Below are 118,580 nucleotides of genomic sequence, written 5' to 3' on the forward strand. Positions count from 1 at the left end.
TGGAACAAGTGGTAGCAATCTGAACTTGGAGTCCCCTCCCTTTGTCCGGGTCCTGAGAAACCTAGTTAAATTCCTGGGTTGAGGGCAAGACAAACATGAGATTTCTCCACATGCCTGAGAACAAATGTGTGTACAAGAGTGTGTCCATGTGTGACTATGGATAAGAATGTATGTATCTATGTCTCCGCTCTGTGACTCCACACGTATGTATGTGTCCAAGTGTGTTTGGCTTTAGTGATGTTAACATGGTGCTGTGCATGTGTGGGTTAACCCCTTTCCATCTCTTTAGTACTCACGTCAGCAGCCTTCTTCTCTGCCAGCTCCAGCTTCTCCTGTGCATCTTTCAGGGCCTCAGAGTACTTGTCAAGCTCATCCTCTGTCCCTTTCAGCTTCTTCTGCATAGCAGCCAGCTCATCTTCCAGCTACAGGAGCCCCAAGAGTCACACACAAGACATACACACAATAGTGCAGGCTCAGATCCTGGGCTCCGAAGCCCTGATGGACCTCTGTACCCAGCCTATGCTAACATGGGTTAGCATTCCTAAAGAGATGTACTTTCTCTCTGTCCACTTCCAGCCAGCTGCCCTAGGAGTCAGGCCTTGCTGTGTGACCCTGGGATCTCCAACCCCAACATAACCAAGGCATGATGGATTTTCATCTTAAGACCCTGGAATGGGAAATATCTTAGGGAATAGATGCCTGTGGCTCAGCTGGTAGAGCATATGACTTTTTTTTTTTTTTAAGATTTTATTTATTTATTCATGAGAGACACAGAGAGAGAGAGAGGCAGAGACACAGGCAGAGGGAGAAGCAGGCTCCACGCAGGAGCCCAATGCGGGACTCGATCCCAGAACCGTGGGATCACACCCCGAGCCAAAGGCAGACACTCAACTGCTGAGCTACCCAGGCATCCCTGAGCATGTGACTCTTGATGTCAAGGTTGTAAGTTTGAGTCCCATGTTGGACATAGAGATTACTCTTTTTTAATAGAATCTTAAAAAAAAAATTAAGGGAAAAGAGATGCTACATGCCAAGCTCCCACCTTTTCCTCTAGAAATCAGGTCCTCCCAAAACATGATCTGCCCCCATTTAGATCCAGCAGACACACCATGGCTCAGAGAGGCCACAGGTTTCTCTAAAGTCACATAGGCAGCCTGAGGCAAATATCCTAGATGTCCTCTGCCTATCCAGCGAGCCTGGGGACGAAAAGGGTCGCTCCCACTCATTACCTTTCCCGTGAGGACTGTCTCCTGTCTCATGGGTTTGCTCACCAGCAGCTGAGGGAACCGATGCCAGAACCCACCTGTTTACTTCTCTCTTCTGCCTGCTTCTGCTCAGCTTCAGCTTGCTCTGCCCGGTCCAGAGCATTCTCTTTGTCCAACTTCAGCATCTGCATCTTTTTCTTGATGGCCTCCATCATGAGCAGTGGCTGTTGGTGAGCTCACCTGTAACCCTGGAGAACCAGAGATGAGGGCAAGAAAGGAGGGGCTGCTGCCTGAATGACGAGTTCTCCTAGACTCAAGCCTTTATCTTTGTTCATGGCTCCACCTCTCCTTCCTAATATGGTCTTTCCAGCTCCTTCCATCCCATTATTGTTCTCCCTGGGGAAGCACGGGGTGAGACACTTTGATGGACTGACATCACCAGCAAAGAAAAATTAGGGAACAGCTGAGGCTGATTTTAGACAATGGAAAGTGGGGGCGGGGAGAGGTTCTCCCTGACCCTGAAACTTTCCACTCTCCATACAGCTCTGTGGGTGTTTTAAAAGAACAAGGCACAGGGAGGAGAACACTGACGGGGGTGAGGGGGGTGGGGGGGGGTGGCACCTGGGTGGCTCAATGGTTGAGTGTCTACCTTCTGCTCAGGTCGTGACCCTGGGGTCCTGGGATCAAGTCCCACATCGGGTCCCTGTGGGGAGCCTGCTTCTCTACCCCTCTCTGTGTGTCTCTCATGAATAAATAAAATCTTAAAAAGAGAGGGAGAGAGAGAGAGAGAGAGAGAGAGAAGAGAGAAGCGTACTTTGGCAATTCCAGATGGGTAGTTCTCATCCAGAGGGTCCCAGTTACCCTTCTGTTTCCCCATTACCCTCACCCTGCTATAATGGATGCTGGTGAGACTCCACTGGTTGACTTTTACCTTTTGATTCCCAGTATTCAGGAACCTTGAGTAATAGTGAAGAGGGAGGTCACTCCTGATCCTCGACAAGTCCCCCAGATCCCCAGATCAAATTACCGTGCTATTTCAAGAGTCTCTAATTGGCAGGGAGACATCATTCCTCCCCCTTAAGAGCCACAGGGATGGAGTGAGCAGTGAAGGTTGGTATCTGGAAGGCCCTCCCAGAGCTTAAAGTGTGGTGGGGGAAAGAAGCAGGGGAGGGTCAGAATCTTCTGGGTAGGGTCATGCCCTCTGTTTGCCAACAGGGATCTTTATTTATTTATTTATTTTTAACAGGGATCTTTAAGTAGAACTTTCATACCCACACTGACCAAGCTCTGCGCTGCTCTCCACTCTCCTAGCTCTCTGTTCCCTCCTTACCCCCACCTGACCTTCCTACTAACGCACATTCATCACAATCACATCACCCTCACCATCTCTGTTCTCCCTGGCTTCTTTCCAGGCCATGCCATTCTTCCACTTGGAGCCTCTTACTGACAGGTGGCAATTGATCCCAGTATACCAGCACCATACAATCTGAGAATATGCCCGGGGAGAGAAGGGCACTATTCAAGATGACCAAAGCTATCAGAAAAGAACATGAAGGGTTCCAAGTAGTCATATGTCAAGGATTGATGGCTATCGTTAATATTAAGCCCCAGCAGTGGGGTAACTGAGACACCCACCAGGGCACAGGGTAAAACTGGAGTCCACTCTTAGGAGCTTCCAGTCACTAGAGGTAGATGGGCAGCTAGACCATCAATTGACTCTTGAAGGAAAGCAGAAAAGCCACAGCCCCTCACTGCAAGATGAGTGAACAAGGAGGTCCCAGGGATAGGAAGCAATAGTCCATAAGGGTCAGGGCAGTGTTGAATAAGAAAGAAAAACGTACAAGGACAGAAGATGAGAGATCCATCCCTTCTAGTACAAGGGAAAAATACAGAGAGATTCAATACTCAAACTCCAGCCCTCGCACTCCCACACTAGCTCTCCAGCTTAAGATTGATACCCACATACATTGCCGCCACTAGCTTTCCAAAGGAGTCCTGGAAATAAACGGTTCAGTCAGAGCCCCAGAGCCCCAGAGGTTGATGCCAAATTGCCCACTGCTGTAAGAATATGTTCGATATTTAGTTGATTCCTAATTAAACAACCCAATATCAAACATATCACACAGAAGCAGGCAGGAAAGCTTTAGTGGTCATTTGCCTCCCTCCCCTCCAGCCACCAAGCATGGCTAGATGGCAAGCCATATCCTTGGGGAAGGACACTGACCCCTGCTCTTCACCTCCCAAGATAGCTAGCTTTTACTCATCTGCCCTTCCTGCCATCCCTATATCAACTCCTCTCTTATCAGTGCCTGGCCTTTGCTGCATCACGTTAGCCTAAACCAGGAAGCGTACCTGGCAGAGTTCCACATCCGGGCTCCTATCCTTAACAAGGGCTCCCACACAGAGCCTCTCCCCCTCATGTCATGACCACAGTGCTGAGAGCCAGCCTGGCCACGTGCTCCCCTCATCCTCCTTCCCACTGCCTTGAGGCTTTCCAGGGGTTGGGGGCAGGGGTCTTGCACATCCTGATTTACCTTTCCAACAGAACGCTTAATCTTCCAGATCACCCCCAGCAGACGCTGAGAGCCTTCTAGCTGACCCCCTCCTAGAATCCTCCCACCTCAAGTATGACAGAAAAGTAGCCATGAGAAACTTCCAGAATGCCTGGCTGCTTCCTCCCATCATCTCGTCCCTTCTCACCTTCTCCCCATGTCTTGCAGGCACCCTTAAGGTCACCCTTGGGTGTCCAGAAGAGAAGAGTGGCCTGTCTCATTGGCAGGCTCCAGCCTAGGCTCCAGAGGTTTATGGTCTCCCCTGCCTGGTAGAACGGAATCAGGGGAAGAACCCCTCTGCCAGAAAGAAGCCTGCAGTTCTTAGGGCTCTTGTCTTCTGGAACATTTTACACCAAGAATTCCTGGCCTGGCTTCTCTAAGAGTCTTCCCTCATGGGATCCAGCCTGGTTCCTTTCTGGGGGATTTTTCTTCTGAAGAGGATCAGATCTGTTGAATGTCATGCGGCAGGCAGATGCTTCTCTCCTCTGTGTCAGAGAGGAGCCCAAGTTATAGCTGCACAGAGCAGGCAGGGGGCTCGGGTGGAAGTGCAGGGGTGGGAGGAGGGGGCTCTGCTTCAGCCCCAGGCTTGTTCCATGTGTCCTTGTTCCCATTAGTCTGGATTCCCGCCCCCCGCCCAGCCCAACACATCCCCCAACGGCACAGTGCCCTTGATGTAGATCAATAGCTTGTCCGAAGGCCTAGTCAATTCTCGTTCTGTGGCCCCTGCCTTCCAGGGAAGACAGACACAAGGGCATCCAAGCCCAAGGTAGCCCTGTGGTCTTGTCCCCACTCCCTTGTGGCTCCTACTGGGCCTGTATCAGTTCTGCTTTTGTGGCCACCTTTCTTACCCCAAAGCCCACATTTAGTTCCTTTCTCTGGGAACCTGAACTACCCCGAGGGAGCTAGAGGCTGGGAAAGGACCAGCAGGAGTTGAAGGGACTTGGTGTTTGGGGCACCAGGGGACGGAGGTAGTGAGTATTAGTGTAGAGGAGACTGAGTCAGGCATCCCTAGGCAGGAACAGCATACCTAGGATGAAGGCACGCACAGGGCAGAGAGGCAGGCCTCACGTGAAAGCTTTCTCACTCTCCTGCAAGTGCCTTCTGTGTAGCCCCTCTGAGCCAGAGATGGGTCAGGCACTAGCCATAGAGGAAGAAGGGGGTGGCTGGGTGTGATGGGGTGAAATAGTTGATGTGATGAGAGCAGACAGAGCAGACAGAGGGGACTGGGGGAGATGGGCTCCCGAGGGGCCAGCCTGCCAATACCCGAGCCAGCCTAGCACTGACAAGCCCTGGGGACAGAGGCCAAGGTCGGGGAGGCAGAGGGGGCAGGGTGTTCTGTGGATGCCCTGAACTGCGGAAAGGGGAACTAAGAAGATGCCAAGGAGTGTGGTGGGGGGATGGGGAGCAGCCAGGTAGCAGAGAGGAAATAAAGAGGGGAAGAAGTATCCCAGGGCAGGAAGTCATCACGATGGCTGACCATTCATTGGACATCAGATGCCACCTCTCTACAGAGTGCTTTACTTAATCCCCAGTGAGGGGAGGTGTCATCTCCATTTTATAAACAAGGAACCATGACCCAGAGAGTTAAGGCAGCACGCCCCAAGCCACACAGGGAGTAAGTGACGGAGGCCAGATCTGGACCCAGATCTGCTGTGTTCCATGAGACCAAGGCCAGGCTCTCCTGGAGGCATGGGAGCTGCAGAGCCGGCTGGGGGTGGATGCCGGGTGCAGATAAAGCCAGGGGGAGGGGGCACAGGCGAGGACATGAACAGAGCGGTTCGGGCGAGCGGGAGCCCCGGCCTCCAGCTGCAGGTCAGATCCCGGCCGAGTGTGCCCACTTCTGTCCCTGGCAACACGGTTACCTCACTTCCCCTATTTATTTTAGAGAGTGATGGGAAGGTGGAGGGGCAGAGGGAGAGAATCCCAAGCCGACTCCCTGCTGAGGACGCAGAGCTTGATCCAAGGACCCTGACATCATGACCTGGACACCCCAGGCGCCCCTCACCTTCCTTCCTTGTCCATGCCCACCTTCCCAACAACCCCAAGGCCCCAGGTCTTGTTGGGTACAGGAACTTGGGAGTCATTGACTAAAGACACTTGGGAAACAGGGTGATGGAGGCTGGAGGATGAGCAGATGCACAGGGCAGAGAGGCAGGCATGGGATGGAGTGACACCTCAGCCTCAGGGGTGGCCAGGGTCACAGGGAAATCAGAGAGGGAAGGGGAGGATTCCCACCATTTGTCCAGCACTAGGCTTGCTCTCTGCATACATTATCTCATTTAATTCTCATAATGATCCTGTGAGATGGAAATTATTTCCTCCACTTTCAGAAAAGGAAAGTGAGGCTCAAAGAAGTACTTTACACAAGGTGAGGACAGTTCAGGGATGAAGCTGGACTCTGAACCCACATGACTCCAAAGCCCGTACCCTTCTCTATACCTGCTGCTTCTGTGCCCAGCGGTGGGGTATGGAGGGAGAAAAGGAGCGGGCTCTGACAAGAACTGCACCCTGGAGGGTGGAGCCAGATGAGGGGCAGGGGCAGGGAGGGGAGGGGAGATGGGAGTTGTGCAGCACATGCACATAGCCCCCTGGAGTGCAGGGGGATGCCAGGTTAGTATGCAGAGGATGAGTCGCCAATGAGGACACAGCCAGCAGGTGAAGGAACAGGGACAGAGGCCTGGTGGTGTCCCTGCACTTTGTTAAAGCTGCACAACGCGGATCCCTCAGGCTTGCTTTGTGGTTTGATGTGAAGTGGATCTCCATGGTCTACAAACATATGTGATCCATCAGTACTTAGAATTCTTCAGAATTTGAATGTCCTTAGATGTAACATGCTCTTGGCAGTTCACCATAAATGTCACTGCTCCCCACTTCCCTCCGCCTGCTAGTTTCCCTGCCTCACTGCCCAGGGCACTTCAGTTTGGAGCCCTGTCAATTGGCAAGGGTGGGAAAGGCAGGAATTTGAGTCCAAAAGAGATACCTGTCCTGGGTCTCTTGACTCCAGACTTCCCGACACCCAAGCACAGGGGCCCTGTGGGTGAACAGCCACACTTAAGAGATATTTGCCCAAGAAGACAGAAAGACCAGGGACGCCTGGGTGGCTCAGCAGTTGAGTGTCTGCTTTCGGCTCAGGGCATGATCCCAGGATCCAGAGTCAAGTCCCACATTGGGCTCCCTGCAGGGAGCCTGCTTCTCCCTCTGCCTATGTCTCTGCCTCTCTCTCTGTGTCTCTTGTGAATAAATAAATAAAATCTTAAAAAAAAAAAAAAAAAAGACAGAAAGACCAGAGGAAATGACATCTGAGCAGCAGTGAGCAAAACCCACAAAGTTGTTTTAAGGTTACAGCTATGAATAAACATTGTCCAAATAATGAAGATTTAGTGCTGAAGAACGAGCGTATGTCTACAGTCGAGCCTTTGAGAGCCAGCTTTGTCTCAGCTGCCATCAGAGTCTCTCCACATAAAATGCTTTGCCCATCTGACTTAGCTCCTGCTTGTACTGCCGATGCTCCTTTGCAAACAGCTGGTGCAGGGCCGCTTGACGGACCTAGTGGGGAGGGCAGAACACAGTGTCAGGTTTGCTTTCTGCCTGCCCTCGTCCTCTCTCTCCCCCTGGTAGCTTTCCAGCTTGTGTCCTCTTGTGGATTTGGATTTAGCAGGGACATAGAGCTGGGCAGTAGCAGAGAGGCTGTACCGCCAGGGGGGAAGCCCACCCAATTTTTTCTGCATGGATGAAGGTCCATGTTCAGCAAATAGTTGCTGAGAGCACCAGGAACCATGAGCTCTGCTAGGCACCCAGGAAAGAGGGGCTCTAGGAGGCCAGTGAGCAAGGACACTGAACAAGGACGAGTCTGCGCTCTGGGACGTGAGAACGTGCCACCTGCCACTGAATGCAAAGAGCCACTTCATGAAGAAGGTCACATCTCTGGTGTAGTGCTGAAACCCTCAGAGGCAGATGAGGTGTGTGAGTAATGGCAGCCACAAAGAGTCTGGGAATCCAGTGGGCATTGGCACAGGGTAATAGTGGATGAGGCTTCAAGTCACCCTTGCTAGAACTCACCATCAGTAGCTGCTTGTTGGCCAGTGCCAACTCCTGTCCCATGGTGTCCTGCATCCTTAGGGTAGCATACAGGTTTCTCCTCTGGCTCAGTGTCATCTGCCACATACAGCGAGTATGTGAATTTTGCCACCTGCCCCAGATACAGAAGTAGGAGCTAGATGGGTTAGTGAGGAATGGAGATACAAACCCTATTGGTGAGGCCACTTTCTTCTCAGAACCTCCATGCCAATGTCAGAAGATGGCAAATTCCTTGAAAGGGTAACTAGAACTAACTTAGAACCCTAGTCTATGTTGAATATGCAGGCCATTTAATCATAACAGCCATGTGTCAGATACCAAATTTTGCATCATACCATGAGAAAACAGAGTTAGGTAAGGTACCCAAGGTCACTTAATGGCAGACCTGGGTATCAAATCCAGTGTAAGAATTAATACCTTCTGTTATACCATGATTCTCAATCTTAGCTAGACAGATTCTGGAATCATTTGGTAAGGTGCATTTTGTTGTTGTTATTTTAGATTTTATTTTATTTATTTATTTTTATTTTTATTATTTTTATTTTTTTATTATTATTATTTTTTAGATTTTATTTTTAAGCAATCTCTACACCCAGTGCGGGGTTCAAACCCACAACCCCAAGATCAAGAGTTGCATACTCCACCAACTGAGCCACCCAGGCATCCCCAGGTTGCTTTTTTTCTTTTTTAAGATTTTATTTAGAGAGACCAAGCAGGGGGAGGAACAGAGAGAGGAACAAGCAGACTGCACCGAGCAGGGAGCCCAATATGCAGCTTGATCCCAGGACCCTGAGATCACAATCCAAGCTGAAATCAGAAGTCAGCTGCTCAATCGATGGAGCCACCCAGGTGCCCCTAATACAGAAGACGATTATGCATTTCTCTCTCTCCCTCTCTCTCTCTCCCTCACACACACACACACACACACACACACACATCCTCTGCTCAGATAAATCCTGTTGAAAAAATTGTAAAAACATTTTATTTTTATTTTTTTTAGAAAGGGGAGAGGGGCAGAGGCAGTGGGAGAGAAAGAATCTTAAGCAGATTCCACATTGAGTGCACAGCCTGAAGAAGGTCTTGATCTCACTGATGTAGTTTTGGAATGTTGGGAAGGTCCAGAGCCAATGGCCTAGAAAGAATTCTTGAGAAGTCTTTGGTGCAAAATGGTGGTTTTATTAAAGCAGAGGGTGGCCTGGGGGGCAGGGGAAAGACACCAGACCTTGGGCGAAAAAGCTGCTGCCCCAGGTTTGTGAGGGGTCAATGATTATAAACATTGGGGTTGGGTGAGGTAAGGAAAAACAGAGGGTTTTTTTAAAGAACTTTCATCTGCTAAAGAAGACTCACAGGATACTAGAGGCCTTGCCATTGTCGAGTTAAGGCTGTTTTTCCCTCTAGGAAAGCATTAACATTAAGACATTTGGGAGCTTCCTTCTGGAAGTGAGGTTATTGATAAAAATGCCTTTTTCTTGTAAATCACTAAGAAAATTGTAAATTTTGTAAATTGAGGGAGACTCCAGTCCTGCAGGATTGTAATCTCTATAAATTAACCATTTGGTTTTCCCTCCCTTAGTGCAGGGCAGCCAGGGAATGTCACACATATCCCACCTGGAAGTTGGGGGGACTGCGGGGTGTCAGCCTATGCTTTGTCCTCAGCTTGCTTTCTGATCTCTCACCATCATGACCCTGAGATCACTCATCCGAGCCAAAATCAGGAGTTGAGTACTTAATCATCTGAGCCCGTAAAGATTTTAAGTCATCTCTACACCAAGCGTGGGGTTGAAGTCAGTCCCAAGATTAAGTTATGTGCACGGGATGCCTGGGTGGCTCAGCTGTTGAGCGTCTGCCTTCGGCTCAGGGCATGATCTCAGAGTCCTGGGATCAGGTCCCACATCGGGCTCCCTGTGAGGAGCCTGCTTCTCCCTCTGCCTGTGTCTCGGCCTCTCTATCTGTGTCTCTCATGAATAAGTGGATAGAGACTTTAAAAAAAAAAAAAAGTTATGTGCTTCACCTACTAAGCCAGTCAGGCACTCCCGCCCTGTTGAAATGTTTTAAAAAATCAAGTATTCTTTTTACAGATGATAGGAAATTTAATCCATATAGAAATATACTGAGAGTCACAGTCGTGCTCTCCGAGTTCCTGTCTCCCTGCCCACGCTGCCCAGATGGCCTCCCGCAACTGCCACCCAGCGGCTGCCAACAAAGGAGCCCAGCCCAGAGGGGGTGCTGCCTGGGACCCTGTGGGCAAGAGGCTGCATGAGGAGCTTATGTCCCTCACGGATGTCTGGCAACAAAAGAATTTCTGCCTTCCCTGAATCAGACCTTTTCAAATGGGTGGGGACCATCACAGAACAGCTGGCAATATGTAGGAGACTGAGGTACAAGCTCTCCTTGGCGCTCCCTTACAAGTCACCCACAGTGAAGTTTTTCACGTCTGCTACCACCCCAGTGTGGACACCCAGGGTCATACCTGCCTGGACATCCTGCAGGACAGGTAATCTGCCGTGGGTGACGTTAGGACCATTGCTATCCCCTGAGAGCCTTCTGGGAGAAACCAACACTGATAGCCCTATGAGCTCCAGAAAAACCCATGGCCTTTAAGATGTACCTGCAAGAAACCTCAGAGCAGGTCTCCAGCCAAGAACCCTGACTATGGAGTGTCTCTCCTTGAAAAAGCGCTTTTTATTTTTTCCTTAGCTGTTCTGTCCTTTCCTTTATTTCTGCCTGGGATTTTGCTTTCTAAGCTTCATCTTTGTTTTGTTTATTAATTTTTTAAAAGATTTTATTTATTTATTCATGATAGACACACACGGAGAGAGGCAGAGACACAGGCAGACGGAGAAGCAGGCTCCATGCAAGAAGCCCGATGTGGGACTCGACCCCGTAACTTGGGGATAATGCCCTGAGCCAAAGGCAGATGACCAACCACTGAGCCACCCAGGTGTCCCTGTTTTTTAAATGAAGTCTCTGGTTGAACAGTTGTGATATATTCAATAAATACACTGTGTTTAAAAAAAGGGGGGGTGTGTGTGCCTGGGTAGCTTAGTCAGTGAAGCATCTACCTTCAGCTCAGGTCATAATCCCAGGGTTTTAGGATCAAACCTCATGGCGGGCTCCCTGCTCAGCAGGGAGTCTGCTTCTCCCTCTCCCTCTGCTGCTACCCCTGCTTGTGCGAGCTCTCTCAAATACATAAAATCTTCTAAAAAAATTAGAAAATTTTTAAAAAGAGGGCTGGCTCAGTTGGTGGAGCATGTGGCTCTTGATCTTGGTATCATGAGTTTGAGCCTCATGCTGGTGTAGAGATTACTTAAAATCTTTGGGGTGCCTGGGTGGCTCAGTCGGTTAAGTGTCTAACTCTTGACTTCAGCTCAGGTAGTGATCTCAGGGTTGAAATCCAGCTCCTATCAGGCTCCGTGCTGGGTGTGGAACCTGCTTGGGATTCTCCCTCTTCTTCCCCCTCTAACCCTTCCTCTCCCTCCCTCCCTCCCTGTCAAATAAAACATTAACAAAAATAAAATAATAAAATCTTAAAAAAATATACTAAATGAAAAGTGAAATCTTTCTTCTGTTCCAGTGCTCACCAAAGCTGTATTTGTGTATACTTCCAGAATATTTTACTATTTTACCTACCATGAATTCATACATTTATGTAATACTATTATCTAACAACTTGGACTTTTTCTTCCAGCACAGAGAATTGCTTCATTCTGTGTAAAAGCTGCCTAGTATTTTTATATCATAATTTAACCAGCTAGATTGTTTTCACTTTTTAGTTTTTTTGGTTTATTTTTTAAATGTAATCTCTACATCCAACATGGTGCCTGAACTCACAACCCTGAGATCAAGAGCTGCCTGCTCCACCGATTGTGCCAGCCAGGTGCCCCCTTTTTTACTTTTATAAACAATGGCTGTCTAGAACACTCTTGTGTCTGTACAATCTTGAGTCTTTGCTGGTGTGTGTATATATATATGGTAAACTTCTAGAAATATAGTTGCCAGTTCCAAGGATGTGTGAATTTTGAGATCTTAAGTTTTGACAGATTTCATCAAAGTGTCTTTGTAAAAAGTCTCCATCAGTCTGGACTCCCATTAAGATTATATGCAGTTCCTCTCTCATATCCTAATTGCTAGCTCTGGGTATAACCACCTGCAAAGCCTCAGAAAACTGGCTTATCCTACCTAATCGCAGACCATCATAGTCAGAATTTTCTAGATTAAGACCTGAGCACATGTCTTTTAAAAAGCTTCATGGTGAAGAAGAGATGACATATAGCCTAGTCTTCTCATTCACTCACTCACCAAATACTTACTGCAGGGGTTCCCAGGGGGTTCTGTCTGTGAAATGTCTGCCTTCAGCTCAGGTCATGATTCCACAGTCCTGGGATCGAGCCCCATAACGTCGGGCTCCCTGCTCAGTGGGGAGTCTCCCTCTCCCTCTGTCCCTTCCCTGCTCCTGCTCTCTTTCAAGTAAATAAAATCTTAAAAAAAAAAAAATACAGCATACCTATCACATAATTAACAAAGCAAATATTTGCATTCTCCTTAATAAAAGAACAAAAAGTCCACCTGATTTCCCTTCAGAGAATAGGAAGAAAGGGACAATAAAATCACCATGTGGGTAGCAGGACCTAGTGGGCATTGGGAGGCTGTCCCTGAAAAGGGCTGCTTCCTGCCCCCAACCCCACTTCCTTCTCAAGGAGCCCCGAACTAGAATGAGGACCAGGATGAGTACGAGGACCAGGATAAGGACGAAGACCAGGATGAGGACGAGGCCGATCTGAGAGGTGGCTGGAAGGGACGTGTCATGAGAGGGTGACAAGGTCAAGCGGACAGGTAAGGGAAGGGGTAGAAGCAGACATTACCTGTCAACCATCTTCTTAAATCCCTGGACCCTTTGAAAACTCTGCAAGAAAAGCGAGTTGCTCATGTCCCTTGATGTCCAGTTCCCCGTCCCCAGCACCTTTCCCTGAGGGCACATGGGCTTTTGTTTCTTGACAGAGAATGGCCACTTCCTAGGGAAGTGAGGACAAAAATGCTACTCCTTTCAGAAGGGGTCAGAGAAAACATGCGGAAGGAGCTGGTAGGGAACGAACAGCAGTTACAGCATGGGCCCCTCAGGAAACCGTCTGCTTCTGGTCAGCTAGCCCCCTTCCTCCTCTGCATACCTCTTCTACTTTCATTGTCTTTTCCACAGACATGTTCCCAAGCTGGCGGGACGTGAGACGCGAAACAGGCTCTCCTTTCTGTCCAATGGGTCACCCAGGACTCAGTAGTCATAGTAACACATTCTCCTCCAACAACACATTGAGCCTAGGACTTGATTGGTCACCTGGCCTGTTGCCCTGGAGCCTGAGGTGAATCCTGGTTCTCCTGCCTTCTATTAGTGACACAGGCCATTTTAGAAGCAAGGACCATAGTCCCAATTTTAGGACTTTTGTGGGGTCTCTGTATGATCCTAGGTCCAAAGAACACCTGAGTGGCTCAGTCTGTTAAGCATCTGATCCTTAATCAGGATCTTAGGGTCATGAGATGGAGCCTCCTGTCAGGCTCCACCCTCAGTGGGGTTATCTGCTTCACTCCCTCTGCCCCTCCCTCTGCTCACACGCATGCACATTCCCAAATAAATAAATCTTTAAAAAGAGAGTAAAAAAATGAATCATGTTTTTAATTACTCATTTTATTAAATAATTTAGAATGTCAGAACTGTACGTTGGTCTGACATTTCTTCATTGTCCCATAAGCACCCCAAGTAAGTGGGGGGATGGGATTAGGATAGGTGCCAACATTCCCTTTTCCATTTATTCAAGACAGCATGGAAAGAAAGCACAAGGGCAAATCCTTGCATGTCAGGGAGGTTGTGTTAATGTTTCCACACACACCAGTTTAAGTGGAGAACCAGGCAAGCCACTCCACATTGATCTCACGGCCTCACGAGATCTCCCCACTAGTTCGTGTCTGTCTTTCCTGCCAATCACCTCTAAGAGAGCTCAAACCCAAATGGTCCCCATTCAGCTGTGCATGAAGGGGTAAACATGGAAGACACCAAGCCCCACCACCCCAACTCTCACTCAGGATTATTTATAGTCTGGAAAATGGAAAAAAAAAAAGGGCAAATGAACTATAATCAAAACCAAGTGAGGACTAAGGAAGCATTAATGGAACATTAAGAAAAACATCTGAATTCAACTCCAGGAAAAAGTACTACCAAAGGAAAATAAAGTCCTGACTCTCTGAAACTGACTGTAAGAACAGGCTGAAGAACGATTCTCTAGGAATGAACCCTAAAAGTGCTGGACACGGTGGCACTTCAGCTGACCTGGGCCCACAAGCCAGATGACCCGAGGCCACTGGCCCTGCCAGCACCAGCAGCATCCATCAGGCAGTCACAGTGTACTTTCCAGTGTGTTATAGTTGTCCTTAAAACTTTTCAACTCCAGGAAGTGCTTGGCACGTTTACTCTTCTGACTGGAGGGGAGGTATGTCACCTGGATGGTTGTCGGGGAGACTTCAGGAGACTGGGTTAGATCTTTGGCTGCCGACTGGTGCTGTCTCTGAGAGCTCCCGCTTCGTGCTTTGACCCTGGAGAATACAGAGAGGGCAGGTCGAGGACAGAACAAGGACTAGCACAAAAATACAATTCAAAGCTTGTCCATTCTATATAAACGTAGCTATAGCCACAACTGATCCCATCCCATCTTAAACCTAGTTACTAAAATCCCATCTGATAGCTTGGAAGTAGCAGAGAAACCAATTTTCCCACTGAGTCCCTGCCTCAACATTTTTTTTTTTAAGATTTTATTTATTTATAGAGACACACAGAGGGGGGGGGCGGCAGAGACACAGGAAGAGAGAGAAGCAGGCTCCATGCAGGGAACCCAACGTGGGACTCAATCCGGGGTCTCCAGGATCACACCCTGGGCTGCAGGCGGCGCTAAACCGCTGCGCCACCGGGGCTGCCCACTCTATGTCTCTCTTGAATAAATAAAACCTTTAAAAAAATAAAACTATGCCAGACAAAAGTCGTGAATCCTGTAACCCACACTCAACAGCTGATACTACTACAGTGATGCCCTTAGTTTCTGACAGGGTTCCCAATGCTGTTTAAGTGCTAATAAAAATAGATGGCACTGAGCTGTTACTTTTATCAGACCAAGACATTAAAAAAGATGTCACTGGAACCCTAGAAGAGAAGGAATCTCTATACTGAAAAACTTTATTCCCTTTATTGGTATAAATGTTACACCAATTCTGACAGTTCACTATTTCACTGAGCTAGTCCAAAAAACAAAACCACAAAAACAGGAGAAGGCACTAGAGTAAGAGAGGCTTCCCCTTCTCTAAGCTTATAGAGAAGCACATGCTCTCAGCTGTGAGGGAGAGGCAGGACCTGGCAGCTCATCATGGTGATTTTGTTACCACTGCTTAGGAAGGGCACCTCGCTGGGGGTGGGGGGCATAGCAGCACCCTCCAACCAGCCCCTCCGACATAGTCTCCGCCACACTTACACGGTGGCAAGCTCACTCAGGGCCTCCTGGTAGCGCAGGTACTCACTCTGGCCAAAGACCTGAGGAAAGATGAAGGAAGAGTGAGACCCCCTCAGGTTGCGGTATCCCTTTAGGTCCCTGAAGGAAAAAGTGGCCATCCCTCTTACCCCTGTCCCGTAGCGGGCTGTTTCATAGCCATCCAGCAAGGTATCAATGAGGGCTTTGCGTACACCCTTAAAAGGAGTACTAGTGTTCCGAAGATCTAGCAGGTAGGAGCGGAAATTCTTGCCCATTAAGGAACGGGGATGCCTGCCTTCAGCGTGAAATGGTATCTCTGTGGGGATAATAGATAGTGATAACCCTTCCCCCACTTATTAGTCTTCCTAGTTATCACCCAAGTTAAGAAATGGGTCCAATAAGTGAATTAGAGAAAATTCTAATAGAATGAAGACCAGACTCATAGAGCTATATCTGAGTGGTCATTTGGTCATGACAACACAGCTATAACCTACACCAAAGGTACACAACAGTGTCTCTAATTCACCCTCCTACTCGCTCATCCTGGCTCTATAATATAAACCATGTTTTACGGGCAGCCCAGGTGGCTCAGCGGTTTAGTGCTGCCTTCATTCAGCCCAGGGCCTGCTCCTGGAGACCCGGGATCGAGTCCCACGTCGGGCTCCCTGCATGGAGCCTGCTTCTCCCTCTGCCCGTGTCTCTGCCTCCCTCTCTCCCACTGTTTATTTATTTATTTTAAAGATTTTATTTATTAATTCATGAGAAACACAGAAAGAGAGGGCGGCAGAGACACGGGCAGAGGGAGAAGCAGGCTCCATGCAGGGACTCGATCCCGGGTCTCCAGGATCAAGCCCTGGGCTGAATGAAGGTGGCACTGAACCGCTGAGCCACCTGGGCTGCCCTCTCCCCCTCTGTGTCTCTCATGAATAAATAAGTAAAATCTTTAAAAAACAAACAAAAAAACCCCACAACAACCCCCCCTCCCAAAACCATGTTTTAGCAGAGATGAAGCATATTTGACAATGGTCATAGAATAAAAAAAACCCTAATAACCATTTATCTTGGTCTTACTGAAAAAGCAGAGATCACCTTTTTTTGGTGGAAAAACAAGCAAATCACCACCATCCAGTTCATGAAACAAAACAAGGGCAGCCCGGGTGGCTGAGCGGTTTAGTGCCGCCTTCAGCCCAGGGTCTGATCCTGGAGACTCGGGATTGAGTCCCACATCAGGCTTCCTGCATGGAGCCTGTTTCTCCCTCTGCCTGTGTCTCTGCCTCTCCGTGTGTCTCTCATGAATAAATAAATAAAATCTTAAAAAAAAACAAAAACAAATTCACTTACTGAAGAAGTAACATGCCTCCATCATTTCCTTAGACAAAATAATAATCTAGTACTCTCAAACTCTAGGAAATTCCTCCTAGCCAATGATGTACAGAAAGGACAAGTTCTAGTATCTATAAAGTGGGTTCCTCCCTCTTCCCCCAGGTGGGCTTTCAGAATTTTGACTATCCTGTTGGATAACCCTTACCAGAGGCACGGATGGCATCCAGAGCTTTCATCCTGTATAGATAGTTGTAGCAATCTGTTAAGAAAGAGACTGGTCATAGATATAACCCTCAGAAGACTTCCCAAACTCCAGCAAGCTAATAAGTTGCCTCCCCGTATCTGAAATATACCCAGCAATAGAGGAACCACAGGTGCAGGTATTGCTAGCAGCTATGCTAACAGCTCGGAGACCAAAGGAATTCTGAACTTGTGGGATTCCTCACTGAAGCATCCTCCAAGAGCATGCCACATACTCTGATTTCCCTGGGTTTCCAGCTGTAGCAGTCTTGCATCACCATCTGCAAGGAGCTGAGGTTCATACTTGATATCTTGAACCCTGGATAGCCGGATATCAATCTCCTCTTTCAAGTCCTGTTCACACAGAGAAAAACAATATACAACCACTTACTTTATACTCTGCTTTCCATCAACCTGGAAATGGTGCCGAGCAAGTGAACAACTAAGACAAAAGAAGCAGAAAAATAAAAATGCTCATCTGGCTGATAAAATTGCCAGGTAAGACTAAAAAATTTGAGGCTGGAATTAGGTTCTCTATAAACTTCTCTAAACTGTACATTCCTTTAATTTTTTTTTATTTTTTAAAGATTTTATTTATTTATTCATGGAAGACACATAGAGAAAGAGAGAGGCAGAGACACAGGCAGAGAGAGTAGCAGACTCCACGCAGGGAACCTGACGTGGGCCTTGATCCTGGGTCTCCAAGATCATCACATCCTGGGCTGAAGGCGGCGCTAAACTGCTGAGCCACCGGGGCTGCCCCTAAACTGTACATTCCTAAGCTAGATCTTTTAACCTGCTAGAACTTAAGTTCTACAGTACCAATATTATTTCTGACTGAATTGGTTTAAAATCTTAGTTGGGTGTTACAAAGAACTTCCAGAGAAAGAAAAAATGGACAAAAACCGGGAGTCATAATCTACTCTAAATATCCGTAAGAGATGGGCCCCCGGCTGGCTCAGCGGCTTAGCACCGCCTTCAGCCCAGGGCATGATCCTGGAGACCCGGGATTGAGTCCCACGTCTGGCTCCCTATATGGAGCCTGCCTCTCTCTCTCTGAGCCTCTCATGAATAAAAATCTTAAAAATAAAAATAAAAAGCCATAAAAGGGACGCCTGGGTGGGTGACTCAGCAGTTGGGTGCTGGCCTGCGATTCAGGTTGTGATCCTGGGATCCAGGATCGAGCCCCATATCGGGCTCCCTGCTAGGAGCCTGCTTCTCTATCTGCCTGTCACTGCCTCAGTCTGTCTCTCATGAATAAACAAATACATCTTTAAAAAATATATATCCATAAGAAAGCCTATATAGGGACGCCTGGGTGGCTCAGGGGTTGAGCATCTGCCTTCTGCTCAGGGTGTGATCCCGGGGGGCCTGGAATAGAGTCCCCCATCGGGGAACCTGCCTCTCTCATGAATAAAAGAAATCTTAAAAAAAAAAAAAAAAAGCAAGCCTGTACATAATATATAATACCATAGGGGCCATTCTACCTGATGGACCACAGAACTTCTTAAGGCTTTCTTCTAGAGTCTATTAATCCTTTAAAACATTTTTTTCTGATTTTTTTTATTTATTTATTCATGAGAGACACAGAGAGAGGTAGAGACATAGAGGGAGAAGCAGGCTCCCTCTGGGGAGCCTGATGGGGGACTCGATTCTGATTCCCGGACTCCAGGATCACACCCTGAACCCAAGGCAGACAATCGCTGAGCCACTCAGACGTCCCTAAAGTTTATCAATCCTTTCTTTTTTTTTTCTTTTCTTTCTTTTCCCTCCCTCCCTCCCTCCCTCCCTTCCTTCCTTCCTTCCTTTAAAAGATTTCATTTATTTATTCATGAGAGACACACAGAGAGAGAGAGAGATATGCAGAGACACAGGCAGAGGGAGAAGCAGGCTCCATGCAGGGAGCCCGACGTGGGACTCCATCCCGGGTCTCCAGGACCAGGCCCTGGGCTGAAGGTGGCGCTAAACCGCTGAGCCACCCGGGCTGCCCTCAATCCTTTTAAATAGGTAATTTACACACCCATGGCTTAAAATTCCAAAAAAGTACTAAAGCCACCCCTCACTTACCCAGAACCACTGTTAATAGTTCCAAGTTCATGTCCCTTAAGAGCCTCAGCAGATTTTCTTTTACATTTATTTACTTAAAATTTTTTTAAGATTTTATTTTAGAGTAAGTGACTGCATGCACAAGCAAGCACAAGCAGCAAGGAGAGGAAGCAGCAGGATCTCTGCTGAGCAGGGAGACAAGGCACTCAATCCCAGGACCCTAGGATCATGACCCAAGCCAAAGGCAGACGTTTAACTAAGCCATCCAGGCGTCCCATATTTAAGTAGGCTCTACATTCACCATACAGCCCAATGCAGGGCTTGAACTCAGAACCTGAAATGGAGACCTAAGCTTGTGATAACTGACTGAGTCCCCAGGTGCTCCTTGTTACTTTTTAGAAACTTTTAGAAACTTCCACTGTAAAATATATCAAGTATGGAATACCTGTTACCTACATGTTAAGGAACTGAAAAATCATTAAGATGAACATCTATAACCACTATCCTGTTTATGAACATCTTACCAATGACTCTGAAGCCTTGAGTGCCTATCCCTGACTGAATGCAACTTCCAACCTTAATTTGTCAAGAATCTCACTTTTCTTTACTATTTTATCACATTACCAACCTAAACTAGATGTTTAGCTTTGTCTAGTTTTGAACTTCACACAAATGGAAAAATATGTTTTGAATTCCTCTATAAATTGTCTTAAAATTTTAAACACTTTATATTGAGATTGAACTGATAGGAGATAAAATACATCCAACTTGGGTTGATGACTTTTGACAAATGAATACACACATTCAACCACCACTACAGCCAAGATATAGAACACTTCCATCATCCCAAAACGTTCTACACGTCTCTGCAGTCAACCTCTGCTTCCCTGCTTCAGGCAACATTATGTACTATTGATATAGTTGTCTGTTGTAGAATTTCATAAAAAAGGAATGGAACAAAATGGTAGTTTTTTATGAATGGCCTCCTGTTTTGTTTTTTCACTCAGTATGTTTTTGAGGTTTACTCATGTTTGTGGCTTTTTTCATTCAAAAATAGTTTAGTGGGGATGCCTGGGTGGCTCAGGGGTTGAGTGTCTGCCTTTGCCTCAGGGCGTGTGTGATCCCAAGGTCCTAGGATTAAGTCCCATATCAGGCTCCCCACAGGGAACCTGCTTCTCCCTCTGCCTGTGTCTCTGCCTGTCTCTCTCTCAACGAGTAAATAAAATCATAAAAAAAAGTTTAATGTTTATATATTTGTTGCTTAGCTTATTCTCGTAGTATTCCAGAATATAAATACATTATAATAAGTATGCTCAACTAGACATTTGGACTAAATTTCTTCTTGAAATATCACAATCACTGAAACACTCATACATGTCTTTTGGTACAATATTAACAAAAATTAATTTCTCTTAAGGTAAAAATAGAACTGCTGCATTACAGATTAGGTACATGTACTATCTTACTAGATCATGCCCAATTATTTTCCAAAGTAGTTTCACTTATTTGCATTTCCACCAGCAATAAATGAGAATCTAGAGAGAATTCTTTAAAGTAGAGGGAATCTTATCTCATGTAGTCGAAAGCTCTTAAATAAACTTTTGCCTGGATCACGATGTGCTGGAAGCCAGCCCTAAATCCCTTATAGAGCAGTTGGCATCTGGAGAACTGAGGGAATGTGGAAGAAGCCCTGTTGAGGGTTTAGGCCACAACACGTTAAGGTTTCCATGAAATACCTTAGCAAAGAACAAAAAGAGGAGGATTAACAGCACCGGTTGATGAAAGGACACTGATCTAGGAGTTGAGGGAATTATGTACTAGTTTTAATTCTCCCAGTAGCTTGTTTTGTGACTCAAAAATTACTGGGTATCTGTTAGATGTAGGCAGAGGCCTGCATTTTTTTTTTTTTAAAGATTTTATTTATTTATTTATGAGAAACAAAGAGAGGAAGAGACACAAGCAGAGGGAGATACAGGCTCCATGCAGGGAGCCCGACATGGGACTCGATCCCAGGTCCCCAGGATTACGGCCTGGGCCGAAGGCAGCGCCAAACCGCTGAGCCACCCAGGCTGCCCCAGGGGCCTGCATTCTTGAAACTTACAGTCTAGTGGAAGCTGGGCATTAAACAAATTGACACACTCAAATTTGTGATAAATTAGTATCGAGAAAAATATCAGGATACTATGAAAAAAATTAAGAGCACCTACTTCAAAATAAGCAATAAATATTCTTCTTTGGAGAAAAATCACTAGGGCACAGCAAGGCACGTGTAGCTGGAGCCCAGCTAGACCTCTGGTAGGTAGGGAGCACCGCACTCAAGGGCGGGGGCCTCGCGTGCCTGTCGGACAGCAGAAAGCTACATACATGCAGGATTCGGCAGACATTTGGGAGAGTGAAAATTTCGCCTGTATTTAAACGCTGAGAGGAAACCAGTTACCTGAGGAGAAACCGCGGACAAAAGACCACTCGCGGTCTGCACGTCCTGCGGATTCCTCAGGTTCCTGTCACAGGAATGGGGGACTTGGACCTTCAGGAGAACACTTGTATCCGGGCTAACAACCCCCCAACCCATCCCATAGCGAAACCTGAGCAGGAAACACGACGCTCAACGCCGAACTCTCAGCACAGAGCCGACAACATTAACCCGAGTCTTTCACTCCGCGAATGCGGATGGCGCTAGGCAGGAGCGCTAACCCCGCGAGTTACCCTTCCCTCTCCTCCCCTCCCCGCTCTCTCCAACCCCGAGAGCGCCCGGGCCGCTGACAAGCACAGCGCGACAAACTCATCCTCAAGGCAAAACACATCTCGTCCTGCGCCCCCCTGGGCCCTCCTGCGCCTGCAGAACCAGGCCTCTCTCGCGCCTGCAGGACCTACCTTGGGGGCATTGTGTCCCACAGGGACATGAGGTCCCCTTCGGGATTTCATTGCAAAGCGCATGATTTGTCTCTTCACAAAAATAAATAGCAGAACAAACACCTGTGCAAAAAGTGAGACAAGTAACGGAATCTTTAATAACAAGACGATAAAACAAAACAGAACAAAACAAAACACGCCTCCGTTTTAAATGCCCAGATGCGGCTCTCACGGGTGCTTCGGGGACAAAGTGGGGTGGCAGGCTGCGGGGGTCGGGCTAGGCTCCGGGGGTCGGGTCCGGGGCAGGGCTCACGGCCCGGCGGGGGGGCGGGGCGGCCGAGGCCGTGGCTTCGGTCCCCGAGTCTGGGAGGAGTCCAGGCCCAGAGAAGGTGCAGGAGAGTGGGTGGAGGTTGAAGACCAGGTCTCTCTTGGGTCAGAAGCGACGGCAGAAAGGGGTGGGGGAATCTCCTCACCAGGCTCCCGTAGGCCATCACCAGCACGACATTCACGCCGGACAGCCAGTTACTGCTGGACGCCATGGCCTCCCCACCCCGCGCACAACTGCTCCAGGTCTCCCCGCCGCCTCGCTTCGTCAGCCTGGGCTCCGCCGAGGCACTGGCGCCGGGGCTCCCCAAAGCCCCTTGGCCATTTCCTCACAGAGAAAATCCAAGGCTGACCCGGCCTGAAAACATGGCGGACGACGGCCGAGGAAAGAAGAACGTCGCCTTCCCGCTCCCCTCAGCACGTGACCTAGACCCGCACCGGCCCCGCGAGCGGCGCGCGCCGAGGCGCCGAGCAACGCCAGGAACAGGAAACGGAGGCCGCGGTGCGTCACACGGCAGAGGCGAGGCGAACGCGCGGAGCCGCAGCGCAGCGGCTCCTGGCCAGGTGGCGCGCGCACGCTTGCGTGCGCGTCCCTTTTCGCGTCACGTGCCGGGGGACGCAGGCAAGCAAGTGGGAGGGGGAAGGCGCGAGCGCGAGCGCGAGAGAGGAAAGGAGGGAGGGGGTGGGGAGGAGGGAACCTCACATCACGTGACAGGGGCGGCGCGGCCCGGGGTGTCAGTGTGGAGGAGACTGAGGTAAAGTTGGGAGCGCAGCGGCGTTGGCGGCGGCGGCGGCAGCAGCGGCAGCGCGGCGGGGCCGGGTATTGTCCGCGGCCCCTTTAAATCCGCGGTCTCCTTTTCCCCTCCCTCCCTTCTCCCCTACCCCGCCGCCCCCCCCAGTAGGCCCCCCGCCCCATGCGTTCCCCCCACTGGACACCCCTCCCGGTCGCGCGAACCCGGCGCCCCCCCTCGAGTCGGCCGCCGGGGGTTTTGTTTATGGTTGGATTTGCGGCCTAGTGGGCCGCGCCGGAGCCGGGGCCTCGATTTGGGAGCGTGGCCGGGGCGGGGCTTGGGCGGCCGGAGGGGGGGGGCCATGCGGCTAGAGCCCGAGCGGGGAGAGCAAGGAAGAGCGCGGGCGAGCGCGGCCTGGGCCCCGCCTGAGGTAGGGCCCGCTGAGCCCCGGCCGCTGCCTGTGAAGACGCCTGGGGGGCCTCCTCCCTTCCTGGCCCGCTGCGGCCTCTTCGGGTCCGGATCCGGCCTGGTTTGGGGGCGGCGGGGGCAGGGCGGCGGGGTGGAGCTGCCCCGAACTCCCCCATGTGGCCCTCGGTCTGGAGTGCGGAGGATGAATTTGTTCCGGGTGGGAGGTGAGGCGGCGGGCCGGGAGCCCCGCGGGGGCGCGGCGCGGGGTGCGCCTCCCTTCTCCGCGCGTGGGCTGCGGCCCCTCTCGGCTCCGGCCTCTTTGTCAGCCTGCTGGAGCCACGGCTCCGGGAACGTGTTCGCGGCGGCCGCGCGGGCTGGCGAGGGGCAGTCGGGGAGGCCCGTGGGGGTGTCCGCCTCGGGGGCGCCCCTGAGCCCGGGCCTGGGTCCGCGCCCCTAGGGTAGCGCGGGGATCCCAAATTCCTTCAGACCCTGTGCTCTGTGGACAAGCCCCAAATTGCTTTGCAAACTGATGTCACAAACAGGAGACGGTCTCTCCGCCTTGAAGTGTAGTCTTCTCGGGTGGAGGGTGTCGTGGAAGCAAAACACAGTAACAGGCCCTTTTTGTTGTCATTGTTACCGTGTTCGCCCAGTGTCCCCGAGCATGAGGCGGAGAAAGGCGTTTGCTGCGTTCTCTCCATCCCCCTCCGCCGCCCGGGTGCTGCCGAGGGACGGTCCTGCCGGGGTGGCGAGGGCCGCTGACCGCCAGCCCTCCCGGAGGAGGAGGAGGGAACCGCGTTGGTCCGCGACGCTGAACTCCCCCAGCATTGTCCGTAAGGAGTAGCCGGTGCCAGTGATGGTTTCCGCTGTGGACAGCGAGCATCGCTGGCCCGGAGCTAATGATGAAAGACCTTAAGTCGGGCTGTTTGGGTCCTGAGTTTTGAAGCCCCTCTTTGCTGAATGTGTCCTATCTGGCAAGTACTCTTTTTAAAATTAGACTAGAGTGTACGGAGAAGGGGACGCAGGGTCATTTCCACAAAGCACCTAAGGGAGTTAGTCGTTCTGTTAGAGGTAGCAAGCCTCACCCATCCCAGTCCAGCTTCAGAGTGTCTGAATTGTTGCTCAACTTAGATTGTAAGCTCCCTGAGGGCAGCAACCGAGTCATACTGCTTTTGTATTTCCTAAAGTACTGGACACATAGTAGATACTCAATAAATACTTGTTATTTATTTTTTTATGTAAAATTTCTCTGGCTATTTTTTCAAGTAGCTGGTTTTCAAAAGATGGTCAAGGACACACCTGTGTTCAAACCAGTATTTGTTTCTACGCTGTTCCCTTGGTCTCCCAACACATCTCATGTGTTTCCCGTAAATATTTTTATTTGCTAAGGAAAAGTTCTTAAGATTCCTCCATTCCACTGTGATAACTCTAGTTACGTGTCTCTGCTTGCTACTAAAAGGCTACTGGTTTTGTGCTCTCCAGTGATCCATCCCAAATCACTTAGTTTTGTTTGACCCGTCCTTCAGTGGTGTTACTACCTAGGCGGTAAAATTTTCTTAGTCACACGTCTCAAAGCACCTGTAAGAGAGAGATGGAAGTTATCAGCCGGAGTGATCAGGAGTGGTGGGTCCCCCCCCTTCGGTAATTAAGTGGCTTTCAAGAGGACTTTTTAATATATATTTACACTGTTATAGTATACGCAGTTATCTGTATTGTTAGTCATGCAGTTTATAGTATTACAGTTGTAGGTTGAAACCACATGTGAAGTAGAAAGCAGTCAGTTTCTAAGTTACAAAAGCGTTTATTATTTGCATTAGAAACTTCATTTTAGAGCCAATTAGTAAGTATAATAGTTTTCGTCCGTTTTAATTTTTCTCTTTGATTTGAATCCAGGGGTACTGGTTAAAGAACACTTGTTCTTTTGTGAGTGATGAAACTTGGCTATAATGCCAGTCTGGGAAAATGGACTACTGTGTAGCAAATAATCCTGTACTAGTTGGAAATATGTACAGGCCTTTGTGTGCACATGTGCATGTGTGTAGGGAGAAGAGACAGTAGTTAAAGAATTAGCTTTGAGATTTCCTCAGAAATTCTGATGATAGGGACTCCTGGGTGGCTCAGCGGCTAAGCATCTGCCTTCGGCTCAGGGTGTGATCCCGGAGTCCCGGGATCCAGTCCACATCGGACTCCGTGCATGGAGCCTGCTTCTCCCTCTGCCTATGTCTCTGCCTCTGTCTCTCCGTGTCTCTAATGAATAAATGAGTAAATCCGAGAAAAAATAAAAAATTCTGATGATAGAGACTGAAAAACTCTTAATTCTTATTGATTGTATCAAAAAACAAATTGATTCAACTTGGTGAAGAATATATCCACAGAGAAGTCAGCTTTCTTTGTAACCTGAAAAACTGGTGAAATTCACTTCCCTAATAATTAATCCTTCTGTATTTCTTTAGAGGCTCAACCTGCCTCTTCCTCAAATTCAGCATTGTCTTTGGGCAGCTTAGCATTACCCCATATAAAGTTTTTATTAATGAAAAAATTATAAGTAGAGCAGAAAATACAAACTTACCCTCTTTGAGAGTGAATAAAACAACACAGTAATGGCATATTTTGAACATTCCATCATATCATGAATATTTTCTTTGTTTACTAAATGCAACAGCTGAGGTTGCGTTAAAGCAAAGTATGAATGAAGGGAACTTAAGTTCAGGAGAATCCTAGTTTGCTAGAACTGTTAATAATGAAAACCATTCTCGTTTTGGGAAAGGCTCTATATGCTCTCTGTCTCTCTAAAGACTCAACAAAGTACTATTGCTGGCAATAGTGTCTCAAGTTTAAAATGATAATCCTAGAAGTCTTTTCTTCCAAATAAAACTTTGTACTAGATGCTTTTGGTTTGGGACAGATCTGTATATTAAGGTGAGTGGGAAAGGGTATTTGCATTTCTGGTGCCTGGGAACTGTGGAGTAGGAGGTCAACAGAAGTAGCTGCAAAAACTGTTGGAATTATCTAGGGAACTGAGATTCTGAGCAAAGTCACTGGGGCCAATACTTGCCTTGTTGAAGGTTATACAAGCTCCCACTGCATGATGAGAGATACAACTTGAGGGAGAAAGACTAAACTTGAGCTTGTCGTTTCCCAAGTGATGGGGGTCACATGCAATTTATATAAACTGGTTGTAAGGAAGATAGGACTTTTCATAGGTAGACTTGAGTACAATATTTTTAAGTTATTTTTATTTGGAGTATAGACTAATCCCCTTCCTGGAAGGCTTTTATTTTCCAGGTTTTGCTGATTGTCTTTTCTCTTGTCAAAGGGACTTTATTTTTGTGTAGAAGGCTTTTGATTCTTAACATCATTTTGCTTGCTATTAAGATAGCAAAACTTCGCTAAGCCTGTGTATAGGGGACTAGGAACCAAAGCATGCCCGTAACTTAAAAACAACAAAAACTGTCACTTGACACATGCTTTTTATATTTCTTGTTTTACAAAAATGGATTAACAGCCATTGTTCCTTAAGGAATTTATCAACTAAATATGTCTCAACAGATGAATCCTTTTGTTTTTTTTTTCCTTTAAAGAAATGAAAATGGCAAAGATGCTGATGAAAGACAATGAAAATACATTTTGCCCATATTTAACCTCTAAATTGTTTTTTTTTAATCTTTCAGTATTCTACCTTGTAAATACTGTTATTTGTATATACTGTAAATGATGACGTCGGTGGGCACTAACCGAGCCCGGGGAAACTGGGAACAACCTCAAAACCAAAACCAGATGCAGCACAAGCAGCGGCCGCAGGTAAAGAACGCAAGGGGTATGGATCTGTTGGTAGCACTGCTGGTTGATGTTGGTTTCCATTCAGTGCAGCATCATTCTTTGCTTTGGATTGTTGGTTTGGGTTTTTTATTCTTGATTTCTAGTCCTTGCTTCATTTTACTTAGAACCTGATGATTGTTGATATGCTATGATGCAATGTGCTTGCTTTTTGTTGTTCAATACTGCATTATGAGACTTGGAAAGAATGGGTCCTGTGCTTTGTTTTTGTTTTTTTTAAACCTTTTTTAAAAGATTTATTTATTTATTTATTTATTTATTTATTTATTTATTTATTTATTTATTTATGATAGAGAGAGAGAGAAAGAGGCAGAGACACAGGAGGAGGGAGAAGCAGGCTCCATGCCGGGAGCCTGACGTGGGACTCGATCCCAGGACTCCAGGATCACGCCCTGGGCCAAAGGCAGGCGCTAAACCGCTGAGCCACCCAGGGATCCCCGGGTCCTGTGCTTTGAATATCTAAGGTAGCATTTCCCCAGGACGAAATCTTATGTTATTCTCAGGCCTAGAGATAAGAGGGTAGCATTGGTTCTTGCAAGAATGGGAATAGGGTTTACACGTGACTTTGTAAATAAAAAATGGATTATTTGAGGTATAAATGTTTCAAAGAGGTACTGTGATCCCAAAATGGTAGCTTCTTTAACTGTGAACTTTGGTGAAAAGCTTCCTGTTTTTTTAAGGATTATAGAGCAGAATAGTGATAGCTTCAGTGTTCAGTTCTTTGTCATTTTGCAAATTTAGGCATCTTACTTTATTTTTTTTTTTAGATTTTATTTATTCATGAGAGACAGAGAGAGAGAGAGGCAGAGACCTAGGCAGAGGGAGAAGCAGGCTCCATGCAGGAAGCCTGATGTGGGACTCGATCCTGGGACCCCCAGGATCACACCCTGAGTCAAAGGCAGATGCTCAACCGCTGAGCCATTTAGGCATTCCAATTTAGAAATCTTAACTGGTGTTAGCATTTTGTTACTTGGTCATTTGTAACAAGGAGAAGGAAATTGGGCAGGGAGGTGGGGTGGGTTATTGACTACATAGGTCCCTCTTATTTCTCTAAACTCTTGTCTCAAAAAAATAAAAAATAAAAAAAAAATAAACTCTTGTCTCTTGATCATGCTTTCTTGAACTTGACTTAATTCCTAGGCTACTGCGGAACAAATTCGACTTGCACAGATGATTTCAGACCATAATGATGCTGACTTTGAGGAAAAGGTGAAACAAGTGAGTGTATTGCTAATTTGCTCTAAGCGATGGGGAAAGACCTCAGGATTAAAACATAGTTAAATGTCATAGGTGGCTACCAGGGTATTTTGTACTGTAGATATTGAAAGAATTATGACCTGAAATGTATTAAGCCTGTAAGTGCTTTTGTTTGATTTACTGTCCGCCTTTGGACAGCTACCTTATTCGAAAAGGTTTTATCTTAATTTTAACTTATTTATTGGGTGACTTTGTTGATGCCATTTTTAGAGCAATTTTGAGCAGTTGTGCCATCTAGGAATTGTAGAAATTCACAGTATGCTGAAGCCTGTGTGCCTCTGGATTTGATTCTCTATCAGATATTTTACTCTTTGTTTTATAAGTACTTTTGACCCCATCCCTAATCACAGTTGTTCATATTTTGCTTATTGAACTAGCATACCAAAATTATGCATATTTTGGTTTTTTAAGCCTGAGGTTCTTTCAGACTCAGTTGGTGTCTTCTCCCTTTTCTCTTGTTCACCTGGTTTTCTTTTGTGAGGAGTGCAAACTTGTTTATAATGGTTGCTGATCTTTTTCTTTCAGTTGATTGATATCACCGGCAAGAACCAAGATGAATGTGTCATTGCTTTGCATGACTGCAATGGAGATGTCAATAGAGCCATCAATGTTCTACTGGAAGGAAACCCAGATACGGTAGAGTGTTAATAGAGTGTTCTAGAAAGTGGGTCCTTGGCTGAGAAGCTCAGAATATTCTAAAAATAGCAAGTGGAGTAACTCAACTTAAAGGAGAGTACTTTATTCTCCAAATGGAGCTGTGGGTTGCAGATACTTAAAATTTATATAGAATAAGTAGAAGAAAACATAAAATCCATCTCCCTTAATTAGCTTAGACTAAATTATTCATTCCAGGCTAGTGACTGTTTTCCAGACTGAGTTGGCCTAAATTGGAGATGCTATATATTAGCCTTAGTTACTAATCATAGAACATTCTGCTCACCTGTTTTATTGTGTTGAACAAAGTCATAGAAACTAGCAGATTCTCATTTCAAGATATTCCCATCAGTGTCACCTTTTACAATACATTTTCAGGGATCCCTGGGTGGCGCAGCGGTTTAGCACCTGCCTTTGCCCCAGGGCGCGATCCTGGAGACCCGGGATCGAATCCCACATCAGGCTCCCTGTATGGAGCCTGCTTCTTCCTCTGCCTATGTCTCTGCCTCTCCCTCTCCCTCTCTCTCTCTCTCTCTCTCTCTCTCTCTCTCTCTCTGTGTGTGTGTGTGTGTGTGTGTGACTATCATGAGTAAATAAATAAAATATTAAAAAAAAATACAATACATTTTCATTGTTTGAACTTAATATCTGTTGAGGTAGTAGAGAGAACAGCCTGTTGACCATCCCTAGAGATGACGGGATATCTTTTTTTTTTTTTTCCTTAAGATGACATCTCTTACCCTAAAGTTTCACCTCTTCTCTTTTCCACTTAATGAGATCCTTATATTTTTGTGCTTATCATTGTCCCAAATTGTTAAGTCCCTTAAGAACAGGGGTTCTGCTTTACTAACCTTTGGAATGTTCCTGTAGTGCTTAGCAGAGAACTTTATTGTTTTAACAAGCAATGTATCATTTTAAAGTAATTTTCATTTACTTGGTCATACACTGGGGATCTTTGGTTGGGATAGATAACCAGAGTTTTACCCTTTGAGAGATCAGCTTACTGGTATCACAGCATCACATTAGCTAAATATTGGAGGTTTGTCAGATTCCTTGAGACAATAGGAAATAATAGTGGGAAACTTTTTTTTTTCTTTTTTTACTTATTCATGAGAGACACAGAGAGAGGGGCAGAGACTGGCAAAAGGAGAAGCAGGCTCCTTAGGAGGAACCCGATACAGGACTCGATCTTAGGACCCCGGGATCACAACCTGAGCCAAAGGCAGATGCTCAATCACTGAGCCATCCAGCTGCCCCAGTGGGAGACTTTTTTTAATCATTGAATTTAAATTTGTGGATTTTTCTCTTCAGAAATGTGGTCTTAGGGGAACCTGACTGGCTCGGGAGTATGGGGCTCTTGATCTCAGGGTTTTGTGTTCAAGCTCCATGTTGGGTGTAGAGTTTACTTTTAAAAAAAATGTGGTTTTTGATTTTACATTACTGATCTTATTTGAAAATTACTGTCTGGATAATCAGATAATAGTGCCTTTGGCTCATTGTGAGTTTACTGCAGATTTTTGGGTTAGGGGAAGAGTGGGACTAGTCCTGGCTTTTAAAAGTCTGGATTTCAGGGACGCCTGGGTGGCTCAGCAATTAAGCATCTGCCTTCCAGCCCAGGGCGTGATCCTGGAGACCCGGGATTGAGTCCCATGTCAGGCTTCCTGTGTGGAGCCTGCTTCTCCCTCTGCCTGTGTCTGTTTCTCTCTCTCTCCTTGTGTCTCTCATGAATAAATAAATAAAATCTTTTTAAAAAAAAAGAACAACTTCTTTAAAAAAAAAAGTCTGGATTTCTTTCTTCCCTCCATCCCTCCCCCTTCCTTTCTTCCTTTCTTTTTCTTTGCGTAAGTCACGTTTTGTTTCACTTTCTAGCATCTTCTGTCTAATGCTGCAAATCTAACTTTCTATAGTATCAGAAAGGAAAATAAACTGGAGAATGTAGGCTTGTGGCATGAATAAAACAGCCACTAGTGAAACCAGTGGGGAGTAATATCAACTGCCAAGGGAAGTTGGATGTTGGTGGATGAGATCATATCAGAAAACTGGCAGCACCTTTGGGAAGATCATAGTAATTCCTTTTCCTTATAAACCTGGGTAGTGCCAGCAGCTGATACATACCATAGAGAAGGAAAAAGGTGAGAAGTTTCTGAAACTTGCCAGACAGACTAGCTGTAAACTCTGAGAGCTAGCTGTTTTGAGTCTAGTTTCCAGGGTTCCTGATGCAGATTTAGTTATAATAGGGATACTATAACTTATGAATCGAAGCTGCTGTGAGCATAAAATGACCCACCAGTTGTAGTGTGGAATGAGCTTAGACTGGAAGGGTAGGCAACAAGGAGCTGCCAAGTCCTGGATGGATACTTAATCTTTTTAAAAATTATTAGGGAACTATTATAGATTCTTCAGAATATGTGAATATGATTTTGCTATAATTTTAAGCTGAGTTTTTAACTTAAAAACTTTTAAAATTATAGTGAAATAGGGCAGCCCAGGTGGCTCAGCGGTTTAGCACCGCCTTGGCCCAGGGCCTGATCCTGGAGACTGGGGATCAAGTCCCACGTTGGGCTCCCTGTGTGGAGTCTGCTTCCCCCTCCCTCCCTCTCTGTCTCTCATGAATAAATAAAATCTTTAAATAAATAAATTATAGGGATCCCTGGGTGACGCAGCGGTTTGGCGCCTGCCTTTGGCCCAGGGCGCGATCCTGGAGACCCGGGATCGAATCCCACATCAGGCTCCCGGTGCATGGAGCCTGCTTCTCCCTCCGCCTGTGTCTCTGCCTCTCTCTCTCTCTCTCTCTCTGTGACTATCATAAATAAATAAAAATAAAAAAAAAAATTTAAAAAAATAAATAAAAAAATAAATTATAGTAAAATATATTTAAAATTGATCACTTTAACCATTTTTAAGTGTATAATTTAGTGGCATTAAGTACACTGATGATGTTGTACAACCATTAGCATTATGCATTTGCAGGACTTTTTCATTTCCTAAATACTGTATCTATTAATAACCCCCTGTCCGCATATTGCCAGCTCCTGGTAACCTCTTCTATTTTCTGTTTCTATGAATTTGCCTATGCTAGGTATCTCATGTAAGTGGAATCATACAGTATTTGCTTTTTTATGTCTTATTTGGCATGGTGTTTTTAGATATTCATATTGTGGCCATGTGACAGAATTTCACTTCTTTTTAAGGCTGAACAATATTCTTTTTTTTTTTTTAAACAATATTCTAATATATGTATATGCCGTATTTTATTCATCCGTTGATGGACACTTGGAATTATTTGGAAGAAAGTTATAGACGTCATAAAATACTCTGCAGCATGGTTCCCTTAAAGGAGGATACTCTTCTATATGACCACAATATTGTCAACCCTGGAAAAATTAAGTCATTTCATATTATACTTGGTCCATATTCTTGAAAGTTATTAGATATTATAGCTGTTGCTGAGCACTAGGTCCTTGAGTAAGATGGTAACTAGGCTAGTAAAGATCTGGTAGTTTTGGTGTTTGGAAATTTTGGTTTGTACATATTTTCTGCAAAGATAGTGTGAATGAAGGGGTGTATTTTTAAAATTTCAAATTTATAAAACTCATTTCTTGAGGAATGAGGTTTTTGCAAGACAGATTAGCTTATTTTCCTTATCACAAATTTTCCCTCCTGCAGTCTGGAATGAATCATAGATTATTCTGCTTTGGGGAAAGTTTAATTGGACTATATCAAGTTAGGAAGTATAAGTAGAATACAGTGTGTAAAACCTGGAATGGAGGGCTTCCTATAGTCCATGTCTCAGGGCCAGGGCTGTGCCTTCTTGACTGCTACCTGGTCTTTTAGCAAAGGAAGTTGGTGTGCATGTCAGGGAGTGGGGTTGGGGGTGATGTAGTGAGGAGTAGGTGTAGTTATTCTCCTAAATTCTGATTAGAGAATTAGATTAGAGAATCTAAGAGATTCTGGCATGGTGTTTAGAATCATAGGCATTCTCTAATTGGCATGGTGTTTTTAGATATTCCTATCTAAGAGATAGGAATGCCTTAGATTCGATTAGAGATTAGAGAATGCCTATGCTGTTCATTCATTCTGAATTCAAAGTTAACCTTTAGAAACTTTAATTTTTAAGTTTTTTTATTCTTCTTTTAAAGATTTTATTTGTTCATGAGAGACAGAGAGGCAGAGACATATACAGGGGGAGAAGTAGGCTCCCCCTGCAGGGAGCCTAATGGGGACTTGATCTTAGGACCCCAGGATCACAACCTGAGCCAAAGGCAGACACTCAACCACTAAGCCACCCACGTGCCCCAACCTTTAGAAACTTTTAGTTTTCTTTTCTGCTTTGACATGAATAAGACTATAAAAAATTGAGTGTCACTGAATCCAAAGGGAGTTAATTTTTTCAGCCCAGGAAACACACTTGAAAGATAAGGACTAGTAACTAGGTTCTTTGACTAATTTGCCTAGTGACTACACTGGATGATCTTGACCATACCTTTGGAAGTGATCCCTGCAATCCAGCTATAAGTGCCTCCTGTATAAAAAAGGATTTTAGTTTTGCAGTGATAGAATTTGTTTTGAGATTGTATCCTCCATTTAAATAGATATAAATTAGTAGAAATGTTTTAGATTTGGATAATGAGAGAGGAATGGTTAACAGTTTTCCCAGCTTTTACCTGTGGTTTCCCAATAGCAATCCATATTGATTCGATGTCATTGCTCTGCTCTTCTTTAGCATTCGTGGGAGATGGTCGGGAAGAAGAAGGGAGTCTCAGGACAGAAGGATGGTGGCCAAACGGAATCCAACGAGGAAGGCAAAGAAAATCGAGATCGTGACAGAGACTATAGTCGGCGACGTGGTGGGCCACCAAGACGGGGGAGAGGTGCCAGCCGTGGACGAGAGTGTATGCATAGGGCTTTATCAAAACCAGCTGTGGGTCAGTAATGTCTGGACATCAGGGATGTCAGGGCTTTGCTAGGCTGGACGTAGTCACCATTTTATCATTCTTTTTATTTTTTTCTTGCCTCCATTTGTTCTGGGACCTGGGTATCTCTTATATGTAACATTTTCTGGCTACAGCTACCAGTTTGGCATGAAATTACCCTGCAGTCATTTGTAAAATTGTCTGACTTAGACCTCTCTGTTGTGGTTCATGACCTTCCCCTAGTAACCATCATGTCCCATCTTTCCAGCTCATTTTCTTTTCCTTGTTTTTGTCTCCCCACACAATCTGTACGTGCTACTTACATATTTACATAAATTCTATTGACTCTGCTCTGGCTCTCTGTGTTTTTAATTTCAGTTCGGGGTCAGGAAAATGGAATAGATGGCACCAAGAGTGGAGGACCTTCTGGAAGAGGCACAGAAAGAGGCAGAAGAGGACGTGGCCGAGGCAGAGGTGATCGATTTCTTGGGGGGCAGGGTTATTCTTGCTAGTTCTATACGGGTTTACTTTATTTGAAAAGCAGCAAATTTAAATGGCATCTCATGACCTTAATTGTTGAGCTGTTATGCAAATTACAGAGATTGTGGAGTGGGAAGTGGAAAAGAAGGTAGGTGTCATTTTCTTTAGTCTTTATTGTTGATGTTAAAGTATTTGCTTAAGGACTCAGCAGTTTGGTCAGCAAAGGAACAATCTGTCAATAGTAATGAGTGTACTACTGTAGTATATTGACTATACTACAGGGTGATAGAAAAAATATTTAATAATATCAACCACTTACTATTCCAGAGTTACCTTAGTTGGCAAGGTAGTTTTATATTAATTTCTAAAACATTTCTTTCTCTTTTTTTTGTTGTTAGGTGGCTCTGGTAGACGAGGAGGAAGGTTTTCTGCTCAAGGAATGGGGTAGGTTTCATTGATTTGATGCCAGACTTTTTAACTATTTTTCCCCTATGCATCACTATAATATTCTAGAGTGGCTGATATCTTGGTATCCTGAGAATAACCAAAATGTGATTAGAAAGCTTTCTAGATCATTTAATCAGATAGGTATGTAGACTTAGGGCTTACAGATAAATGTTTACCACCTGGGTCATTACTTCTCATAGCTTCATTTGAATGTATATAACTGCTGTCTTCCAATATTCCGTGTGGATTTTATTATGATTATTGATGTCCTAATCCAAAATAGGTCAAGATTTAAATTGAGATTATACCATAGAAGTTAGGTAAGTGAGGAAAGGAGACATGTACAGGAATGTAGAATGGGGCTGTGGTTGATCTGTACTAGGAAAAAGGATTCTTGTGGCCCTCCTCGCTGAGTTAATATTTGCTGGTGCTGCTTAGAGGTCAGAGACTCTTTTAAGCTTTTTTTCCTCCACCCCCAGAACCTTTAACCCAGCTGATTATGCAGAGCCGGCCAATACTGATGATAACTATGGCAATAATAGCGGGAATACGTGGAACAACACTGGCCACTTCGAACCAGATGATGGGACGAGTGAGTGACTGTTTATTGTTTCCTGTCTCTAAAAACCTAAGGAAATAATTACTTTGAGGTTGTGGTCACATTTACAAGTAGAGGAATAGTTTTTGGGTGCAGAGATAGGGGAGATAGAGATGGCCATTGAAATACTGTCTCTTCTCTTCCCTGACTGTGTGCCTGTAGGCACTTCATAACGCTATTTCAGCTGTTCTTCATCACTGTTCTGTGAGATTGACACTGATCGTCCTCTCCAGATGACAGACTGAAAGGGTGGTTGTGAGTGAAATTTGCTAGTATTTGAACTCAGAATTGCTGGACTCAAAGCCCATGCTCTATCTATCTCCCACTGTGGCTGCCATTAGGTCCAGGTATGATTCCTAGGGTTTCTGTTAGGGTGTCTAGCTCTGCCTTCTGAAACTTGTAGAGGTGAACATTGCCCAGAATCAAAGCTCACTGATTGTTTATTTTTTGGCACTGAGATAATAACCTTTTTTCCCTTCATTTTTGGAAAAATTTCCATATCTAGGAAAAAAGGAAATTGTATTTTTCTAGCTCTATTTATTTATTGGATGGTCTTCTGAACATCAAAGGATACTAGGGGGTTTGAATAAGATTTAAAAAAAAAATTTTTTTTTAATAAGATTTTTTGTTGTTAGCTAATTTTAGTGTATCTGGGTAGGATGTATATATTTAAGGATATTTTAGACTTGTGGGATACAGCAAGATGTGTTTTGGAATAAAAGATACTTTAACCTTTTTTTTATTATTATTTTTTAATTTATTTATTCATGAAAGAGAGAGAGAGAGAGGCAGAGACATAGGCAGAGAGAGAAGCAGACTCCTCATAAGGAGCCCGATATGGGACTTGATCCTGAATCCTGGGATCACACGCTGAGCCGAAGGCAGGTGCTCAACTGCTGAGTAACCCAGGTGTCCCTACTTTTACCCTTTTATTTATTTTATTTTATTTTTTTAAGATTTTATTTATTTCTTCATGAGAGACACAGAGAGAGAGGGGCAGAGACACAGGCATAGGGAGAAGCAGGCTCCATGCAGGGAGCCCGATGTGGGATTCGATCGCAGGTCCCCAGGATCACACCCTGGGCCGACACTAGCACTAAACCCCTGAGCCACCGGGGCTGCCCACTTTTACCCTTTTAAATAAGAACAGTCTCTAGGCTCCAGAGTATGTATGTATGTATGTATTTATTTATAAAAAGATTTTTTTTAATCTGTTTATTCATGAGAGACACACAGAAAGAGAGGCAGAGACACAGGCAGAGGGAGAAGCAGTCCCGACACGGGACTCGATCCCAGGTCTCCAGGATCACACCCTGGGCCGACACTAGCACTAAACCCCTGAGCCATCTGGGCTGCCCTCCAGAGTATTTTATTATGGGATCACCAACTTTCTTATGCTTGAGCCAGCACATGGAGAGCTTGAGACCTTTTTCTCCTGTAAAGGGGGAAATTATTATTATGATATCACCAACTTCCTTATGCCTGAGCCAGCACATGGAGAGCTTGAGACCTTTTTCTCCTGTAAAGGGGGAAATGAGTTAATAGTAGAGTGTGAGTTAGGTTCTTTGACTCCTTACCCATTTATTTGCCTTGCCCCTTTTCAAATATCATTGATCTTTGTCTCTGTCTTTAGGATAGCCTTTGGCACAAGCAGTTCATCTACTGCCCACAAAATGTTATATTATACCTCAGGTTTTAAATGTTACTAGTTTTTTGTTTATCACACTATCTTAGAAGTTCATTTTGAATACAATTTTTCTATTGGTGGAGGCTGAAGTTGAGTTATTGACAAGATGGTTATCTTTTTATGACATAGACCAGTTGGCTATGAAATATCTTTTTTATTTTTTGGAGGCACATAGTTGCACTTCATTCATCTTTTGATGGTTTTATAGAGGCAGTGGTAGCAATGTAGCAGTCTGAATACAAAACTTACTATTTTTGAGTTCTAGTTCTTGGGCATTTGATTTTTTATCATTGGTAGAAAAAATAATAGGTGTTAAGGGGTTTGTTTTCAGTTGTGGCTAGAAAATTAGGCATGGAGTTGCAGGATTGCAAGCCTTAGCTGTTTTCAGCAAAGATGTAGTTTGGAAAACTAGGAATTATGAGGTGTGTATTTATGTCTTTTGAGTAGAGAATGGCAGATTTGGGAGGTTAGAATCAGAAATCTGACTTGTGGCTGAATGAAAAACTGTGTGATGCTACTATCAACTTGTTAATGTGAAAGAATTGTAAAATGCATTTCAGTTCATTTTACAGTTTGAACTGACCTTCCTGCATGATCTCTCTGTTTTCATGATAGCATACTTCAAATTCCCTATTTTACTTAAAAAGAATTTCAAACCTACCCTTAAAATATCCACAGGTACAATGGGAATTATGTTTTTGGGGAAAATGTTCTCATTCATAAGCAAAATTTCACTGGTTGTTTTTTCTTTTTTTCTTTTTTTGTTTCAGGACTTGATTTCATTGGGGTTGAGGGGTCAAATTATCCCCGAAAATTTGAGACTGCTCCTGGTATGATACATCCAGGTGCCTAAACTGCCCCGGATATTTTTACAGATTTTTATGAATTGAAATATCTGTGGATATGTCATTTTTCTGTCATCCTGCTTTTTTTTCCTTTTCTGCCTTTCTCATATTCTGTGCTTTTTTTCCTTAAAAAATTTTGTCTATTAACGAATATTTAACATTTACATTGACTGTTGTCTGCTGACAGAATGGAAACCTTTGTCATTCAGACCCTTTGTGCTCTGTCTATTCCTTCGTGCCTCCTCAGTACAGCCTTCTTGGCTACGACTGTGCATTCTGTATGGGATCAAGTAGGCATCTGCGTTCTTCCTTTCCATCCCAGATGCAGTCGCCAGAGTGCAGGAAAACATTTCTGCCTTGAGAAAGTCTGTCAGTAGGAGGTAACTTCCCAGGTCACTTTGAACTCCAGGATTATGTATATGGACAGATCTTGGGTTCCATTTATCTAGAGCAGGATGGATGTCAATGCAGAGGAAGAAGAGTGTCACCAGAGAGAGAGAAGAATGCGCTTTATAACTTGTCTGACCTGAGATTGAACTTTAGTTTGGTTTGGAGAAGGTTGCCATCTTTACGTGGTTTGGAATTTCCGTGGACCAGTTATAATGGCCTGGGAGAGGCATTATAATGAACATCTTTTTTTCTAGGAAATAGAGTTATTTCATTATCAAACGTTTAGAAGAATTTAACTTTTTTTTAAAGATTATATTATGAAGTAATCTCCACACCCAACATGGAGCTTAAACACATGACCCCAAGATCAAGAATTGCATGTTCTACTGATGGAGTCAGCCGGGCACCCCTAGAAGAATTTCTGTGGGCTTTGTAGATGAATATTTCTCTTCAGAGACAGTGAAATATCTGAATGCCAGACTTTCATTCTTAGAACAAAGTTTCTTCATTTGGAAAGAAGGCTTTAAAGTTAATCGGTGTGTACTATTCTAGAGAAGAAAATGAGAAATATTCTTGTCCTTTTATATAGGCAGGTTGTTATTTCTTACTCTGGTCTTTTGGTTAAGGGAAGAATCCTGGCTCTCAAAACAGTTTCCCTTTCTGAGGATACATGTATACACGAAGCAAAACAATAGGAGTGTTTAAGGTGGTTTGATTGCTGATGGACCTTTTCTCTAGAAACTCTCCTGACTTCATTGTTACCACCATGAGGAGGGTGTACACCTGCATTGTCTGCACAGTGCCCTTAGCAGATAGATGCCATGTTCTGTAGGATTAGGATTAGGATTAGGATTAGGATAACTAACAGACACATTTGTTTCTTCAGTTTTGTCCAGTGTCTTCTGGAGCAGACCTGTGAGAGTTTCTGTGGTTAGACTTAAAAGATCTATAAATTTGACTGCTGCTGAGTATGCATTTTTAAAGTGAGCTCCTATAGCAGATGTTTGTCCCTGCCCTTAGTTTGGAAGCCTGTCCACTTTCTTTTTTTTTTTTTTTTTTTTTTTTTAATTTTTTTAAATTTTTATTTATTTACGATAGTCACAGAGAGAGAGAGAGAGAGAGGCAGAGACATAGGCAGAGGGAGAAGCAGGCTCCATGCACCGGGAGCCTGATGTGGGATTCGATCCCAGGTCTCCAGGATCACGCCCTGGGCCAAAGGCAAGCGCCAAACCACTGCGCCACCCAGGGATCCCAGCCTGTCCACTTTCACTGCTGTTTCACAATCACGTGGCAGCCATTTGTATTCCTCATCACTGCTATTCTCTCTCCAGACTGCCCACTGTGTTGTCTTATACCAGATGAGTAGGTGTAGTTTATGTTCTGATTTACATTGGCTGCTGCCCTTTCACTTGAACTGACCACTAAGTCAGAGGGCTGAAGGATGTAAGAGATTGCCTGGAGCATTGGGTCTGTGGTGTCCCCCCACCCCAACCCCCCACTATCTTTGCTGTTAAAACTAACAAAACCTGAAAGTAAGTGTGAAATCATAATCTTATTAAAACTCTGGTGTTCTGAGGTATCACTCTCTAGTCTTTTTCTCTCCTTAGAGCCTAGGAATCCCTTCTGATTACTAAAATCTCGTTACACTTTAGGCTGCCAAAATGTTGATACATTAGTGTTTTTTGCACATGCTTTGTATTGGCACTTAAAGTACGTCACTGTTTTCTCTTTATTGCCAGGTGCGTGGAGGACTGCAACAGAGGAGTGGGGAACTGAAGATTGGAATGAAGATGTAGGTATTCCCAGGTCATTCCTCACTAGTGCCTTCTATCCTTAAGTGGTGTTTAGGGATAGAAAATGGGTATGTTTCTACCCCTTAAAATCACCCTTGAGATTCTGACCCAAAACTTTTACATCCAAAATAGTGTTCTGAGCCAGAACATTTCACATATGTTATATGAAGGAGACTGGGCATGAACAGGACTCTGTGGAACCAGACTATGGAAAGGGCAAGTGCACCTGTGTAAGTCCAATATCTGATTGTCGGATTTATCCCAGGAAGAGATGGTGGTTGGGTAGGGCACCAGAAATGGAGTCAGGCAGGTAGTGCACTGAGTAATAGCTGCTGGTGGCACATGACTCCTTTGGAGTTAGTTCCGTTATTTGGTTTACATTCAGGCACTGAAGTATGGTCCTGTAATTGGCTTAGAGGTGGGTGCAAAATGAAATATATGGTATCATGTCCTCAAGTTTACAATTTGGTTGGTTCTGGAACCCTTTTATTCACTTGAAGCCCAACTTTGTAATTGAGATGAATATATAGAACTGGCTGTCTTCCAGCTTGACTCAACTTGGAAGCCTCATACTTGGGTGGTACAAAGATGACACATAAACAAGCTCCATGAATTCTCTGGAGTAGAACCTGAGCAAAAGAATTCTGCTGATTCTTGGTCACAGTCAAGCTTTTGTTATGAATTCTAGTTTCCAGTGATCATGGATTAACTTAACATTTTCAGTCTACTTTCATATATTTGTATCTATTCAGGCAAGACAGCTCATACAGTGAGAGGGTGATATGTCAAACTTTTGATTTGTGAGATCTGAGTTTTTAAAATTTCAGATGCATCAGCATCAGAGGGTGATTCTTTTCGGTTCTAACTGAGCTAGATTGCCTTGTGAATACTTTCTATGATTTGGCTTGTCTGTTTAAGCAATTTTCAGAGAACGGTATATTTGGAGGAATGGATTCCCTGTGTTTTAGAGAAGAGATTTTAAAATTTTTTTTTTTTTTAAATTTTTATTTATTTATGATAGTCACACACAGAGAGAGAGAGAGGCAGAGATACAGGCAGAGGGAGAAGCAGGCTCCATGCACCGGGAGCCTGACGTGGGATTCGATCCCGGGTCTCCAGGATCGCGCCCTGGGCCAAAGGCAGGCGCCAAACCGCTGCGCCACCCAGGGATCCCTAGAGAAGAGATTTTAATCAGAAAGTGAAAACAAAACCAAAACAAGTTTTACATAGTAGGATGAGTTTTTCCTTAACAATTGCTTATCGAGTTTTAGGGTTTTACAATGCAAAGAGTAGGTGTAATAAAGTTACTATTAAGGCAAAAATTGCATATTGTTGAAATTATCCCTAAAAAGACCTTAATTCACCAGCACTTGGGTTCTTACTGCTCAAAAGCTAGGAGTTAATTAAATTATTTTATTTCTGTCTTTGTCTTGGCTGTAACCTTTCTTTGAAAGGAGCAGTGGAAGATTAAAGTTTGGTTTGGGTAGCGGTGGGAGTTGGGAACTCTGATGAGAAAGTATAATAAGGTTTCTCTATTTCTGTGGCGTGTGTACTCAGCTTCTCATAAGTTGAATGTGCGTATCCTGTGACTCCACTATATTTTATTAGGTTTCTTGATTTTACCCTCTCGATAAAATCATTGAACCTGTCTAGAAGGGGCATGCAAGTCAATCCATGTAGGGTTCCTCTGGGTAGGTGGTTCTCTTTTCTGAGGGTTTTTCCTTTACCTTGGTATTAAATTCCACTTACCTATGCCAAGTTTCTGACTGTAGCCCACCTAACACCAGGAGTGACTAATCTCTCTGTTTTCCAGCTTTCTGAGACCAAGATCTTCACTGCCTCTAATGTGTCTTCAGTACCTCTGCCTGCGGAGAATGTGACAATCACTGCTGGTCAGAGGCAAGTGTGTGGTAAAGTTCAGCGTCTTTTCCCAGGAGGACCTGGTGAGAGAGCTGCAAGGAGGAGTAGCAGTGGGCCTTTTATAAGCTCCCATGGTGCTGGTAGTAATGGTACCCAAGCCTACTAGGTTCCTCTCCAGTTGATTGATAGGTTTATAGGAGTAGATTTACTGAGTAGAAGTCCATATATTATAATTTTAAAGATGATTCTCTTCATAATAGCCTGTTTAATTACATAGGTCGATCTGAATTAAAACTTAAGCATAATGTAACTTTTCTGGTAGTAAGGTAAAGTTAAACATGGAAATATTTTCATTTATTTGAGTTTGCAGAACTGTTCAGTAGCTTCTCAGGCTTTATAATTAAAATCTTTGTCCACTGAGTCTACTGAGTAAATTGATCAGTTCTACCTTAGGATCTGGCTAATGAACTTTTTTGAACTTGAACCCTAGGTCTTAGGGTCAAGAGAGGGAAATATACCTACCAGGAATATTTTTATCCCTGGAAAGCTTCTTGGATTATTTCTAGATGTGGGTATGATAGGTATGATAGGTCTAGACTCAGAAGGTCCTAGATTGCACTAGAAATAGGATATTAGGGACATCGTCCCCAGAAGTGAGGTGTATTATTTTTCTGAAACCAATTCTTCAATTCTTTGACACCAACCAGATGTTCAGTAATTCAGTTCAATTCTGACAGTATCCAGAGTTAGCACAGACCCTAGTTGACACCTTTATTCCATAAGACTGCCCTTGCTTTCGAGGTCAGCTGCAACTTGAGCTCAGGCTATCCACACATTTCTGCCTGGCTGACTACAGATTTGGGGATTCTCATAGCCTCCTTCTTAGGTTCAGTAATCAGCTAAAATGACTCACAGAACTTAAGGAAGAGTTTCCTTGCCATAGCTGGTTTATTATAACCAGTGCCAAATATAAGACTTGGATGCGGCAGGGCATGGCATGGGGTGCAAAGCCTTGAAGTTTCATTACTTAGATTGGCCTGATTGATTAAGCTGTTGGCTGTTGAAGGCAGTTTCCAGCTCCCTTCCAACAGTAAAAGTGGGTAGGGTGTGCCAGGGCTGAAAGTTCTAATCTTCTAATCCCTTTCCTGGTGTTTCTGGTGGCAGCCCCCTTCCTGAAGCTATGTCGGGGGGCCTCTCACTCTGAGTAACCTCATTATTGTATACTTTGGTTGAAAGAGGCTCATTGGGATGCCTGGGTGGCTCAGTGGTTGAGCATCTGCTTTTGGCTCACGGCATAGTCCTGGGGTTCTGGGATCGAGTCCTGCATTGGGCTCCCTGCAAGGAGCCTGCTTCTCCTTCTGCCTGTGTCTCTGCCTCTTTCTGAGTCTCTTAGGAATAAATAAAGTTTTCAAAAAAAAAAAGGCTCATTATGGGACACCTGGGGTTGCTCAGTCAATTAAGCATTCAACTCTTGATTTTGGATCAGGTCATGATCTCTTAGAGTCATGAGATGGAGCCCCATGTAGGGCTCCATCCTGGGCATGGAGTCTGCTTAAGATTCACTTTCTCTAATAAAAATAACAAAACAGGGATCCCTGGGTGGCGCAGCGGTTTGGCGCCTGCCTTTGGCCCAGGGCGCGATCCTGGAGACCCGGGATCGAATCCCACGTCGGGCTCCCGGTGCATGGAGCCTGCTTCTCCCTCTGCCTATGTCTCTGCCTCTCTCTCTCTCTCACTGTGTGCCTATCATAAATAAATAAAATTTAAAAAAAAAATTTAAAAAAAAAATAACAAAACACACTCAGGAAATTTTAAGGGTTTTAGAAGCTCTGTGCCAAGAACTAGAGGCAAAGTCAAGCTATATGTTTTTATTATACCACAACTAACTTTGGAAACTTTTTTTTTTTTTTTAAGATTTTATTTATTTATTCATGAGAGACAGAGAGAGGCAGAGACACAGGCAGGGGGGAAGCAGGCTCCACACAGGGAGCCCGACGCGGGACTCGATCCTGGGTCTCCAGGATCAGGCCCTGGGCTGAATGAAGGCAGCGCTAAACTGCTGAGCCACCTGGGCTGCCCAACTTTGGAAATTTTATAAAAATTAAGGGGGGTAATTCCAAAGATGCTTGAAAAAGATGCCAGTGTTCTGGTGTATGTTTTTATGTATTAGGTATTGGTAATGACAAGTATTCAGTATTAAAATAATTGGCTAAAAACTTGTAAATTTTGGCCCAATATCACGCTACTATGTTCAAACTAACATTTGCTATTCTATTAAATTGATTTCACTAAATTGAAACATTTAACATTATTATGGTTGACAACACCACTGGAATACAGCTAGATCATGTATGGCTCTTATATATCAATTATTTTGGCAAATTAAGCATTTCAGGTCTTTGTGTTTTTGATGTGTGACTTTATTTTGACCTAACCATAATTTGAGTTGGAAGTTGGGGAATGCTATAGAATGTTCCATTGTTATCAAGATATTGCATCCCTCCACTAGAATTGACCTTGCTGTTCTATTGGGGAAGACACCATCTTCAGTGGAGAATGATTCATCTAATCTGGATCCATCTCAGGCTCCTTCTCTTGCCCAGCCTCTTGTGTTCAGTAATTCGAAGCAGAGTGCCATAACACAGCCTGCTTCTGGAAACACATTTTCTCATCACAGTATGGTAAGTAAGAAACATGGTGTCTTTTAACCACACTTTCCTGTCAACTCCAGCACATACATGCAGTACTGCCTTCTGGTGACACAGATTTGGGGTGGGGTAAAGCATCCCCTTTTGTGCCTTAAGCAACCTTAGGTGTAGAAATAAAGAGTTGTATAATAAGGGTACCACCAGAGAAGGACTTAGTTTTGGATGGACTAAGTCTTCTAAAAATGAGTCAGCATCACTTACTGAATGCTCACTGTGCTGAACATTATTTGCTCTTAAAGAAGAAAAAAAATGACATAAAATTTTATCTTTTTTTAATCTTAAACTTTGATGGAAGGTTGTAGCACTTCCCTATTTCTTCATAGAGCAGAATTACCATAAATTGGTTTAAATCAGACATTTTTGGACTAGACTTCCAAAAACTTGAGGTTTTCCTGAATGTTTCTACTTACTATCTGTTACTCCTTTTTTCTATAAGCAAGGACCAGGTCACTTGCTTTGCGTGCCTTATAGAGCTGTAGAAAGATGGAATAAGATCATGGATAAGGGCTCTACAACTGAGAGCAACAGTGATACTGTTTATTAATACATAGAATACTTATGGCCATATGACTCATTGATTCAGCTAAATCATTCAAGGTCGTTAACTATAGCAAAAAAATAATTTAAGCTAGGGATTCCTGGGTGGCTCAGCGGTGGAGCATCTGCCTTTGGCTCAGGGCGTGATCCCGAATCCGGGATCTGGGATTGAGTCCCACATTGGGCTCCTTGCAGGGAGCCTGCTTCTCCCTCTGCCTGTGTCTCTGCCTCTCTCTCTCTCTCTCTCTCTCTGTCTCTCATGAATAAATAAATAAAATCTTAAAAAAAAATAATTTAAGCTGAACTAAGATGATGCAAGGACTTTTTTTTTTTTGTCACTTAAAGGAAACTTTATTTGCAGTAAATAAGGATCATTTGGGGAAAGACCTTTTTTGGTGGGGAGGGACCAATTTCTTTTTTTAATAGCAAATCCTAAGAAGAATCGCTTTTTCTTTTTTTCTCTTTGCTTTTCCCTTCCTGTCTGTTTATTTTTTGGTGGAGGTATACTGTAGTTGTAAGAGGTAAGAGACCATGTGTGTGCATATAGTTTTATTTTTCTAGTAGTAGGATTATAGTTATTATTTTAAATAGGAAACAGCTGAGCTAGCCTCTGATCCAGAACTGTCAGTTTTTAACTACTGTTTTAAAATTTTGTGTGTGTTAATAGTAATTTGGTAATTGATACTCTGTCATATATGAAAGGTGACAGGTGAGAAAAGGTGGGAAAGAAGGGACAGGTTGTGGAACATTAGGATTAAAAAAAAGACAAAAATCATAAGATGGGTTCATGAAGATAAGGAAGTAACTGTCAATTCTTGAGATATATATGGCAGGAAAAGGTGAAGTGCTCTGTATTTCTTTTAATTGGCTTTATAATGTCTGGAATTGTGAAGATTTACAACCAAATTCAAACTCTGATATCGAAATTAATGTCAGCATATTTCATTTATCCTAACATTCTGTTTAATATGTCACATGAGGTTAAAGTAAATAAAAATAACGTCGTATTCTATTAGTTGTATTAATCAGTGTGCTATTTATTTTTAATGTTAGAGGATTAATTTCCCTTAAAACATAATAGATGTAAATAATACAGGCGTTCCCCATTATCATGGATGATATATGGACATTATCTAATGTGCTATCTCTTTTTTTTAAAGATTTTTATTATTCATGAGAGACAGAGAGAGAGGGAGAGAGACAGAGGCAAAGACAAAAGCAGAGGGAGAAGCAGGCTCCATGCGGGGAGCCTGATGTGGGACTCGATCCTGGAACCCTGGAATCACTCCCTGGGGTCAAAGGTGCTAAACTGCTGCACCACGCAGGTGTCCCATGCTATGTCTTGTCTCGTCTCGTCTCTTCTCTTCTTTTCTTTTCTTCTTTTTTCTTTCTTTTCTTTCTTTTCTTTTGTTTTCTTTTCTTTCTTTTCTTTCGAGAGAGAGAGAGAGAGAGAGAGACAGGCAGAGACAGGCAGAGGGAGAAGCAGGCTCCGTGCAGGAAGCCTGACATGGGACTCGATCCCAGGTCTCCAAGATCACACCCTGGGCTGCAGGCGGCGCTAAACCGCTGAGCCACCGGGGCTGCCCTCCTGTGCTATGTCTTTAATGTAAAGCTTTGCACTTGCAGACTATTTGATAATCATTGCTATGTGAGATCATCTCTCTGTCACAATCCCATGCTTTTAACTTGAGTTTTGGTGTTTGTTTTTATAATCTTGTGATGTAGACTGAAATGGGAAAAATGACTTACTTTGGATTGGACAGATTGGTTTTGTATAAGAAAGCTCTGCTCAGGGGCACCTGGGTGGCTCAGTCAGCTAAGTGTCCCTCTTGGTTTTGGCTCAGATTGTGATCTCGAGGTTGAGGGATTGAGCCCTGCACGAGGCTCTGTGCTCAGTGGGGAGTCTGCCTGGGATTCTGTCGCCCTCCCTTCCCCCACTTGTGCTTTCTCTCTCTCTCTAAAAATAAGTAAATCTTCAAAATAAAACAAAACACTGCTTAGTGTTGATGAGGATGAAATGGTTGAGTAAGACCCTAAGGAAAACTAGATTTTAAATCTCCCTGAAGGTGTTTTGGAGTAGTCAGGGCCTTCATCTTCTGGAGGAGGCTAGTCTTACCTGGCAATAGGGAGTGGGGAAAATCTCCCCAAAGCATTGAGTAAATTTTGCTTTGTTATTCGTGATCATGATCACTCTATAGAACTTGGATCCACACAGACAAAACAAATCATACTGAGTCATTATTTGATTGTCTAGTGCAGAAGTTTTGATAGGCCCTTGGCTTCTTCTCTTTGCTTCTGTGCTAGTTACTAGCAGCATTGAGGTGAGACTCCTGTCAGTTCTTCTTACTTTGCAGCTATTTAGTGGAGGGGGGAATGACCTTCTTGACTAAAGTGAAATTTGATGTTAGCTTTCATATTAATTTAATAATTACATACTGGTTGATTTAAAACTTTAAAAGGGAAAAAAATTTCTTCTAGTTATTAGATCTTTATCCCTGGGGAGGAAGTGATAGTGTAATTTTTAATGGTTCTCATCTTTTTGAGTGCTTATTATGTGCCATGCATGTTTTAAATGCTTTATGTACATAATCTGTTTGATCCTCCTCCAACTTAATGCAATACTATTTTCAGGTAAGGAAAATGAGGTACAGAAAAATTATAAATAACTTTTCCACGATTACATAGCCAGGATTTGAAAGGAGGCAGTCTGGCTGCAGAGATTGTGCCCTAAAGGGCTTTGCTTGCTGTAGATATTTATCCTCTCTGTGTTGATTTACAGGTGAGCATGTTAGGGAAAGGATTTGGTGATGTCGGTGAAGCCAAAGGTGGCAGTACCACCGGCTCCCAGTTCTTGGAGCAGTTCAAGACTGCTCAGGCCCTGGCCCAGTTGGCGGCACAACATTCTCAGTCTGGAACCACCACCACCTCCTCTTGGGACATGGGCTCTGCCTCCCAATCCCCTTCGCTGGTGCAGTACGGTGAGAAGGATGGAAAGTGACTTGAATTCTTTAAACATTGGAGCATTAATGCCAGGAGCTGGTGAAAGTCAGGGGTGGGGTTGGGTGGAAAAACGTGTCCTGAAGTTAGGGGAAGGGCTGCCAGCTGGCTAATTTCCCGAACTGATTTTCCCCAGTCAGATAGGCTGAGTTCAGAATGCTGGGGGGAAGAGTAAAGATTTGAGACTCAGTATCTCTTTATCAAAATTAGATACATACATAGTTGTAGTCTTCAGTTGCCCTGGGGTTTTTTTTAGATTCTCCCTAGATTGGTTTTTAGTGTTTGAAAACAACATGTTACCTTTGAAAAGGTTCACGGACTTGACCATTTTAGAATTTTACACTCTAAATATGGGCATTTCCTGGGCTCCTTCTTACACAGGCAGGGTAATAGCACTGATTCCATTAACCTATACTTAGAACGGATATGATCCAGTGATTGTCACTTTTAGAAATGAGAGTAAATCCTAAAAGAGAACCTGTTTATATGGGGTACTGAATCTTTAGGGCCTTATTTTGTAGCTCTAGAGTAGGATAATAGCATTTTATTGAGGTTTATTAGCATCTCTGGCCTTACACATGTTGGGTTTCTTCATGCAGATTTGAAGAACCCAAATGATTCAACAGTGCACAGCCCCTTTACCAAACGCCAGGCTTTCACCCCATCTTCAACCATGATGGAGGTGTTCCTTCAGGAGAAGCCATCCGCGGTGGCTACCTCCACAGCTGCACCTCCACCCCCGTCTTCTCCTCTGCCAAGCAAATCCACCTCGGCCCCACAGATGTCTCCCGGGTCTTCAGACAACCAGTCCTCCAGTCCACAGCCGGCTCAGCAAAAATTGAAACAGCAGAAGAAAAAGGCCTCCTTGACTTCAAAGGTATTTGAATTTTTGAGATGGGTGTCATCTTAGGGCATAAGGGATGCGGGATTAGGGAATTGAGAGTCTAAGGGGAGAGTCTGGATCCCTGGGTGACTCAGCGATTTAGCGCCTGCCTTCAGCCCAGGGAGTGATCCTGGAGTCCTGGGATCGAGTCCCATATCTGACTCCTGCATGGAGCCTGCTTCTCCCTCTGCCTGTGTTCTCTGCCCCCCCCCCTCATGAATAAATAAACATTTAAAAAAAAAAGGGGGGGGAGAGTCTGCATGTTTGAAGGAGAAATTTTTTTTTTATTAGTCCTATAGTAAGGTTGTAATAAAACCATTACTTTTACTTTACAGATTCCTGCTCTGGCTGTGGAAATGCCTGGCTCAGCAGATATCTCAGGGCTAAACCTGCAGTTTGGGGCATTGCAGTTTGGGTCAGAGCCTGTCCTTTCTGATTATGAGTCCACCCCCACCACGAGCGCCTCTTCAAGCCAGGCTCCAAGTAGCCTCTATACCAGCACGGCCAGGTAGAAGAAACATCAATTTTAAGACTTTAGTTCTTGAGCTTCTACTACTTTTTCTGAGTCTCTTGCTGATTCCTATAACTCTGAAGAGGCCCAGCCTCTGACTGAGTGAAGGAAAAGTAGTAGCCCGATTGTATTTTGTGAAGCATTTCAAAATAAACAGATGGAAATATACCGCTAGGGTACTTCTAGAGTGTCCATGCCCAGTTCTGAAGAGGCATGTGTAGCACCTTTAACGGGAGGACCTTGGCATCTGGCTAATGATGCTTTTGGCACATTTGGTCCTTTGGTGTGGGCTTTATGCCAATGAAGGGTGTGACTGGCCTACTAGGGAATATATAGCATTGATACAGCATATAAGTTAAAAGAAACCTTTCCTGCCTTCTCTGATAACTTTTAGGGAGGGCCAACGTAAGCAATAGAAAATCCTGGAGGAATTTCTGGGACTAGGCTGTTTTCCTCAGTACTTTGAATTTAAAAATACAGGTATTAAGCCCTAGCGAATCATAACTGCAATTAATGCATGTGAATATTTTAAAAGTTCTTCTTAGGGGAGTTCTACTTCATATCTAATGGGGCTATTGAGAGAGCAGGGGTCTCAGAATTCCTTAAAATGAATATGAGTAAAAGGTAAATTTTCCTGTGCTTAGGGTTCACGTTAGGATATATCAAAGGAAAAAAAATAAAGGATATATCAAAGGAGTCAGAGTAGTCCTTTCTACTTTGGCCTCTTTTTCTTACGGGTATAAGAATGTAGGTGAGCTGTTTTTAGGTTAGACCCCTGACTCTGTAGGATGTAGAATACCTATGATTGTCAGGAGAAAATCGTTTATTTGTTGCTAGAAGTTTTCTTTCTGAATGTAATGGAATTACTATTATAGAAGATCTCCGCCATTTCCTTGTTACCAGTGGGTCTGTTCTGCTTCATTTCTCTGAGATTTTCCTTCTGCATTCCCCACAGTGAATCTTCATCCACAATCTCATCTAACCAGAGTCAGGAATCCGGTTATCAGAGCGGTCCAATTCAGTCGACAACCTATACCTCCCAAAATAATGCTCAGGGTCCTCTGTATGAACAGAGGTCCACACAGACTCGGCGATACCCCAGCTCGATCTCCTCATCACCCCAAAAGGACCTGACTCAGGCAAAGGTAGTGGGTTTACAAGTCCCTGGGTGCTAGTTAGGACAATATTGGGCAAAGACTCTTCAGTGTCTCTCTCTTCTTGACAAATTGTGCTGGGATTCCTCAGAAGTGCTGACTGAGAAGCTGAAACCACATTTCTGTGATTGGTGATTAAAAAGTTCTTTTCACCAAACCTGGAGATTCAGAGCCAGAAAACCATTCTCTTTGCAGTAGAGATTACTTCTCTATGGTAGAATCAGTGTCAAATAATTGTTTACTTTTTTGAGACGATCTGAGTGCTAGACCCCTGGGTGTCTATCAGTAGATACCTTGCTGACCCAGCAAGGGGACAGCATGTCCCAGGGTGCTGTGGAGGGACAGTCATGTGCAGCCAGAAACTGGCTGGTTTGGCTGAACCTGACATACTTCCTGTCCTCCCCCAGGGCCCTGGACTTAGGCCTTTCCTGTGTCTCCTCTGGGTTTGTGACCTCTTGAGCAGTTTAGGGGTTGTCTTTGCTGCCATGGGTCACAAAGGATTGGTGTGCCTTGTTTTCGTTCCCATTTTAAATTCTTGTAGTTTTGTTTGCTAGTCTTTGTTCTGTTAATCCTTTAGTTAGCTTGCAGGTTTATTAATGGAAATTGAGCTGAGTCAGTGCTAACTTGACCTGTTTCCTTGAGTTTGTCTCTTCCTTACTCCTCTGTTTTTTTGTCCCAGAATGGCTTCAGCTCTGTGCAGGCCACGCAGTTACAGACCACGCAATCTGTTGAAGGTGAGTGTTCTCTAGACATTTGCCTCTACATTCTAGTGTTTTTCCTCCTCTTTTAGTATTTTTGCTTTTCTTAGATTATAGTGAGAAGAGCCCTGGCTCTTCTGGTTATACTCTTCATTTGGTTCTGCTTTGCTATTTAATAGCAAACAAATCTAAGTTTTTCTGTGTTTTATTTATTTATTTATTTATTTATTTTTTTATTTATGGTAGTCACAGAGAGAGAGAGGCAGAGACACAGGCAGAGGGAGAAGCAGGCTCCATGCACCGAGAGCCCGATGTGGGATTCGATCCCGGGTCTCCAGGATCGCGCCCCGGGCCAAAGGCAGGCGCCAAACCGCTGTGCCACCCAGGGATCCCTTTTCTGTGTTTTAGAACAGTGATAACACCTTTGGCTCCTTTGTTGGGTAAATGAGTTCAGTGCTCTGAAATGCTTGGAATTTAGAAAAAAAAAAAGAAAGAAAGAAAAAGGAGAGAGTCAACCTAAACACATATGGTCCATTATTAAATAACTCAACACTTTTAGTTTGGGGACAGCCTAGGACTCCCATGAACAGGAGTTATCTCTTCACTTTTCATAGACACTCCTTTTCCTCTGATGAGGTGAATTATTTATGCTTTATTTCTAGGTGCTACAGGCGCTGCAGTGAAATCTGACTCACCTTCTGCTCCTGGCATCCCCCCTCTCAGTGAAACCGTGTCTGCAGCTTCCTTACTGACAACAGCCGGTCAACATTCATCATCGTTGGGTGGCTTGAGCCATGGTGAGGAGAGTCCAAATACTACCACCACACAACACAGCAGGTGATTTGGGTTGCGGCTGGATGCTGGGGTTGGGAGGGGTGGTATTGGCTCCCTGCCTCGGTCCTGCCCTTGCTGCCTGGTGGGGGCCACATTAGTGAGGTGGACGACTTGAAAGCTGTGGGAAGCAGAAGCAGAGGAGGCCTGTCCTCCTTTCTCAGCAGCTGCTCTCGTTCTGTCTGCTGCCCACCTTTGGCTGGCCACAGTGCTCCCCACGATCTCAGGCTTCCTTGGTCCCATATTCTGCCTTATCTCCTCGTCTGTGTTCCTGACAGAAGCTCCCAGTCAAATAATCATAGCACTGTGGCTGATGGCAACCTCTTCTTTGCAGCACATTATCCACACAGCAGAATACCCTTTCGTCATCCACATCTTCGGGGCGCACTTCTACATCCACTCTTTTGGTAAGTGTGATGCTGCAAAAGAGAACGTGTGGTTTTCTTGCACTTAGAACTCTCCAACTGTAAGACTTCTGAAGAAGTGATTCTTGGAAATCTCTTCACGAGGTGGCAAAATGATCATTGATCTCAGGTTGCGGGAATGGAATAAAAGGATGTTGGGAGGCAGGAGAATCAAGAAATACTAGAGAGCTGTGAGCCAGTTCTCCAAACCCTGGATGTGACTCTTGAGTCTTTATGTGACTTTTTCTTTGCTTTTCTTCTCAACACTGAAGTGGGTGGGACTTTGTGTGCTCTGGTAAATGCTGTAGGGATGCCCCTTTCTCACTGCTACAGCATTCTCATTCCTTGGTCTGAGTATGCTGAACATGGCTACTAAAAGTCATGTGTAAGTCTGAGCATCCTTTGAAAGTGCAGGCCAGATGAAAGCTTTTGACCAAATAATTAATTTCGCTATTGTGATTTGGAACAACCATTTGTGGAATTAGGCTGAGGTGGTAAGGAAGACTCATTCTGGGCAAAGGTGTCTGGTTTGCCAGAAACCAAGGGGAAGATAGTGCTGAGGCTTCCTGAAAAGTCTTTTTCCTTAAATATAAATATTCTCCTTGATGAGTCTTGGGGAATGGGTAGCTGGAGGATAATTTGTAATTTCTTCTAATTCCTTTGGCAGAGGGCACCCCATACTCTGCCTCAGCTTTTTAAATTGGGAAGCTGATACGCTCTCACCAACAGAAGAGAGTGTGCATCTCTTCTGACCTGTTTTGCTAATCACTGTTTCCTCCTCCTGTCTTCCACTGCTCCCCCTTTTTAAGCACACAAGCGTGGACAGTGAGGCGAACCTCCATTCTTCCTCCAGCACTTTTTCCACCACATCCAGCACGGTTTCTGCGCCTCCCCCAGTGGTCAGTGTCTCTTCCAGTCTCAACAGCGGCAGCAGCTTGGGCCTCAGCCTCAGCAGCAATTCCACTGTCACAGCCTCGACTCGGAGCTCAGTTGCTACAACTTCAGGTAGAAGGTGGATGGCATTCGTCTGGGACAGAGGAGAGAAGTAATTGTGTGACAGGATACAATGTGGTTTCTCTTTTAGGAAAAGCTCCTCCCAACCTCCCTCCTGGGGTCCCGCCATTGTTGCCTAATCCGTACATTATGGCTCCTGGGCTGTTACATGCCTATCCGGTAAGTGAGACGAGGCACCTTCTCCAGAAGGTGAAGGTGGGTGGCCACTCTAGAGAGGAAGGACTAAACAAAAGCCATTTCTTCTATTTGTATTTTCTGTGAGTGAAACACAGATTCTGGGCCTCTGAAGCCAAAGGCCAGAGTGTCCACCTGGAATCCCTTTTAGTTTTCTCAGAGAATTTTCTCTGGTTGGATTGATTCCCTGTCTTAGAGGGTCTGTGCTGGCTTTGACTAGTCAGAGCAGAGTTCCCTGACCTGATATCTGGGACTATCTAAGAGGGGCCGATGGACAGTGGTAGCTGTTTGCCCTGGGGTATCTTCCGTCAAATCCGTGGATTCATTGTTTATTAAGATGAAGGGTATTTATTTGAAATGTTTAAAAAGACATCTGTTCTTGCTCCTCAGTGTAGGTGAATATCATACAGAGGAAACATCCATTTTACATGTTTTTTAACAATAAACATAACAACTTACTAGCTATAAAGTTACAGAAAATGAGTAAAATGTGAATTCTTTCTGAAAGAGATAATTTTAAGTATTTATTCATTCATGAGAGACATATACAGAGAGACAGAGACACGGAGGGAGAAGCAGGCTCCCCACAAGGAGCCCGATGTGGGACTTGATCCTGGATCCCAGGATAATGCCCTGAGCTGAAGGCAGACATTCCACCACTGAGCATCCAGGCATCCCAGGGAAAGCCTTAGGACCTTTTCCCAAATCACTTAATCTCTTTGTACTTCACTTCTTTCCTCTTAAACGAAACTGAAAGAAGTAATCTATGTCCTATTCTTCCTAGGAATGACTTAGCTCTGGGTGCCTGGGTGGCTCAGTGGTTGAGCCTGTGGGGAGCTTGCTTCTCCCTCTGCCTTTGTCTCTGCTTCTCTCTCTCTGTCTCTCTCATGACTAAATAAATAAAATCTTTAAAAAAAAAAAATGAATGGCTTAGCTTGTCTCTTAGCACCTTGGTTTGCTCCTATGGTAACCAGTTCCTATTAATATTGTTACGTGTTTGTATTTTCTAGCCACAAGTATATGGTTATGATGACTTACAGATGCTTCAGACAAGGTTTCCCTTGGTGAGTATGTGATGTAGAGCTTAAGAAAAGAAAGTGATTTTCACCTTACTGTTGAGAGGATTATTGTAGGTGTTCAGTTGATAACTCACAGGCTTAGCTCTCCCCAGCCTGTACCCTCCATGTGCAAACTTTGGTTCAAGATCTCTTAGAATACAGGCACTTGGGAAATGGTTTTAACAGAAGATAACTTCCCTTTTTTTAATTGGTTGTGACTTCTTCAAAGTAAACAAGTTTTAAGCTAATGTATAGCTCAGAGTTCTCTGGAGCTCTCTGGATGCTTTTTATGTATCAGGCCCTTTGAATTACAGAAAGACTAGTTATTTTTCAGTAGTAGATTCTTAGGGATAGTACCTAAAGATTTGAGAATATCTTTGGTTCTGTTGGACTTGATGTATTTCCTGGTGAGCATACCCGTAGACCTCGTCTGACTGTGCTTGTGGCCAGGCGAGGGGGACAGTGTATGCAAGAGTAACTTGGAGTTCGTGCCAGGTCTAGCCAGCTAAATCAGTAGCTGGATAAATTGCAGCACTCCCAACATTCTGCCTCTTAACCCTGTGCTGTTACTCATGCTGGGGAGTGGCATTGAGTGTCTGCTCTTTGATTTCTCTCTTCTAGGATTACTACAGCATCCCATTTCCCACGCCCACCACTCCACTGACTGGGAGGGATGGTAGCCTGGCCAGCAACCCTTACTCTGGTACGGTTGGGATGGAGCCGAACGAAGGGAGAATGTGTTGGGATTGGTGAATAGCAAGAAAGGACCCATTTCTTACTTTAACTAAGACCTTTGGCAGAAGGTATAAAGCAGATGTGATGAATCAGGGTGGGTAGATTTGCAGTGCTGCTGAAGATTGAGATTTCCTTCTCTTCCTGCTTTGTCGTCTCCCTAAAGTTCCGAAGTAATACCTTGACTTAGTTTTCTCTGCCATTCTCCAGTTTTTTCCAGGAAGTACAGTGCTTGAACTGGCCTTCCTTTGCCCCTCTTTGCTCCTGTTCTCTGCTCACAGTGGTAGTCTCGTTGCCTTGCTAAGCCACGATCCTTTTTATGCCTGACAGGTTGTCCTCTTTGACCTATCTTTTTCCCTGTTACTATTCTGAGTCCAGCAAAGAGTGTTCTTTGAGGGGAAGCAGGGGAAGGTGGGAAGGGTGGGGGATGAAGGATAGGAATGGATAGGGAAATCATGCAGGAGCTTTGATCTGGGGGCCTGTCTCCCACAGGATGGTACAGGCATCTGACATTTGGCTCAACTTTGCACTGTGCTGTGTGCTCAGTGGTGCCACATGTTGCTGCAAGGAAACGTAATTCAAAGAGTCTTGGATCAGGGTCTTCTGGAATCTTGTGAAGCCAAGAGAAGGAAATTTGCTTTAGGGTCAGGGGTGAAGGAAGTAGCAGCTACATTTAGCCTCTTCTGTCATAGGTGACCTCACAAAGTTTGGCCGTGGGGATGCCTCCTCCCCGGCCCCGGCCACAACCTTGGCCCAACCCCAACAGAACCAGACGCAGACTCACCACACCACACAGCAGACATTCCTGAACCCGGCGCTGCCTCCTGGCTACAGTTATACCAGCCTGCCATACTACACAGGGGTTCCGGGCCTCCCCAGCACCTTCCAGTATGGGCCTGCTGTGTTCCCTGTGAGTACCTGGCCTTGGCCTTTCCTTGTGGCCATGACGAGTCCCAGCCTCCCAGACACTGTCCTAGCTGCCTTCAAGGCTATATGACTTTTTAATAATGGATGAGAAGAAATAGTTCTCCCTTTGGCCTGTTTCTGGCCTGGGGACAGGAGGGGGGCTGGAATTGGTGGTATTGGGATAGAGGTTACCTGTTCTCTGTTCTCTAAAGAGGGGACATGACACCATACAGATGTGTCCCCTGGACTGCCCTTCTTCCCTGCTGCCACTCGCCCCTTTCTCGTCCTTCAGGCAACCATTTTGTGACTTCACTGGTAGATTTTATAAAGCTCCATAGGGAGCTCTATAAAGCTTATTTCACTAAGCAGACTGATCAGCCTGCCTCAGGATGGTAGCTGTCTGAATGCCTGATTCCTGGAGTAGGACAGGTCGGGGGAAAGGCTCACTGTCACCGTGTCACCTCACTCCTGGCCCTTTTGCTCTTTAGGTGGCTCCTACCTCTTCCAAGCAGCATGGTGTGAATGTCAGCGTGAATGCATCGGCCACCCCTTTCCAACAGCCAAGTGGATATGGGTCTCATGGATACAACACTGGTAAGCTTACCTTGACCTGGGCTGTCCGTAATGGTTATAGGATATGACTGAAGGAGTTTCAGGGAGGAAGACGTGCTGCTTGAGAAAATAGGGTTGGTGAAGTGTGCCACTAGCAGCTCCATGTAAGATTTTTCATGTTTGGCTTATATGGGTGTCTATCTGAGCAGCACCAGCGGAGATGCTTAACGTTAAAACACATGTCCAGCACTCATGATGGGAATGCCCTGGGGCATGTGTTGGCTGTTAGAATATGTTGGCTGACCTAAACGTTGGGCGGGAAGCAGAGCCAGGGGCCCCAGTATTTCATGGAGATGTCAGTGGAGGTACGTGTTAGGATGTCTGGTAGTGGTAGTACAGAAGCAGAGGTGCTTCCTGAATAGCAGAGTTGGGTGGGTTTGGCATACACTCCTTTTCTCATGCAACCCCTTTCCGTTCCCTATTTGGGAGATCTAGGACGTGGAGAGAAAGGAATGGGTTGTGAATGCTCAACACAGGGAGAGTTGGACCTTAGAATCCCTTGTTTGTATGGTTGGTTTCTTGGCAAGGTCTTTTTGCACATTTGATGGCAGGAGGGAAATGTAGAAATCCTCTCAATGGGCACTGACTGGAAAGATACCCGGTCTGTCCCCTGCTCCTATACCTGACACCTGCACTCCGCTTCTGGAGGACAGGGACTAAGGAGTCGTTTTTGAATTAAACCGTGCCATCTACTTTTGTCCATGATTTGTAGACAAATATGGGGAAGACGTTGTTGGAGTTGCAGAGAGTTGGGGTTGGGGGTTTTTCAAAATTCTAAGCTCACTTACGTGTTCATGGTGATTTGGATGGAGCTGCATCTGTGTTCTTACCCCTGTGTGGGCTCCAGGTGGGTCAGTTGCCCAAGGTTTTCCCTAATTGGGAAACTGAGCTGAGCACGGAGGGCAGTAGGCCTGGGAACTAACCTGGAGCTGTGAGCTGTGTCGGAGCACTCTGGGTGAGTCTGGATTTAACCTGGAGAAATCCTGGCATGCCTCACTCCTTGGAGCTGCTCCTCTCACTGAGCAAGATGCACCCTAATCCTTGGTGGGGAGGATTATAAGCTCTCTGGACTTGGAATGGCCCCATTCTCAGAACATTAGATTTAAGGTTTAGTTGGACCAGATTCAAGAATTTTAAGAGGTAGGTGATTGATAACATAAGAGAATGGCAAACCTCATTCTGGAAATCTTAGTTTCTTATCTCCCTTAAGATTTCAGAAATCTACTGTAACAGTTTTTTGAGCACCCCCAGTTCCCAACCCCACAGAGGGCTCTTGTCATCCCATTCCGCATCAACCTCTAAATTCATTTATTTTTATGTATTTGATTCCTTTTAGGAAGAAAATATCCACCCCCTTACAAGCATTTCTGGACGGCAGAGAGCTAATTTGGCCCAAGGCTGGGGGCTATGTTTTGTGTGTGTGTATAAATTTGCACTGAAGTCTTGTTTCAGAAACCAGACCACTGAGGAGAGCCTGCTGAGCTGAGGCCATGGCCTGCGTGGCTTGGGGAAATGAGTTGGTGGATACCTTCTGGGCTTTGAACTTGCCCTTCCCCCATTTCCCTCTCCCCCATGTGTCTGACCCTGTCTTACCCATTTCGAGTTCAAGCGGTGCAGCACCTCCGAAGCATCAATGCACACACCTGCTGTTGCTTTTGATTCTGGAAGGCATGTAGTTTCAACTTGTAACAAAATATTTGTAGTCTTCAATAAACTGTGGTATTTCTTTAGCTAACTCTGGCGTTCTTTCCGTGCATGTCTTTCTGGACACTAGGAGCCAATGTTGTGCTGTGGATGAAGGGGGGCGGGGGGGAGGGCTTTTCAATCAAATCCCATATAGCCAAAGAACTGTTAACTTCTCATCATGGTGATTTTATGAAGGGGGGCGAGGGGCAGCAGCCTCAGTTTCCAACCCTTTGATTGATCAGTAAAGAAAGCTATTTGTAGAAAATCCCTGATTCTCCCTGCTTATTACAGCTCTTCACTTTTCCACTCAGCTCTTTCCCTGGTCTCTGACGTGAGCAGAGGGAAAGGACAGAAACCGCTTGGAGTGTCCTGTCATGGTGAAAGGCAGAAGAGGTGGTTTTCAGAGCTGGTTTAGGGAAGTGGCTTCCAAGGGCCTTGGCCAGGTGGCTGGTTGAGATCTGATGAAGTCTTTAGTGACCAGCTAGTTGATGACTCAGGCTGTGTACACTGTGCTAGCCTGCAACATCGTTCTTATTCTTTATCCCTTGGTAGGCTTTTCAGGGATTGTGGAGTACTCGTGGTTTTGCACTTGTGGGTGTAGCTAAGGATGCGTGGGAGAGGTTTGCTTAGATGACTCCTTGACTATGGAAATTCTTATCCTCACTCAGTCTAATTACTAGTACACCTCACCCCTTTGTTGACAGTTACCTTGTAGGCTGAGAACACCACCCTTTGTTCATTGGAAACCCAGATACCCCATTCCCCTAGAGGCTGCCATGCTGGGAGACGTTAGTTCTCGTTTCTCCTCCACTGTCCACATCATGTCAGTGTGGTCGTCACTGCTTGGGAGTGGGGGATAGACGGGATGTTGACTGTTGGAAGGAAAGCTCTAGTCTGATGAGCTTTCTCATAACTGGTGAAGGGTAAGTGGGGAAGCTGACAGCTGTTCCATTAGTGCTCACACTCAGGCTGTTAGGGCTGCTACACTGTCGTCTCATCCTGCATCTCCAGTCCCTTTAACCACTCAGACTACAGCCTCAGGCCTAGAAGCTGGATGTTAACTAGTCCAGACTCTGGAAAGAATGAAACCGGGGTGGGGGGCATTCCAGAACTAAACTCCTCCCTGCTACCCAGCTCTAGAAACCAGTAGGCCTTTTCTCCCATCCAGTGTGGGGTGACCCTGGGTGTCTGCAAGGTGTTTGAACTTTTGTGTCTTTGATTTCCTTCAAAAACGTTGTTTGTATCCTGTCTGTCCTGCCTCACTCTCAGCCCTTCCACACAAACCTTCCCAGTGGCCTAGTCTTTTCCATAAATGAACTGTTCTTAATGCCTATCACCCATTAAGAGGGAAGGGAAAGATCTACCCCATCGGTCCCTGGGTCGACCCCTTTTATTTCAGGGCCTTTGAAGTGATGGGGCCGTATTTCTCATGCTGTTTCCATAGTTCTGTTCTTTTTCTTGACTCCTCCACTGAACCATCTAGACTTGTGCTATGAAAGAAAGATCCTGCAGCGGCTATCCAAAGGGGGCTTAACTTTTTGAAGGCTGCCTTTGTCCTAGGCATTGGGGGGATTGGGGTTCTGGAGTTTGAAGGGGGAACTGCTATTGAGTTATGGGGGAATTTGTGATTTGGTCAGTTTATAGACAGTGCTTCTAAAATACTCTTCCATCAAAGTGCCCCTCCCAGCAGGAGAGAAGGATCAAGGACACAGGCTGAAATGCAGTTTTTCTGGTTTCATTTTATCTCCTGTGATGAGACTGAATGTTTCCTTAAAAGTGTGCTTTAAATTCCAAATTAAATGGAGTTATTTTTCCTCAAATCTTGGCATAAAATCTCTCTAGTAAGATGCTGGATTATTTTATCTGATGACTTTTTCCTGTCTCCCTGACCCATGGCCCCATACCTGAGAGTAGTTATATGTATTTCAGTTTAGGGAGTAGAAATTAAAATGAGGAATGGTACTGCTTTAGTTTCCTTTAGGTGGTGGTAGTGGTAGGAGGGAGTTCACCAGGAAATGTGCAGGTTGGTTGGGAGTATGGATCAGAGCCCGTGTCTCATGGAGAAGCTCAAGTTGTAAACGAGGATGTCAGGTTTTGTGTTCCACATAGACTGTAGGAGATAGCCTACCCCCACTGCCTTCCTAACCCCTTCCCTTCCCCATGCTTAGGCTTAAATTAGTTAGCTGGAAGTGCACCTTTGCATCAGCTCGTTAAGTCATAAGTACATAGCCGAGAAGAGCCAAGACTGGAGCAGCCGGGCCAGGGAAGCTGAGACTCCAAGAACAGACCATGCTCTTGGGGCTGGACTGGATTGCTCCTTGAGCACTTTTCTTAAGCTGTGAAAGTGCAGATCCTGAGCCCAAAGGTCTCTTCTGAACAGGAAGAGCCCAGATTACCTGTTTTAGGAGCAGGACTAAGCGGAGTCTGGGTGGGTTGATTTGAAATGGACATTAAAATTTTATTACATTTCTTTTCAGCTTTGGCACAAAAGTGTTTTGAAAACTATATGCTAGTGAGATTTGGCTATATCCGCTTGCCCCACAAAAAGTAGCTCAGCTTGCTTTCTCACATACATTCTCAGTACATACCTGGAAAGGACAAGAGATTTGGGTCATGAGCTCTCATCTCTCTCGGTGCTGACCTGAGCTGGAAAAACAGACCAGAGTCCCCTTGCAGTGTGATAACTAGAAAGGCCGCACACGCCCTCTCTAGGGGCCAGCAGCTAGCCCAGCTAATCCTCCTGTCTGTTTCCTCCTCCCCCAGGTGTATCAGTCACCTCCAGTAACACGGGCGTGCCAGATATCTCGGGTTCTGTGTACTCCAAAACCCAGGTAGGTGCCTAGCTCTGGGTAGAAGTGGAAAGAGATGGGCATAGAGGAGGTGGTGTTGCAGTGACAGAAGTCCAGTGAACAAGCACGACCCCAAGAGGTGTAGGAAACCTGTCCTAGAAGATGAGTGGTCTCTAGATTTCAGTTTCTCAAAGAACTTTAAATTTAGCTCTCTGAGAAAGGCAAGAGAAGTGTGCCAGGAAGGTAAGGCATGGCAGGTGGCTGTGATGTGTCTTGAGACTGTGCAACTGTCCTGACTTTCTTTCCATACCACCAGCCTTTTTGCAACTTTCCAAGAGAATGGAATGAAGGGAAACTAGTTTGTTCCGTTCTTTGTAAAAACAAAAGGTGGGAACAGAAGAGTACATCTGAACTATTAAGCCTGATACATGCAGTGTTAGGAGTTGTGGTGGAGCACTTGGTGACCGAGACCTTTGCCACCAGGATGCCCGAGCTGCACAGTGGGGGTGGTTTGTGATGGTAGAGTCCCAGAGCACGCTCATAGCTGTCCTCTCCTGCTGTGCTGACAGCTGGGAGTCAGCACCCCTGGGTTATGTGTGAGCAAAGATCAGAATGAGTGAGTACTTCTCTCAGGATCCCACAGCCCTTGGAGAACAGAGCAGACCCACGCACGTGCCTTTAGTGCTGCTGTTCTGCTGCATACTGCTCTTGGGGGGTGGGGGACTTGGGCTCTGAAACTCCAGGGCTTGGTTTGCTGACCCCTTTTACTGTCTCTCCCCATCCCTCTGGATAGCAGTCCTTTGAGAAACAAGGTTTTCATTCCGGTACTCCTGCTGCCTCCTTCAACTTGCCTTCAGCCCTAGGAAGTGGGGGGCCCATCAATCCGGCCACAGCTGCTGCCTACCCACCTGCCCCCTTTATGCACATTCTGACCCCCCATCAGCAGCCGCACTCCCAGATCCTCCACCACCACCTGCAGCAGGATGGCCAGGTAATAGCCCTCCCCCTCTCCTCTCCCTTCCTCTTCCTTCCTGTCCCCTACAACTGCCTCCCTTTCCTTCTCTTACCCTTCCTCACAACCACCTTCACCTACCCCTCCCAGCGCCAGCCATGGGCACACAGCACATACACACACAAGTGCACATAACACCAGCTGCCGGCAGAGGAGATGTCAGAGAAGGGGCCAGGCTGAAATTTCCTTTGGGGCCTTTCTCTTCTGCCTCCTATAACACAGCTGCCTCATCCCATCAGACCTGGGTCACGCCTCCCCTCCAACCTCTCCCAGCCTCCCCCATTCCCTGACATTGTAGCTTTCCCTTCTAATGGTGGAGTTCTATTGTCAAAGTTTGTCCCTTTATTTTCCATATATCCTGGTTCTGCCTCAGCTACCATATTTGCAGATGATTCTCTGTTGCCAGCGCCAGCAGGAGGAGCAGGTAATGAAACTGAATGATGATGTGCTTGAACCCACTCCTTTCCAGCCCCCATTTCACCTCCACAGCGTCAGGGAACTTGGAAAGGCTGCACGGTCACAGATCAGGACACACAAACACAGACACCTCGCTGAGCTCTCTGGCCTCCCATTCCTCTCTTGTCCTCCCTCCCCAGCGCCCTCTTTCTTTCTGCCCTTCCCTGACTCTGGAAGCACTTGGTTACTGGAATGGAAAGGATTCTTGGGGCAGCCTCTGGAGCCTGGGGCCTCAGACTGTCTCTCCTACCTCACCTGCAGTGGGCTCTCAGCTGTGCTGTGTGGTAGGGGTGGGGAGCTTGGGGTGGTACAAGTGACCTCTCCTCCATCACAGGTGGCTGAGGAGCTGGGATAAGACAGCTTTCCAAATTGAGGTATTCATGGGATTGATGAAAATGAAATCTCCGTGTAATCACTCCTCTCCAAGAGGCTGTGATTCTCTCTAGAGAGAGAGAGCCTTTTCTCAGAGCAGTGTAGGTGGGAGTGGAGGGAGAAAGTGGAATTGAAAGTGGGGAGAACTCATTCACTGTCTTGTCTCCAAAAGGTATTCTGCCGTCTTTGTTGTTCCCCTGTTCAAAGCTTGAAAATGCTCTCTTCCCTGTCACAGGTCCTCTAGCACCTATAGAAACCAAATTTTCTGTGGTGGGGAAGTAAACTTCAGAGTCCTTTCTAAGCAAGGGGAGTGGGAGAGCAAGACAGTTTCCAGAGCTCTACCTGCAGATGTCACAGATTTGTCCCACTAACCAGACACCTTTTTCCTCCTCCTCATCATCCCATTCCCTGCAGACGGGCAGCGGGCAACGTAGCCAGACCAGCTCCATCCCGCAGAAGCCCCAGACCAACAAGTCTGCCTACAACAGCTACAGCTGGGGGGCTAACTGAGGCCCGACCCCACTCCCGCCCGGCAACCACGGAAACGGCATCAGAGAGAGAGGAAGGGGGGGTTCCGCTGCCCCTACCTCCAGTATCCCACCCCATGCCTCAGCTTCATGTCTGTCCCGTCCCCATACCACCCCTACTCTGTTGTATGTATTATAGGATTTGTATTTTCTCCTTTTTTTTTTCCTTTCCTCTCCTCCTCCCCCCTTGCATTCAAGATTATGAAACTTTGCTGTGGGTCCCGCCTTCCTTCTCCTCCTGTTCACCCTGGTGGTGTATAGGTGAGGTGGGGCAGGGGGACCCCCAAATATATATCAGCCCAACAGCCCTACGTCTCCTCCTTTATTATTAGGAAACAAAACAACAACAAAATGGCGTCATGAATATGAACAGCATTGTCAGATGAATTAGTTGAAGTGTTTTTTTTTTTTTTTTGTACTGTGTCCTCGAATTTAATGGATTAATGTGTCTTGTATATATAAAAAGAAAACCTCTACCTTCAGCCTCTGCCCGTTCTTGCTCATCTAAGACAGTCTGGTCAGCCAGCTTGGTGAATGAATATTCCGTTCCAGCTGGGCCCCTGGCAGGCTCTGGAGGCCCCAGAATAGAGCTTCTGCCTTCACCTGCCCTGCTGGGATTCCCTCTCCTCCTTCCCCAGGGGCTTCACAGCCTAGAAGGAGCTGCTGCAAATTTTCATTTCCTCCAGAAGCTGCTTCCTCTGCAGATTTCAGGCTGTGACAGGAATGGACAGCAGACACAGGGTAGAAAGCTGGAGAGTGGGTTTGGGGAGCGGTCGTGTACTGTAGATGGTCCAGGACAATGGGGGGGGGGGGCATGCAGTTCCTGCTTCTTGAGTGCTGCCGGCCCCTTGAAAAGGAGGGGTCAGGAGACCAGGGCCAGGGTGCAGGGAGGGTGGGGGCGCAGGAAAGGAGAGGCTTGAAAGTCAGGGGGCAGGCAGAGGGTTACTTACAGCTCCAAACTCCTCCCCCGGCAAAGCTTACGGGACTTCCCCGGCTCTCTTGCCAAGCCTGTGCCTGCAGGCTGCAGAGCCTGCCTAGGGCAGCTAGGATCGGTCACGGTCACCGCACGCCCCTTGGCCGGGGAGCGCCAAGTCCGAGCATCCCCAACCGACCCGTGGATTCAAACGCCGAGCCTGGAGCACCTGCCGCACCGGCTCGCTGGGCGGAGGCTGCCCCCTGGCGGCGGCGGCCGGTCCCGGGCAGGAAGGCGGCTTAGGGTTCCGGGCCCTCGCCCGCTCCCCTCGCGGGCAGGGGGGGTGGCTCGGGACCGGGCGGCGCCCCGCACCGCCTGCGCCGTGCAGACGGTCGTGTTACGACAGCGTGCCGTGCCGTCGGCCTGCTTTCCGGCAGGCGGCCCGACGCTGCTCTCAACTTCCGGCGGCGGAGTGCAGCTGCGGCCAGGTGCGAATGGCCCTCGGTGGGGTCTGCAGGTTCGAGTCCCAAAACGGGGATGAGCTTCTTTGATCTCTTTCGGGGCTTTTTCGGCCTTTCTGGACCTCGGAGGTTAGAGTGGGTCGGGGTCGGACGAGGGTGGGGTCTCCTGAGGGGAGCTTGATCTCTGACACCCAGTTCTTGGGAAGCCGTCCTCTTCGTCACTCCTTCACCAGCTGCGGAGAGGACAGAAGTCAGCACACTGCGCACTCGCCCCGCGGCGGTCACCTGGGCGGCCGCTGAGAGGAGGACTAACCGCAGTTTAAGCCTTTCTCCAGTCTGGGGTGATGCAACAGGGGCCTGGGCGGGAGAAACAGTGGGGGCTGGGCGGGGGTGGGGCGCGGGGGGCGGGGGCACGGCCTGCCCGCGAGGTGAGGACCGACCCTGACACAGACGGAACCCCGACGGCGCCCCGCCAGCCTCACTCCCGCACCTCGGTGCGCAGACCTCTGCCCTTGGCTCCTCGGCCACCCGGAGCTGATTGTGTGGCCGAAGGTGTGGCTGAGATTCTGGTGCTCAATCTACCTTCACTCCCAGCCGCAGAGATCCCTTTTTTGGAGGGATGACTCGAGATGAAGATGAGGACGATGAGGAAGAGGAGGAAGAAGCAGCCCCGTGGAGCCATGGGAGCTCGAGGTCTGAGGGTCCCCAGGCCCCGGAGGAATTTGGCTTTGGCTTCACCTTCACTCCAGGAGGGACGCGTTTCCATGATAACTTCGGCTTTGATGACCTGATTCGTGATTTTAATAACATCTTCAGCGAGATGGAGGCCTGGACCTTGCCTTCCCGCCCTTCTGGTGTGTGGCTGCCCCTGGAGCACCTCTGGTTTCTCCTGGGTTAGTGGGTGAAGCCAGGAGCCTGAAAAGAGTAGCCAGGGGGTGGGAAGTGTGAGAAGAATGATAATATCAAGGCTGTGAGGAGCCCAGGTCCTCTCCCACCCCCAGCATCTCTCTACCCCCTTTTCCCAGAACTTCCAGGTCCTGGTCCTGAATCAGAGACACCTGGTGAGAGACGGCGGGAGGGACAGACACTTCGGGACTCAATGCTTAAGTATCCAGATAGTCACCAGCCCAGGATCTTTGGGGGGGTCTTGGAGAGTGATACAAGAAGTGAATCCTCCAAACCAGCACCAGACTGGGGCTCCCAGAGACCTTTTGGTCTGGTGAGTGCTTCTGGGCCCCAAGTGAGAGCCTGCGGGAGGTAACTAATAAAGCACAGACTGGAGCTTGTCAGAATCTAGCAAAGTTGGGTTGGGATCCTAGGTTCTCCACTTCTAGTGTATTTATCTGTTTTCTATATTAAGCTCCTTGTAGGATTGGCGGAGGGGGCGCATGAGGGTGGGAGTTCTGCTTTTTTCTTTATTTTTTTATGACTTTTTTTAAAAGGTTTATTTTTGAGAGAGAGATAGAGGCAGAGACACAGGCAGACGGAGAAGAAGGCTCCATGCAGGGAGCCTGATGCAGGACTTGATCCTGGATCTCCAGGATCTCACCCTGGGCTGAAGGCAGCGCTAAACCGCTGAGCCACCCGGGCTGCCCTATAACTTTTTAAAAAGATTTTATTCATTTATTCATGAGAGGCAGAGAGAGAGAAGCAGAGACACAGGCAGAGGGAGAAGCAGGCTCCATGCAGGGACATGATCCCGGGGTCCTGGGATCCAGCCCCACATTGGGCTCCCTGCTCAGTGGGGAGTCTGTTTCTCCCTTTCCCTCAGCCCTTCTTCCTGTACTCCCTGTCTCTCTCAAATGCGTAAAACCTTCAAAAAAAAAAAAAATCACCAGTCTGTATGATTCTGGGACAAGACGGATTGTTGGATAGGATAGAGTGTCAGTTGAGGAGAGCCTTTTGGTGGAAAGATAGATTGAACGGGTAGGACAGAGAAGGGGGTGAGTAAATAAAGCTATCCTGAGTGGAATCCTCTGTCCCAGGGGAAAAGTAGTTACGGAACTTAGGAATATTTTGGATTCTGTGGCCTCTCAAGTTTCAGATTGAAAGGTATCATTTCACCTATTTTGCCTTCTACAGTTTGATGATATGTGGCCTGTGACCCCCCGTTCTAGAGCCAGAGAAGACAATGGTGAGTCTGGAGGGAGGGGACATTTAACGTACCCTCTGTTCTCTCTCCTTTACATTTCTTCTTATCACACTTGGCCCCTTCTTTTCCTTTGGACTCTTGATTTCATGTTTCCTCTCTGCCCTTCTAGATCTTGATTCGCAGGTTTCCCAGGAAGGCCTCGGCCCAGTTCTGCAGCCCCAGCCCAAATCCTATTTCAAGAGCGTCACGGTGACTAAGATCACTAAGCCAGATGGGGTGAGTTGGAAGAGAGGAGTAAAGGGAAATGTGGCCAGAGGATGCCATGGAAGAGCAATCTATATAAAGGAACCAGTGAGCTCACTTCTATTGATCTTAGAGATATGGTTGGGGTCTCTCCTTGTAGACAGTAGAGGAGCGCCGGACTGTGGTGGATAGTGAGGGCCGGACAGAGACCACAGTAACCCATCAAGAAGCAGATGGCAGTCCTAGAGATGGTAAGTAAAGTGTGTGAATCAAAAAGGTCCATCTCTTATTTCCTTGGGCAAAAACACACATACTTTTTCAGCCTTTGATATTCTTCTCCTTTTCCACTGCCCATTCTTTTTCATTTAGTGTGTCTGTATGTTTCACTTTCTCCTTAGATCCAGAATCACCAACACCTCCAGCCCTGGATGATGCCTATTCCATCCTGGATTTATTTCTAGGACGTTGGTTCCGGTCCCGGTAGCCTTGTTAACCGTCAGAGGCCTTCAGATTCTTTCCACCCTTCGCTCACTGTCAGTGGGCTTAGCTTCTCCTGCCACCTCAGGGTCTTGGGTGTATGGAACAGTGAGTTGGGGGTATGTCAGTATGTGACTCACCTAAACTGACCAATAAAACCTTTATTTATGCTAACTCCTTGGTCTTAGTTTTGTCTAGGCTGTTCTACCCCCTTTTTTTTTTTAAAGGCCTCCCAAGCTCTTTCCAGTCGGCGGGACCCGCCTGCTCTGCGGGGTGAGCGGAGGCTCTTCTACTTTGTAGTACCATCCAGGGCTTCCCAGATTATTTTGGCCCACAGTATTCTTACTTCTTAATTTTCTGTTCTGCTTCCCAACCCTGATTTGATAAATAGGGTCAGGTACTGGTAGAAAATGAGTATTCTTATGAAGGAGATACCTAGAGACAATTCCGGGAAAATTTACACAGGGATGCATTAGAGTCTAACAAGTGGAAGTGTGTGTGGAAATGTAGGGACACCTGCTTCCCCAGGTGTGGGATCACTATGATTGGACATTTCACGAGGTAATTTGATGAAATACATTGGCGAATATTTTTTCCTTTAGTGGGTATGTATTCCGCCCCGCCCCATGTATGTTGGAGAAAATGTAACTAGGACAAACGTTGCTAGATTTTTTTTTCTCATTAAAGAAATTCTTAGGAGCACCTAGGTGGCTCAGTCGGTTGAACATCCAACTCTTGGTTTCAGCTCAGGTCATGATCTCAGTCATGAGATTGAGCACTGCATCAGGCTCCACGCTGAGCTTGGAGTCTGCTTGACTATCTCCTTCCCACTCTTTTTTTTTTTTCCTTCCCACTCTTTCCCCACTCTACCCCCCTGCTCAATCTCTCTCTCTCTTTCTCAAATAATAAACCTTTAAACAAAAACAAAACTTTAGCATTGTGGCTTATAGTGGCAGATCTTAAACATTTATTTACCTCTGTTTTCTTGAAATTTCACTAAAATGACAATAATGGGATTTTTCTAAGGAAGCAAATCATAAGAGCAAAGAGATGTAATCATGAAATTTTGTCTTTTCTCTTTATTATATCTTTATGTGAACAGAAGTTGATTTATTACCCAAGAAGTTGTTTATATTTCTCTTTATGGTTAGTGCTCTTTATATCTTAGGAATCTCCCCAACCCAAGGTTAAAAAAATATTTCTTTATCCTCTACAAGTTTTATTAGTTCTGCTTTTTATATTTAGGTTTTTATTTATTTATTATTTTAAAAAGATTTTATGTATTAATTCATGAAAGACAGAGAGAGGGGCAGAGGGAGAAGCAGGCTCCCTGTGGGGAGTCCAATGTAGGATTTGATGCCAGGACTCTGGGATCATGCCCTGAGCCGGAGGCAGATGCTCAACCACTGAGCCATCCAGGTATCCCTACATTTAAGTTTTTAAATCCATCAAGAATTTATCTTCCTATGGGGTATGAACCACAGGACCAGGATGCCTCGGCAGCTCAGCAATTGAGTGTCTGCCTTTGGCTCAGGGCATGATCCCAGGGTCCTGGGATTGAGTCCCATATTGAGCTCCTTGCATGGAGCCTGCTTCTCCCTCTGCCTATGTCTCTGCCTGTTTCTCTCTGTGTCTCATGAATAAATAAATGGAACCTAAAAAAAAAAAAAAAAACCATGGGACCAACTTCATTTTATTCTATTTGGAAAAATACATATGCATATGTATGTACAGATATGAATATATTTTGTACACACACGCACACACAAATACACATGGTTCCCTGTGCTGGGCCTGTCTGTCCGTCCTGTTAATCTATTTGTCTCTGTGCCTACTCACATTTTAAAATTGCAGACTTGTATTTAGTAGAACATGTCCTCTGACTTTTTTCTCCTTTTAGTATGTAAGAATACAATTAACTAATTAATTAATTAATTAATTTGAAAAAGCACACGTGGACAGCCCCGGTGGCTTAGCGGTTTAGCGCCGCCTTCAGCCCAGGGCGTGATCCTGGAGACCCAGGTTCGAGTCCCACGTCGGGCTCCCTGCATGGAGCCTGCTTCTCCATCTGCCTGTGTCTCTGCCTCTCTCTCTCTCTCTCTGTCTCTGTCTCTGTCTCTAATAGGTGAATAAAATCTTTTTTTTTTTTAAGATTTTATTTATTTATTCATGAGAGACATGGGCGGGGGGTGGGGAGTGGGCAGAGATACAGGCAGAGGGAGAAGCAGGCTCCACGCAGGGAGCCCAATGCGGAACTCGATCCTGGGTCTCCAGGATTATGCCTTGGGCCGAAGGCGGTGCTAAACCGCTGGGCCACCGGGGTTGCCCACAATTGATTTTTCTAATCAGCTCTTCAGAGTACCACCTTAAACACATGGAGCTGGAGATGACCAGACATCTGTGGATAGCCTCCAGCATGAACGGTGGACTCAGACAAGAGAAGCGACTTGGGAGAAACATAACCTGCAGAAAGATGAAGATTTAGCAAGGGCACGTTTTAATGTCCTTAGAAATATAAGATGATACATCCATAAAGAAGGTATTCCTGCAAAAGAGGAATAAATAAAATAAAAATCAACTTTGAGGAGTTTAAAAAAATGTGATGGCAGAAATGAAAAACTGTAAAAGATTTTATTTTATTTTAATTAAGAAAAAATTTTTTTTGTTTATTCCTGAGATAGAGGCAGAGACACAGGCAGAGGGAGGAGCAGGCTCCATGCAGTGAGCCCAACGTGGGACTTGATCCTGGGTCTCCAGGATCAGGCCCTGGGCTGAAGGCAGCGCTAAACCGCTTAGCTACCAGGGCTGCCCTTATTTTAATTTTTTTTAAAGATTTTATTTTCTATTATTTTGTATTTTTTATTTTATTTTTTATATTTTATTTTAAAGATTTTACAGGGCTGCCCCCGTATAAAGATTTTAATGACAAAGGTGAGGAAATCTCCAGAAAGACCAAGTGATAAAATCTTTAAAAAAAGACCAATAAAATCTTTAAAAGAGATAGAAAACAGGAAAAAAGTACACCTGAAACTAATAGAATGTTTACATGTTGACTATGTTTCATAAAAATTTTTTTAGAAAAGGAAAAAAAGAGGGGGACGCTTGGGTGGCTCAGTGATTGAGCGCTTCCCTTTGGCTCGGTGTAATCCCAGGGTCCTAGGATTGAGTCCTGCATCAGGCTCCCTTGAGGGATCCTGCTTCTCCCTCTGCCTGTCTCTCTCTCTGCCCCTCTCTTTGTGTCTCTCGCGAATAAGTAAAATCTTAGAAAAAGGAAAAAACGATAAGAAAACTAACAATGGGGCAGCCCCAGTGGCACAGCGGTTTGGTGCCGCCTGTAGCCTGGGGTGTGAACCTGGAGACCAGGGATCGAGTCCCGCGTCGGTCTCCCTGCATGGAGCCTGCTTCTCCCTCTGCCTGTGTCTCTGCCTCTCTGTGTGTCTATGAATAAATAAAATCTTTAAAAAAAAAAAGAAAAAGAAAAACTAACAATGTAAACCATCAATGAAATAAACCAAGAAAATATCCCAGAAGTGGGCAATTTTACTTCTTTTTTAAAAATGTTAAAGGCAGAGACACAGGCAGAGGGAGAAGCAGGCTCCATGCAGGGAGCCCGATGTGGGACTCCATCCCAGGTCTCCAGGATCAGGCCCTGGGCTGAAGGTGGCGCTAAACCACTGAGCCACCGGGGCTGCCCGAGAATTTTACTTCTAACCTGAAAGACCCACTACATGCTAAATAGCAAGGATAAAAATAAACCCACACTACTTCAGAACACTAGAGACAAAGGAAAATCAAAATGATTTGAGAGAAGGTTCAGAGGAATCTGGGGATTCAGGATTCTTAGTTGCAGATACCCAGATGTCCCTATCTCAAGTGTCAGGATCCTACCCTTTTTCTTTTAGGACCCTACCCTTGACACAGGAAACCTCCTGGGGCTGAGAATTGCACTTTCTCTAAAACTATGCTACTCATACACTTCACATCTGAGCTGGTCCTCCACTCTAATGCTCATTGGTTGCAAGAGGTTAGGCTTTCCTGAAATGCTGTCAAGGGAGCCCAGTGGCTTTTGCGGTCTGCCTTTGCTTGGTGATGGGTTTTGCAGAACCTAGTGACCATTTCCCTCAGCCTCTTCTTCAGTGCTGGAGATACTGCACAAGTGCATGTCCTTCCAACCAGTCACCGCTTCCAGCTGCCCACTGCTGGCCGTTTTAATCATTGCATCATTTCAAGCTAGAGACTGTCCATATTCTACCTACTACCATAATAGAGTTCTTGTCAACCAGCCCGTGAGTGATCGCCCAAATTCTGTTCTAGATTTTGTGGAACCACTCCTGACACCAACTCTTAAATTGGGTTCCCTGGGAAAAGACAAAGATGAAAAGAGACATGAGCAAGGTTTCTTGGGGGTGCTAGCACTCTCTGGGGATACAAATGCTAGGAAGTTGAGGAAGGCAGGATGAGGCAGAGTGGGGACTGACACAAGGAAGTTGCAAGAGAAGCCTCAGCTAATGCTAAGGGGACTTTGAAGCTAGAGTGACCCTTTAGGGTTGTTCTGTATGGAGGCAAAGAGGCCAGGTCGTTGTATCCCTGCATCAACCAGTTGTTGACATGAACCCTATAGGAGAGCATGTCACCTTGGGTGAAGCCATCTTAAGCCATGGAAAGTAGTACCACGAGGGAAACAGCTGTGTGCTCTCAGCATCTGATATTCCCAGCAGCTGGGAAATGAGTGCATTGCCCCTGAATGGGCACCTGCGTGTAGAGCATTCTGATATCCACTAAACCCAGTAAAGAACTACTGCGTACAGATATGCCCACTATTGCATTAGAACCTGGGGCTTATGGGGCCCACCTCTCAAGAACCTTGTAAACTATATATAGTATCTTCATGTATATGTTTCCACCAACCAGAAGAACATGCTCTATGGGAGAATACACACTGTATTTTGCTCACCCTGCTCCCCAGGTCTGTAATTTGACTCACAGTTGAATGAACCTAATTGGAGACTTGTGATAAGAAGTAGGAAGTGGTGGCTCTGTGTTATGCAGAATCAGGGTGGCAAGCATCCAGAGAAGGGGGGGTGGGGCTCCCTGTGGGCAAGAAGTGCTCCTTTAGCCATGGCAGGGGACACAAAGCTGTAGCACTTTCTAACCAAGGTGAGCTCTGCACGAGGGAAGTGCAAGTGTTCACTGAGTGGATTTCATTTCTGCACCTTCTGGTCGTTGACCCAGCTTCTCTGGATGTCTGTGGAACTTTGTAAGTATCCAAATGGAAGAAACACTTCGCATTCTACATGAAAAGCATTGTGCAATAGGGGATGGAGAGTCAGAAGATCTGGATTTGAATTCAGGCTTAGCCCTTAAGTAGCTGTGTGGCCTTGGAGAGTCCTGAGGGTCTCCAGTCCCTCATGAGCAGAGTGGGAGGAGTGGTGCTTCCTTCCAGGGTGGTCGAGGCCACCTGCACTGATGCAGGACACTTCCTACAGCCCATCAGCACAGGAAGAATGACAATGGCAGACAAAGTACACAGAGCCCGGGCAAACTCCAGGCTCTGGTCGTGCACCAAGCTTGTCCTTGGACATTCTCCCATCATCTCTATGTCCTTGGCCTACACACGTGTACAGATATTGCTGTTCAAGAGCTGAGGTAATTGGTTTTAAAGTCTGTTCCTTATCTGGCAGGCACTACTCGTGTGCCTATGCAGACGGAGGGAGCAACAGCCAGAGACAGGGTGTCCTCACTATGGCCTACAGCCACCCCCTGGCCAAAGTCAAGAGCAGGCTCCAGATCCGCAGCCACCTGGCCCGACAGTGCCTGGCAGAGTTTCTGGGAGTGTTCGTGCTCATGGTAGGCTGGGTAATTGGGGAAGGAAAGAGGGGAGCTGGGGAGAAGTTTTTGGCTCCTCTTGGTGTCTCCCTTCTTTAACTGCCCATCAATCCTTCCCTTCCCTTCCCTTCCCTTCCCTTCCCTTCCCTTCCCTTCCCTTCCCTTCCCTTCCCTTCCCTTCCCTTCTTCCCTTCCCTTCCCTTCTTCCCTTCCCTTCCCTTCTTCCCTTCCCTTCCCTTCTTCCCTTCCCTTCCCTTCCCTTCTTCCCTTCCCTTCCCTTCTTCCCTTCCCTTCTTCCCTTCCCTTCCCTTCTTCCCTTCCCTTCTTCCCTTCCCTTCCCTTCCCTTCCCTTCCCTTCCCTTCCCTTCCCTTCTTCCCTTCCCTTCCCTTCCCTTCCCTTCCCTTCCCTTCCCTTCCCTTCCCTTCCCTTCCCTTCTTCCCTTCCCTTCCCTTCTTCCCTTCCCTTCCCTTCTTCCCTTCCTTTCCCTTCTTCCCTTCCCTTCCCTTCCCTTCCCTTCCCTTCCCTTCCCTTCCCGTGAGAGACCCAGAGAGAGGCAGAGACACAGGCAGAGGGAAAAGCAGTCTCCCTGTGGGGCTCCTGATGTGGGACTGGATCCCCAGACCAGGGATTATGCCCTGAGCCAAGGCAGACACTCAACCACTGAGCCACCTAGGCATCCCTGCCCGTCATTTCTCTCCCTGCCCTTGTCCCTTCCATTCCTGTCCATCTCTCATCCTCCTTCCCTGTTGTCACTCGTCCTCCACATCTCTCCTTTATTTTCCCTCCATGTGTTTTTCTCCCTTCCCTGTCAACTCCTGCTCATTCAACAACCCTGGCTGTTCCTCTGGCTTTGCCAGGTGCTCTGTCCCCCTCTGGTTGCCCGGGCTCCCTGTTCCTGGGGCTCCCTGTTCCTGGTTCTCGTTCCTCATCTTTCCTCTCCCACCAGATCCTCACCCAGGGTGCTGTGGCACAAGCTGTCACCAGTGGAGAAGGCAAAGGCAACTTCTTCACCATGTTTCTGGCTGGCTCCCTAGCTGTTACGATAGCCATCTACGTGAGTGGTAATGTTTCAGGTGAGGAGGGTGGGAACTGGTCATCCTTGGGACAGAACGTGCACGTGAGTGTGGGTAGATGGCAGATCCTCCAGTGACTCATAAACATCGTCTCCTTGAGCTTGACCGGTGCCTTGGACTGGGATGACTGGGATATGCCTTGGGCTGGGTCCAGCCCCTCCCCTGTGTGTGTGTCTCCTGAACTCACTTAGGCAGAGAGCTTTGGCAAAGCTTTAGGGTAAGTGCTTGCCTTCTTGTGTCCCCTGCTGAAGCCCTCTGGAGTCATCACCTGCTGGTCCCCAGACAGGTGCTATTGTCAGTGTGCCTGGCTGCAGCCCTGAGATGTAAACACTGTCTTAGGAAGATCTGGGGCTTTCTTGTGTGATCCGGTTGAGCCTCAGCTTCCTGACACATCTGCCTGAGGAGTAGGGGGGTGGCAGGGGCACCTGGCAGGCTAAGAGGAGTGTGTGACTCTTGATTTCAGGATTGTGAGTTTGAGCCCCACGCTGGGAATACTATTTTAAATAAGTAAAAACTTTTTCAAAGTCGTGAGGAGTAGCAGTAGTACCTGCAGTGGCACTTAACGGATGTTGGTTTTCTTTTCTGGATCCCTAAAGGGGCCCACCTGAATCCAGCCTTCTCCCTGGCCATGTGCCTCCTGGGACGCCTCCCCTGGGCCAAGCTCCCTATTTACTGCCTGGTGCAGCTTCTGTCTGCTTTCTGTGCTTCAGGAGCCACCTATGCTCTCTATTACGGTAATGTGGTCAGGAGCATCTGCATGTGGCTAGGAGTGCCTTGCAGTGATTTTGAGCCAATGAAGATGGAAATCCTGGGTGTCCCCCTCCCCTGCAGATGCCCTACAGAACTATACAGGTGGGAAGCTGACAGTGATGGGTCCCAAGGAGACGGCCTCCATATTTGCCACCTACCCTGCCCCTTATCTGTCCCTGAACAACGGCTTCCTGGATCAGGTAACTGTGAAGGGAGAGTTGGAAAAGCCCCAGTCTTTGCATTCCCCTGGGGAATGTGGGGTTGGGTCTATTTCAGCACTACCCCCACTCCTGTATTGGACAAAGTTAGATGACACGGGCTGGTGGCCTAGGATGCTTGGGTGAGAAAGAGCAGTTGGACCATCTGGCAGCTTATGGGGACTCCTTTGCCTTTGTTGACCCCAAGGTTCTGGGCACAGGGATCCTGATTGTGGGGATCTTGGCCATCCTGGACACACGGAACAAAGGAGTGCCTGCGGGTCTGGAGCCTGTGGCTGTTGGGCTGCTGATCCTGGCCATTGGGCTATCCATGGGTGCCAACTGTGGGTTCCCACTCAACCCCGCCCGGGACCTGGGCCCACGGCTTTTCACCTACGTGGCTGGCTGGGGCCCTGAAGTCTTCAGGTGAGAGAGGACAGCGTCCCTCTCCAGTACCTCCACTCTCCTCCCTCTGTGAAGGGCTCTGAGTCTAGGTCCCAGCTCTCTCCTCTTGCATAGTTCTCTTGGCCTGTTAGGACAATGTCCCTCATCTAAGCCCTGGTTCTCCCTTTGCCTCTTACCTCCTACTCCCTTCCCATACAAACTGTAGAGATGGTATTCTTGGGCATGTCATATGACCTCCTTGGGCAGTAGCGACCTCATCAGCAAAATGGATATATTCAGACAATTCCCTAAGGCAAGAGGCTGGACCAGGCTCTCCTGGGGTCTCTAAGTGCCATGCTGTTGAAGCTCCCCAGGAACTGCTTTCAAGAGTGCACTAGGTACTGCCCCCAGTCTGCCATGAAGGCTAGGGGAGCCAGCCCTGAGGCCACCTTGTGTCCTTCTCTTGTAGTGCTGGTAATGGCTGGTGGTGGGTGCCTGTGGTGGCCCCTCTGGTAGGGGCTACGCTTGGCACAGCCACATACCAGCTGCTGGTGGCTCTCCACCATTCTGAAGAGTCAGAGCCAGCTCAGGATCCAGAGTTTGCCCAACATAAAGCTTCGGACTTGGAAATTCCTGCCTCCGCTCAGTGTAAGCTATGATTCTGACATGGCAGCCCTCACCTCCCTTGTGGACACTGGAGAGGGCCAGAGTCCCAGGGCTGGTGACAAGACATTCTCTGTACCAGCCAGCATCGCAGCAGTTCGCTCTTCAAGCCCCCCCCCGCCCCCCCCCCCCCCCCCCCCCCCCGCGCCAGGCCCCTCCCGCTGGCCCTCCTTGCTCCCCCTCCTCCCCCAGCAGGTCTTGGGACAGTGATGGCTTCCGCGGACGAAGAGCCTCCCAGTGGCCGCCAAAGGGTTCACCCTGGAGGGGCCCGGGGTGGGGTGGGGGGCGGGCAGCCTCGGTGAGGGGGGCCCCTAGCCCCAAGACCTCTGCGCAGCCGCGATTCCCTCGCGGGGCAGCTCCGCAGGTGGCGAGGAGACGACCGGGAGCGCAGGGGGAGAACTGAGGCACAGCCCGGTTCCCAGACGCTCCAGCCATCCCTCCCGGAGAGGGGTGCGGTGCGCCCAGGAGTAAGGCCCTGACTCTGGGGCTGCGGGGGGCGGGGCGCGGGGGGGAGCTCGCTCTCACGCCCCTACCTGGCCGCCCTCCCGGGACCCTTTCCAGTGAATAAGAGCGCCAGGGCTCCCTTTGGGGTGCCTGGCTGGCTCAGTCGGAGGAACTTGCCAGTTGATCTCGGAGGCCGTGAGTTGGAGCCCCATGTTGGGTGTGCAGATTACTTAAGTAAATGAACTTAGAAAAAAAAAAAAACGTCTGGGCTCGTTACTCTCTGGCCGACTGGAGACGTGCGGTGAGGTGGAGGGGGCCCCTGGGTGGAGGTGCCCCTGGATGAAGGGGCCGTGGGATGGAGGGGCCCCTGGGTGGAGGGGCGGTGGGATGGAGGGGCCGTGGGATGAAGGGGTGAAGGGGCCGTGGGATGGAGGGGCCGTGGGATGAAGGGGTGAAGGGGCCGTGGGATGGAGGGGCCGTGGGATGAAGGGGTGAAGGGGCCGTGGGATGGAGGGGCCGTGGGATGAAGGGGTGAAAGGGCCGTGGGATGGAGGGGCCGTGGGATGAAGGGGTGAAGGGGCCGTGGGATGGAGGGGCCGTGGGATGAAGGGGTGAAGGGGCCGTGGGATGGAGGGGCCCCTGGATGGAGGGGCCCCTGGATGGAGGGGCCCCTGGGTGGAGCGCCGTGGGATGGAGGGGCCCCTGGGTGCAGGGGCCGCGGGATGGAGGGGTCCCGGGGTGGAGGTGCTCCGGGATGGAGGTGCCGCGGGAGGGGCGGGGGCCACGGCTCGGAGGGGTTAAGACCCCCCATCCCCCGCCCCGCACAAAGATGGCGGCTCCCTCCTTCCCTCCCCCTCTCCTCCTCCCCAAAGCCCCCGCCCGCCCCCCGCCTCTGCCGCCGACTCCGTCACTTCCGCCCCGCTGCGGCCGAAACTGACACAAAGTAGCGGGCCGAGCCCCGGGGGAGCGGGGCTGCAGCTGGGGGCGGGAGCCCGGGGGAGCCGAGCCGAGCGCCCCCCGCCGCAGCCCCCGGCATGGGCTGGACGGGGCGGCCGGGGCGGGCGCCCGGCGCCGCGCGCTGAGGTGAGGCAGGGGGGCTGAAGGGAGGGGGCGGCGCGGCGGGGAGTGCCGCGCGACACTTGTAGGGTGAGGGATGCGTCTCTGGAGGGGGCCCCAGGAGGAGTCTGACCCTGACCACGGAAGGGGTACGGGATCCCATTTCCTGCCGTCCCCTTGACCTGCCAACCTTCTCTGGGAGAAGGGGTCCGTCTTCCCGGCTTAGGCTTCGGGCTGGAAGGGAGTGGGGGCCCGGCCAGAGGAGGAGCACTGCCTTCCTCCCAGAGCCGGCTATTTTTATTCTAAATGTGGCTGCAGAGGGGGCTGGGGCCGGGTGATGGGCAGGGCTACGTGGCTGGTGTGCCTAGTGTTAAAGAAACCCAGGCTGTGGGAGCCTGGGGAGAAGTGAGTGCCTGCCCCCATGTCTCCCACTCTTGCTCCCTCCCCACCAGGGCCCCCAGAGGGGATGAGTTCTGGGAGCAAGTCAGCTTTCATTCTCCCCAGGGCCTTAGAGGTAAAACAACTTTCCTGCTCTGTGTCCAGACTCGGGAATCCTAAGAGTGTGTGTGGTCCCTTCATTAATTCTTTCGTAGGACTCAAGCCCAGATCTTCAGGCTGGTGGTGTTTCTTGATGGACTCTCTTTTGGAGGGCGGGGCTGGCTATGGAACTTGTGGTGCCCACCCTCCCATCTTCTCCTTTAGCCTCTTCCTCCACACCCCACCCTGCTGTGACTCATGCTCTAGACTGGGTGGAGACCCTGGCCAGGGCCCCTGGAGGAGGGCTTGGCATCTCCCAAACATGGATGAAGTTTTTTCCTCCTGAGCCAGGCACCCTTGGCAAGATCAGTGTTGGGAAGGGTCGGGGAGGAAGAGGACTTCTGGCTTTCTGCCTGACCTGGGGTTCAGAAAGGGAGTCTGAGTTAGTAAAGGGATGGCTGGTGTGGGTGACAGGCTGTGGCCAGAGTCTGTAATTACAGAGGTTGGTCAGACAGGCAATCAGTATCTTTTTGGGCTGACAGGCTGGCAGGCTGTGCCTCAGAGGCCCAGGACAAGGGAACAGATGAGGGGGAAGGCTTTCCACCCAGACAGAGAAAGAGGAGGTGACAAGAGGACCCAGGGCCTGGCTGGCAATAGGGATGAGGCTCTGACCCTGTCTCCTAGGCCAGACCTTTTACCTTTTTAGGTGAAAGGGACATGGTAAGATGGAAGGAAAAACAAAGGCCTGTGTGATGCTCCCTGAGCCTGTATCTACTGCCATCCTGGCAGGGCTGGGCTTGTGGGGAGGGAGAGAGAGGGTGACTCCCCAGCACAGTGGGCAAGGCCCCTCTGCTGACCCAGGAAGTGAGAGGAAGTGGTTTGGGGACCTGTTCAGGAAATGAAGCCCAGGCCTGTAGTGTGAGCTCCCCTGGAGGAGGTGAGAATGGAAGCCCCAGCAGTGTGGGATGGCAAGATTATAAGCATTTTGAGAAGGGTGGAGCTTGCCCACTGTTTCCTGAGGCTCTGCCAGGTGTTTCCTGGCTCAGGTTCCCTCCACCCTACCCTTTGGAAACCCTGTCTTCCAGTAAACACAGGCACCTCTCATGGCCACCAGGAGGGCACAGGGGAGCATCCATTGCTGCGGGGATGAGTACCCTGAGTGCTGTGCTCCTCCTGTCTGTCTGGCCATTTCTCCTTGTCTGCTTCCTTCTCTGCAGGTCTTGGCTTTTGTAGACTGGCAGTTCTGACACACACGTATCCAGGGCTGAGGCCTCTGCAGAGGGGAATGAAGGGTTACCCTTGGCTTTCTGACCTCACACATATGTCACCTTCCTGCAGGGTCTCCCATGGGATTGCTGGGACCTTGCTGGATGAGATGGCACTGTGTGCACAAAAGCGCCCCCCAGGTAAGACGGGGGCGGGGGGGGGGGTGTGGAGGCCCTGTGTCATTGAGACTGGGTGTTTCACTGTGGCTCAGGGAGCTGAGGGACGGACTAGCCGCAGTGAATCTGGGGGAGGGCGGATCACAACCCTGGGGGGAGCCCAGGGCACCCTGGGCACCTGAGCGCCTCGCCTAGGGCCTGGGGCACTGGGTTCCCACGTCTCTTCTCCTTTCTCCATCCCTCCGGCCCTCCCGCTTTCCCTGCGGGCGGGGGCGGGAGGAAAGCGGTTACCCAGACAACGCTGCCCCCCCCAGGGGCGGGGCTTCGCGGGTTTCGCCTACGCGGCGCTGGCAAGCGCTGCCCTGCGGACCGGGGGCGGGCGGAGGGTGGAGCCGGGCCGCGGCGCTCCGGCCACTGGGCGCGCGGGCGGCGGGGTTGGGGGCGGTGGCCGCGGGCATGGCCCGGGCTGCAGGTGAGGCGCGCGCCCGACGGCCGGGGCTCCCCTGTGAGCGGCCGCGGCTGGTGCGCCTGCCCGGGGGGCTGCCGCGTCGGCGCCGCTGAGGCCGAGGACGACCGCGGACCGCCCGCTCTCCCCCGCTCAAACCGGGATCATGACGGTCCCCAAGGAGATGCCCGAGAAGTGGGCCCGGGCCGGGGCGCCCCCCTCCTGGAGCAGAAAGAAGCCCTCTTGGGGGACAGGTAACGGGAGGCGGCGCCTAGTAGCTCTCCTGAGCTCGTGCCCCCATCCCCCAAGTTGTGTTGTCCGCAGCCTTCCCCAGCTTTCCCTGGGCCTCTCCTTGCCAGGCCCTGAGATCCTGGCTCCAGAGGGTCTGCTCCCGCCTCTCTCTTGCATGGTCCTTGGAGAGGATGCTGGGGGCTCAGGCCCCAAGGCCCCCCGGGGAGGTTTCTGGGAGTAAAGTGCCACGCGGGAAGGAGCCTTGAGTAGGCAGAGGGTGCTGTACTGAGTTCTGCAGGGGTTTTTGCAAGGCTGGTGGCAGGGGCCTGGAATCCTGCCTTTGGCTTCAGCATAGGTTGAGTGCCTTGTGTTGCCTGCCCCCCCAGGAAGCCCCTCTTTTTCGGCCTGTGGCCCTTGTGTCCCTCAGAGGTGGGCTGGAGGACCCTTCACAAGACAGCCCCATGTTCTGGGACATGGACTTGGTGCCTGCCGTCCCCCATCAGCGGGTGTTGAAGATGGGTGTAGCGCATCTGTCACTCAGTTAGTGGTAGTTGTTTGAGGGCGAGGTGTGCAGGTGGCCAGCCCTGTAAAGTCCACCGTGTTCCTGCCTCCTTCACTGCTGTTGCTGTCTTGGTCTGCATGACCCATATCCCTGACCCCCCTTCTCCTGCCTGAAGACGAGCTTTGAAATAAGGTGATGTCATTGTGGGCCAGTCAGAAGGCTCTGCTGGTGACATGTGATGAGCAAAGGCTCCTGGAGGGGGTATGCACGTGGGGCTGTGAGCTGGGATGCTGCCGCAGAGCAGTTGCAGAGCAGTGACCTGGTGACCACCGTCTTGCCACTCACCCCACCCCCAGGTTAGGAAGAGGGCAGTGCCCCAACCAGATCTGCAGGGGCTCCCAGGGGAAGGAAGGTCTTTGTCTGCAGCTGCTGTTCCTCTGAGGATTCCTGAGGCCATAATGACTAAGGTGTTAATTAAAGGGGTGGGGGAGGGGATGTGAGTGCCCCTAGCAGAAGACCTTGACTTGTTGGTCTTGTCTTGTGAATGAATGCCTGCAGAGCCGATTGGCCAGGCTGGTGGTAAGAGGGAAGAATCGAGTGACACCTCACATGTGGCACCAGCTCCTTAAAATTGAGTACTCTGGAAAGAGCCAAGGGCCCTCCCTGGAAACCCCACAAAATGGGTAGGCCTGACATCTTGTCAGGCCTCCCGTTTGCTCCTCCTGATTGCAGCATCGTTCTATTGCAGAAGAAGAAAGGAGGGCACGAGCCAATGACCGAGAATACAACGAGAAGTTCCAGTATGCGGTGAGTGACTGTAGCCCCCACCCGCTCCCTCCTCCTGAGGGCCAGAGGGCACAGGCCACCTTTAGGCTGGGGCCAGGGCAGGGAACCCCACCCCCCAGCCGCTTTCCATACCTATTTTTTCTTGCCTTCACCTGGACCCCACAAGACTGTCTTCTCTCCGCTACTTCCCCCTCCCACACCTGTGATTACTAGCTTTTAGGGGCAGAGGTTTGGGAAGTGTCGAAGCAGGGGGCAACCTCCTCCTGGTTCTGCGTTGGGATTGGAGGCTGTCTGGTGATCTTCTCTCCCATTGTCGCAGAGTAACTGCATCAAAACCTCCAAGTACAATATTCTCACCTTCCTGCCCGTCAACCTCTTTGAGCAGTTCCAGGAAGTTGCCAATACCTACTTCCTGTTCCTTCTCATTCTGCAGGTGAGTGTCCTATAGGGAAACTTGCAACTCACGAAGCCAAGTAAAGTCTAGGAGCAAGGTCAGATTAGGGGGCTGAGGCACATGGGATGGGGCCTCAGAGCCATGCCCTCTTTTCCCTTGCAGTTGATCCCGCAGGTGTCTTCCCTGTCCTGGTTCACCACCATCGTGCCTTTGGTTCTTGTCCTTGCCATCACAGCTGTGAAAGATGCCACTGATGACTATGTGAGTGCTTCCATTCTTCCATTCCTGCATGTCTTCCTCACCCCTACTCCCAACATGCTCTCCTCTGCCTGGGACTGGTCCTTGGGGACCATGCCATCCCCCACCTGGCCCCTAGATCCGTGGCATCTTGGCCAAGGGCAGGGGGCAGAGCTACAGAGAGAGGCAATCTGGATAGGTGCACTGGAGATGAGGACCCCAGCACACATTGCATCCCACTGATCATCTCAGTCCCTAGGAGGGGGGGAAAGGAAGGTGTCTTACTGTTCTTAGTTCTTTTCAGTTCCGCCACAAGAGTGATAACCAGGTGAATAACCGGCAGTCTCAAGTGCTCATCAATGGAAGGTGAGTATCTGTTGGAGACAGAAGGCTGCCAGGAGGAAGGGGCCCCCTGGGAACTTCTCTCTGACGGCTTCTTCTCTGTCTTCTCATTGCCTCAGCCTCCAGCAAGAGCAGTGGATGAATGTCTGTGTTGGTGATATTATCAAGCTAGAAAATAATCAGTTTGTGGCGGTAAGGGACAAGGTGGCCCTCTGGGCCTACAAGTCTCTTCCTCTTTTTTTTTTGGCAGAAAGAAATGAGTCTTTCTTCATTTATTACTGTCTCATAATTATCTGTGGATTGAACTTTCTTGAGTGGGGAGCTTCTTTTTTTAAATTTTATTTTATTTATTGACTTTTTTTTTTTTTTCTATTTACTTATTCATGAGAGATACAGAGAGAGAGAGAGGCAGAGACACAGGCAGAGGGAGAAGCAGGCTCTATGCAGGGAGCCCGACACGGGACTCGATCCCGGGTCTCCAGGATCACACCCCGGGCTGCAGGTGGCGCTAAACTGCTGCACCACCAGGGCTGCCCTATTTATTTACTTTTTGAGAGAGTGCATGTGTGCGCACATGTGAAAGGGGGAAGGGCAGAGGGAGAGGAGAATCATAAGCAGTCTCCACTCTCAGTGCAGAGCCCATCAAAGAGCTCCATCTCACCACCCTCAGATCACGATCTGAGCTGAAATCAAGAGTCCGATGCTTAACCGACTGAGCCCCTGAGGTGCCCCGGGTGGGAAGCCTTTGTGCCATATTAATATACCTGGGCTGGCTTCTTTCTAGCCATTCACACTTGGGACTAAGCAAACCAAGAATCCTTAGGGGAAGGAAGGATCAGCAAGGAGTGCATTGCGAGTGGAGAGCTGGCTGTCAGGCTTCTCACCAGGCTTTCTCTCTAGGCGGATCTCCTCCTCCTTTGCAGCAGTGAGCCCCATGGCCTGTGTTACATAGAGACAGCAGAACTTGATGGGTGAGTGTCACAAATTTTCTGTCTCCTTAAGGGTAAAAAGCTAATTTTTTGGAAGAGATTACCAGGTCTGGGATCTCTACCTTTTGAAAAATTTAGGGATCAGAAAGGCTTTGGGTATGTGGAAGTATTATACACTCAGTAATGAAGGTGATGCCCCAAGGTCAGGTGCTCCCAGATAGAGTCTAGAGGAAGTGAAGGGAGCCAGGACTTAGGGACGCTGTCCTTCCAGAGAGACCAACATGAAAGTGCGCCAGGCAATCCCAGTCACCTCGGAGTTGGGAGACATCAGTAGGCTCGCCAAGTTTGATGGTGAGTGATTTTGGAGAAGCGGCTTTCAGGTAGAGGAGGTGGGTTGGGTTTTGGGGTTTCAGTTGTACCTTCTCCGTTTTGCTGTGATGCAGCTCCCTGGATTTTTCTTTGTGGAGGAGTGTCAGCAATGTAAGGGGGCTACCACTACTTTTGAGTTCATGGCTGTTACAGGAGGTCTTCATGGCTGATACCTCCCTCCTTGCTGTGTGTGTGTTGAGAGAAATTCAGTTTATTCTTATCTGGCTCCAAATAGTGGTATATGTTAGAAGGCCAGACTTTAGTGTGTATAAGAAAAACACCTCCTCCCTTCCACCCTGTTAGGTAGCCAGGTGCCCTGGTCCTTTAGTGCGTATCTGTCCACACTGTTTATACAGATGTGAGTACCAAGCCCTGGGATCGTACTGCACCCAAATCTCCACACCTGCCTTTCCTTACCTATTAAGTCCATCAGGTTATCTTGTTGCATCGTGGTTTACAGAAACCTCCCTCGTTCCTTTTACTGGCTGTGTCATGTTCCTCAGAGCTGATGCAGTACAATGTTGCTTGACCATTCCATTGCCAGTTTTTTGCTGTTCAGAGAATGCTTGAGTAAACCCATTGTGACGTATGCTGTTGTTTCTGTAGAACAGAGTCCCCGCAGTGGGATCACAGGGCCGGAGGGTATGTGTACTTTTAATATCCGTTCATGCCAGCTCTTTCCTCCTGCTAAGTCACCAAACCTCAGCCCCTGGCGGCGTGCAGAGGCACCTCTCTCAGCTGTATCTTGGCTCATAGGAAGGCTGTCAACGGCGCCTGGAATGGCAGCATTCTGTCTCCTGCTCAGGTGAGGTCGTCTGCGAGCCTCCCAACAACAAGCTGGACAAGTTCAGTGGGACCCTTTACTGGAAGGAGAGCAAGTTCCCCCTGAGCAACCAGAACATGCTCCTGCGAGGCTGCGTGCTGCGGAACACCGAGTGGTGCTTTGGGCTGGTCGTCTTTGCAGGTGAGCCTCCCAGGGCCCCAGGAATGCAGAGTGAGTGGTGGAGCCACAGCCGCCCTCCGGAGAGCTGGAGGAGCCCTCTGTCCAGGCACATTTCCAGCCAGCATCACTGCTCCACCCTGAGGTCCTGCAGTCTGGTGATGGGGGTAAAAACCCAGAGGCACATTGGTGGTTTGGCTTCCCCAGCTTCTCCCATTCCTTTCTAGGTCCTGACACTAAGCTGATGCAGAACAGTGGCAGGACCAAGTTCAAGAGAACAAGTATTGATCGCCTAATGAATACACTGGTGCTCTGGGTGAGTCTCCTCCCAGGAGTCCCCGGGCAGTTCTCGTTGCTCCCACCTCCCCTCCCTGGTCAGTAGTCAGGCTGCAGGTTTTGGCAGTGAAGCCACTGACAGGTCAGCCACTCAAAGGCAGCGTTTATTTCAGGCTCCCTTGAGCCTTGGTAGATGTTATTTAAAAGAACCTTCAGAACGTGGATGAATCAAGGACTGGATGAGAGCTAAAACAGATCTTCCCTTCTCTGGATTGCAGTTATGGTGGTACTTTGCTGCAGCATGTGACCTTCTGTTTGCTTTTGGCAGGGACAAGGAGGCCTTCATGGGGATGGAGAGGGAATTAAAAGAAAAATTTCCATTTGGCAGATGGATAATGAATGGGGTCTTTTCCCCTGACATTTTTTTTTAAGAAAGATTTTATTTATTTATTCATGAGAGACAAAGAGAGGCAGGGACACACAGGAAGAGGGAGAAGCAGGCTCCCCACAAGGAGCTTAATGTGGGACTCCATCCTGGACCCCAGGATCATGTCCTGAGCCAAAGGCAAATGCTCAACCACTGAGCCACCCAGGTGTCCCTCCCCAGACTTCTAAGAGTGGATGATTCCAAAGGAAAAGACTCTGTTTTAGTTTTTGACCATTCCTGAATCCTTGTCTTGTTTGACTAGAAATTTGAGCTCCTTGTTGGGTTCTCCTCCTCTTCTTGCACCCCCACTGCCTGCTGCTGACCCCCCACATGCCAGCTTGCCAAGGTTGGGGCCAGCCCCAGCCTTAAAGGGTTTGCTGAAACCTCGCTGCCAAGGGTTGTTGAGTCTCTCATGCACAGGCTTATATCGCCCCCTGGCGGTCCTTGGGCCCCTGGGCAATTCCTGTTTGGTTACGAAGCCTCCATGGTGGATGGAGCTTCAGAAACATGTCTAAGGGGATCCCTGGGTGGCGCAGTGGTTTGGCGCCTGCCTTTGGCCCAGGGCGCGATCCTGGAGACCCGGGATCGAGTCCCACGTCGGGCTCCCGGTGCATGGAGCCTGCTTCTCCCTCTGCCTGTGTCTCTGCCTCTCTCTCTATCTCTCTGTGACTATCATAAATAAATAAAAATTAAAAAAAAAATTAAAAAAAAAAAAAAAAAGAAACATGTCTGAAATCAGTCTCAGCTTTATTCTTTTAACCACCAGAGAATCTTCTTCTGAACCTTTTTCGGGGGTTACAAGATTTAAATCTTTAAAAGAATCTTTTACGATCTTTAAAAGATGTTTTACTTTTAAATAATCTATATTTATGAAGATAAAATTTGTTTCCCAGGGTAAAAATTTTTTCTGGCAATTTGTATGAGATGGTGAACATTACAGAAACTTGACATTTTTGTTGGCTTGTGGAGGCTCAGTTCAGGTAGATGGATGAGCTGCCTTGTCACGTTGAGGGTAGCTCGCTTGCACCCCCTCTGATTGTCTGGGAAGGGCCCCAGTGTGTCCGTTTGGAAGCTGTACAGGTGTCTGAGCTCCCACGTCACATGGTTAGGAAATGTTCAGAGCGAGGGTCACATGATTGTTGGTCAGCTGTAACCTTTTACCAGTTCTGAGTGCTTCCCAGGAGAACATGCCAGCATTTTATTTTATTTTATTTTATTTTATTTTATTTTATTTTATTTTATTTTATTTTATTATGTTATGTTATTTTATGTTATTTTATTTTACTTTTTTTTTTTCATGCCAGCATTTTAAAGATGCCTGCGCTTTTGAGGATTTAGGGTATGAGTGCTGATCTTCAGGGGTGTGCTTGGTTTTGGAGCTTCGTAAGTGGCAGCCTAGCCTCTGCTTCTCATTCCTCACCAGATTTTTGGATTCCTGGTGTGTATGGGGGTGATCCTGGCCATTGGCAATGCCATCTGGGAGCATGAGGTTGGGACGCGCTTCCAGGTTTACCTGCCCTGGGACGAGGCAGTGAACAGTGCCTTCTTCTCTGGCTTCCTCTCCTTTTGGTCTTACATCATCATCCTCAACACCGTTGTGCCCATATCGCTCTATGTCAGGTAAGCACTTGTTCTGCCCCGGGTCTCCCAAGATGCCCAGGTGGTCCCTTGGCAGACTTTTCTGTGAAAACAAAACCTTTGGGCAAGAACCTGGAGCTCCTTTTTAGGCCTTAAGTATCTTGTACTCTGTTTATCTGTGTGTGGAGCAAGCTTCATCACGGTTTCCTGGCCCTTTGGACTGTATTAGAACCAAAACCATATCGATTTATGCAGTACATGTTGCTTACGTGCCAAATTTGTGCTGTGCCATCTGCAAAGACATGTTGAGGATGGGCCACCTTCCCTCCAGGTGCTTCAGCCTCATAGAGAAATCTAAGACAAATCAGGAGCAAGTGCCCTGGGAGTCATTCTCCCTGTAGGCTAGTATGGAGCATGAGGGGTCACAGGTGTACAGGAGGGTTCTGCTGTCACCAGCAGCGGGCTAGGAAGGAGGAGAGATGCCAGCAGGGTGACACATGGTACCCCACATTCCCATTGTGATGTCACATGGGAGGCACGGAGTGGGAAGACCACCATTCCCTGGGTAGTTAATCAGGGAGGACTTCTTGGAAGAGATGACTGGGCTGGATGAAGTTGAAGGCATGGACATGGGACCCTAGGTATGGTCATTGTTTGGCAGCAGCACAGAGCATGACTGGGCAGCTGAACTGGTTCTTGATGATGCTCTTTCAGTGGACTTTGTATTTAGTAAGCCATTGAAAGATTCTTTAAAAAAAAAGTTCCAGGAATGCTTCAGGAAGTGTTGGCTGGCAGAGTGAGCAGCATGAACAGGGTCTAGGAGACACTGGGATGTCTGGGTGCAGAGAATATGAATGGGGCCTGGGCCTGTAAGCATAAGTGGGAGGGGAAGAGGGAAGACAGCCCCTTCCCTGTGTACTTACCGCATGGGAGGTAAGGGTGCCTGGTATGTGGCAAAGGAAATCCTGTCTGGATGCTCGGGACTCTTGCCAAGGGCTCAGCATCATTCACACAGCCTCCCCAGGTGCCGCTGTGGTCTCTCCACCACCCCACTGCCCTAGCGCCCACAATGTTGGCCGCTGGCTCCCAGGCCACATGACCTTGGGAGGCCCAGGGCCACCGGAGTTCCTATCCTATCCTCATAGATGTTGTAGGGGAGGGGGTGGGGGGCAGAGACTAGATTGGAGGACCTGGCGCTGGGAGACACAGGGTGGTCACTGCTGCCATGGGTCTGCTATCTGACTTCCATCTTGGGCTTGCTGCTCATCCAGTGTCCGAGGTAGCCACTAAGCCTCTTGCCGAGTCTGATGAGGTTACGGGCTGTGTTGGGGGTGAGCCACATAGTGGGGGGAAGGTGCGGGGACCCCTCTTGGCAGCAAGCGTCATGCGGGATTCCAGGCTGCCCCTGGCTTGGTCTCCTTCCCAAGCAAGAGGACAGTGGACCTAGGCCTGGGGTCGGAGGGAAGTGCCGAGCTGGGTTGCCTGGGTTACTTCCCCCTGCAGTCAGTCCCATGTCCCCATGTGGGGCCGCCCTGCACTGCACCACGGGCCATGAGGGGCCAGGGCTCTCACCAGCTCTCGCTTCTCTTCCTTCCTTCACACACTTTCTCTTGTTTTCTCTGCATGGTTTCTGTGTTGTTAGTCCTGAGGTAAGACCCGGCCTGGTGCCTCGTGTGCACCCCCTCCCTGCTATCCATCCTGTCTGTCTGCCTGCCCCAGGCCCCAGGCCCTCTGCACCTTCGTGTCTGGAGAGTCCCTGAGGGTCGGGCTCCGGGGCCGGAGGCACTCTCAGGGTCCCCTGGCCCTTCCCGCCCAGGTGTCCATGCCTGGGTGTCCCCTCCATCCATCCTGTCTCCCTCCCCAGGCAGGGCAGGGTGGCCTGTGGCAAAGGCCCATTGGGGGGTCCTCCTCTGCTCCTGCCTGGGCCTCACCACTGGTCCCCTGTGCAGTGTGGAAGTCATCCGCCTGGGCCACAGCTACTTCATCAATTGGGACAAGAAAATGTTTTGTGCGAAGAAGCGGACACCTGCTGAGGCGCGCACCACCACCCTGAATGAGGAGCTGGGTCAGGTGGAGTATGTGTTTTCTGACAAGACGGGCACCCTCACCCAGAACATCATGGTCTTCAGCAAGTGCTCCATCAGCGGCCACAGCTACGGTAGGGCTGCGCTGACCCAGGCTACCCCATTCCCCTCTGAGGGGCTCCCCCCCTGAGGGGCTCCCCTCACACACAAGGGGCGCCTGCGGTCACCTTGTCATTTGGGATTTGTTCCCTCCTGCTCGGGTCTGTAGGGCTGGTACCTCATGGGCTCTGTATCCCAGGGTCAGGATGCAGCGCAGAGTGCCTCCCCTTCCTCTGCTGATGCCCTGCCCCTGGTCTCAGCCCCGCAGCCGTGTAGGGCGGCATCGTGGCAAAGGGGGTGCTAGACCCTCCCCACCCTGCTGTTCAGTGCCCTTGGGAGTTTCTGGAATGTGACCGTGGTCTCCAGTGTGGCCTCACAGCCGAGCCACGGGGTGTGTGAGGCCCGACTCCAAGGCAGACGGAGCTCCCTCAGTGCTAACCCGGGCCTGCGGCTAGCATGTGGGGTGAGGCCTGCAGGGTGAGGGCATCCGAGGGGCCTGGGGTCCCAGCAGGAGAGCTGGTGGGGGTAGGGGCGGCCGTGAGTGGGGTTTTGAGGTCCGCAATGCAATCCTGTGACTGCGGCTCGGTGGTTGGGGTTGAGGGTTCCAGATGCCTGCAGGGATTCTATCCTAGAGGCTCCTCTCCAAGGCTCATAGCTCTGACTTGATGTCTCCTTCTGTCCTGGCTACGTGCAGGGGACGTGTTTGATGTCCTGGGACACAAGGCTGAATTGGGAGAGGTAAGGTCTGGCCTCCATAGTCACTCTGTGCCGACAATGCGGGGCACCCACCCAGTAACAGTGGGCATGGTAAGGAGGGGAGTGTTCTTTGGTCCAGAAGTGGAGGCTGTTGGGAGAAATGTGTGTTTTCAGGAAGAACTGGTAGGAGAAGGGAGGATCTGGGGCCCGCAGGGCACAGGGTCCTGGGCTGTCCTCTGGAAGGGCAAGGAACAATAGGCAAGGACAGCCCTCCGCGGTGCAACCTGACGGCTCGGCCTCTGCTTGTTGCTCTCCTGACTTGTCTAGAGACCAGAGCCCGTCGACTTCTCCTTCAATCCTCTGGCCGACAAGAAGTTCTTATTTTGGGACTCTACGCTCTTGGAGGCTGTCAAGATGGGGGACCCCCACACGCATGAGTTCTTCCGCCTCCTTTCTCTGTGTCATACTGTCATGTCAGAAGAAAAGAACGAAGGTGAGCCTAGGGGCTAGCTGGCACTGTCCCCAGTCTGGCAGGGGCTTCTTGGGCAGGACATGAGGCCCAGGCAGCTGCTAACACTGCTCGTGCCTTCCTCCCCACCCAGGGGAGCTGTACTACAAGGCTCAGTCCCCGGACGAGGGGGCCCTGGTCACCGCAGCCAGGAACTTCGGTTTTGTATTCCGCTCTCGCACCCCCAAAACCATCACTGTCCACGAGATGGGCACAGCCGTCACCTATCAGCTGCTGGCCATCCTGGACTTCAATAATATCCGCAAGCGGATGTCAGTCATCGGTGAGGCCAGGCCTGGCTGCGGGGGGGTGTTCGGGGCAGCATAAAGGCCTGGGGTGGGTGAGGGGCTGGGTGGCCTTTGTTCGTGTTAGATTGGGGGGTCTTTGCCTGCCTGAGTCTTTCTGGGTCTTTTCCCCATGCTGTGATCATAGTGCGCAATCCAGAAGGGAGGATCCGACTCTACTGCAAAGGGGCTGACACTCTCCTGCTGGACAGACTCCACCCGTCCACCCCGGAACTGCTCAGCACCACCACTGACCACCTGAATGTAGGTGTGATGAGAGAGGCCTTGTGGTTCTGACCTCAGTGTCATGGGAGCTGGGGGAGACGGTGACCTTCTCGGCTCTGTTCCCAGGAGTATGCAGGGGAAGGGCTGAGGACCCTGGTTCTGGCCTACAAGGATCTGGATGAAGAATATTATGGGGCGTGGGCCCAGAGGCGGCTGCAAGCCAGCCTGGCCCAGGACAGCCGGGAGGACAGGCTGGCCAGCGTGTACGAGGAGGTTGAGAGCGACATGGTGGTATGGGCCACACGGTGGGCCAAGGGTGGTCGTGGGGGGACTCACACCTGGGCCTCTTCTGTCTGGAACCCTTGTGGTATTTTCAGTTGCTGGGTGCAACAGCCATTGAGGACAAGCTTCAGCAGGGGGTCCCGGAGACAATTGCCCTCCTGACGCTGGCCAACATCAAGATTTGGGTACTGACTGGAGATAAGCAAGGTGAGAGCTCAGCGGGGCAGAGGAAGCTGCATCTGGGCCCAGCCTGAGCCTAGGACCTCGGGCTGGAGGGCGTGCTGACCTCACTGTCTCTCTATTGGTAGAGACGGCCGTGAACATCGGCTATTCTTGCAAGATGCTGACGGACGACATGACAGAGGTGTTCGTGGTCACTGGCCACACTGTCCTGGAAGTACGGGAGGAGCTCAGGTAGATGGAGGCCTTGCAGGCGGACGTCCTGTGCTTCGAAGCCCCCGCTCGTCTGGAAGCCCACGGTGGCATTTCCCCTTCCCAGGAAAGCCCGGGAGAAGATGATGGATGCGTCCCACTCGGTGGGAAACGGCTTCACTTGCCAGGAGAGGCGTTCGTCCGCCAAGCTCACCTCTGTCCTGGAGGCCGTGGCTGGCGAGTATGCTCTGGTCATCAACGGGCACAGCCTGGTGAGCATCCCCATGCTTCCCGCAGCACAGTCCTTCCAGAGCATGCTTCTCCCCACAGGGCCGTTTGTCTTACCCTGTGCTTTCTGCCCTGACCTCAGTGGGGCCTACCCCGGGGAAGGTGGGGCTCTCTCAGGCTCTGTGTTCCAGGCCCATGCGTTGGAGGCAGACATGGAGCTGGAGTTTCTGGAGACGGCCTGTGCGTGCAAAGCTGTCATCTGCTGCCGCGTGACCCCTCTGCAGAAGGCACAAGTGGTGGAGCTGGTTAAGAAACACAAGAAAGCCGTGACCCTCGCCATTGGGGATGGAGCCAACGATGTCAGCATGATCAAAAGTGAGTGTGGATTTGCAGGGCGGGGGCTGGGGAGGCTCTGCCCTGCTGGGGTGCTGGGTGTGGGATCCTCTGCACTCTCGTCTCTGCAGCGGCTCACATTGGCGTGGGCATCAGTGGACAGGAGGGCATCCAGGCTGTGCTGGCCTCCGACTACTCCTTCTCCCAGTTCAAGTTCCTGCAGCGCCTCTTGCTGGTCCACGGGCGCTGGTCCTACCTGCGCATGTGCAAGTTCCTCTGCTATTTCTTCTACAAGAACTTTGCCTTCACCATGGTCCACTTCTGGTTTGGCTTCTTCTGTGGCTTCTCTGCCCAGGTATGGTGCCCACAGCCCACTGCTTGCCTGTCTGTGAGGGAGCAGAGACAGGCTCCAGATAATCTCTTAGGGCCCTGCATGCCCCTGAGCAGCCTTCTTTTGCCTGAAGAAGGACTGTATTTACTCCTGTCTTGGTCTCTGTTCTCTTCCCAGACCGTCTACGATCAGTATTTTATCACCCTTTATAACATCGTGTACACGTCCCTTCCGGTCCTAGCCATGGGGGTGTTTGACCAGGTAAGGGACATGGCGGGGGGCGGGGTCGGGGGGCCTGGGGGCAGGGAAGGGCTACTCTGGGGAGGAAGCACACGGACGGGGCCCAGGCAGGCTGTGCTCCACACACAGGAGGCTGTGGCTGATGCTCCGGCTCAGTTGCAGCCGCCCTGTGACTTTCCTGGTTGCTGAACAAAGATGGATGGGGGGGCTTGAGGTTGGATATCGCTATGAAACAATTTGGGAAGGAGGCGGCCGGGGTGGGCTGTACCCTTATCCCTCCTGAGGCCTCCTGGCCCGCCTGGCCCCCTGCATGCAGGACGTCCCTGAGCAACGGAGCATGGAGTACCCTAAGCTGTATGAACCAGGCCAGCTGAACCTGCTCTTCAACAAACGCCAATTTTTCATCTGCATTGCCCGAGGCATCTATACCTCCGTGCTCATGTTCTTCATCCCCTATGGGGTGTTTGCTGAGGCTACTCGGGATGATGGCACCCAGCTGGCTGACTACCAGTCCTTTGCAGTCACTGTGGCTACTTCATTGGTCATCGTGGTCAGCGTGCAGGTATGAGGCAGACCAGGGCCTGCCCTCCCCTGGAAGGAGTAAGCCTCCTGTCCATGCGACCATCCTGGGCACTAAGTTCTCTTCCTGTTATGGGGAAGGGTTGGGGGGGATGCTCTTTCTGCCTGTGACACCTGCTTTTCCCAGATTGGGCTGGACACAGGCTATTGGACAGCCATCAACCACTTCTTCATCTGGGGCAGCCTAGCTGTTTACTTCGCCATCCTCTTTGCCATGCACAGCAATGGGCTCTTCGATATGTTTCCAAACCAGTTCCGGTTTGTGGGTGAGTCCCTGTGGCTTCTTCTTGAATCAGTAGGGGCTGTTCTGTGATGAAGGGAGTCAATAGCTCATCGGCATGTTGTGAGCATTTGTTCAGCACTCCTCTCTGTCGGGGGTTCTGCAAGTGCTGCGGGCACGTCTGGGTGTCTGTGACCCAGACCTGGCCCTCAGAGGGCCCCCACGTCCACTAAAGTGAAGAAAGTCCTGCCAGGACATGGAAGTCAGGCTCAAAGGGAGGTCAAGTGGTGGCAGACCTCATGGTCAGCAAGACGACTGGTCGGGGTGGTCAGGGACAACCCCCAGGGAGGCCACTGCCAGCAGAGCCAGGACAAGAGTCTGATTCCAGGCCAGAGAGCTGGAAGTGTAAGTGGACTGGATGAGAGGCTAGAAAGCCAGGGAGTGGGAGGGGTCAGAATGCCAGGCTGTCAGATTTCGATTGGTTTTACTAGGAGTTTTTGTTTTTTTTGAAGAAAGAGAGAGGATTAGTTTAAAAAGATGAATCTGATGGTCATTGAGGAGCTACCGTAGTGACTGGGCTTTCAGCCCTGGTGCTGGTGGGGCTGGAGGTGGTAGAGAGGGCCCGCTTGGGAGGCACAGTGTGTTGGATTTAGATCTGTTTGTCCATCCATTCAGTGAGTGGTTGGCACCTGCTGTATGCCCCCCACTGTCCTGGGTGCTGGGGATGCAGTAGTTGACAGAGCAGGCTCTCCTCACTCTCTTTGACTTTGTATTTCAGGGAGACAGAAGGGCAGTTTATGGATTAATAGGTGAAACATCTAGAATTAATAAGTCTTATAGGGACACCTGGGTGGCTCAGTGGTTGAACACCTGCCTTCAGCTCAGGGTGTGATCCTGGGTCCTGGGATTGAGTCCCACCTTGGGCTCCCCATAGGGAGCCTGCTTCTCCCTCTGCCTGTGTCTCTGCTGCTCTCTGTGTGTCTCTCACAAATAAATAAAAATCTTAAAAAAAAGATAAAAAAAAAATAAAAAAAAAAGTCTTATAAAAACCATTAAGCAGGGTAGAGAGAGGAGAGGAGTCAGGGAAGACCCTCCGAAGAGAGAGAACTTTGGTACAGAGAAATCTGAATAAAGAGGAAGAGTGAGCCTGGAAGAGGAAGCAGTAGAGGAGCTGGGGGGGCTTGCCTAGAGGTCCCTGTGGCAGAGGAAGGGTGTGTGGAGGCGGGGCCGCGGCGGAGGCGGGGCTGTGGAGGCGGGGCCGCGGAGGAGGAGGGGCGTGTGGAGGTGGGGCCGCGGCGGCGGAGGGGCGTGTGGAGGCGGGGCGGTGGCGGAGGGGCTGTGGAGGCGGGGCCGCGGTGGAGGAGGGGCTGTGGAGGCGGGGCCGCGGCGGCGGAGGGGCGTGTGGAGGTGGGGCCGCGGAGGAGGAGGGGCGTGTGGAGGCGGGGCCGCGGCGGAGGAGGGGCTGTGGAGGCGGGGCCGCGGAGGAGGAGGGGCGTGTGGAGGTGGGGCCGTGGAGGCGGGGCCGCGGTGGAGGAAGGGCTGTGGAGGCGGGGCCGCGGAGGAGGAGGGGCGTGTGGAGGTGGGGCCGCGGCGGCGGAGGGGCGTGTGGAGGCGGGGCGGTGGCGGAGGGGCTGTGGAGGCGGGCCGCGGTGGAGGAGGGGCTGTGGAGGCGGGGCCGCGGCGGCGGAGGGGCGTGTGGAGGTAGGGCCGTGGAGGCGGGACCGCGGTGGAGGAAGGGCTGTGGAGGTGGGGCCGCGGCGGCGGAGGGGCGTGTGGAGGCGGGGCCGCGGCGGCGGAGGGGCGTGTGGAGGCGGGGCCGCGGCGGAGGAAGGGCTGTGGAGGCGGGGCCGCGGCGGCGGAGGGGCGTGTGGAGGCGGGGCCGCGGCGGCGGAGGGGCGGGTGGAGGCGGGGCCGCGGCGGAGGAAGGGCTGTGGAGGCGGGGCCGCGGCAGAGGAGGGGCGTGTGGAGGCGGGGCCGCGGCGGCGGAGGGGCGTGTGGAGGCGGGGCCGCGGCGGAGGAAGGGCTGTGGAGGCGGGGCCGCGGCGGCGGAGGGGCGTGTGGAGGCGGGGCCGCGGCGGCGGAGGGGCGTGTGGAGGCGGGGCCGCGGCGGAGGAAGGGCTGTGGAGGCGGGGCCGCGGCAGAGGAGGGGCGTGTGGAGGCGGGGCCGCGGCGGAGGCGGGGCCGCGGCGGCGGAGGGGCGTGTGGAGGCGGGGCCGCGGCGGCGGAGGGGCGTGTGGAGGCGGGGCCGCGGCGGAGGAGGGGCGTGTGGCGGCGGGGCCGCGGCGGAGGCGGGGCTGTGGAGGCGGGGCCGCGGCGGAGGCGGGGCCGCGGCGGAGGAGGGGCTGTGGAGTTGGGGCCGCGGCGGCGGAGGGGCGTGTGGAGGTGGGGCCGCGGCGGCGGAGGGGCGTGTGGAGGCGGGGCCGCGGCGGCGGAGGGGCTGTGGAGGCGGTCCCGCTGCAGTGAAGCGGCGTGTGGAGGCGGGGCGGAGGCGGGGCCGCGGCGGAGGAGGAGTATGTGGAGGAAGTGAGGTTCTAGGTTGGAGTTCAAAGGCAGGGCCTGGCTGGTTGGTGGGGGGGGTAAAATTGGTCCAGGTCCTTAATCCCTTGTTATTCAGGGTCAGAACTTTGAATTTTAATCTGAGTATGATAGGAAGCCATTGGAAGGTAATGAGCAAGAAGTGTCGGAAATCCATCTGTGACTTTTTAAAGGACACTGTGAGGGTTTTCTGGGTGAGACGGCTCTGAGGGCAAAGGTGGAAAGTGGTGACCAGTTTGGAGGCTCAGATGGTGACCTGGGTTTGGGGTGGGGGAGGCTGGAGCTGCGCCGCTTCCCTCCGGGGAAGTTTGGACATGGAGCCCGGCATTGTAGGAGGAATCAGGATTGACAAGGGGGTGACGGCAGGGACATCCAGGAAAGGAGATGAGCCCGAGATTCCAGGGAGTCAGACATCTGGGGAGGAGGGAGGACTCGGGTATGGAGACGGGGCTAATAGGGCGCCCCTGGTCTGCCTGTGACCCCTTGGCCACTGGCTGCTTGTGTCCTCAGGCAATGCCCAGAACACCCTGGCCCAGCCCACTGTGTGGCTGACCATCACTCTCACCACGGTCGTCTGCATCATGCCTGTTGTCGCCTTCCGGTTCCTTAAGCTGAGTCTGAAGCCTGATCTCTCTGACACGGTGAGCAGTTGGGCCAAGGGATCTGGGGGACTGGGGACCAGGACGGGATGTCGCAGGGCCGCATGGCTGCATCTTCTTGGCTGTGGGAGCCTGCGTGTTGACAGGGTCACCTGCTGTTTGTGGGCCCATCACCTGTGCGGGCCTAGTGATTCCCATCCCAGAGGCTCTGGGGTCCAGCTCATGATGTCCGCCCCATCACCATCACCGTCACCCATCACCGACGTGGCCCCATCTCCTGCGCTTCCCCCACCAGGTCCGCTATACCCAGCTGGTGAGAAAGAAGCAGAAGGCCCAGCACCGATGCTTGCGGCGGGTGGGCCGCACCAGTTCACGTCGCTCGGGCTATGCCTTCTCCCATCAGGAGGGCTTTGGGGAGCTCATTATGTCAGGCAAGAACATGCGGCTCAGCTCCCTGGCACTGGCCAGCTTTGCCACGCGCTCCAGCTCCAACTGGATCGAGAGCCTACGCAGGAAGAAGAGTGACAGTGCCAGCAGCCCCTGCGGTGCGGCCGACAAGTCTCTCAAGGAGTGACGGCGACCGCGGGGCGGTCCAGCCGTGAGGGGCCAGCTACTTGGGACTGCAGGCCCCCAGCCATGCTCGCATCCCTCCCTGCAGACTGTCCCATCGGCATCTCCGGGCGGGGGGGGGGCCGGGAGACTGGGGGCCCAAGGGCAGTGCAGAGGCAGGGCCAGCAGGAGCCACCTTGGGAAGGGATCAGATGTGGAACCCAAACCGGGAAGAGATTGAGATTGGTCTGCCCCTGCCCTGCCTGGAGCCCCTGGGGAGACTGTAATCTCTGTATTTTTTTACTCCCACTCCCCAGAGGGGCCGAGAGCCCCTGTTCCTGAATCACACAAGAATGTATCCTGCCGGGAAGCCAGCGGCCTGCTGGGGCCTGTGGGCCCCTCATGTTGTGTATGTTTCTCCTTGATTTGTGGTCATGTCCAGTTTGGTTTTGTGTTTTTTATTTGGCAAGAGGAAGGGGCCTCTGAACGACTTCTGTGTTGTGGGAAGAGGAACCTGGCCCCCAGGAGCACCCCACCAGGCTGGATGGCGGGACTTGAGATCCCGATGTTCAGGGGTACCTCCATCCAGCTGCAGAGCCCTCTATTGGGTCTGGCTGAGGTGGGATGCACTGTCCCCCTGATAGGCTGATTCCCTCCTCACCTTGAGGGGGATGTGCTATTCCTTTCCCTGACACAAGTATCAGTCCCTGGACCCATGAGTCCTGCTGGTTTCGGGCTCCCCGTCATTTTCACTGAGCTGGGTGTAAGATGCAGTCCAAAAAAAAGAGATTCTGTTCATTTTAGATGTGGATCTGGGTTCATCAGCAGAGTGTGTCTGTCTTCCTCCTCCATTTGGCATGTTCCTGCACTGAACAAGTGGAACCCAGCCCTCCGGGCCCAGCATGGTCCAGGCAGCAGGCAGTGGTGTGGAGGAAGAGGGGGATGAGGCGAGGCAGGACCCGCTGGCTGGCTTCCATGGGGTTGGGGGCTGGGGTAGCAGTGCCTGGCAGGGTCCGGTGTGGCTGTCCTTTCTCCCCACCATCTACACCCCAAATGAGGCTTCTCTCGAGTTAGTTGTTACCAGTTCAGTGTTGGTAGTATGGGGGGTGCTAAGGACTGGTGCGGAGTGGGGAGAGCTGTGCAGGTGTCCTGTGGGGGCCTCCAGGGAGGTGGGCCAGGTGGGGGGGGTGGGGGGAGGTGGGCAGGGGAAGCTTGACAGGGAAGTCCCTTTGGCCATACAGTTTACAAACCCAACATCATGTCTGTTTGTGTGTCTCTCAAGGTGAGAGTCTGATTTTTATACCAAAGAGGAAATGATTTTTTTTCATATTTGATTTGTCTATATTATATAAATATATAAATATATATATATATACAGCTATATATATATTATTTTTTTGGTTCTCTCTCATTTTTTAGCGAGGGAGGCAGTACCAAGTTGCATTGAGCTGTAATTAAGGAACATTCTGTATAATTTATGACACATTTCTATACTTGCAAGAATTCTATCATTTTATGGACATAAGAGAAAAAATGCCTTTTTATAAAATTCCAGTTTCTGAGAAGTGTGCAATTTGTCTCTTTTCTAATATTTAATTAAGGCTGGTGGTAAATGCAAAGACAAACTTTTTAAAGTGGAATTGAGTGGGTAGATCTATGTTGAGGTGGAGAAAACGGTCTGGCTGGTCTCTGCACACTGCCTGGGATGGAGTCTCAGTTGGACAGCAGAGCAGTGAGCAGACCTGGGCACTCTGTTTGGATGACGGCTTTCACGATTAGGGCCTCGAACTGTTTGCTTTTGCAAATAAGTCCTCCACACAGTCCTAACACAGCCAGGTGGGTGGGGAAAGAACCAGGTAAATACTGTATGTTGACTTTTTACCCTGACATCATGTTTTCCCACTGGCACTGGCCCCTAGCCTCGCATCTTCCTGGCTTTTCACAGAAGTGAATGTTGAGGAGCCTAAGTTAATTTCAGATTCACAGATAATGTGAACTTTGTGGCATGGAAGGGGGGCACCATGTCCCAGGATGGCTGGGGGCTGCTGCTGGTCTCCAACCGCCCCCCCAGCCCGGCCACCCCTGACCTGGCCAGTCTTTTCCATCATTGACTATCTTTCTTCTCTATGATGGAGTTCCGAGCAGGTACCAGGCTGGAGGGGAGATGTGGAGACAAGATGAGTGTCTTGGGGGCCAGGACAGGTGAAGCACCACATGGCCCTGAACACAGCGGGGCACCTGCCTGCAGCCTGTCCCCTGCCTCCTTCCTGAACCCTCAGGACATGGAAACAGGCCATAATTCCCTGATGTTGATGGCTCACAACTTCCTTCTCCCTGTGGACCAAAAGAGTGCTGCCCCTCCCTCCCCCAGTGACAGAGCCCTCTGCCTCTGCCCCCAGTGCTGACCTACCAGGGGCCTCAGAGAGGAGGAGAGATGACCCACCATGGAGGGGTGGTCTCCCTGCACCTGGGTGAACAGAGACCCCCCTCGCCGGGCCCTACTGTGAAGGCCCTCTGACATTCTGCCTTCCACTGCCCAGTCAGGGATGCTTTCCACAGTGAACATACTTATGTGGGGGACCCCCCCCAGCTCGCCCTTAGCCTCCCACTTCCCTGCATGCGGTCTGACCCCCCTATTCCCACCGTCCCCCAGGGCTTCCCAGACTTTGTGGATGAGTCTGGGCACCCCGTGTCCCCAGGAACGGTGTCCCCCCAGATTTCAGTCCAGGGTTTGACCGTCCTTTCCCCAGCACTCCCACCACACGATGACCTCCTGCCCCTGCTGCTTGCTGGCCTCCACTGTGACCACCCCTTTGAGGCTGTGGTCCCCCCCACAGGCTGTGGTCCCCCCAGCCACTCCCCCACTGGGGCTTGCTATATCTGCTCTGCTGAGCTGTGACAGACCAACCACCCCCAGTTGGGGAGAAGAGGGCAGCCCCCACTGTACTGCTTCTCCAATTTCGCCCTTTTCCTTCACTTCCTCAGCCCCCCTCCCCTGCCTGTGTGTTCTCTTGCCTAAATGCTTTCCCTAGCTGCTAGCATCACCTTTGATCTTCATGTGGCCACCCAGAATGTCTAGGCCTGATCTTACTTGGCCAGCCTCTTCCTTTTTTTTTTAGATCTCTTGTGACGTCCCTACTGCTCCTCCTGCTCCTCTTGGCCAAGGCTCCATCTGGCTCTGAGCTCTTCTGGTTTGGTCAAGGTCCTCAGGTGCCAGCCACTGAACCCTGTGGTTTATATGAGATTTGGGAGATCATGGTCATTACTGCCAGATTGGGTTTCTGTCCCCTCATCCCACTTGCTGGACCTCAGTACCCACCTCTCCATTGGCCCTCTCCCCATGGGTCACCCACCCGCTCCTCATATTCAACATGGAACATGATCCTTAACATCTGCTCCCCCTGCCGCACCCCCACTTCAATGGGCGGGGTACCATCTAGTCACCAGTACCAAGCCCAAGAGTCTCTCTGACATCCTGCCCTTCACTGCCCAGCCAGGAACGCCTTCCACAGTGAACATGCTTGTGTGGAGGACACAAGGAGAGCCCCCAGCCTCTGCTCTGGTGCCACCATGCTCCGTGTGATACATGTCGCCCTCCTTGATGCACAGCACGAGGATGAGTCCAAATGTGATGTCTTAAGCTGCTAGTCCTGGGGTGTGAGCCAGTCAGCGTCAGGACAGCCCCATGGCCCTGAAGGAGATAAAGCGGAGACCTCTGTCCTACTGCCTGCCCGGGTCCTGCAGGGGTGGGGAGAGCTCGCTGGAGCGGACAGGCCAGTGGCTCCAGGTCAGCGGGAGCGGGATTGTTGATGAAAACCCAGGCCTGGGCCTGCAGTGGCCTCTCGGAAGGAGCTGCTCTTGGCAGCATCCCTGTGGTGGCAGCTGGGCCAGGGGCCACGGGAGGGGCTGAACTCTCGGTCTTATCTCTGTTTTCAGAACAAAGTCGGGAAGCCTACACCCATGGCCTACCATTGTTTGAGGAGGGGTTTGCTGGGAGCTGAGGCCTGAGGTCAGTGAAGGCAGGGGTGGGGCAGCTGTGGGTCTGGTGAAAGGAGAGCCGGCCCTCCTCTGGTGCTGGTCCTCTGTGAAGCACCATGTCCGTCCGGACACTGGCCTTCCGCCTGCCCTCTGGGGCTTCCAGCTCCCGCTGGTTGGGGGCAGCTGCCATGCTAGCGGGATGGGTTGACAGAGGGAGGCTTCATCTCTCTGGGTTGACAGAGGGAGGCTTTCCCAAACATTTCTGGGACCTGGGATGTTAAAACTCTTAAAGGTGCTGTCCCTTAAGAGATGAGTGTTGGTCAGAGAACACTGGGGTCCCCTGGGCTGAAGATTCTGAAGAAATTGTCCGCCCTGCCATGATTGGGGGGCTGGAGACAGCCTGAGAAGGACTCTCTCGCTGTCCCCCAGTGCCTGGCAGTGACTTGTGTGGGCTGGAGCGTGGGACATGTGGGACACTGGGCCATGGGACACCGGGTGCACTTGTGGTCCTGCAAGGGTGAAGAGGGGGCTGTGGGGCATGCCCTCCCCACTCACCAGCCACAGCATCGGGTGCCTCCTACGGGCACGTGCTGGGTGCAGAGCACTGGTTGGAGGGGCCCTGGGTCAGCGGCTGCTCCCCAGGCAGGGAAAGGCCCTTAAGGTGGCTTTGCTGGAGCTGGAGCTTGGTCTTTACTGGGGCAGAAGGGACAACTCCCAGAAAAGCAGAAACTCGGCTCTGTGAAGATATAAAGGACATAGGGAGACTACAGTAGACCTGCTAAAACCACTGGTGATGGTCACTGTCTAGGTCTAACCTCATGCTGAGAAGGGGAAGACATAGTCCTTGACCTGGAACTAGCATGGGAGGAGGGGCCAACCCGTCCTGTCTGATGTTCTGCAATATCTCGAGTGGTAGTTCTTTCTTTTAAAAAAATTTTTAAATTAAAAAAAATTTTTTTGAAGATTTATTTATTTATTTATTCATGAAAAACACAGAGAGAGGTAGAGACACAGGCAGAGGGAGAAGCAGGCTCCAAGTAAGGAGCCAGATGTGGGACTCCATCCCGGGTCTCCAGGATCACACCCTGGGCTGCAGGCGGTGCTAAACCGCTGCACCACTGGGGCTGCCCCCAAAAAATGTTTTTAATTTAAATTCAGTTAGCGAACATATAGTACATCATTAGTTTCAGATGTAGTATTCAATAATTTAGTAGTTGTGTATAACACCCAGTGCTCTTCACATCATGTGCCCTCCTTAATGCTTATCACCCAATTTCTTTCTTTTAAGATTTTATCCATTTATTTGACACAGAGAGAGCGCACACAAGCAGGGGGCGCAGCAGAGGGAGAGGGAGAAGCAGGCTCCCCACTGAGCAGGGAGCCCGATGTGCAGCTCCATCTCAGGACCCTGAGATCATGATCTGAGCTGACTGAGCCACCCAGGTACCCCTTTTTTTTTTTAGATTTTAAAATATATCTATATATGTATATATGTGTATATATGTATATATATATATATATATAGAGAGAGAGAGAGAGAGAGAGAGAGAGAGAGAGAGAGAACACGCATGAGTGGAGGGGCAGAGGGGGAGGGAAAGGGACAAGCAGACTCTGCTGAGCTGGAGCCCAACTCTGGGCCTGATCTCAGGACAGCAGAAGGAGAGGAAACAGAGACCCAGAAAATGCCAGAGCCAGCAATGGTGCTTCTGGTGAATGTTTCCAATCTGTGATGGATGGATACTTCTGTAAAATAACAGCATTTTATTAGTATTGGTACTAGCACTACAGTATGATACTAGCATTATTGGAAAAAAGGAAAATGATCAGGAGCTTGGGTGTTACACCAAAGGGGAATTGCAATAAAATTCCATGTAATAGTCTTCTTTTGTCTTCTTGCTTTTAATATTCTTTCTTTTTCACTGTATTCTGCCATTTTAATTACCATATGTCTTGGATTGGATCTGCTTCTGTTAGGGGTTTTCTTTTCTTTTTGTTGGAGGTTTTCTTTCTTTTTAAAAAAAATTTTTTTTTAGATTTTATTTATTTATCCATGAGACACACACACACACACACACACACAGAGAGAGAGAGAGAGAGAGGTAAAGACACAGGCAGAGGGAGAAGCAGGCTCCATGCAGGGTCTCCAGGATCACACCCTGGGCTGAAGGAGGCGTTAAACCGCTGAGCCACCCGGGCTGCCCCTGTTGGAGGTTTTCTGTGCCTCCTGGATCTGCATATCTGTTTCCTTCTTCAGATTAGAGAAGTTTTCACCTATTAGTTCTAATACATCCCTTGCCCACTTTTCTGTCTCTTCTTCTTCTGGGATTCCTGTCTTATAGATGTGACTATGTTAGATGGAGTCTCTGAGTTCCCTAAGCCTATTCTCGTTTTGTGTAATTCTTTTTTTCTCTTTTGCTGAGCTTTCCAGTACTCTGTCTTCTAGATCATGGACTCCTTCCTCTGCTTCTTCCAGCCTGCTGTCCATTCCATCAAGCATGTTCTCATTTTATTTATGAAGACCTTTTTCTCTGCTCTTTATTCCTTTTTTTTTTTTTTTGAAGATTTTATTTATTTATTTATGAGAGACACAGAGAGAGAGGCAGAGACACAGGCAGAGGGAGAAGCAGGCTCCATGTAGGGAGCCTGATGTGGGACTCGATCCTAGGAATCCAGGATCACGCCCTGAGTCAAAGGCAGGTCCTCAGCTGCTGAGTCACCCAGGTATCCCTGCTCTTTATTCCTTATGTCTGTATTGATGGTCTCCCTGATGCCTTCCACCCTATTCTCAAGCCCAGACAGTATCTTTATGATCATTACTTATTTTGTTACTTATATCTGTTTCACTCAGATCTCTAGCAGCGGTCTTGTCCTGTTCTTTCATTTGGGATACAATCCTCTGTCTTCTCATTTTGTCTAAGTGTCTGCCTGTTTCTGTGTTGGGAAAGCCAGCCAGGTCTCCTGCTGTTGGAGGTCAGGGCCTTGTGAAGCAGAGGTCCTGGTTCCCCTGCTGTAGAGTGTCTCCTGTTCCCCAGGCCTGGTGCTTCCAGGAGTGTCTCTGATGTGTGCTGCCAGTGCTCTGCTGCTGTGTCCAGGCCATTCTCTCCCTCAGGCCAGCCATCTGCAGAGGCTCTCTCTGCCTGAGGGGAGCAGTGTTGGACACTGGCCCAAATGTGGCAACTTTTAAACTAGGTGTGCTCTGGTCTGCTTGTAAGATGAAACTTGAGCCACCACTGCTGGAACAGAGAGGCCTCACAAAACTCTAGGAAGGCTGGGAGAGGAGGTGTGGGCAGGGGTTCCTGCTGGTGTTCTGGGGGAAGGGATGTTCTGTGCTGGGACTGAGGCAAGTGTGAGGAGGAGTGGTGGTTCCACCAGAGCATAAGGGGGCAGGGCTTGATAAAAGCAAGTGAGGCAGTGAGTGACCCCTGTGCTTATGCTGAGGGTGCTGAGGACTGGGGAGGGAAATGGCACTTCCTAGCTCTCTATTCCTGGAGGGGTCTCTGTGAATGCTGCTCCTCTGGGACACAGTTGGAGAACAGCAGATAATCTCCCCACTGTGTGCCCCAGATACTCCTCAGATCACTGTTTCCATGCTACATGTCCATGGGCCATTTGCTCTGCCTTCTCTCCTGGAGCAGTACAAACTCCAGTGCAGCTCTCTGTGGACCTATAAACTCGAGGCTTTAAGTCCTGTTAGTTGCAAGAACTCATGAAATTCGGCCCCTCTCACCTTCTGCTTCCCAAGCCAGTTGCTATTGGGAATTGTTTTCCCTCTGTGCTCCCCTGCGCACTGGTCAGTTTCTCACCCTTCTCTGTGACTGTGGCTCCTTCCCCACCAAGCAGCCATTGTCTTGGCACTTGCTACCTTCATCAGGGTGGCCTCTTCTCCACTTTCACTTGTGGAGTTTATTCTGCCAGACTTGAGGTAGATTTCTGGAGTATTTAGGATTTGATAGTTATCCAGCTCTATTGGTGAGACTAGACAAGCCTAGGGTCCTCTTACTCTGCCGCCATCTTGCGATAACATTTCTAAATGCTTATTTCAAGTTCTATACTTAGCACAAGGAGGATCGGCAACAAGCAGTTTGTGACTTGGCAGTAGTTATAAGGCCACACTCTTGAGTAGCTTTAGGAGGAATCAATGAGGGCAGCCCGGGTGGCTCAGTGGTTTAGCACTGCCTGCAGCCCTCAGTGTGATCCTGGAGACCCAGGATCAAGTCCCACGTCGGGCTCCCAGCACGGAGCCTGCTTCTCCCTCTGCCTGTGTCTCTGCCCCTCTCTCTCTGTCACAAATAAATGAAATCTTAAAAAAAAATAGAAGGAATCAATGAGGCTCTAGGAAGGTAAGTTCATAGGCTCTCTGATGTGTTGTTTTGTGGGAGGGGAGACCAGGTGACGACTATGGTGGTAGAGCAATGTTGATCTTGAACTCATGACCCTGAGATCAAGAGTTGGATTCTTAACTGACTGAGCCAGAGAGGTGCCCCCAAAATAAAATCTTAAAAAAAAAAATTACAAGATAAATCAGTCTTTTTATGTACAAAAAAGAGAACATTTAATTTTAAATTTATTTTTATTTTTTGATCATTTTATTGATATGGTTTTATTTATTTATTGATATGGTTTTAAATTCCACATTTAAGAAATTATCACTTCTTGAGTTCTATATGAAAAAAATAATATTAGCAATTATCTAAAAATGCTATTAAAATACTTTTCCATTTTCCAACTATCTATGTAATGTCTAATTTTGTTTGGCATAGAAGTTACAACGTACCGAAACTTATAGGATGCAGATAAAGTCATGCTTAGAGAGAAATGTATAGCTTTAAATGCATGTTAGGGATCCCTGGGTGGCTTAGAAGTTGAGCGTCTGCCTTCAGCTCAGGGTATGATCCTGGAGTCCAGGGATGGAGTCCCACACTGGGCTTCCTGCATGGAGCCTGCTTCTCCCTCTGTCTGTGTTGCTGCCTTTCTCTCTCGCATGCGCTGTGTTTCTCATGAATAAATAAATAAAATCTTTAAAAAAAGAGAAGTTATAAATGCATATGTTAGAAAAGTAGGCTAAAAATTAATAATAAATAATTTTCAAGATTTGAAAAAAACAAAGAACATAGGAGGAAGGAAATAGCAAATCTAGAATGAAAATTAATGAAATAAAAACCAAACATATAATAGTATGAATCAACAAAAGTTTTTTTTTTTGAAGGACTACTAAAATTGATGATCCCCCCCAGCCAAGACTGATAAAATTTTTAAAAAAATTTTTTAAAGATTTATTTATTTATGATAGACACACACACATCGAGAGAGAGAGAGAGAGAGAGAGAGAGAGAGAGAGAATGGCAGAGACACAGGCAGAGGGAGAAGCAGGCTCGATGCCGGGAGCCCAACGTGGGACTCATTCCTGGGACTCCAGGATCGCGCCCTGGGCCAAAGGCAGGTGTCAAACCACTGAGCCACCCAGGGATCCCCAAGACTGGTAAAAATTTTTGAAAAAAGGCATATATTGCCAAAAATAAAGAATGAAAAGGGAAATAGCATGATAGATATTAAGAGGATAACAAGAAGGGGCACCTGGGTGGCTCAGTGGGTTAAGTGTCTGCCTTCGTCTCAGGTCATGATCCTGGTGTCCTGGGATCAAGTCCCATGTCAGGCTCCCTCCTTGGTGGGGAGTCTACTTCTCCCTCTCCCTCTGCCACTCTCCCTATACCTGTACTCTCTCTCTCTGCCAAATAAATAAAAAAAGTCTTTAAAAAATAAATTAATTTAAAAAAACAAATAGTGCCAGTACAATTGGATATACATGGAAACAATAAATACCCTTACCTTACACCACATACAAAACATTAATACAAAATAAATCAGAGGTACCTAGCTGGCTCAGTTGGTAGAGCATGTGACTTTTAATCTCAGGGTCATGAGTTCAGGCGCCATACTGGGTGTGGAGTCTACTTAAAAAAAAAAAATCATAGGCTAAAATATAAAAGGTATGACTATAAAACTTCTAGAAGAAAACAATGACTAATTTTATGACCTTGAGTTAGGAAGAGGTTTCTTATACAAGGTATAAAATATATTAACCAAAAAATTAAAACATCAACACAATAAGCTATAAATTTTAATAAAACAAAGAACTTCAGTTTACCAAAATACATCATAAAAAGAGAAAAGGTGCATTCTCTGAAAACATGTTTGGATTATACATACCCAACAAAATGATTTACATCAGGCCACATAAAAAACTGCAAATAAATAAGGGAACAGAAAAATAATCCAATTTAAAAACTAGCACAAGACCTGACTGGGCATTTCAAAGAAGATGATATCCAAAGAAATAATAAACATACAAACATGTTTACCAATAAAGGAATGTAAATTATTATTATTTTTTAAAGATTTTATTTATTTATTCATGAGAAAGAGAGAGAGAGAGGCAGAGACACCGGCAGAGGGAGAAGCAGGCTCCACGCAGGGAGCCTGATGTAGGTCTCCATCCCGGGTCTCCAGGATCATGCCCTGGGCCAAAGGTGTTGCTAAACCGCAGAGCCACCCAGGCTGCCCTAGGGGAATGTAAATTAAAACCACAGCTAAATACCACTACATGTGTACAAAAAGGGCTAGAGTGAGTCAGAGTGGCCACAGCAGGTATTGACAAGGATGTGAAGTTAACTGTAACTCTCATGTCTTGCTGATAGGATTGGACATTGGTTCATGGTAAACTGTTTGGCAATATCTATTACTACCAACTACAGCTAAATGTATGCCTACCCTATGACCAGAAAATCCACTGCAGGTGAGAGAAATGTGTGCATATATATATCCATCAAAAGATGTATGTACAAGGAGTGCCTGGGTGGCTCAATTGGTTGGGTGTCTGCCTTTGATTTAGATCATGATCTCGGGGTCCTGGGATCAAGCCCCAAGTCCTTGGCTCCCTGCTCAGTAGGGAGTCTGCTTCTCCCTCTCTTTCTGTCCCTCTTCCCTGCTCATACTTTCACTTTCTCTCTCTCAAATTAATAAATAAAAAATCTTGGGGCACCTGGGTGATTCAGTGGTTGAGCATCTGCCTCTGGCTCAGGTCCTAATCCCGGGGTCCTGGGGCGTCTTGGGATCAAGTCCCCCCATCGAGCTCCCCGTGGGGAGCCTGCTTCTCCCTCTGCCTATGTCTCTGCCTCTGTATGTCTCTCATGAATAAATAAAACCTAAAAAAAAAAACCAGACACAAAAGATAACATTCCATGTGATCTCATTGATGCCAAAATGAAGAGGAGGCAGACAGTAGTCATCGTCAAAGTAGTGGTTACTCTTGTGGGGGATGGGGATTTGGAAGAACCTGTGTTTGAAATATTCTATATCTTGATCTGGCTGGGGCTTTTGTCGATGTAAACTTATGCAAAAATCCACTGAACTATATATACACTTAAGTTTAGTGCAATTCATGTCTATATATAATGTATTTCAATAAAAGAAGTATTTTTAATTATTTTTAAAAATATTTTATATTTATTTATCTGAAAGACAGAGCACAAGCAAGAGGGAGAGACAAGGGAGAAGCAGACTCCTCACTGACCAGGGAGCCCAACATGAGATTCGATCCTAGGACCCTGAGATCATGACCTGAGCCGAAGGCAGATACTTAACTGAGCCTCCCAGGTGCCCCAAGAAATATATTTTTTAAAGAAGTGTTTTAGAAGGAAAAATAACAGCTTCAAAAACGAATAGAAATAACTCTAATAAGAAATAAGTGCCCATGTAATTACCACCTGAGACCTCGCTGTGCCCTGCTCCAGACACTATCCACCACTTCCCCAAAGGCAACCTCTATCCTTGCCCATCCCCCTGACATCATAGGTCAGTTTTGCCACTTTTTGCATTTTATATAAGTTGAATCACGTACTGTGTACAATTTTGTGATTGGCTTTTTTTATATTCACGAGATTCATCCATCACGTGGTATTAAAAAACAAGCGGTAGCCCGAAGGGGCCTGAGGGCTACGGTTTGCTGCCCCTGGGCTGGGGTCAGCAAGGTGCAAACAGCAGCGAATAGGCTTCGGCTCAGCCATTTGCTGTTGTCCTTTGGGTGATGGTGGTTCTGGGCCAGCTCCTCCCAGAGCAGCAAGTGGGCTGTATCATTCCCCAGACCTTGCATCCGCCCTCAGTGCATCCCTGTCCAGAGCGAGAGAGGAGGTATCTCCTGTGGCGCACGCAGGCCTGTCCCCAGCCTGAACCAAGTGCTGTGTGGTATGTGTGCACATGGGTATGAGTGTGGGCATGCATGTGCGTGGGGTGCAGAGCACTCTAAGTGTGGGGCCCCAGGCGAGAACCACATACACTCACATCAAGTTGGTGTTCAGAAGGACAAGGACGCGGTTTGTCATGGGTGGAGCCCAGGCAGAAGAGGGAGAGCAGCCAGAGATGAGCCGGGAGATGGAGGGGTTTCTGTGAACTTTCTCAGCCAGGGCACAGGGTACACAGCACAGGGCATGGGCACAGGGCACTCCGCCTTCTGGTATGAGCCAGGGCCTGAGGTGTAGGAGTTGGAAGAGAGCTTGTCCCATCCAGCTGGGTAGCTTTTTGGGTCCTTGTTGCCACACTGCCCTTTCCTGGGGCTCCGAGATAACAGTTGGGCCAACTCCCAATTTATTCATTTCTTGGTGAATCTAGAGCCCCTCTCCTGCCACCACTCAGGGGGAGGTGGCACTCCAGGAAGGGACTGGGTGGCATGGTGCCTGGAGGCAGCAGTGCCCATCTTTGATTGTTGGACCAGGGACTCTGAGGCCAGGAAAAGGGAGTAGAAGGAGAGTGGTGGGGTAGGACAGGGTGAGGGGGAGGGTGTGGGAGGGTAGGGAAGTGAAGCCTCTGGGGAGTCCTTTGAGCCCCTGAGTGCTTCTGGAGGCGAGAGCCCGATTCTGAGAGAGAGGAGGAAATGGTCGGTTGTGCCACGTGGGCACCTCTGTCCCCAGTAGGACAGGCTTGTCCCTGGCTCAGCTGCCACCTCCTCAGCTGGAGGGGTGGGGTGTGTGTGTATGTGGGGGGGTTGCTCGCTGCTGCTGTTTCCTGCCTCTAGACCCCACAGGCCTGTTCTCTTATTGGCCACAATGTATGTGAAGCTCCAGACTCTCAGACGTTTGTTTCAAAGCTTTATTCTGTCCCAGTGTGACTCGGGCTTTGGCAGGAGTATAGGACCCTGGGCTGGAAATGTTTCCCTGTCACCGTTTTGAAAGTGTGACTCTGTCGCCTTCTAGTACTGCTGTCCAGAGCAAGCTCTTCTGACTCCTGGTTCTATCAGTCTGGGCCCAATCAGGACACAGAATCACACAGTGATTTAAATAGGAAATTTTAGGGGCACCTGGGTGGCTCCAGTGGTTGAGGGTCTGCCTTTGGCTCAGGTCGTGCATCAGGCTTCCCATGGGGAGAATGCTTCTCCCTCTGCCTGTGTCTCTGCCTCTCTTTGTGTCTCTAATGAATAAATAAAATCTTAAAAAAATTAAATAGAAAACTTGGGGGGAGCATGGGTGGCTCAGTTGGTGAAGTCTCCAACTCTGATTGATCCCCCCCAGGGTCCTGGAGTTAAGCACCACGTCGGGCTCCCTGCTCCGTGGAGATCCTGTTTCTCTCTCTCCTGTTCTCTCCCTGCTTGTTCTCCCTGTCTCTCTCTCTCTGAAATAAACAAATATTTAAAAAAACAAACAGGGAATTTTACCATAAAGAAGCATTAAACTATAACAAAATAATTTTAGTAAGATGAAAAAGAACTCTATGGTAACTGAGGGCTGAGGCAGCCAAGGAAGACTACATTTGGAAGGGATCCTTCCTCAATGCAGGTGTTCAGACCTCAGTGGAGAAGGTCAAGTTGCAGCCCAGTGAATGGTAGAACAGTTGGTTGGTCTCCTGGGCAGGAGCCGGTCTGCAGTCACTGGGCAAGCAGGATGCAAACCCTCAGGATGCAGACAGCCTGCCACACAGAGGGAGCAGAAGGCCTGGGATGCTCAGTGTCCTGCCTGAAGGGCTGTCTTAGGAGGACTGGGGGTATGTGTCCAGGGGGCAGCACCCCAGCATGTCCTTCCATCCATCTTCGCATGCAGTGCAGCTGCTGGAACCAGAAGGATGAGCCCATTCCTCCTTCTACCTAGAAGCTTAGCATTTTCATGAGGGAAAAGTGCTTCAAGAGTTCTGTGCTGATTCCTCAGTCATCAGTGAAAAGGCATTATGAGCTGTGAAGCAGGAGATTGACGATGGGCATGTCAGCCGGCTGTGGGGCTCACTCTCCCTCTTTCTGAGAGTTTGTCCCCAGGGTCCCCTGTGTGAGGTTCTCCACTGGCTCTTCAGGGCAGAAACCTGGCTCCCTAAGTTCTGAGAAATCTGATTGAATTACTTTATTTTTTATTCTCTCTTTTCTTATTATTCAAATAGTGCACCTGTTGGACTATTTTTCTACATTTCTCATCTTTTCTTTCCTTTCTTTGGGTTTTGTTGCTCCAGCTTCTGGGACTTTATCTTTCAACACTTCCATTTATCTTTTTTTTAAAAAAAGATTTTATTTATTTATTCATGAGAGACACAGAGAGATAGACACACAGAGATAGGCAGAGACACAGGCAGAGGGAGAACCAGGCTCCACGTAGGGAGCCCGATGTGAGACCCTGGGCCGAAGGCGGCGCTAAACCGCTGAGCCACCAGGGCTGCCCACTTCTATTTATCTTTAACTTTGTCACCTCAACACTTTTCATTTCTGTTGCTGTGTTTTTAATTTCCAGCAACCCCTGTGAATTGGATCCTGTTTTGTTTCATGGATGCCAGATCTTCCAATGTCACTCTGATGACATTAGTGATCCTTTTTTTTTTTTTTTTTTTTTTTTAATATAGAGTACTTCTGCAAATTGCTTGCTTTTTCTGTCTTTGTATCTTTTCTCAGTTGTTTGGTGATCCTTGACTGTTCATTTATGAGCAGGGCACTACATCAGTCAGGCCTCGGCAGTAAACATATGGTCCACTCAAATTAGGGTAATTTCAGGAGGATTTACCTACAAAGGCAAGAGAGATAGGAGAGATCTCAAGAGATCACTTGGGTTGAGAGACACAGGAAGTCTGAGGTGGCCCATCCCAGGAGACAGAGGGATATATGCCCCAGCCTCTCCTTCCCTCTTGCCTTCTTTCTGGGTCTCACACTGGCTGAACCAAACAGAAGCCTGCTTGTGGTGTCCATGGCCAGGAGCATCCCTGTGCAGAGGGCAAGCCAGAGGGGCAGAGGAGCCAAAATACTGGTCGGAAGATCTGTGTGGAGTGGGTGTCTAGATGCGGCTGTCTGCTGCAAGAATTCTCAAACATCTGGATTGTTAGGTCTTCTCTTGGGCTGGTCAGGTTTTCTGGAGCAGAATCTAGCAATCGCCTTCTAGGAGGGAAAAGGTTTGGCCCTCAGCATCCTGTTTGCTGAAAGGAAGCAGAGGGTGCAGGCTGGTCACACTCTGCATACACACAGACTGCCCTGCATTCCAGAGACCACACCAGGGTTCTCTGCTGTGCTTGCGTGTCTCCCAGCTTAAGGACCCTCTGCTTTGCCCTGTCCAGACACGGTTCTGTTGCCAGGAATAGAGACCTGCTTCCTTACTCATACACCTTCCATTCCCGAAGTCCAAACTGTCACTTCAAGCCTTTTGGGGATTTGGGGAAATAATTTGCGTTGCTTCTCAGGGCTCCCTGCTGGTGGCTCAGCCTCTGGCTTTTTCACGTTGTCTAAGTCAATTGCTGCCCACATCCAGGTTCCGGGGCTTGATCTGGAGATCTCAAGCCTTCGTTGGCTGAAATGTTGTGTATCTGGAAGGTGCTTGTGGGAAAGAGGAAGGGCAGACCCTCTCGGGCCAGGCTGCAAAGTGTGTTGAGGATATTGTGTTTAACCCTAGAGGCCATGAGTTGTAGCGTGGATGCTAAAACTGAGGTCTGGGGGGTGTCTGGCAAGTTGATTACCCATTTAGGTTCTGTTGGCCCCAATCTTCTGTAGCTTTCTCTGTGATGTCTCCAGTGAGCAATATGCTACCAGGGGCTAGCCTGTTAGGCAGCGGTTTTTTGTTTTTTGTTTTTTTTTTAGGCAGCGGTTTTCAAATGTAGCCAGAAGTTTCCTGTCTTTATGTATTTGCTCACCATGTTGCTTCTGCTTGGGATTCTTTCTTCCCTTATCTCTCTAGCCCTCCCCATCTGACAGATAGCCATGTGAGCTCCACTGGGAATCTGCTTCCCTCAAACTCCCAGACTCTCAAGCCCTTAACTGATGGTTGTCGCATTCTCACTTGCATTCCTGCCATTATTAGTCAAGGTCCTCCAGAGAAACAGAACCACTGGGAGAGGTACTTTTATACACACATATGTGTCTTCTATAGGCATATATATGGAGGGATGCATGCATCCTATATATGTGCATAATAAATCTCTTCATATTTTTATTATATTATTTATGACAATATATAGCAGAGATTTATTATAAGGAATTTGTTCACATTATTATAGATGCTGATAAGTCCTAAGATCTTCAGGGTGAGTTGGTTGGAGGCCCAGGAGAGCTGGTGATGTAGTTCTGTCTGACTCAGATGGCCTGAGAATCAGGAGAACCAATGTTTGGTTCTGGAGACCTGATGTTGGAGACCTGATGTTTTAGTTCAAATCCAAAGGCAGGAAAAAGTCTACTTTGAAGACCATGAGGTGGAAGAGTTCTATTATTGCTTTCAGCATCAATATACGAATATCTGCTGAGTCCCTGCTTTCAATTCTTTGGGGTATATCCTAGGAGTGGAATTGCTGTTGTCAAGTGGTAATTCTCTGATTTTTGAGGAACCGCCAAACTTTTCCATGGAGGCTGCAGCATTTTACATTCCCACCAGCAACACACAAGGGTCTTCCAGCTGGTCAGTGGCAGAGCTGGATTTGAATTCAGGCAGTTTGGCTCAGGAACCTGCCTACCCAGCCCATCAGCATGGACACAGCAGTACCTATAGGAATGACCAATCAGGAGCCAGCTAATGGGTGTAAATGGACAAATGATTAGTGACGTGAAGGGTAATTGTTACTCATTCTTTTTTTTTTTTTTTTGTTACTCATTCTTCATCCTGTGAAACTTTGGAATGTAATAGGGCCTTTGCTGGAATGAGCAAAACAAACAGTGGATCCGAGTTCAGAATGTCTTCCAGAAAAGGAAGCTGCAGGTCCTACAGGAGATCACAGTTGACCACAGAAACAAACTCGGCTGGACATGCTAAGTCTGCCAGGAAATTGTTCTCTAACCCAGAACACTGCTAAAGCCATGAGCTGGAAGGGGCCTCCCAGAGCATCTCATGAGCAAATCCTATTTCAACCTGTTCATTTTACAGTGACACAATAAACTATAATTAAAAAATATTGGGATCAGGGCAGCCCCAGTGGCTCAGCAGTTTAGCGACGCCTTCAGCCCAGGGCATGATCCTGGAGACCCAGGATCGAGTCCCACATCAGGCTCCCTGCAGGGAACCTGCTTCTCCCTCTGCCTGTGTGTCTCTGCCTCTCTCTCTCTCTCTGTGTGTGTCTCTCATGAATAAATAAAATCTTTAAAAAAAAATTGGGATCAAGTCCTGCATCAGGCTCCCTGCAGGGAGCCTGCTTCTCCCTCTGCTTGTGTCTCTGCCTCCCTATCTGTGTGTCTCATGAATAAATAAAATCTTAAAAAATTCAGATCAAGTCTCCTGTCTAGCAAGAATGTGTTTTGGGAAAATCAACATGTTTACATTTATTTAACAAACATATAGGACTTACGTGAATCAGACATTGTTAGAATATTTTACATATGTTAGCTAATTTAATTCTCATAAGAATCTTCAGAAGGTACTTTCACTTCCCCTGTTTCACAGATGGAGACACTGAAGCACAGTGACATAAAGTAACTGTCTTAGAACACACGCCTTCCCCATGGCAGAGCAGAATTTAAACCCAGGCGGTCTGGCTCCAGAATTCGTGTACACACAGTTATGTGGTGTATCTGTTCCCTAAAGGAATGTCATGTCCTTAAATGAGACAGGTCATCTCCCCTTTTCCTGTGGCTCATATGCATCTATTTCGTATATCTGAATTTTCAAGCTCCCACTTTAACCTTAAAATTGTGATGCTTTTTTAAAAAAAGTTGGTAAAATATACTATAAGATAGTATTTACTGTTTAAAGGTCTATAATTTTTATGTTTATTACTTTTTTTTTTTTTTTAATTTATGATAGTCACAGAGAGAGAGAGAGAGAGAGAGAGGCAGAGACACAGGCAGAGGGAGAAGCAGGCTCCATGCACCGGGAGCCCGACGTGGGATTCGATCCCGGGTCTCCAGGATCGCGCCCTGGGCCAAAGGCAGGCGCCAAACCGCTGCGCCACCCAGGGATCCCTGTTTATTACTTTTTAAAGATTTTATTTATTTATTCATGAGAGACACAGATAGAGAGGCAGAGACACAGGCAGAGGGAGAAGTAGGTTCCATGCAGGGAGCCCGATGGGGGACTCAATACCAGGACCCCAGGATCATGCCCTAAGCTGAAGGCAGATGCTCAACTGCTGAGCCACCCAGGCATCCCATGTTAATTATTTTCTTTTTTTTTTTAATATTTTATTTATTTATTCATGAGAGACACACACAGAGGCAGAGACACGGGCAGAGGGAGAAACAGGCTCCATGCAGGGAGCCCGACGTGGGACTCGATCCCAGGACTCCAGGATCATGCCCTGAGCTGAAGGCAGATGTTTAACCGCTAAGCCACTCAGGCGTCCCTAATTATTTTCTTTTTTTTTTTTTCTAATTATTTTCTCATAAAAAATGTTTGCAAGGTAGCAGACTCTAGACACATATTGAATTATCCCACTCCGATTCCAGGGAGCATAATTTAGGAAATAGCGTGCTACATTTTTTGTTTTGTTTTTAAGAAATAAAGGTTGAATTCGTTTTAACAGAGATAATTTTCAAGAAAACAAAGTAACCTTCGTTCACTCACATTCAATTTCTGATTCAAATAACTGCAACTAGTCAATGATGTTACATTTTTCAAATATCAGTGACCCTGGTTTCTGGGTTCACAGGGCCAGACGTAGTGATGACACTGAGTTTCATTCCTTGTTTTTCTTTAACAACTTTAGCAAGTTAAAAGTAAAATTTCACCTCCCTTTGAAATACTAAAATTAGGACATGCTTTATCTGCGCTTCTGCTTATGGACTATTAGACCTTCCTTTCAGGAGTTGGCCAAGAGCATATGCCATGAAAATTAGGAATGATATAGAAAATGAGCCTTCAGTAACTCAAGATAAAGGGAGTTCTAAAAAACACTAGAAAAGGGACACCTGCGTTGCTCAGTGTTTGAGGGTCTGTCTTTGGCTCAGGGGCGTGATCCCCGGGTTCTGGGATAGAGTCCCACATCGGGCTCCCTGTGAGGAGCCTGCTTCTCCCTCTGCCTATGTCTCTGCCTCTCTGTCTCTCATGAGTAAATAAAATCTTAAAAAAAAAAAACAGAAAAACTAGAAAAGTGTTTTGAAATGCTTGAACAGAAAATACTCAACAATTGCATGTGATACTGTTGCAGTTACAGTGATTTCTGGATGCCACATAGCTACGGACCTGCCACTAGATCACAGGTTTATTTTAAAAGGAAACAAATGAGGATTGCTCAGATGGTCCACTCTGAAGTTAGTCAGTCTCTGGGGTCAGAGGTGGGAGAGGACTGCCGGCAGTCTGATGGAGTGGCCCCGCCCCCCTGCTCCCCCTAGGGGAGACGAAGGGCACTACAGGAACACGCACTGGGCATGGTGGCAAAGGGCTGGGGGGCCCCAGAAGGCGGTGTCCCACTGGCCAGGTCCCGCTCTTCTTCTCTCCCCTCCCAGCCTACCCATCCCCGAGTGACCCATCCCCGAGTGACCCATCCCCAAGTGCCTGCTTGTGTGGCAGGCATGTCCTTGGTCCTGGGCCCGGGCACCCTCCACAAGGAGAGCTGGGGGTGGGGGGTGGGGACAGACTTAACTCCGGAGGCTATTTTGAACAATGCCCTTAACTTCTCTGATCCTCAGTGTACTTATGTCTCCTAGCCCTTGGGGTTGGCAAATTCAAAGGCTTCTTTCTGAGAAAGCACTTCACTGGTGACATGGTTATCTGAGGGAGAAGTCCTGGTCCAGGATCTGCAGTCGCTGTGTGGTGTGAAGGGTCCCAAGGACCCCATTCACCTCACCTCGGCCCACTCTGTTCTCATTTGTTTCCTGGTGACCCCATAGCCCTATTCCCACTCGGTGATTCACCCCAGAGCCTGAGTCTCTCCCCTCCCCCAGGGATAAGAAGCCAAGGGTGAGAAGTGCTGGCAGCTCCATGGGTACCAGGGACCAGGTCTGGGCCAGGGCAGGTCAGGATGAGCCACACAGGTAGATTTTCTTCCCTTTTTTATCAGTGTTTTTCAGATCAAGGTCTAGGATATTGTCTCAAGAATTTTCAGGGGCACCTGGGTGGCTCAGTCGGTTGAGCATTTGACTTGGTTTGGGCTCAGGT

The 118,580-nt window shown here is 48.6% G+C and overlaps 7 protein-coding genes, 1 non-coding gene and 1 pseudogene across 28 annotated transcripts in view; 6 read left to right on the plus strand and 3 right to left on the minus strand.

Annotated features, from left to right (window-relative positions):
- TPM3 (tropomyosin 3) overlaps nt 1-1,510 on the minus strand; it is a 27,611-nt gene extending 26,101 nt beyond the window's left edge. Inside the window, exons 1-2 of one of the 4 annotated variants that reach the window (XM_041744482.1) lie at nt 1,304-1,510; nt 297-422 (exon numbers count right to left, since the gene is read on the minus strand). In XM_041744482.1, the coding sequence (XP_041600416.1) occupies nt 297-422; nt 1,304-1,420 (243 nt within the window). In that variant the 5' untranslated portion in view covers nt 1,421-1,510. The remainder of the gene's footprint in view (nt 1-296; nt 423-1,303) is intronic. The other 3 variants (XM_041744462.1, XM_041744473.1, XM_041744454.1) reach the window with 3 other exon arrangements.
- Nucleotides 1,511-7,055: 5,545 nt separating this feature from the next.
- Nucleotides 7,056-13,411, minus strand: C1H1orf189 (chromosome 1 C1orf189 homolog). The gene is made up of 3 exons (XM_041744732.1): nt 12,697-13,411; nt 7,817-7,946; nt 7,056-7,303 (listed from the first exon to the last, which is right to left on the minus strand). The coding sequence occupies exons 1-3, from the start codon at nt 12,810-12,812 to the stop codon at nt 7,202-7,204; spliced, it is 348 nt and encodes a 115-aa protein (XP_041600666.1). The 5' UTR covers nt 12,813-13,411; the 3' UTR covers nt 7,056-7,201.
- LOC121484910 lies at nt 9,819-10,583 on the plus strand (annotated as a pseudogene).
- Nucleotides 13,412-13,490: 79 nt separating the features above from the next.
- Nucleotides 13,491-22,626, minus strand: C1H1orf43 (chromosome 1 C1orf43 homolog). Of its 2 annotated transcripts, XM_041744698.1 has the most exons (7): nt 22,272-22,626; nt 21,820-21,921; nt 17,136-17,253; nt 16,865-16,918; nt 15,486-15,652; nt 15,340-15,398; nt 13,491-14,413 (listed from the first exon to the last, which is right to left on the minus strand). In XM_041744698.1, the coding sequence occupies exons 1-7, from the start codon at nt 22,335-22,337 to the stop codon at nt 14,218-14,220; spliced, it is 762 nt and encodes a 253-aa protein (XP_041600632.1). In that variant the 5' UTR covers nt 22,338-22,626; the 3' UTR covers nt 13,491-14,217. The 2 variants fall into 2 exon arrangements, with proteins under 2 accessions (XP_041600632.1, XP_041600642.1); XM_041744708.1 differs by lacking the exon at nt 21,820-21,921.
- A 142-nt stretch (nt 22,627-22,768) lies between these two features.
- Nucleotides 22,769-64,463, plus strand: UBAP2L (ubiquitin associated protein 2 like). Of its 12 annotated transcripts, none has more exons than XM_041744586.1 (29): nt 22,769-22,877; nt 26,930-27,059; nt 28,236-28,313; nt 28,878-28,988; nt 33,730-33,898; nt 34,298-34,393; nt 34,798-34,843; nt 35,326-35,438; nt 37,902-37,976; nt 40,106-40,158; nt 41,973-42,058; nt 44,529-44,700; nt 48,044-48,242; nt 48,861-49,138; nt 49,480-49,652; nt 50,611-50,800; nt 51,489-51,543; nt 52,170-52,344; nt 52,673-52,745; nt 53,552-53,747; nt 53,827-53,915; nt 54,941-54,994; nt 55,610-55,691; nt 56,413-56,630; nt 57,115-57,220; nt 61,688-61,755; nt 62,507-62,704; nt 63,099-63,149; nt 63,968-64,463. In XM_041744586.1, the coding sequence occupies exons 2-29, from the start codon at nt 26,970-26,972 to the stop codon at nt 64,061-64,063; spliced, it is 3,390 nt and encodes a 1,129-aa protein (XP_041600520.1). In that variant the 5' UTR covers nt 22,769-22,877; nt 26,930-26,969; the 3' UTR covers nt 64,064-64,463. The 12 variants fall into 12 exon arrangements, with proteins under 12 accessions (XP_041600520.1, XP_041600511.1, XP_041600536.1 ...); XM_041744577.1 differs by having other exon boundaries at nt 22,819-22,942; XM_041744602.1 differs by having other exon boundaries at nt 22,819-22,942; nt 62,510-62,704.
- Nucleotides 55,398-55,534, plus strand: LOC121475323. Its single transcript, XR_005983723.1, has one exon. It is a non-coding gene; the product is annotated as a small nucleolar RNA SNORA58 (small nucleolar RNA).
- A 943-nt stretch (nt 64,464-65,406) lies between the features above and the next one.
- HAX1 (HCLS1 associated protein X-1) lies at nt 65,407-68,440 on the plus strand. 3 transcript variants are annotated; one of them, XM_041744692.1, is made up of 8 exons: nt 65,407-65,510; nt 65,650-65,795; nt 66,049-66,308; nt 66,480-66,673; nt 67,537-67,588; nt 67,716-67,822; nt 67,950-68,040; nt 68,188-68,440. In XM_041744692.1, the coding sequence occupies exons 3-8, from the start codon at nt 66,074-66,076 to the stop codon at nt 68,271-68,273; spliced, it is 765 nt and encodes a 254-aa protein (XP_041600626.1). In that variant the 5' UTR covers nt 65,407-65,510; nt 65,650-65,795; nt 66,049-66,073; the 3' UTR covers nt 68,274-68,440. The 3 variants fall into 3 exon arrangements, with proteins under 3 accessions (XP_041600626.1, XP_041600607.1, XP_041600617.1); XM_041744683.1 differs by having other exon boundaries at nt 65,477-65,583; nt 65,661-65,795; XM_041744673.1 differs by lacking the exon at nt 65,650-65,795 and having other exon boundaries at nt 65,428-65,583.
- Nucleotides 68,441-73,962: 5,522 nt separating this feature from the next.
- On the plus strand, nt 73,963-77,838 carry AQP10 (aquaporin 10). The gene is made up of 6 exons (XM_041765067.1): nt 73,963-74,113; nt 75,040-75,166; nt 75,763-75,900; nt 75,998-76,116; nt 76,322-76,539; nt 76,967-77,838. The coding sequence occupies exons 1-6, from the start codon at nt 74,009-74,011 to the stop codon at nt 77,154-77,156; spliced, it is 897 nt and encodes a 298-aa protein (XP_041621001.1). The 5' UTR covers nt 73,963-74,008; the 3' UTR covers nt 77,157-77,838.
- Nucleotides 77,839-78,516: 678 nt separating this feature from the next.
- On the plus strand, nt 78,517-99,644 carry ATP8B2 (ATPase phospholipid transporting 8B2). 4 transcript variants are annotated; one of them, XM_041768627.1, is made up of 28 exons: nt 78,517-78,687; nt 80,476-80,543; nt 82,446-82,504; nt 82,803-82,916; nt 83,040-83,138; nt 83,419-83,480; nt 83,576-83,648; nt 84,357-84,427; nt 84,657-84,736; nt 85,560-85,718; nt 85,922-86,010; nt 87,821-88,017; nt 89,925-90,133; nt 90,793-90,836; nt 91,122-91,287; nt 91,397-91,585; nt 91,735-91,850; nt 91,938-92,102; nt 92,189-92,300; nt 92,402-92,507; nt 92,593-92,737; nt 92,885-93,068; nt 93,158-93,381; nt 93,535-93,618; nt 93,914-94,159; nt 94,304-94,442; nt 97,442-97,572; nt 97,826-99,644. In XM_041768627.1, exons 2-28 carry the CDS (start codon nt 80,513-80,515, stop codon nt 98,102-98,104), a joined length of 3,573 nt encoding a protein of 1,190 aa, XP_041624561.1. In that variant the 5' UTR covers nt 78,517-78,687; nt 80,476-80,512; the 3' UTR covers nt 98,105-99,644. The 4 variants fall into 4 exon arrangements, with proteins under 4 accessions (XP_041624561.1, XP_041624556.1, XP_041624566.1 ...); XM_041768622.1 differs by lacking the exons at nt 78,517-78,687; nt 80,476-80,543 and adding an exon at nt 80,550-81,218; XM_041768632.1 differs by lacking the exons at nt 78,517-78,687; nt 80,476-80,543; nt 82,446-82,504 and having other exon boundaries at nt 83,409-83,480.
- The last annotated feature ends 18,936 nt before the right edge of the window (nt 99,645-118,580 follow it).

Source organism: Vulpes lagopus, chromosome 1 (assembly GCF_018345385.1).
Source record: "Vulpes lagopus strain Blue_001 chromosome 1, ASM1834538v1, whole genome shotgun sequence".
Lineage (NCBI taxonomy): Eukaryota > Metazoa > Chordata > Mammalia > Carnivora > Canidae > Vulpes > Vulpes lagopus.

Bases quoted from the DNA above. Each gene is read 5' to 3' on its own strand.
- C1H1orf43 (XM_041744698.1), bottom strand. From the start codon at position 22,337: ATGGCGTCCAGCAGTAACTGGCTGTCCGGCGTGAATGTCGTGCTGGTG. The intron at 16,919-17,135 runs GTATGTGGCATG...CTTTCTTAACAG, and splicing joins GGAAACCCAGGGAAATCAGA to ATTGCTACAACTATCTATAC. The intron at 15,399-15,485 runs GTAAGAGGGATG...ATCTTTCCTCAG, and splicing joins CAGCCCGCTACGGGACAGGG to GTCTTTGGCCAGAGTGAGTA.
- AQP10 (XM_041765067.1), top strand. From the start codon at position 74,009: ATGGCCTACAGCCACCCCCTGGCCAAAGTCAAGAGCAGGCTCCAGATC. The intron at 74,114-75,039 runs GTAGGCTGGGTA...CTCTCCCACCAG, and splicing joins TGGGAGTGTTCGTGCTCATG to ATCCTCACCCAGGGTGCTGT. The intron at 75,167-75,762 runs GTGAGGAGGGTG...GGATCCCTAAAG, and splicing joins CGTGAGTGGTAATGTTTCAG to GGGCCCACCTGAATCCAGCC.
- UBAP2L (XM_041744586.1), top strand. From the start codon at position 26,970: ATGATGACGTCGGTGGGCACTAACCGAGCCCGGGGAAACTGGGAACAA. The intron at 28,989-33,729 runs GTAGAGTGTTAA...GCTCTTCTTTAG, and splicing joins TGGAAGGAAACCCAGATACG to CATTCGTGGGAGATGGTCGG. The intron at 52,345-52,672 runs GTGATTTGGGTT...TCTTCTTTGCAG, and splicing joins ACCACCACACAACACAGCAG to CACATTATCCACACAGCAGA.
- ATP8B2 (XM_041768622.1), top strand. From the start codon at position 81,131: ATGACGGTCCCCAAGGAGATGCCCGAGAAGTGGGCCCGGGCCGGGGCG. The intron at 92,301-92,401 runs GTGAGAGCTCAG...CTCTATTGGTAG, and splicing joins ACTGACTGGAGATAAGCAAG to AGACGGCCGTGAACATCGGC. The intron at 92,738-92,884 runs GTGAGCATCCCC...TCTGTGTTCCAG, and splicing joins TCATCAACGGGCACAGCCTG to GCCCATGCGTTGGAGGCAGA.
- HAX1 (XM_041744673.1), top strand. From the start codon at position 65,531: ATGAGCTTCTTTGATCTCTTTCGGGGCTTTTTCGGCCTTTCTGGACCT. The intron at 66,674-67,536 runs GTGAGTGCTTCT...TGCCTTCTACAG, and splicing joins CCCAGAGACCTTTTGGTCTG to TTTGATGATATGTGGCCTGT. The intron at 68,041-68,187 runs GTAAGTAAAGTG...CTTTCTCCTTAG, and splicing joins AGATGGCAGTCCTAGAGATG to ATCCAGAATCACCAACACCT.
- C1H1orf189 (XM_041744732.1), bottom strand. From the start codon at position 12,812: ATGTGCCCTCAGGGAAAGGTGCTGGGGACGGGGAACTGGACATCAAGG. The intron at 7,947-12,696 runs GTAATGTCTGCT...TATCTGGGGCAG, and splicing joins TTTAAGAAGATGGTTGACAG to GTGGCAAAATTCACATACTC. The intron at 7,304-7,816 runs GTGAGTTCTAGC...CCTCCCCACTAG, and splicing joins CCAACAAGCAGCTACTGATG to GTCCGTCAAGCGGCCCTGCA.